The 112,500-nt window shown below is 37.6% G+C and overlaps 3 protein-coding genes across 7 annotated transcripts in view; 2 read left to right on the top strand and 1 right to left on the bottom strand.

Annotated features, from left to right (window-relative positions):
- LOC144979637 (proton-coupled folate transporter-like) overlaps positions 1 to 1,032 on the bottom strand; it is a 19,442-nt gene extending 18,410 nt beyond the window's left edge. For 2 of the 5 annotated variants that reach the window (XM_078926455.1, XM_078926454.1), the window contains exon 1: positions 780 to 881. Coding sequence is in view for 1 of the 5 variants with exons in the window: in XM_078926451.1 (XP_078782577.1) it covers positions 1,011 to 1,017 (7 nt within the window). In the remaining 4 variants the exon portion in view is untranslated. Of the gene's footprint in view, positions 1 to 631; positions 882 to 1,010 lie in introns of those variants that run through there. The other 3 variants (XM_078926451.1, XM_078926453.1, XM_078926452.1) reach the window with 3 other exon arrangements.
- A 9,352-nt stretch (positions 1,033 to 10,384) lies between these two features.
- Positions 10,385 to 63,656, top strand: LOC144979639 (low-density lipoprotein receptor-related protein 2-like). Its single transcript, XM_078926456.1, has 24 exons — positions 10,385 to 10,712; positions 14,318 to 14,428; positions 16,306 to 16,437; positions 20,802 to 20,921; positions 22,237 to 22,371; positions 24,455 to 24,571; positions 25,785 to 25,925; positions 27,609 to 27,719; positions 28,219 to 28,341; positions 30,464 to 30,638; positions 35,219 to 35,426; positions 38,226 to 38,421; positions 39,817 to 39,933; positions 41,620 to 41,860; positions 42,684 to 42,774; positions 44,077 to 44,174; positions 45,331 to 45,546; positions 48,720 to 50,906; positions 52,091 to 52,287; positions 53,093 to 53,209; positions 56,111 to 56,351; positions 57,179 to 57,346; positions 60,733 to 60,868; positions 62,757 to 63,656. The coding sequence occupies exons 1-24, from the start codon at positions 10,616 to 10,618 to the stop codon at positions 62,934 to 62,936; spliced, it is 5,655 nt and encodes a 1,884-aa protein (XP_078782582.1). The 5' UTR covers positions 10,385 to 10,615; the 3' UTR covers positions 62,937 to 63,656.
- Positions 63,657 to 102,699: 39,043 nt separating this feature from the next.
- LOC144979640 (uncharacterized) overlaps positions 102,700 to 112,500 on the top strand; it is a 187,410-nt gene continuing 177,609 nt past the window's right edge. The window contains exon 1 of the mRNA XM_078926458.1: positions 102,700 to 102,872. The gene's annotated coding sequence lies outside the window, so the exon portion shown is untranslated. The remainder of the gene's footprint in view (positions 102,873 to 112,500) is intronic.

Here is a 112,500-nt window from a genome sequence, read left to right on the forward strand (position 1 = left end):
AGCGATAAGTTATGTGCGTGTGTTTGTGTTTGAAAGTAAGACAGACAGGGGGTAGAGTGAAAGAGGAGGGAAGAGAGAGAGAGAGAGAGAGAGAGAGAGAGCGGGGGGGGGGGACGAGAGAGACAGTGGGGGAGAGAGAGACGGCGGGAGAGAGAGGGGGGAGAGAGCGAGAGAGGCAATGGGGAGAGAGAGATAGCGAGATAAAGAGAGAGAGAGAGAGAGAGAGAGAGAGAGAGAGAGAGAGAGAGAGAGAGAAGCGATAATGGCTGAAGTCAGACAAAAGTATGAGTGGATACAATTATTATATAAATAAAGTTGCTGATTCATATTCATAATAAAATTGCAATATCTTAACTATACAAGACTGAAACGATAGTATACATATTAATCTATGGCATCTAGTATAAAATATAGCTAATTGAGCAATACTTACAATGCTTGTCATTGAGAACGAAATACACTCATTTGAATTGTTTTTTAAAACTAAGCATAACATTATATCACATATATATGGCTAAATGCTTTAAAATTAAGGATTATATCCTTAAAATGCCTTTGAAAAAATAATACAATTTGATCTATGAATAATATCACCAATGAATCATTAAACAAATTTGTAAGAAAACATTACTGGCCAAATTGAAATCTTAGATAACACAACTCTGTCGATCAAAGGTTAAAACGGTCCAGAGAACAGACATTCTTTGTTTCGAATCTAATATCATTATTCCATAAGTGAATAATATTACGTCTGGATAAGTAACGTTTAAATCTATCACCTATTGTAAACGTTACAGAAGAGAAACGTTATGAATTATGATGAATCAATTTTGATCTTCTGTTGAGGCAACACATCTGTGCCCAGTCACTCATACAAACTGCACTCATATTATTATTATTATTATCTTAACGAATTCTCATTAGATGACCTCATTTGTTATATGATAACATTATAGATAGAACGAAGTTGACGTGCTCAAGTCTTTGTTATTGTTTTTTTTTAAAGTTACCACTCATGGTTATGAGTAATGCTCATTAAACTGTATTAACCAGACTGTGAACGTTCAAGGTTACAATAGATCTGTGTGTTGGTTCGTTATACTTCAGGATGGCAATGTTGGGAAATTCTTAGCCGAGCGCTATTATATATAGATAGTATGAACTTGGCTAAGAAGCTCACAATATTGCCATCCGGAAGCATAACGGACCAACACACAAAACTATGTGTAACTATGAACTTTTAAAGTCAGGATAATACAGTTAAGTGAGAATTACTCATAAACGTCGATGGTAAAAAGCAATAACAAAGACCCGAGTGATGTTAACTTCATTCCATCTTTAACCATTACCTTACTAACCATTTTCAGAATTTCCCCAAAATTTCAAACCCACCCAACACAAAAATATATTTTCTAACTCAGGCAGAAAAGCAACAAATACAGTCTATAGTAAATAGTAAATAATAGTAAATAGTAATTTATTATGCATAATGCTGATCAGCAAAATGAACTCTACAACACAGTGTAACGTTTTTATAGCTATAACAAAATATTTTTCTTTAATTGTGTGATTTATAAAAGAAATCTGAATGATAAAAGTGCTTGTTGGATCGTAACGAATGTGACGATTTTCCCATGGTTGGTAAGAAGAGGGTTAACTCTCTCAATCCTAGAGATTTTTGCTACTTTTCAGAATTGGAAAAAAAAAAGTGTATTAAAAATGAGCATGTACTCTAGATAGTTTTATTCAACTATCATTAACATGTAAAAACTTAAAACATTAGCTTTGATCCGACGTCTATAGATAGTATGCTCTTGGCTAAGAAGTACACAACATTGCCATCCGGAAGTATAACGGACCAACACACAAAACTGTGTGTATCCATGAACGTTTGTAGTCGGATTAATACAGTTCAGTGAGAATTACTCATAAACGCGGATGGCAAAAAACAATAACAAAGACATGAGTGACGTCGTCTTCGAACTATCTATACTTTGTCTCAGAAAAATGTAATAGATAGGCATGGGGTAAAAGTAACCGGGGAAAACAGCGGATATAGTCGGTGTTAGGGTTGAGTGAGTTAAGGAAGTTGTGTAATCTGATTAACCCGTTAACTGCCGTACTCTGGAAAAAGACGTATTTAAAAATTTGGCCAAAAAACCGCGTCCTTCAAATATCGATTGATTTAAATGACACTCATCTTGGAAAAGGAAATTCTCTAACCTGGGACCTCGAGAGATGAAGTCCCGGGTTTGAGAGTTTTCACCAAGACGAGGGTAATTTAAATCTATCGGTATTTGAAGGACGAGTTTTCTGGCCAAATTTTTAAATGCGTGTTTTCCAAAGTAAAACCCAAAGTCACTCTGGCCTTTGGTATGATTTTATGGCCATCCACGTTCATGAGTAATTCTCACTAAACTTTATTAACCAGACTATAAAATTTTATGGTTACACATCGTTTTGTGTGTTGGTCTGTACTTTTCTGTGTTCACTCCCCACCGGTGTCCACCTGACCGTGGCCTTCGTAAAGTTATGGCCTGATACTGACCAAAATATGACGTCAAAATGCCAGTCTTTTGCCACAAAAGAAAACAAATCATGAGTGAGTTGAATTCAATAGTTCAACCAATGAAATAACTTGTTTCCATGAGCTCTACTAACGACAACTCACTAGGCGTGAAAAAAAAACAAATAATGACGTCAAACTGCCAGTCCTTTTGGATTTCGGTATCAGGCTATAACATAACGATGGCTACGACCTGACACTGAAACCCCAAAAGACTGGCATTTTGACGTCATTATTTGGTTTTTGCACGCCTAGTGAGTTGTCGTTAGTAGTGGTCATGGAAACAAGTGGTCCCATTGGTTGAACTATTGAATACAACTCACGATTTGTTTTCTTTTGTGGACAAAGACTGGCGTTTTGACGTCATTTTTTGGTCAGTGTCAGCGTGGCCTTCGTAAAGTTATGGCCTGACACTGACCAAAAAATGACGTCAAAATGCCAGTCTTTTGCCACAAAAGAAAACATGAGCTCTACTAACGACAACTCACTAGGCGGTGCAAAAACCAAATAATGACGTCAAACTGCCAGTCCTTTTGGATTTCAGTATCAGGCTATAACATAACGATGGCTACGGCCTGACACTGAAATCTAAAAGGACTGGCAGTTTGACGTCATTATTTGGTTTTTGCACCGCCTAGTGAGTTGTCGTTAGTAGAGCTCAAGGAAACAAGTTATTTCATAGGTTGAACTATTGAATACAACTCACAACTTGTTTTCTTTTGTGGCAAAAGACTGGCATTTTGACGTCATTTATTGGTCAGTATCAGGCCATAACTTTACGAAGGCCACGGTCAGGCTATAGATAGTTCGAAGATGACGTCACTCATGCCTTTGTTATTGTTTTTGCCATCCGCGTTTGTGAGTTGTTCTCACTAAACTGTATTAACCAGACTATAAAAGTTCATGGTTACACAGAGTTTGTGTGTTGGTCCGTTTTACTTCCGGATGGCAATGTTGTGAACTCCTTGGCCAAGCGTATTCTATCTATAACATAACGATGGCTACGGTGTCAGGCGATAGATAGTATGCAGATGACGTCACTCAGGCCTTTGTTATTGTTTTTGCCATCCACGTTTGTGAGTTGTTCTCACTAAACTGTATCAACCAGACTATAAAAGTTCATGGTTACACAGAGTTTGTGTGTTGGTCCATTATACTTCCGAATGGCAATGTTGTGAACTCCTTGGCCAAGCGCATTCTATCTATAAGTTAACGATGGCTACGGTTCTAGTGTCAGGCTATAGATAGTTCGAAGACGACGTCACTCAGGTCTTTGTTATTGTTTTTTTTGCCATCCGCGTTTATGAGTAATTCTCACTAAACTGAATTAACCTGACTATAAACGATCATGGTTACACAGTTTTGTGTGTTGGTCCGTTATACTTCCGGATGGCAATGTTGTGATCCACCTAACATACTCCATCCCGGTTTCAATCTCCATTGATATCTACCTCTTCACTCCCCACTGGTGTATACTTCCCAGAGTCTCTGGTTCACTCCCCATTGTTGTCAACTATTCATTGTTTCCGCTCGTCTCCGCTCGTTTCCGGTAGTTTCCGATCGTTTTCCGGTCTTTTTTGGTCGTTTCCAGTATTACGCAGCACCAAAAATAAGCATAAGAAGAACAAACATTTTCAACAAAACGTATTTCATTGTAGTAAACCAAGTTCAGGGTTAGAAGTTAGGTACATTATGTCATTTCTATTTTAAGATATTGTTGGTAGAGCCATTGGGGACAGGGCAGATCGTATTACGAGTGTTGTGCCGATCTATTGACGGTCTACATTCAGACATAGTTCTGACCAATTTCCAGTGGAAAATTTTTGTGCAGAAGGTCGTCAATATAAAAAAAAAATGTGACAACTCATACTGTGGAAAATAGAGAGAGAGAGAGAGAGAGAGAGAGAGAGAGAGAGAGAGAGAGGGGGGGAGAGAGAGAGAGAGAGAGGGGGGAGAGAGGGAGGGAGAGAGAGAGAGAGAGAGAGAGAGAGAGAGAGCGCGCGAACGAATAGAACGGTATATAGATAAACATTTAGACATGTAGGTAGGTAGATGGATAGATAGGTAGATAGATAGATAAACAGACAGTCAGATAGACGGATGAATAAATAAATATATATCAGATAGATAGATAGATAGATAGATAGATAGATAGATAGATAGATAGATAGATAGATAGATAGATAGATAGATAAATAGATATAATGAAAGAAAGAGAGAAAGACAGATAGATAGACAGATAGATAGATATATAGATAGATAGAATGAAAGAAAGAGAAAGATAGATAAATAGAAAGATTGATAGATAGACAGGAAGAAGAAATGGAGAGAGAGAGAGAGAGAGAGAGAGAGAGAGAGAGAGAGAGAGAGAGAGAGAGAGAGAGAGAGAGAGAGAGAGAGAGTTCTAATAATCGGGTGCATTCGGCTATTGATACATTGCGTTCATCAAAAAAAGCTCACAACATCCGCCAGCCTGATTTTACGTACCAACACACAAAATTAAGTGTAACCTTGAACATTTATAGTCTGATTGATAGAATTTAGTGAGAACTATTCATAAAAAAAAGCTGACTAAAAACAGTAGCAAACAGTAAACGTTAATTCTTTCTATCAACATCATCGCTATTTTAAGATGTCACGGGTGATTGATTGATCCTGGAACCAGAAAAATTTGTACACGACAGCTATAATTTTCCACTCCCTGTAATAAAGACACCTGTGGCTCAAAGCGGTGGTGATATGCGTTTAGGTAAATCACTCACAACGTCCGCCAGCCAGATATAGTATGCGCTTGGCTAAGAAGCTCACAACATTGCCATCCGGAAGTATAACCCACCAACACACAAAAACTATGTGTTACCGTGAACGTTTATTGTCTGGTTAATACAGTTTAGTGAGAATGAGTTATAAAAATGGATAAAGATAGAATGAAGTTGACGCAACTCGGGTCTTTGATATTGTTTCTTGCCATCCGGAGGCGAAGAGAAATGCCTTTCACAAAGAGATAATCCCCAACTGGCTGTTGAGCAAGACAACTTATAGATAGTATGCGCTTGGCTAAGAAGCTCATAACATTGCCATCCGGAAGTATAACGGACCAACACACAAAACTGTGTATCCATGAACGTTTATAGTCAGGTTAATACAGTTCAGTGAGCATTAGTCATAAACACGGATGGCAAAAAAAACAATAACAAAGACTTGCGTGAAGTTATCTTCGAACTAGAATGCGCTTGGCCAAGGAGTTCACAACATTGCCATCCGGAAGTATAACGGACCAACACACAAACTCTGTGTAACCATGAACTTTTATAGTCTGGTTCATACAGTTTAATGAGAACAACTCACAAACGCCGATGGCAAAAACAATAACAAAAGCCTGAGTGACGTCATCTGCATACTATCTATTAGGGTCGCACAAGACATGTCACGAAAACCCACTGGTCACCCATCGAGCACGGTACAAGTTTGCAATTCTTGAATTATGTTCACTGGGGAGGGGGGGGGGGGGGGGGGGGGTCCTTTGAATGTAAAGATATGAAATGTTACTGAATCTTAACTCGTTAATACCAGATTCTGTGTAAGTTTTAAAAATAGAATAACCATATGAAGGAACCGCAGTTTTCAAATACAAGAGGTGCATAATTAAAATGACATAATTATTGATTTGATCTATCCACTCTGAGTTCCTGGTTGTGGACAATCTATTAATAGTTTTGCTATTCGCCGCAAGCCATTAAAAAAGAATTCCGCGCTTCACTTTCTCTGGAAAAATACTTATACATTTTCCTAATTGTGACAAGTTTGCATATTTAATCCATATTGTTATCAGATTTTTATCTATGCCTTTGGCTTTCAACTATAGGTAGTTCGAAGATGACGTCACTCAGGTCTTTGTTGTTGTTTTTTGCCATCCGCGTTTATGAGTAATGCTCACTGAACTGTATTAACCTGACTATAAACGGTCATGGATACACACAGTTTTGTGTGTTGGTCCGTTATACTTCCGGATGGCAATGTTATGAGCTTCTTAGCCAAGCGCATACTATCTATAAAAATGTAACAATTGTTTATGTTAAGTGCGTACAACGTTTACAATTTGCTGTGATATTTTGAATTCAGGGTACGGGTGGCAATGTTAGTGGGGAAAAAACGGCATAGGACGTCGCATGCTTGGTATGGGTAGGTCTAGTGGCTCTTCTCTTTATTCTTAGTATTTTGTCCGTGTCCGACGTCTTTATCCAGAAGACGGCAGAGGACTGCAGTGCCGGGTCGTCTGAGTCAGTCTCCTGTGTGGGTTAGCCCTTAGCCCCTATAAACGTTTAAGGTTACACATAGTTTTGTGTGTTGGTGCGTTGTATCCGGCGGGCGAAATGTTGTGAGATTTATTTTGTTTTGGATAAACCCACAGCATCAATGAATGGTATGTTTTCAAGTAAAATACACACCATTTCTACCCGCCATATGAACCATTCATTTTTACACAGAACTACTCGTATATTATGTAAACTGAAACTGTTAGATACAATTAATGAGCTGTAATCACCCAACAGAAGAGAGAAAGCTGCGAAAACATGATCTAACTTTTAATTATAGAAGGAACAAAAATAACGTCATTCAGCTCTTTGTTATTGTTTTAGCCACAATTTTTATGAATAGTTCTCACTATGGGGATAGCGTGACTCACCGGTGCGGTCTTTGCTTCGTTTCCGAAAGGTACCGAGTTCGATCACCCGCCGCTGCGCTGTGTAGCCTTGAGCAAGTCACTTCGCCCTAGCTCAGTTATTCCAGTCTTCCCTTGGAATAGACCCTAGAGACAAATTTCCCCTATGGGATGAAAAAGGGAATTAGATTGAATAAACCAGATTCTATATTTTAAGTTCTCACATAGTTTTGTGTGTTAGTACGTTATAGATAGAATGCGCTTGGCCAAGGCGTTCACAACATTGCCATCCGGAAGTATAACGGACCAACACACAAACTCTGTGTAACCATGAACTTTTATAGTCTGGTTAATACAGTTTAATGAGAACAACTCACAAACGCGGATGGCAAAAACAATAACAAAGGCCTGAGTGACGTCATCTGCATACTATCTATATCCGGCTGGCGAATTTTATGATTTTATGATACACATAGCATCATATTACAAATAAAGATTATGAGCGAGAGGATGTTTCCCGTCTTGACACGGCCTGACATAGATACTATCGCCTGCTTTTAAACCTTTTTTTTAGTTAGTTGTTTTTTTTTTTTTTTTTGCAATTCCAGAATTTTCCCCGTCTCTTTATTTCAGTTTAGACTTTCCGCCTGTACGTGTATCACCCTGGGCAGTCAGAAAGATGATAAGATGTCGCTGGTAACAACCCCTTTCAACATTGTAAATGACGTTAATGAATAGTTTTCAATACTCTTCAACAGTCGTAACATCACTCCTTCCTTATAACGCATGGTAACTTAGTAACACTGGCTCTAAACCATCGGAACAATGGCGGACGCCCGTATGAAATATTTCCCCGGCGAGCATAAAAGCGTTTCTAGAGGGGAAAAAACATATATTTGATCATGTTTCGACTTTTACACATTCTGATCACAAGGCATATGAAAAGTTCTTGCCAGCATGAAGAATAAAAAGTAATGATTTTCTTTGTTTAAAACCAAGATAGCCGCAGTTGCCGGGCGGCGTGACTTCAGACTACTGAATCCAATTATTTGTTTATGTTTTGCCTGCCAGAGCTGGTCTTGTGAGTTGTCTTTAGTATAGGAGTCGAAGAAACAAGTGATTCCATTGGTTGAACTGTTGAATAGAACATACGATTTGTTTTCTTTTGTTGCCAAAGACCTGTCTTTTGACGTCATTTGTTGATCTATATCAGGCCATGAGTTTACGAAGCCATGCTTCAGTCCATACCTTGAGATGTGATGCGCTTGGCTAAGAAGCTCACAACATTGCCTTCTGGAAATATAACGGACCAACACACAAAATTATGTGTAACTTTGAACGTTTGTAGTCTAGTTAATACAGTTTAGTGAGAATACGCTTCAAGAGTCCTGAAGTCACTTCCCTCGTAATGACGCATGGTGACTTTGTAACTGGCTCTAAACAATCGAAACTATGGCGGACACCCTTATGAAATATTTCTCCGACGAGCATAAAAGCGTATCCAGAGGAAAAAAAAACATTATAAATCTGATCCTGTTTTGACTTTTACACATTCTGATCACAAGACAGACATATGGAAAGTTCTAGCCAGCATGAAGAATAAAAAGCACCGATTTTCTTTGTTTAGAATCACGATGGCCGTCGTTGCTGGGCGACGTGACATCAGACTATTGAATCCAATTACTCATAAACATAGATGGCAAATGAAAAAAAAAAAACAAGAACAACAAAAAAAAAAATAGCAAAGACCCGAGTCACGTCAACTTCGTTCTATCTATTACCAGGACCAATCCGCCCACAAATAGGAAGCATTTCTCACCATTTGAATAAAAACTTTGGCTTCGTGGCATGTTCTGGAGGTGGCAATGAACCAATGCCCTCTCTAAACTCTGATTGCTATGCTATGAACTCAAGGTAGAATGAACGAAATTGACGTCACTCAGCTCTTTGTTATTGTTTTTAGCCAGTCTGTTTTATGATAACAAGACCCAAAAAACGTTTAAGGCTACACATAGTTTTATGTGTTGGGACGTTATATCCGGCTGGCCTATGTTGTGAGTTTATTAACTAAACGCATAGCATCAATAAATAGCTTTCTTTAACACACGCCATTTCTTGGCCTTGCAAGTGAGTTTAAAATGTATGGTGTTGTACATGGTACCCACTTCGCTCATCACTCCACGCTGATAGATACTCACAAACGAGAGGGCCAACCAATCCTGCTTGAAGTCATAATATTATAACGGTGGTTTTGATTTAACCGCGAACTATCAATAGACAGAATGAAGTTGACGTCACTCAGGTCTTTGTTATTATTATTTTTTTTTTGCCGTCCATGTTTATGAGTAATTCTCACTATAGATAGTATGCAGATGACGTCACTCAGGCCTTTGTTATTGTTTTTGCCATCCGCGTTTGTGAGTTGTTCTCACTTAACTGTATTAACCAGACTATGAAAGTTCATGGTTACACAGAGTTTGTGTGTTGGTCCGTTATACTTCAGGATGGCAATGTTGTGAACTCCTTGGCCAAGCGCATTCTATCTATAGATAGTTCGAAGATGACGTCACTCAGGTCTTTGTTATTGTTTTTTTCCATCCGCCTTTATGATTAATGCTCACTGAACTGTATTAACCCGACTATAAACGTTCATGGATACACACATTTTTGTGTGTTGGTCCGTTATACTTCCGGATGGCAATGTTATGAGCTTCTTAGCCAAGCGCATACTATCTATAAAAGTTCATGGATACACACAGTTTTGTGTGTTGGTCCGTTATACTTCCGGATGGCAATGTTGTGACCTTCTTACCAAGCGCATACTATCAATTGCACAACAATAAAAAAGAATACTCACAAAAATAAATCCACGAGAATTCAGTCGACGTCGTGAGTTGTTCAATATCTTTTAAAGAAACAATTGATGGTATGCGACTTGGTAAATGTTCACCCGTTTTTGCCCGCCAGATCAAATATTCCAACACACAAAACCATATGTAACCTATAGAGTTTATAGTCCGGTTGAGTTATTTTGAGAACTAATCAATCAATTGGCAGTCTAAAAACAATAACAAAGAACAAAATGACGTCAGCTGCATTCTTTATACATATCATTATTATTTTGAACATCGAATTTGGTCCTTGTTCCTCTGGTCAGATTTGAGAAAGGTGTGGTTAGAGTAACATGTAGGAATAGTGATAGTGTCATGTAGATAGGTAGAGATCGTGATTCAAAGTAAAGTAAAGCAACAAAAATATAGCGGTAGAAATTAGGTGTATAATACAGTGTCAAATCCAATGTAATATTTGTAACAAATTTTCTACTGGATATCTTGATTGCTGGAAATCTATAGTTTTGAAGAGGGATAGATAGTATAGTTGGAACCATGTGGAAGATGATAATGAGATACTTACAAGTTTTGGTACTGTTATGCTGGATAACGGCCAGTGTGGGATCGGTGGCTCCAGACAAGGCAAAACTGAGTAAGTAATAAACATTAAATAAATAAATCTGGGCATTCGATTGATTTTAGTCCCAATTGGGAGGACTTCCGTAGTGCCAAAGCACTTTTATTATATTATTTAATATTTTAGCCATTATGGACTTCCAATGGGCATGATCTATATTACATTTCAATGTGCTCGAGGTCATTGGTCACATTGGAAAGTGTGCTCAAAATGAACCATATAATGAAAAGTGTTCACAGTTTGAGAAATATCCAATGTTACAATTGGTCATTTTGCGCAGCATGACTCATTGGTATGTTTTCAACTTTCATAAACAAAGCAGCGTGTTTAGATACATTGGGAAATTAAATGTCCAATTGTTGTACAGCAACAAATCATGTGATCGATGACTAGGTTGGACAAAAACATGAATATAGATCGCTCCCATTAATTGCAATGACCAATAAAGATTACTATTTAATGTTTAATTTTTATAAGTGGTGTGATTTTTCTTATTTCAAAAACAATTTTCTGAGTCGGTTGTCGTTTACGCTTCCGGCCAACGCCATTATTATTTACTGTATTTCCCATGTTTCGATATTGCAAGTGATTGCAAGCATGTACCATCTGGTTATCGTATCTTTAATTAGGGTTAATGGGGTTTCTGGGGATCTCACCCCGATAAAATGAGGTGGAGGTGTTCGGGGGGTGGGGTGGGGGGGGGGAGGGGGTGGGGGGTGGGTCTTCTCCAGGTAATGGCAAAATAAAATCCCCTCTTTCGGCGCGCTGTGAAACTACGGAAGTCCTTCCAATTGTTTGATCTCTTTCACAAGGCTATGCAGTGCTTTTATTATATAAGCTGGCAACATAGCTAAATTTCTTCACATACTGTATATTTCGCTTGTTAAGCGCCCTTTTTCATACTGCAATCTTATTCTAATATTCTATTAAAATGCCCGTGCATAGCTTTGGATTGTCTTAAAAGGCTATGAAAGAATTATGAAAAAAATAATAAATGTACATTATGGAGACTTTAGGTCGACATCAACAGACTTTGGAAGACTTTCATACCATCACCCATCTCTAATTTCTCTAGATTTAAGGTTTAAAGAAAAACAAATATTGAGCTTTTATATAGAGCAATATCCACTAAACGTGCTAAAAGCATTTTACAAGGGGTCCCTGGTCAACAGCAACACTTAACATGTGGGACGTGCGTGACATGACGCCTGTTAGGCGATATTACAATTTTTTTTTAGGACAAAGACAACGTTGTTAATGGCCAGGTACTCAATTTACACCTGAGTACGGTGACAGAATGTAAGTAAAGAGCCTTTTCCAAGGACTCAACAATGCGCCGAGCGAGGCTCGAACCCAGGACCTTCCGATCCGAAAGCGAACCCACCACAGCCACATAGCCGCACTATATAGATTTATATATATTTTGCGTCCACAATTGAGTCTTTATATATTATTTAGGTTGCACCGGTGACTCGAGAGCTTTACAACTAACAAAATAATGAAATATTATAAAGATTTTAGAGCGCGTTAATGGTAAGGAAGAGCTGTCGAATTTTTTTTTCAATCGAATGGAAATTTAAAGGAGCATGCGTGTTTTACATGATTTTCGATCGTGTATGTAACTGAGAAGGTTGTGGTGATAGTGTTGAACAAACCTTTTGATCAGCATAATGGTTTGTTTTCCACTTTCCATTGATATACACCATGCGGCTATGTGATCGGTCTTGTGGTATGGCACTCGCTTTTGGATCAGAAGGTCCTGAGTTCAAGCCTCGCTTGGCGTATAGTCGAGTCCTTGGAAAAGGCTCTTTACTCACATTCTCTCACCCTACTCAGGTGTAAAATGAATATCTGGTCCTTAACAGCGTTGTATCTGTCCGAAAAAATAATGTAATATCGCCTAACAGGCGTCATGTCTCGTTATACTTGTTACGTGTTGCTGTTGGTCAGGGACCCTTTGTAAATCGCTTTTAACACGATTAGTGGATATTGCGCTATATAACAGCTCAAGTTTATGCACCACAGTGTAGAGAATGAGGCATCGGGTTTTTTGAGGTAACCAGTAAATTCGGTCCCCCAGCTACAGACTGTCGAATTCCAGAGAGTGTTGGAAAGTCATTGATCAAAAGTTCATGTGCAGCTTGGTGTTCATTACGCGTTACCTTTTCTTTTCTTTTTTTTTTTTTTTTGCACCTCCCCCTCCCCACCCCACCCCTTCTAATAAATTTCAGCTCACGATATGTGCTCGTGAGAATTCACCAAATGGAAAAACAACGAAAAAAAAAAAGAAAGAAAAAGAAATAGAAAAACTTAAAACGTACAAGTGGAATTTAGCAGTATAGACAGTTCGAAGATGTCACTCAGGTCTTTGTTATAAACGTTCATGGATACACACAGTTTTGTGTGTTGGTCGGTTATACTTCCGGATGACAATGTTATGAGCTTCTTATCCAAGTGCATACTATCTATATTTGATTGAAAGAAAACCATTTATATATATACACATCACCTCTCGTCTCGCCTAAAATAGAAAATACCCATAACGCATAATTCGAACTACACAAGTGTGTTCAGATGATTACGCATTATGCCGAGACATGAACAAGTATCGTGTTCCACATCAGGACAGGACACAACAGACTTTAAAAGCACATATGTACACAGACGCATGAAACTGATTCAGTCACCGATCTGCTTCGGAGGAGGAGGAAGATGCAGAGCATATTAATACTGCAGCGATGCGGAAAAGACACAACCCATAGAGAAGAGATATAATGTCCCTCTGCAACTTCTCTACATACAAAACGTTTCGACCCGCTTGAAGAACTCAGAAAGACGAGTACCTTCATCTTCGAAACGGGACTTCAGATATAAAGGCATACGAGAAGAAGAAAGAAATCCAATCCAGCTCCTATGTCTTTCGCCGTGGTTATATTGATATTGATATGCTTTATTGATGAATATTATTAACGAAGATGACGTCACTCAGGTCTTTGGTTTTTTGTTTTTTTTTTTTTGCCATCCACGTTTATGAGTACTTCTCACTAAACTGTATTATCCAGACTATAAACGTTCAAGGTTACACATAGTTTTGTATGGTTCAAGGTTACACATAGTTTTGTATGTCGGTCCGTTATAGATAGAATGCGCTTGACCAAGGAGTTCACAACATTGCCATCCGGATGTATAACGGACCAACACACAAACTCTGTGTAACCATGAACTTTTATAGTCTGGTTAATACAGTTTAATGAGAACAACTCACAAACGCGGATGGCAAAAACAATAACAAAGGCCTGAGTGACGTCATCTGCATACTATCTATACTCCCGGATGGCAATGTGGTGAGCTTCTTAGCCAAGCGCATACTCGACGTCTTTATATATTTAGGTAAATTACTGACATCCGCCAACCAACAAAGCTGTAACCTTTAAACGTTTATAGTCTGATATAATTTAGTGAGAACTTATCACTACCATGCTGCCTAAAAATAACAACAAATAGCTGAGTGACGTCAATTTCTTTCCTTCTGTATAACATTACAAGTGAAGAAACAAGAGGGGAGGGGATTGAAATTTTGCGTCTATCATCTTAACCAATTCGTTAATCTATTTTCGTAGATAAATGCCACCCATCCTATTTCGAATGCACCAACTCCATCTGCATCAAGGGAGATAAGAGGTGTAACCATGTTGATGATTGTGGGGATAACTCTGACGAGATCAATTGTGGTAAGTTAAATTCTTTTTTTTTTATCACACATACAAGCGATGCCCTGATTCTGGTGTAAGTAGTGTCAAGTCCACATTGCTTGAGTACCCTGCAATACTATGTGCGGCTATGTGGTCTTGTGGTATCGCACTCGCTTTCGGATCGGAAGGTCCTGGGTTCGAGCCTCGCTCGGCGCATAGTTGAGTCCTTGGAAAAGACTCTTTACACACATTCTCTCATCGTACTCAGGTGTAAAATGAATTACCTGGCCGTTAACAGCGTAGTCCATGTCCGAAAAAAATTGCAATATCGCTTAACAGGCTTCATGTCTCGTTCTACATGTTAAGTGTTGCTGTTGGCTAGGGATCCCTTGTAAAGCGCTTTGAGCACGTTTACTGGATATTGCGCTATATAAAAGCTCGTTTTTTAAAGCTCAAAAGCTCAATACTTTGTCAAGCAGCGTGTTTCGTTTGTGTGCCGGTTAGAATAAAAATAGAAATATGGAATGCGATTTTTCTGTTGCAAAATTTCAGAAAATCTGAAATCTTAAATACAATGGGAAATATGAGAATGCTCAGACATTTTTAAGTTGAAATATTTCTAAAAGATTTGAATTGATTGACTGACTTAGAGCTTGTCTGACGAAATGGTCGCTTGCTGTTTCCAGTATTTCCTGGTGAGGTGTCTCCATATGCGTCCCCTGCTGGTTCTCAATTTTAAGGTCCATGCCGTTAAACTAATCTTTGTCAAGGTTGTGAGAATTTGTTCTGTAAAATATCCTTTAAGTTTAAGCGTCCGTCGTTTCGTGGTCGCTTGTCTTTAACTCCATTAGAATAGGCAGAAAATTAATGCATATCATTTATGTACTCGTATTATTATTTTTTAAAAAATAGATTTAAAGTTTTCTTTATATTTTTGTTTTAATTTTAAAGTTAGCACAACGCTATTTGACATTGTAGTTTTGGATGTTACGAACTGCCATTGCCTTCAAGATTGATGTTTTTGCCTCAAAACTTCCTTCCTCGTGATATTCATGTGATGTTGTAACCTTTTGGAAGCCTTTTTGTTTATGAATCATGTAGACTATGGCAAATAATTTACATGTGTTGTCGTGCATGACTTCTTTCAACTGAAAAACAAATTTGCGCTACGTCCTTCTTGCAAATATTGGGATGCAAAAGGGCTAAAACAGCTCATGCATAATATAGAGTAGGATATTTGAGATTTAAAAAAAAAAAAACAAACAAAACAAATCTTATTAAAAAGTACACAACCAAACAGTTTTCTTAAAATTTTGGCGTTTGACGCTTTTTTTCTTTTTTATTTGAGAAGTTGATGAAAAAGTTATCCGACTCTTAATTAAACCTATGGAAAAAAAAACTGAGACGTCCTCGGAAATTGTTGTCGCCTCATAAAACTGGCATCACTGATGAGCTTTGTTCTCTTACATTAAAGTTTCTTTTTCTAAGCATCCATCCATCCCTCTATTGTGAGGTTTTGTTTTGTTTTGTTTTTGTTCGTTTTTTAATGACTTTGACTTGACCTTTTGTGAGTTGCCAGGTTTCCATCCGAGAGTCCCAATAGGTTAGATGTTAGAGCACTGACTTTCTTCCTACGAAAAGGGACTGGGATGGATGCTGAGTGAATTTTGGATTTTTTTTCTTCTTCCGACTCCCTACCCATCAAACAGTGATTGGGTAGTTGTGTTTTTTTTATCTTACCGAAAGTACTTTCTGATAGACTTCCGTCCTATTTGAAGGGTAGCAAGCAATTTATTGCTATCATCCGTTTAATGCTATGGAAAACGCGAGAAACTCTGTGGCTCCGTGGGGCCTTATCGCTCTGAAAGATTATTTATTAATTTCCCATTGCATGCCATCCTTTTGTTTCCATCCAGATGTCAAATCGGCACCAACGAGTTGTCCAAGCGATTCCTACATGTGCACGAACCCTCCCATGTGCATTTCTCTAGACGACCTGTGTAGTGATTTCAACCAATGCACAGACTACGATGCTATCGACAGTCTATGCAAGTATTTTTACAAGTCTCGTTCTGAAAGTCAACGAATAGAAACATTTCATCAGAGAGAGAGAGAGAGAGAGAGAGAGAGAGAGAGAGAGAGAGAGAGAGAGAGAGAGAGAGAGAGAGAAAATCCGTTTAGAGGCTGTAGGTTTCATATTAATGTATCTACTTTGCGTTTTATAAAAGCTAGGGTTTTAAAATATTCCATGCACATGATTGACTGCAAAATGTGCGTGGAATATTTTAAAACGCCGGCTTTTATAAAAGGGTCAGTCAATCATTCTAACAAGGGGGGAGGGGAAGGGGGGTAGGGCGACACATCGTATTGATGCTATGCAATTAAGTTAAATGCTCACAACATCCGCCACCCGGATATAACGTACCAACACACACAACTGTGTAACCCTGTGGGTTTATAGTCTGATGGATATGATTCAGTGAGAATCACCAAAATAGCCATCTAAAACAAAAACAAAGAGCTTAGTGGCGTCGATTTCGTTCCTTCTATATTGGTCTTCGTCTCTTACCCAAGAGGGATCAGCTATGAATCCTACTTACCGCTCTGAATGTCGGCTCTCGTTGCATTTTGGGTTGTTGCATTGCGGCTGATGCCGGAGATATTTGTATTGACGGTGAACCACCTATATTAAAATTTTGATTTATTCATCTACGTTGTGCGGCTATGTGGTCTTGTGGTATGTCACTCGCTTTCGGATCGGAAGGTCCTGGGTTCGAGCCTCGCGCTCGGCGCATAGTTGAGTCATTGGAAAAGGCTCTTTACTCACTTTCTCTCACCGTACTCAGGTGTAATATGAGTACCTGGCCGTTAACAGCGCTGTCTTTGTCCGAAAAATTGTAATATCGCCTAACAGGCGTTATGTTTCGTCCTACATGTTGAAAGTTGCTGTTGACCAGTGACCCCTTGTAAAGCGTTTTGAGCACATTGCTATATAAAGCACAATTTTTTTTTTAAATGTACGTTCCCGCAAAATCGTTCTCCATAGCGTTTCTGGGAGGAGACCTAAGGATAGAGATTAAGTTGGCACAGTACAGTTTTAACAACTGTACACTGTGTCGCTGCGTTACATGCGGGTGGTTGGATGGGAGCATCACCCTTGAATCATATACCTATGATGTTCGCATGGGTGTACGATCCGATAGTGTTGTCGTTTCTTCTTCTCTTTACTAGCCTATCCTGCTTCTTTGGTTTGTGATTGTATTTTTGACAGGGAATATTTTTTTTCTGTAAATCTTCTGCCTGTTTGTTCTTGGTTATTTATAATTTAGCTTATGATATCTTTAGGTTATGATTTTGATTTACATTTGTACAATTTTTGTTAGATTGCTTGTTTTTTTTTGTTTCAGCGGTCTCTCATATAACCTCAATTGTGTTGGAAGAGACCTAAAGCAACAAACAAACAAACAAAAAAGCTGCGTTACATTTTCTTTTAATGGAACAAAATGTTTTATCTTATCTTATCTTACGAAAGGCTTAATAGGAATTATCCTTTAAATGCCTTATACAATAGTTTATAATCACAGAATCTCATATAGCTTTTACTGTATCATTCACAGACAGTTTTACACAACTTTGAATGTCCGGAAAAATGTATCAATACGGCAATTTAAAATCGAAAAATACTATCATAGAATATTGGTAATTGAAAATTGGTCATGATCGAATGGATTATAAATGTGCAAAGTTTATAGTACAATGAAATATTAATGACAAAATAATCATGAAAGCAACAACAATAATAATCATACATAAGTCTCTGATAAATTATGATTTTTACAGTTTCAGTTGTCATGCATTTTACTTGTCCACATTTACAAACCAGTCTACAAAATCACGAAATTAATGAAAACAATTACATCCACATGACAATTTAAAGTTTAAAAGATAAATAAATAAATGGATAATTAACTTCTAAATAAACTATCAAGCAAATAAATGAATAGATAAATAAATAAATAAATAAATAAATAAATAAATAAATAAATAAATAAATAAATAAATAAATAAAATGAAAATGAACAAGATCAAATTGAATTCAGAAATCAATCAATTATGTAGCGCAATATACACTCATTTGGCTAAAAGCGTTTTATAGGGGGCCCCAAACATACAGCAACACTTAGCATGTTGGACGGGAAAACTTGATATAGCGCTTGTGGGTCGCCTTTTTTTGTTTGTTTGTTTGTTTTTGTTTTGTTACCGGCCAGGTACTCATTTTACACCAGAGTGCGGTGAGAGAAGTGATTAAAAAGACTTTTTCAAGGCCTTAACGTTGCGCTACCCAGAGCGAATCTAGAACCGGGAATTCTGCCTGTGTCCAAAGGCGAGTCATAACACAATACGACAAAGCGACAAACAAGCAAAATATGCCACAAATTGTCGTAAGCTGCCGCCCATTCATATTTACCTTTGATATCGACTTCGTGACCCAATCTTGCTTTCAGTTTGCTCAGTTTTTGTTTTTGTTTTTTGTTTGTTTGTTTTTAACCCAGCTTTCAGTTTGCTCAGTGAACCATTATTCTCAAAGGAAAGCGGGAATTAGCATAATAGAGAAACGGAAGTTGTTTGTTGTGAAAGAATTCCATTGGAAAAAGAAAAAAAAACAAAAAAACCCACAAAACTAAACTAAAAAACACCAAAACTTCAAAATGATTCAGAGCAAAATATAACAACAACAACAACAACAACAACAACAACAACAACAACAACAAAATAATAAAATGAAATAGAAATTCATTCTTGCGTGGAGGTCATGACGTGGTTTTACAGAAATGGTTGCAATGTAGTGACTACTTTATCTTTTTTTTTCTGGTTTCTTTTTGTATTGATTAGAAACACACACACACACACACACACACACACACACACACATATAATTCGATTTGATTTATTAAGAATAAAATCCTACCTACACGTACCCACCAACACACACACACACACACACACACACACACACTCATATATAGTTCGATTTGATTTATTAAGAATAAAATCCTTTATTCATCCCATAGGGGAAACTTGTCTTTAGGGTCTCTTCCAAGGGAAGACTGGAATAACCCAGGTGTCAGCCGCAGTGCGGCGCCGCAAAGAAAGCTAAGGCGAAGCGGCTTGCTCAAGGCCACACAGAGCGGCGGGTGATCGAACTCGGTACCTTTTGGGTACGAAGCGACGACAGTACATCTGAGCTACGCTGTCCCATTTATCGTATGATTTGTCTATAATAGGATTCAATAGTCGTGACGCACTTCCCTCGTAATGACGCATAGTAACTTAGTAACTGGTTCTAAACTATCGGAACAATGGCGGACGCCCTTATGAAATACACCTCCGACAAGCATAAAAGTGTATCCAGAGGAGAAAAACTTTATACATCTGATCATATTTTGACTTTTATACATTCTGATCACATGACAGGTGAAAAAGTTCAAGCCAGCATGAAGAATAAAAAGTATCCGAGTGTCTTTGTTTAGAACCAAGCTGCTGGTTGCTGGGCGGAAGTGACATCAGACTATTGAATCGAATTATATCGATTAAATGTCCAAGGTTGACCTGAGCGGAGTTTTGTCTTTTTTAAATCCAATATGAGACCTACCATTCCAAAACGGGTTTATGTCGGGATGAACTATTGATACGATGCGTTTAGGTAAAATACTCACGACATCCGCCAGTCGGCTATAAAGTACCAATACAAAAAAAAAAATACCAAAAAAAAAACAAACTGTGTAGCGTTGAACTTTTATATTTTCTGTTTGATACTATATCTACTGCAGAGTGAATTATTCACCAAATGGCTGTCTAAAAACAAGAACAAAGAGCTAGATAACGTCCATTTCGTTTCTTCTATATGCTAGACATTGAATTTATAGAAACGTATACCAATATTTCTAGTCGTTATGGTGAAGAAACAATTTCATACATTGAAAACAAAAAACAAACAAAAAACAAAAACAAAAAAAAGCTTGAAAGTTTGTCTTTCCCATATTTTATTTCTAAACTCCTATTACGGAGCATGTAGTAGCTTTTTGAAACATTTATGGGTCGCATAGGTATTGTCAAAAGACCAAAGATTACCCATTTGAACAAATAAAAGGTTGGTTTTTGTTAATTTATGCATTTATTTATTCATATATTTATTTAATTTAATGTTCTTTTTTATTTTTTTTTTTCATTATTTTCTTATGTTATATCCTTTGTAAAGCTTTGAGCACGTTTAGTAGGTATTGCGCTAAAAACTCACGTCTTTTTTTTCTTTCAGTATTTTTCCAGTTGTTCTTTTTGTTTGTTTGTCTTTATTTTCATTTATCTATTCGTTTCTTCATTTATGAATGTGTTCGTTCATTGATAATTCCAGGCCCAGTGACCTGCCAGCCTCATAAGATGAAATGTTTGAGTGTGTCCCAGTGCGTCCCAAAGAAATATATCTGTGACGGGAATAAGGATTGTATGGATGGGTCCGATGAACTGCGTTGTGGTAAGTTGCTCTCTCTCTCTCCCCTACTCTCTCTCCTCTCTCTCCTACTCTCTCTTACTCTCTCTTACTCTCTCTCTTACTCTCTCTCTCTTACTCTCTCTCTCTTACTCTCTCTCTCCTACTCTCTCTCTCTCTCCTACTCTCTCTCCTACTCTCTCTCTCTCCTACTCTCTCTCTCTCCTACTCTCTCTCTCTCCTACTCTCTCTCCTACTCTCTCTCTCTCTCCTACTCTCTCTCTCTCCTACTCTCTCTCTCTCCTACTCTCTCTCTCCTACTCTCTCTCTCCTACTCTCTCTCTCCTACTCTCTCTCTTTCTTTCTCTCTCTCTCCTACTCTCTCTTTCTTTCTCTCTCTCTTCCTTTCTCTCTCTCTATCTCTCTCTCTCTCTTTCTCTCTCTCTCTCTCTCTCTCTTTCTCTCTCTTTCCCTCCCTCTCTCTCTCTTTCTCTCTCTTTCCCTCCCTCTCTCTCTCATCTCTCTCTACCCCTCTCTCTCTCCCCCTCTCTCTCTCCCCCCCTCTCTCTTTCCTACTCTATCTCTCCTACTCTCTCTCTCTCTCTCCTACTCTCTCTCTCCTACTCTCTCTCTCCTACTCTCTCTCTCTCTCCTACTCTCTCTCTCTCCTACTCTCTCTCTCTCCTACTCTCTCTCTCCTACTCTCTCTCTCTCCTACTCTCTCTCTCTCTCCTACTCTCTCTCTCTCCTACTCTCTCTCTCTCTCCTACTCTCTCTCTCTCCTACTCTCTCTCTCTCTCTCTCCCTCTCTTCCTTTATTTCTCTCTTCCTTTATTTCTCTCTTCCTTTATTTCTCTCTTCCTCTATTTCTCTCTTCCTTTATTTCTCTCTTCCTTTATTTCTCTCTTCCTTTATTTCTTTCTCTCTCTCTCTCTCTCTCTCTCTCTCTCTCTCTCTCTCTTTCTTTCTTTCTTTCTTTCCCTCCAATTATTCGGATAACTTGATGGTAGGCAATACACATTTTCATATTCTTATTCATATTTTAAAAATTATTTTATTGTATATTTAGACCTGTAATATATTTCCCCCCTTTCTTTCTGACACTTAAGTGTATGCCATTGACTTGCAAAGTACTCAGTAAAAGGGATATAACCATAATAATCCCTATTTGATTATAAGATGATTAGCATTACTTCCCTTGAATTTGTCGCCCGGCTATCCCTTCCAATAAAAATATAATTCCAATAATTATTGTTAACTGTAGTTACCCGTCTGCTACATACATCGTTATAGGTTTGGTTCATCATTCGATTGCTTTAGAGACCGTGAAGAATATCCATTTTTCTATTAACATTTTCAGATGACGAGAAATACAAATGTCAAGAGGAAGCCGATTCATTCCTGTGCGACGATCGGTCCCACTGCATTTTTGCTGTGGACGTCTGTGATGGCCATGCGATGTGTGATGATGGATCTGATGAAAAGAATGATTGTCGTAAGTTGTTGTTAGATATATCTTTATTTACCTCTGTCAATGTTACCGTCTAATTTACGACGCGAGTGGTAATGGAAGTTCTATGATATAATAATAGTATGTAAATAAAAATAAGTAATACTTTGAACATGACATTAGGCGTTATTTTAATAGCCATCAACTCAACAATGGTTTTTCTCGGGAGGCCTTCCGAAAGCTCCTGACTCCTACATTCCCAGTTTTCTGGGGTTTTTTTAATGTTCTAGTAGGGGGTTTGGGAGAGGGAGACACTTTTTTTTTATAATGTTCAAGTAGGGGGTTTGGGAGGGGGGAGACTTTTTTTTTTTTTTTAAAGTTTCCCCCTCTCCAAAACCCCCTACTAGAACATTAAATATATTATTTTTAAAAAAGAATACTGGTGATGTAGCAGCTTTCTCTATTCTTTCCAACAACTGGGTGGGGTTCCTGACCTCCCATAGTGGGCAGGGGGGTACATACTGTGTCTACTATCCCCTTATAACAGTTTTCCAACATGCTTTCTGTCTTTGTCTTGGAATGAGATTACTTGGTGTTGTCCTGGCTCTGGCCGGATACCCTGGCTGGGAGGGAAACAGTGAAATGTATAGTTAAGTTTTGGGAGATATTTTTTTTCCCTTGTAAATCATCTCTCTGTTATGCACTGTATTATGTATTATATATATTTTATTTGTAAACATTTGAGTGTATTCTTCTTAGTGGGGACTGTGCCTGTGTCTGGATGAGACTTTTAGGTGATCTCATACTAAGTACATTGGTGGTATGCTCTTGGAATCTACATCTGATCCCTATTTGTTCCCAGTTCCCTTTGTCTTGCTTTCTCTTGACTGCTTTAATTGTAATTCTAGAACTTTTTGCTTTCCCATTTTCTTCCTTTTTACTGGCGCTGATATAACCTAGATGTGTTGCAAGCGCCGTAAAACCCTTAAAAAGCAAAAAAAAAAAACAAACAAAAAATCTTTCCAACAGGGCCTCCATGCTTTAAAAAAATTTTTTTACCAGTCAACCCATTTTCTGGGGTTGTGTCTTTTATGACATGCACTTATTTGTAAACCGAGCACACATTGGTCTTTTGACCTCCCTTGATGGGCCGGATAGTCATTCTTGCAGCGTCTTCTATTCCCCTCAATGTGTCTTCTACTTTAGAAAAAGGCTATCCGTACTTAATGACGATTAGTCTCCTGCTAGACTAGCCGTACTTAAGGACAGCCAGATTGCCAAGCTAGCCGTACTTAATCTGATATGGCAGTTTTTTGCAAAATGAAATCCAAAATGTTACAACCAAATTCTCAAATTTTGCAAGCGAAAAACAAGAAGATTGCTTTTAAAAATTGCGTTTTTTGGGGTTTTTTTTTTTGGTCAAAACTGGCATAAAGCAAACGAAATAGAAAAGGCCTTTATCCATCATCCCTGCCCTTCCCTCCCCCCCCATTGTCTCATCCACGCAATAAGTAAGTAGGTTATGAGTACCTAACTTAAAAACCTTTTTAATATGAGTTTGAACAGTTTGAGAAAGTGCCCGGGATTATATCAACTACACGACTTTTTCTCACCATAACAGTAACATCGATGTCGTTGTTGGAATAAATTCAAAAGCACCAAGCAGAAGTTATAGTTTGCTCTATACGCCAAGTGTCGCTGAAGCTATGGCTTGCCTACCCCTTGTAATGCGATGTATGCACAGTATGTAAATATTGCGCTGTATGAAATATCATGTTTAAAATCTTTTACTGGAGTTGGAGTTGAATAGAGTAATTTGTCTTACTCAATGACACAACAAAAATAGCCCAATTTAAAATATGGCAGGAGATGGGGTGACTGCATTGCTTATATAACATAACATAACATAACATAACGTAACATAACATAACATAACATGACAATAATACTTACGCTTGGGTGCTTTAATTGTAATTCTAGAACTTTTTGCTATCCCATTTTCTTCCTTTTTTCTGGCGCTGCTATGACTTAAATGTGTTGCAAGCGTCATAAAACCCTTAAAAACACTTTTAAAAGTTGCTCCTGATGAGGTGCATTAAAATCAACCTTGATGTCTGCCATCTTTCAGAAAAATTATGCAAAGCCAAAAATTGTGGGCCAAATCAACTCTGCCTGCCTGAGGGTCGAGGGGTCAAGTGTATTTGTAAAGATGGATACAAGTTTGATGAGAAAAAGAATTGTGTTGGTGAGTGGTTGCTTTTAACTATAATCCTTTCATGATTACCTTTCTCTTTACCTTTAATGATACAATTTCAGGTAATGATAAAATTTAAGCTGCTTTTAATTATTTTTTAAAAATAATTTCCTTTATTCATCCCATAGGGGAAATTTGTCTCTTGGGTCTAATCCAAGGGAAGACTGGAATAATCCAGGCGTCAGCCGCATTGCAGTGCTGCAAATTGAGCTAGGGCGAGGCGACTTGTTCAAGGCCACACAGTGCAGCGGCGGGTGATCGAACTCGGTACCTTCGGATACGAAGCGAAGACCGTTCTGCTGAGCCACGCTGCCCCTTTTTAAGATTTGAGGAGTCAATATATTTTCTACCTATATATTATAAGTAAAAAAAACTTTCAATCATCTATTTGTGTTGAAGCACAAGTGATAATATATATTTACATTTTGATTTTAATCAACCCACTTAATGCATCTATTTAACAAATCATTGAAATTTCCGTTATGGAGATAACGATAAAGGGAGTAAATCTGACTCATGAATAAGGGAACAGCACAAAACAAACAACGTTTCGACCTTTGGCCTTTTTCAAGTAAACACTATATATATATATAGCTTGGATAAACTTGTCAATTTAAACCTGACCCCCTTCCGAAACAATCAACAACAAATATATTATTGTGCTTGAATTCAAAACTGATCCAAATACTCGATGAGTAAAGGTTCTACCACTTGCGCTATTTAGCTCTCTAGGCTGTTGTGAGATAAGTGGGTTTATTTTTCAAATGGGTATTAAAGAGTTTGGACTGACCACTGACAGGAGGTGGTGAGTTTTGTGATCTTTTAACTATCTGGGAACAAAATTGGATAAAATGCTAAATTAAAACAAAAAAATGAGTTAAACAAGTTAGCTTAATTTTTTTTCAAGTTAGAGAAAGAAAATAAAAGAATTATTTATCTTTTATAAACCTTGTATGGTGCTGGAAAACTTAACCCTCTCCTTACCAACTATATTCTTTTTCAAAACTTCTCTTGTACATTTAAAGAAAGTGAACAGTGTGTTGTAGAGCATATTTTGCTAAAGATATCTATGTATGCCAAGAACTTATATTGTGTTCGAGTGATAAAAAAAATATTTTTGTGTTAGCTAGGTGTGAAAGTTTTGGTGAGAATCCTGAAAATGGCTGGTAAGGAGAGAGTTAAATTGCTTTGTTTGACTCCACAGAGATCAACTACTGCAACTCATCCGATATAGACCGACCCTGCAGTCAGACTTGTCTTGAAGGCCATTTTGGAAGAGGTCCGCAATGCCGGTGTATTACTGGATACACTTTGGACAGAGATGGAAGTTCCTGCAATGCCATAGGTCTGTCAATGTATCACATTTGTACAGTGCAGAATGGTTCTTTAAATTTATAAGGAGAACTAATAAAGTGCATAGCCGCCACTTTCTTTTAAAATAGCCTTTAGTCTGAATCTCAGTGAATAAAATTAAATATTTTACCAGATCACGTGTGTGTGTGTGTGTGTGTGTGTGTGTGTGTGTGTATGTATGTATGTATATATATAATTATGAGTGTTATTGGGTACTTTTAAGTACGAGAGTGCTCGATAATTAGAGCATATAAAAATAAATAAATTCACTCACTTATATGTCAGCCAAAACATGCGTTTCGATTATTCCCTCATCTCCTCAGTTGGCAGAATATATATGATATAATGTACTGCCTTATATATATAAAAAAAGAGTGGTCTTTTAGAGCCATAAAGCCCATGGAGCCGGAATTTATCCCAGATTCTATAGAGCTAGAAAAGACTAAAGCAATTCCTTAGTACCCTGCGGACATTATGCTAGTCTATTGCAAAGTACTTTCCACCATATTTAACAGACCCAGTTACCCAAACACTAATGGGTAGACATGGAGGGAGGGAGTGGGGATGGGTGCTCTCCACACTGAGCTCTTGGACCGCCCTCTATCTGTTAACATCCAGAGTAAAATATTTTCAAGAAAATTATCATACTTTTACTTGAAAATTAATAATGGTTATTCAATTGACCCACTTGACAAAACATTAAGTGGCGTAAATCGGGACTGGGCGGGGTCCTTTGACCTCCCGTGGTGGGCAGGATGTCACTTGCTGTGTATTATATTGAGTAGAAAAGTGCCAGAAGACAATAGAGAATAAATTATTTTTTTGCGGCGGTGATGGGGTTTGAACCTGCGACCTTATTGGTACAACTCCGCCTGGCCGGTGAGAGCGTGACTCTACCGTATGAGCTATCCACGAACCCAGTTTAAAAGCTCATACGGTAGAGTCATGCTCTCACCGGCCAGGCGGAGTTGTCGTACCATTAAGGTCGCAGGTTCAAACCCCATCGCCGCCGCAAAAAATTTTTTTTATTCTCTGTCTTCTGGCACTTTTCTACTCACTTCATCTCTTGTTGTTACCAACATAAGTGCCTGCTCCACTCACTTTTTTTGTGTATTATATTATTCCCTTAAATCTGTTTTCCGAGTGGCTTTCCTGGAATGGGATTGCTTGGTTTTTGCCCTGGTCCTTAGATGAGTTCTTAGATGAGTGGAAAAACAGTCGAATATTTAGCATTAGTTTTGGGAGATGCTTATCATCTTTTTGTTATGTATTATGTTTTCTCCTTTACATAATAAAAAAAAAATTTTTTGACTGCTTTCCACATAGTTCGGACCTGTGCTGGTGTCTGGATGGACTTTTAGTTGATCTAAGTACACTTATCTTATGCTCTTGGAATCTACATCTGTTCCCTATTTGAACCATCCCCCATTGTCTAAAATTTTCTTGGATACCTTTACTTTTAATTCTAGAATTTTTTGTTCAATCTCATTTTCTAGCTTTTTACTGGTGCCGAAATGACCTAAATGTGTCCCAAGCGCTGTAAAACCCTTAAAAACAAAACAAAACAAACATTGTGTTACAATACAATCATTAAAACTAAGTTATGATATGCGATACGAATCTTTGTAAAATAAAATCATTTGTTGCTATTTATTTATCTTTTTTAACTTTTCAGGTCCAGAGGCCATTTTGTATGTTGCTACTGACAGAGAGATTCATCGGTGGTCAGTAAAAAGTCGGCAGCATTCCACTCTTATTGACGGTCTTAAAGGAGTGAGAGGGCTGGGTACGAGATGTTCTTTTGACTCTTTCTATTCTATCATATTATTTTCATCGACCAATTCTCTTTCTTTCACCATTTAGATGCATCAATGGAATTTGCAGTTTTTGGAGTCATTGTTGTCATTGCCATTGATATTGTACTCAAAACCTTATCATTGTCATCTACTGTCATCAATCTTCTATATCATAACATATCTAAAAAAAAGTTTATTTATTACTGTTTCATCTACACCTTTTTGGATGTTTGTTTGACGTCATTGCTTGCTCCCAAGTTATTCACTGTTATTGTTATTGCTTGCCAGACTGACTTATGAAATGATTTAATGCATCTTCAACTCGATTCTCTGCATCAGCAGGACTTGCTGTCCTCTTCTTTGCTTGTTTAGATGATATAAAAATGTAAACTTGTCAGGATCCGTTGAAATGCTAAGAGTACATATCCAACCCAAGTTGTAGTGCTGGTTTAGCCTTTGGTCAAACAATTCTGTCCATTTGTTTTTTAGCTGTGGACTCTTTCGGAGGGAGAATCTTCTGGTCTGAGATGGGCAGTTATGGTGGCCAGCCTGAAGTGTATACTATGAATATTGAAGGGAGGCAGAAGACTAAGACTGTTATTGCTTCCTTTGGTAAGTTTTGAAACTTTGATAGTAGAGGTAGTAATTGTAATATTGTGTCCCTACATGTCAAGCTTGAATGTATTAACTCATTCCTTGGAACTCATCCTCTGCTCTCAGGACTGTCTCATAACCACAGTGGGAAAGCTTGCCACTGAACAATACTGGGTAAGGTTCCTGACCTCTCGTAGTGTAATGTTTCCAAGTAATTTAATGAATTACATCCCCTGTTTTTTATAATTTACCCATTCAAACATTACACGTAGTGGACAGGGAGGTACTTACTGTGACCTCTATACCCCTATATGTTTTCCGATTGCTTTTTGTCTTTGTCTTGGAATGATATTACTTAGTTTTATATTGACCCTGACCGAAGTCCTTGGCTTAGTCCTTGGATGGGAGGGAAACAGTCGAATGTATAGTAATATTTTTGGGAAATGCAATTTTTTTCCTTGCAAATCATCTGTTATGTACTTTTTTAAAAACATGATTTTTAAACATTTAAGCGTGTTCCTCTTAGTGTGGATCTGTGCTTGTGTCAGGATAAAACTTTTAGGTAATCTTAAACAATGCACAATGATGTATGCTCTTGGAATCTACATCTGCTGTACCCTATTTGTGCCATTTCCCTTTTTCTTACTTTTCTTGTGTTCTTTTAATTGTAAATCTATAACTTGTTAACTGTCCCATTTTCTTCATTGTCACTGGCGCTGAACTGACCCAAATGTGTCACAACCGCCGTAAAACCCTTAAAAATCAATCACTGAACAATGGACAATATGGTCTGTTTCTTAACCCCCGTTGGCAGTTCTGACAGGCTTCTCTCTCTAAATTTCAATTTTTAATATTTACCAATGGTAAGGAGACGGTTGGATATTACTCTGTGTTTACATTTTGGATAGTGATGCATCATAAACACAGCACACCTTCTAAACAGCCAGTTAACATTGGAAATTGTAGTGATGTTTCAGTAAAACGCAATTTATTTTAAAAGCTTGTTACACGATTCAAAAGGCATCCAAAGCAATGTCAACTGAGCGTAGTTATTTTACTCAAGGCAATTTTATTGTGCCATCAATTGTTTTTGAACAACCAAGTGTCAGCTCCACCTACTGCTCCTTTAAACTTGGCAAGACAAGGGGCAGTGATGGAGACATAGAAATAGATTGACAAGTCATCCTGCCCCATTCAATTTTGAATGTGTATAGTAGTAGCCCTTCAGAGCCAATCGCCCCATGGAGCCGGAGTTTCTATAGTGTGAAATGGACAATAGTAATTGCTTTCTCTTGGAAATTACTTGGGATTTGTCCTAGCCCTGGTCGGATACCCTAACTGGGAGGAAATATACGAGTTTTGGGAGATGATATTTTTTTGTCCTGTAAATCATCTCTCTGTTATGCACTGTATTATGTTTTATTTACATATTATGTATGATTTGTAAACATTTAAGTGTATTTCTCTTAGTGGGGACCTGTGCTTGTTTCTGGATGAGACTCTTAGGTGACCTCAAACTTAATACTTTGATAGTGTGCTATTGGAATCTACATTTGCTTTCTATTTGAACCAATTCCCCTTTGTCTTACCTTTTCTTGGATGCTTTAAATGTAATACAAGAACTTTTACTAACCCAATTTCTTCATTTTACTGGTGCTGATATTACCTAAATGTGTCGTAAGCGCAGTATACCCTTAAAAACAAAAGCAAACAAAAACAAGCAAAGTATTTTCCACCAGATCTAACAGATCCAGCTGCCCAATCACTGCTGGGTGGACAGGAGGGTCAGAAAAAATCTTGACTGCACCCGGGAACAATCATGGTCTCTTTACGCGTGAAGCGAGTTCTCTACCAACTGAGCTATCGGGACCCCCTTTGAATGTATGTAAATGGGCATATTTTTTTTTGGTACAAACTATATCCAGTGTTGTTACTCATTCGCATTTGTGCTGAGTGGGATTATTTGCATAAAGGACCTTATCCATGGACACAATATCTGGGCCAGATATTTATTTGATCAGTGCTACCCATCTGATTACTGACCATTTTCAACATTTCTGACTTTGTTAGAAGAGACGCTTTAGTGTTGAGCCTCTGATGCTTTTGCTAAACTTTTGTTTTCTCTTCTCTCATACCCCAGGGCTTCAAAAACCAGAGGGACTGGCATACGATTTCATCACAAAAAGTCTGTATATTGTCGACTCTGGTGTTCCTGCTATTTTGGCATGTGAACTTGGACAGAAACATTGTGCGACAGTCTTCAACAACACAGTAGTTAATTTCCCTAAGGATATTGTAGTCAATCCAGCTGAAGGGTGAGAAATAATAAGATTCTCATGATTTCTTTAATAAATAAAGTTTAGCTGTGTATGTATGCTTCCATTCCTTTTTCTTTTACTTCCAACCATAGAATTAAACGAATGAGAATACATACGAAGCCTTAAAAGTGTCCACCAATGAAAGCATTCAGCGCCATTTTGTTGTTGGCTGAGAATGTAGTAATTACCATTCATTCGTATCTATGTCAACATAACGACACAAGAAAAACAACAAACAATATCAAAATCCACAATAAAATGTTTCAGAACTGTTGCGTATATTTATGGCACAACGAAGCTGTCAAAAAATGAAGTTAGAGAATGTGTGTAATCATTATTATAATAACCTGTAATGTGTTTTCCAACCACCACATCATCTACTACTACAACCACCACCACAATATCATCACAAACACTTACTACAACCACCAGCCCCACATCATTATCACTACCACTACTACTACACCACCACCAGCACATCATCATCACTACCACTACTACAATCACCACAACCACATCGTCATCACTCCCACTACTACTGCAACCACCACCACCATATCATCATTACCACTACTACCACAACCACCACCACCACTACTACTACAACCACCACCACATCACTACCTCAACTACTACAACCACCACCACAATAGCATCACTACCAGTACTACTACAACCACCACAACCACATCGTCATCACGACCACTACTACTACAACCACCACCATATCATTACCATTACCAGTACTACTACAACCACCACTACCACCATATCATTACCATTACCACTACTACTACAACCACCACAACCACATCGTCATCACTACCACAACTACTGCAACCACCACTACCACCATATCATCACCATTACAACTACTACTACAACCACCACAACCACATTTTCATCACTACCACTACTACTACAACCACCACCACATCATCACTATCACTACTACTACAACTACAACCACCACCACATTATCATCACTACCACTACTACTACTGCAACCACCACCACCATATCATCATCATTGAAATATTTTTTTTTTTTAATTGAGCTTTATATAGTGCAATATCTACGAAATGTGCTCAAAGCGCTTTACAAGGTGTCCCTGGTCAACATTTAACATGTAGGACGGGACATGACGCCTGTTAGGCGATATTACAATTTTTCGGACAAAGACAACTCTGTTAACGGCCAGGTACTCATTTTACACCTGAGTACGGTGAGAGAATTTGAGTAAAGAGCCTTTTCCAAGGACTCAACTATGCGCCGAGCGCGAGGCTCGAACCCAGGACCTTCCGATCCGGAAGCGAGTGTCATACTACTAGACCACATAGCCGCATCATGACCACTACTACTACAAACACCACCACCACATCATCATCACGACCACTACTACTACAACCACCACCACCACCACCATATCATTACCATTACCACTACTACTACAACCACCACCACATCATCATCACTACCACTACTACTACAACTACAATCATCACCACCACCACATCATCATCACTATTACTACTACAACTACAACCACCACCAACACCACATCACCTCACTAACACTCAGTACTACAATCACTACCATTAGGTTTTGGAGCTTTACTTCATTTGAAATAAGGAAACTTCGGAATTGTATTTGGCATTGTGTTTATATATCATAATATAATTCTAATCAGTTATCTATTTAGAACTAGATACTATACAATATGTATGCCAAATACCAGCCCAATTCCCCTTTCTTGTGTGCGGGAATTCCTCTTTCGGCATTGAAATTGAGTGAGAGAGTCATCACTACACACATAAACAACAGAAACAATTTAAAAACAAGACTATGACACGCAACCACTCACACACGAGGCTATACTATTTATCCTTTTCTCTATATAGAATAGGACAAGACAAACAATAGCTTGACTCTCGCTACACTTCGCATTGATGTTTGTCGTCTCACGAGTTCAACTCTCGGTCGACCTGTCAATATTCCTTTTTGCCTCGGACGTAATCATTAATAGAATGTTGTGTGGTTTTGACCGTGAAGAAAACCTTAAGAAGTCACATTTATATCATTTTAGAGAGATCGTTTTTAATAATTTTGAGTTAAACGAGCGAGCAGCAACTTGTTTTCATGAACGGCCTATCAGCGCTTGTTTATTATAGTAACGCGATTCCCAGCCAACATCAAAATGGCGGATATTTTTCTCATCGAGGCCGCTGGTTGGTTAGCCAATAAGAGCACCGTACGGTTTCCATTGGGTAAATTCCTTGCTTCCAACACTTGTTGGCTGTTGTTTAGGCTTTGTTTTTGTTTAAATGAACTTTTGACAACTAATTCAAAACATGTCAGCCATTCAGGCAAATCATGATGTAAAACTATACTGAGAGAGAGAGAGAGAGAGAGAGAGAGAGAGCCGCTTTTGAAACTTGTAAAAATTAGCAGTGTCTTGAACCTGCATGTGTAACACTAGACAACCATACAACTCTTCTAGAGATTAGTGGATGGTTGATAGGGGCTCCACCATGTCGAGTTGTCTATACTTCTATTTTGTTGTTCTTTCTTTCCTTGTCCTAAATTTAGAAGTCTTGGATTTGTCCAGACAAATATTTGAATGCAATTAATGCTTTTCTGTGAATTTTTTAAATCTCAAAATGTCATCTCTAGAATCTGCATTAGTATTGAGTACTAAATATCTCCCTTTTTTAACCAAAAACCCTGTGTTGTCTGAGACACTTTGGTTGGTTTTATGCTTAGATTGCTGCTGGAATTTACGATTCCCCTTGTCTTCCTTTTTTTATGCACCTGTTATCCCAGAATGTGGCAGGCGATGAACTCAAATCTTTCTCATTGTCCTTGTCCTGAAATGTACTTTCTCTCTGTTCTGTTGAAAAAAATTGGAATATTACCTAACAGGCGTCATATCTCGTCTCACATGTTCAGTGTTGCTGTTGGCTTGGGACCCATTGAAAAGTGCTGTGAGCACATTTCGTGGATTTTGCGCTATTTAAACGCTCATTACTTTTTTCTTCCTTTTCTTAGGCACTGAAATGGTGTAGAAGTTGCAAGCCCCCCCCCCCCCCCACCCCCCTCTAAGAATTAACAATCCTTTGGAATGTTTTAAACATCAAGTCATATTTGTTGTGAAAGAAAGTTGTTGTATTCAAGTACCAAAACTTGTATCGTCCACCTTATGGTAGTATTGTTCCCAACTAGCATCTGTACTAATGTTTACGTTGGGAGTCATTCTGTATACAACCGTCATCCTGTACACTTGTATCTTATTTAATGTTGTTTAAAAGACGTCCGTTACGGTAACAATTTGATTCTTGGAAATATATAATATATCTAATTAACAAAGCATATAGTATAGGGCAAATTCGGATAAAATCCCTTAAATGCCCTTAATAGTAATGCTAAAAATCTATTGATTGGAAGATTACAATAATGATAAACATGGTAAAGATAATTTATCAACTTAAATGTACCCATGCATATGTGATGTAGAAACATATCTTTGACCGTAACATGCAAAACACATCATATATACACTCATGCATACATACATATAGAAAATAATCATAATAAGATAACCATGCATGATATATACATACAAGATTGAAATCCATATTAATAGCAACGCAAGCAAGTATTACTTATCCTAAATAAATCTCCCTTCATTAATTCCCTGTCTAATAACACCTTGCATTCCTTGTTCCAAATTTTACATTGTTCCATTTCTGACAAAACAAATACCGAACCAATTTTGTCTTATATTTGTTTTGCATCTAGTGACATAAAACTTAAAATTGTCCCCTCCAGTAAAAGTAACATTAGAATATGAAAAAAAATGTATCTTATCCAAACCATATACCAATCTATAAACCTGAATTAAATCCCCACAAATTCTTCTATATTTCAAACTTGGTAAGTCAAGAAATACTGACTTTTCCTTATAAGATAATATTGTATTGCATAAATCTTTTGGTAGCTCTCCTCTGTACACGTTCAATACTAAGTCTTTTATATTTTGGGCTCCAGATGCAATTTCCATATTCTAGAATTTTTATCAAGATTTATAAATGTTCTATATATTATTACGATCATTCTGTGTGCACGGCTTACACTTATCAATATGAACATTCATGATCTGAGAACAAACAACATTGACTGGGTGGGGTTCCTGACATCCTCTAGTGGGCAGGGAGGCACTTTCTGTTTCTTCTATCCCCCTATATGTTTTCCAAATTGTTTTGTCTTTTTCTTGGAATGAGATTACTTTAGTTTTGTCCTGACCATGGCCAGAGTTCCTTGGCTGGGAGGGAAACCGTCTCTTGGAATCTACACATGTTTCCTATTTGAACCAATTCTGCTTTGTCTCACCTTTTGTTGGGTGGTTTAATTGTAATTCTTTAACTTTTTTACTATGCCATTTTCTTCCTTTTTACTGGCGCTGATATGACCTTAATGTGTTGCCAGCGCCGTAAAACCCTTAAAAACAAAACAATCAAACAACAATATTGAAAGTTTCAATCTTGCACTTATTGCTATATTTTACCTCGTCTCACCAGAGTTTTGTACTACACAGAAACAGGCAGTGAGCCTGCCATAATGAGAGGCAGTATGGACGGTAAAAGTGTCGATGCTCTAGTATCCATCAATATTCACCGACCCACTTCACTTCACCTTGACCTTACAACAAACAGGCTGTACTGGATTGACTCAATCTATTCCTCTGGACAAATATTTAAAGTGGATCTGGATGGATCCAACAAAAAGGTGTGATTGTCTTGTGACCATTTACTATTTGGAAAAATCATGGAAGACGAGTAGGCAATATATGAACTGCCTTCTCAATTTTAATTTTTTTTTTTTTTTTTACTTCTTAATATGGTATTATGCTCCTTCGGAGCCATTGGGTCTACTGAACTGGAGTTTACCTTGGTTTGTATGCTGTGAGACTGATAATCTCAATTGTTTGTTATCCTTTATATGGGAAGCTTGTCTATCAAAAAGTACTTTCTGCTAGATCAAACAGATCCAGCTACTCAATCACTTGAGTGGACAGGGGGATCATTTAAAAAAAAATCTTTGTGCATCCACAATCGATCTGTCCATATGGAGTAAGTGCTCTATCAACTAAGCTATCAGACCACCCCAAAAATTGTTTCAGAGTGATGAAATTATGAAAGTTGAATTTATGGTGAAAATCATGATACCTTTGTTTTATTGTGTAGAATGGTTTCATACAGTGCATAAATTCAAAATTTCATCTTTCTCATCATTTAAACTTCAAATTTACTTTTTGCCAGCCACCTCATTCCAATATAATACCAGTTTGATGCAATGGGTCACATATACAATGAAATAGAAACTATAAGAAACAAGGAAAGTTAAAGAAAGAGCAATAACATTTAGGGTTTTTTTCTTTTGTCAAGTAGTGTTGGTTGCCGCCCCTATTCCGGATGCTTTAGATTGGTTCACATAAAACTTTTCTGTGTGGTTACATAATTCTTTTTCACAACGAAGAGAATTTTAAAATAAATTATTATATCTTTGACTTAACAAAAAAAAAGTTGACATTCATTCCAGCATAAAGTTAACCAATCGTGTAACAATTTAGTAGCTTTTACGATTGTTAAAACAATCTTTACATTTGCACCATTATGATTAATATCTCTCTCTCTCTCTCTCTCTCTCTCTCTCTCTCTCTCTCTCTCTCTCTCTCTCTCTCTCTCTCTTCCTCTCTCTCTCTCTTCCTCTCTCTCTCTCTTCCTCTCTCTCTCTCTTCTCTCTCTCTCTCTCTCTCTCTCCTCTCTCTCTCTCTCTCTCTCTCTCTCTCTCTCTCTCTCCTCTCTCTCTCTCTCTCTACTCTACTCTACTCTACTCTACTCTACTCTACTCTACTCTACTCTACCTCTCACTCTCACTCTCACTCACACATCCATCACTCCTATAGAATTTTGATTTTAACGATAAGTGAAGATATTAATTTTGTCTTGTACATTTATGTTTTGTCATTTGAATTAACATAAAAAGCTATTTAAGTGATGCTATTTTACTCCCAAGTCCCAAGTTTGAATATGGGTTGCCACAAATGTTTTTATAATTGTCATTCCTTAATTTCTGAAAACGAATATCATTATTTGTCAAATATATGCCTGACTTAATATTGAGGTGACTTATTTGAAATAGCATAATTTTGAAATATTTTTGATGAGTTTTGCCAATCTGAAGTGGATGTTCTGCCTTTTAACCTCTGGTCTCTGAGTGGGGATGTTGACCTATCATAGTGGGCAGGAGGTCACGCTGTGTCTTTTATCCCTTTGTATACGGGAATGGGAATACTCGGTTTTGTCCTGGCCCTGGCCGGAGTCCTTGACTGGAATGGAAACGGTCAAATGTATAGTTTTAGTTTTGGAAGATATGGTTTTCCTTTATTATATATCGGTTTCGAAACATTTGAGTGTATTCCTCTTAGTGGGGACCAGTGTTTGTGTCTGGATGAGACTTTTGGGTGATCTCAGATAAATTACACTGATACTGTGCTCTTGGAATTTACATCTGTTCCCTATTTCAACCCTTCCCATCTGTCTTACTTTTTCTTGTGTGCTTCTCATTTTCTTCTTTTTACTGACGTTGAAATTACCTAAATGTGTCGCAAGCGCTGTAAAACTATTAAACCCCTATTAAATCTCTGGTCTTGTGATGTGACACTAAACTTGCGACCTTTCGGTCCCGAGTTTGAATCCGTTGTAGACTATGCGTGTATCTTTGGAATGTGATCTATACTTGAATATTATCACTGTAATCAGATGTAAAATGATTGCCTTCCATAGTGGGCAGGGAGGTACGTGCTGTGTCTTCTATCCCCCCATACCCGTTTTCCAATTGTTTCCTGTCATTGTCTTGGAATGAGATTACTTAGTTTTGTCCTGATCCTTGCCGAAGTTCCTTGGCTGGGAGGGAAACAGTCGAATGTATAGTTATAGTTTTGGGAGATGAGATTTTTTTCCTTGTAAATCATCTCCGTTATACATTGTATTATGTTTAATTTACATATTATATTATATGATTTGTTAACATTTGAGTGTATTCCTCTTAGTTGGGACCTGTGCTTGTGTCTGGATGAGACTTTTAGGTGATCTCAAACTAAGTACTTTGACGGTGTGCTCTTGGAATCTACATCTGTTCCCTATTTGAACCAATTCCCCTTTGTCTTATCTTTTCTTTTTTGCTTTAATTGTAACTCTAGAACTTTTTACTATCCCATTTTCTTCCTTTTTACTGGCGCTGATATGACCTTAATGTGTTGCAAGCGCCGTAAAACCCTTAAAAACAAAAAAAAACAATAAAATGATTGCCTAGCTCCTAACAGCATTAACTCTTGTAAAAGAGAGGTATGATGTTACACAGCCTTGCAAACATTTGGTTTCGTCCTGTGAGTTGAGCGTAGCTGTTGGCTTCAAGCCCCTTATAAATCCCTTTGCCCCATATTTTTAGATATTGTTCTGAAGTTGCTGATCTAATGATTTTTATTGCAAAATTATCCTCCTGAATAAACTATATTCGTCTCAGCCTGTGATGAGCCACAAGATTTCGTCACCAAACGCATTGTCCATCTTTGAAGACAGCATCTACTGGGTCAACAGTCAGACTAAGGGAATCATGACAGCCAACAAATTCACAGCAGATCGAGCTAAAACCCTCTTCCAGACCACTAATCAACCCAGTACGATGGCTATTGAACACAATAGCTTACAAAATGACCATGGTACGGCTTTGTTTATCATTACAAATCCTCTCCTAAATTTTGGTCTAGTCATCAGTTCTGGTTTATGGTCGTGATAATCCTTGTGAATCAAATATCTGTATATTATAAATATTTCATAAACCACGAACATACATAAATGAAAATATACTTTATTGCCTCTCAGGAGGAAAGTAGGAAAAATAATTGCACTCCCTTCTCCCCCCAACCCCCTCCCCCACCCTGTCTCCTTTCCTCCTTCCCCATTTAATTACCTAACACATGTGATTGTTTTGCCAGCTGTGCCAAAATACCGTGTGCTTAAACGGTGACAAAGCTCGTTGTAATGTTGATAGTGATTTATCCATTGGTGACAAATTCCTATTTTTTAAAAATCTCAGATTCCTATTTTCTGACGGTCTGATTCCACTTTAGGAATATGAAGGGTTGGCAGGTCTGGATATCGTGACCAACAGTTTAATAGGAGTCTTTTTATGCATGCCACGTCTGTAAATGAATTTCCATTTTTTATGAATATATTATTATTATTACTATTATTATTATTATTATTGGTTCATAGGTTACAGACTGAATGCCAGAATTATGAAAAATGATTTTAGTATTATTTTTTTATTAAGTGCTCTTTCCAACAAAATCCTATTACATTAAAAGCGTAGGCCCTGCCTGAAATGCTGAAGAGCTGCCTGAAATGCGGAGCCGCCGTCTTTTGAATAATCAACACATTGAAAAGGCTGTTAAAGTAAAACTTAAATATTTAAACTTTTTACTTGATGATTAAGAGATTATTAATAGAAGTCTCTGAAGCAGGACATAGAGAAGCCATGTATTGCTGTTTCTTTAACGATTATTGATCATCTTATCTCGATTATTATTAGTCTATAATGGTCTTTTATATAATTGGACAATTAAATTGCTCTCTGGAATGGATACAGCATATGCACACACTCCATACACACAAATACATGGACATACACATATATTACACACACAAATACACACAAACCCAGTGGGTGGTTGGATGGGAGCATCACCCTTGAATCATATACCTATGATGTTTGCATGGGTGTACGATCCGATAGTGATGTCGTTTCTTCTTCTCTTTACTAGCCTATCCTGCTTCTTTGGTTTGTGATTGCATTTTTGACAGGGGATATTTTTTTCAGTAAATCTTCTGCCTGTTTGTTCTTGGTTATGTATAATTTAGCTTATATCTTTTGGTTATGATTTTGATTTACATTTGTACTATTTTTGTTAGATTGCTTGTTTTTTTGTTTCAGCGGTCTCTCATATAACCTCAATTGTGTTGAAAGAGACCTAAAGCAACAAACAAACAAACAAAAAAACACACAAACCCATTAAGGGTCGATTCCAAGTATACTTTTGACTGTCCATCCACAGTGATAAACCGATGTCACAGCAATAGGTGCCATCTCTGCCTGTTGAATGACCAAGGGTCTGGAAGTTGTTTTTGTAGCCAGGGATACAGAGTGGCCTTCACAGACCGCTATTGTGAAAGTATGTCTATCTTGGAATGGAATTACTTTGTTTTGTCCCGGCCGTTGCCGGAGTCTCCTGGCTGAGAGGGAAATGGTCTAATGTATAGTATTAGTTTTGTAGGTGACATTTTATTCCCTGTCTCTCGGTTATGTACTGATAGTTATATTTTTTTTTATTTTGAACATACCTTGTAAATATTTGAGTGCATTCCTCTTTGTGGGATCTTGTGCTAGTGTCTCGATGCGACTTTAGGTGATCTCAAACTAAGTACATTGCTGGTATTTTCTTAGAATCTACAACTGTTCCCAATTTAAACCACTGGGCGGGGTTCCTGACCTCCCTTAGTGGGCAGGGGTGTACTTACCGTCTTCTATCCTCCTATACCTGTTTTCCAACATGCTTTCAGTCTTTTGTCTTGTAATGAGATTACTTTGTTTTGTCCTGGCACTGGCCGGATACCCTGGCAGAGAGGGAAACAGTCAAATGTATAGTTCGTTTTGGGAGATTGTTTATCATCTCTCTGTTATGCACTGTATTCTGTTTTGTTTACATGTTATATGTATGATTTGTAAACATTTGTGTTCCTCTGAGTGGGGACCTGTGCTGAACGTCAGGATTAGACATTTAGGTTATCTCAAACTAAGTACACTGATAGTGTGCTCTTGGAATCTACATCTGTTTTCTACTTGAACCAATTCCCCTTTGTCTTGGGTGCTTTAATTGTAATTCTAGCACTTTTTACTATCCCATTTTTTTTCTTCCTTTTTACTGGCGCTGATATGACCTTAATGTGTTGCAAGCGCCGCGAAACCCTTGAAAACAAACATATTTGAACTAATTCCCCTTTGTTATACTTTTTCTCATGTGCTTTTAATTGTAATTCTAGAATCTTTTCACAATCCCATTTACTTCCTTTTTGCAGATGCTAAAATGACCTAAATGTGAAGAAAAAAACCCCTTAAAAACAAAGCATGTTCACTCGTATTATTACTCGCTTTATTGGGGAAGTACTCGATTTGGATGCAAACTGATCTGATTCAAATCCACAAACAGAGGGTATTTTTACGGTGCTTCTATCCCCCCCCCCCCCCCCAGCAATGACTGGGTTGCTGGGTCTAAATTAGATCAAGCATACTCAATAGACCAACACGCTATTTAAAGAATGACAAGCAAATGTTGCTTTTTGATTGATTTTTACAGTAGCCATATAAAAATCCTTCCAGGACTTTTACCCTATTTCCGGCTAAATCTGGGAAACCGGCTTTTTATTAAAATCTTCCGGCCAACTGTGGTCGGTAATGGTGTTTAATATTTCAAGGCAACAGTTAAGGGAAAGCTGATGGATTCATTTCCTTTTAAGGGAGTTACCATATGATGAAGAGATGCTTTGGATGAAATATTTTCATGTATGGTCTTTATGAGAAACGTCCAAGCTTTTTTAAATTTTAGCAAAGGGTATCCCTGTATAATAAAGCAAAAAAAAATATTGGCCGATGATTTGAAATTTCGGGTGGAGCTCCATCTTGTTTGTATTTTTTTTTTTATCGTTGAGCATTTTTGTAGATTCCTGCAATATTTTTAGAACTCCTTCTGCGTAGATTATTTTCAATTCCTGCATGAGATGAAATGAACACAATTTAGATAATGTTTTAATAACTTTGACCACGAACTGAATTACATATTTTAAAAACTCTTCTCACCTAGAAATTGAATCCCCCTCCTTTCTGTTGGCATCTGACAAAACTCAAATCCTAAGAATTCCATTACACATGAAGGGCCGACCAACACCGACTTACGTGAAGACGCCCAACATGCGTGACGTGAACAGCCTGGCCTACCTGCCTAAGAGCCACAGTATTCTCTACTCTAACATGGATGTATACGAGGACGGAATCAGCGGAGCTTCTATTGGACTTATGAGAGGATTTGATGGAGGAACTGCATTGTAAGTGGATATGAACTGGTTATTAGAAAGAATAAAAAAGCATTTTGTTTATAGTCATTGATGCAATTGCAACAGCAATCCTTAAGACTACGTACTTCATATTCCATTGGTGTCAGTATAACATCTACAATTGTAATTAATTTTCTTTTTGATAAATCAAAATATGGAATTTGTGACACACCTTCAAACATGCTCAAACATAGTTGGTTAGTGATATCCAATGTTAATGAAGTCGACCTCTCTTAACTAGTTATTACTATATTTTCTCAATCATATTATAAACATTTAGTACATAGTTATGTGTTGGTTCTATTGATCAAGCAGTAGAACAGTGGGTATGTCATATAGACACATACCATCGATAGTGTAGTTTGCTATGCTTATCAAACACTGCCATTATTGACATTATGATGACTGTCCGAGAGGCGTGGTTATGTTCCGTTCCACTAGGTGTCTATTAAACACATTACCTCAGTTGACTTATGTGGTAACAAGTACTTCGCTATTGGCAAACGCAAACATAAGAAAAGTAGGTTCATGTGGTCTGCTGGGAGAATAGATTGTTAAATACATTGAGCATGCGAAAACTTTGAAATGTACACTTTAAATATACATAATTTGATTATTATATTTGTTTGAATTTATGAATGATGATCAGGTTTATTGCAATGAAAGCTATTTCTGCCCTATGATCTTTTCAACATACCTTTTTTAACCTGTAAAGGGTTGCTGGTGCTGTTTTCACACAAATCAGTCACAAAACCAATAGCATTTGTCATTTACCTCTTTTTTCGCTTTTAAATTAAACAAAAATTCTCTACAGATCCTCCAGGGTTGTCAGTGGTGTGTCCAGTGTAATAAGCATTGCTGCAGATGAGGCTTCGTCTTTGGTGTTTTGGACTGATCATAAAAGGGTTTGTTGAAATAAGGAATCATCAAAATGAGTGATGAACTTTCTTTTTAATGTGTGAATTCAGAATTTATTGTTAATAGATTATCGTCATTAAATTACATTTCCATCTTATTAAAATTCAATTATATTTGTATGTTTATATTATATATAATTCTGTAAGTTTTGAGTTTATCCTTCCCTCTTGGCTGAGATCCAGTGGCAATAGCTAGGTGGAATTTTCTATGGTCTGAAACTAGGCAAATTGATAATTGCTCATGGGGTCTGTTTGTTCACCGTTTTAACGTCTCCTTTGTTTTGTTTTTCTCTTTTGATTACACAGAGAATCTCTAAATCTAAAAGCAGTTATCCACTTTTTTGGCACTAAATTATTGAGCTACGGTCTTTTGGCGGTCCATTTATGCTTCTTCTTTCTGAAACACTATATAATTTAACCGCCAAAAGCATTGTAATATTCTGAGAAACAAATCAAAAGCTAATTTTTTGTTTGGCAGACAAAGCCATATGTTGACATCAAATAACTCTGATGTAGCTCACTTCTTATACGAGTCGAGTCGTGTTTTATTGCCAATATATTTTCTGGCAGTGCATTCTAATCTTTAATGAAATTGGGAGAAGTTCATTCATGTATCTGTTGTATGGGGTATTTTGATATTGTATGTTTGTGAATTCAATTGCTAATTGTTGAAAGATGGGGTTTTGTGTAATTTTAAGATTTCTTGTTTGTTTTGGGACCACAATGAAATTTATAGAAATGTGAACCTGTCATGTTCGTCTTACTGTAATCATCATCATTATTTTCATTATCTTCCTCCATTACCACCACAACATGACCGGATTGACAAACATTACTTACTTACTTAATCCTCTTCGGGCCTTGAGTGAGGCACATAGGGCATCCAGACATCTCCATTTTTTGCGATCGGCTGCTTTTGCCGTGGCTGTATTCCAGGACAGGCCTGCTTCCTTTAATTCTTTCTCCGTGGTCCTTCGCCAGGTTTCTTTGGGTCTTCCCCGCTTTCTCTTCCCATCTGCTGTCCAGTACAAGGCTGTCTTAGGAAGTGACCCTTTTTCCATTCTAGCCACATGACCCAGCCAACGCCATCTTCTTTTTATTTGGTTTTCAATGCAAGTGCAGTCAGCTTTCTTTAATAGATCCACTGTTTTTATTTTTGTAGGCCAAAATGAATTAAAAATTCTTTTTCAACACTTGTTTTGAAAGGCTTCTAGTTTCTGTATTAAGGAGGATGACAAACATTACAATCACCATTATCTCTTTTATTCTGTTCTTGTTTTGTTGTCCCAGAGATCGATTCGCGTGGCTTCCCTGGACGGTGCCTACAACGCCTCTCTTCCCATCAACACCACCCTGCCCATTGCTCTATATGTGGATGCTGCTCAAGGGTAAATATTTTCAATATTGAGGTTGAGATGAGGGTGTGTTTTCTTGCCTTTGCATTGGAACGTTGTGCGGCTATGTGTCTAGTGGTATGATACTCGCTTTCGGATCGGAAGGTTCTGGGTTTGAGCCTCGCGCTCGGCGCATAGTTGAGTCCTTGGAAAAGGCTCTTTACTCACATTCTCTCATCGTACTCGGGTGTAAAATGAGTACCTGGCCGTTAACAGTGCTGTCTTTGTCCGAAAAATTGTAATATCGCCTAGCAGGCGTTATGTCCCGTCCTACACGTTAAATGTTGCTGTTGACCAGGGACCCCTTGTAAAGCGCTTTGAGCATATTTAATGGATATTGCGCTATATAAAGCGCAATTTAAATTTAATGTCTCGGATTGATCCTAGTCGAGACATTGGATCATTTTCTTGTCACATCGGGAGTTTTAATGCCTTCCCATACAGTCTGACTACAGGATGACTTTAATGCTGTCTTTTCAAATAGCCTAAAATATGTTTAAAGATCAGGTTGCCAATGCATTTTAACATTTGATAAAATTTCACATTGATAAGTGGATTGGTGAATATTGCTTAATTAAATCAAATAGCACAAAATTACATTTTGAAGCAAATGAGCACTTTGGAAGAACGTTTATTAAGGCCTCTGAACATAAATTTTAAAAAGAAATCACATCCCATCTTTTTAATTTTATTTTATAATCCATCCAATAGGATTCAAGAGTCTGATGTCACATCGCCCAGCAACGAGCAACTCGGTTCTTAACAAAGAAAATCGGTACTTTTTATTCTCCATGCTGGCTAAACCGTTTTCACGTGTCATGTGATCAGAATGTATAAAAATCAAAACATGATCAGATTTATGTTTTTCTCCTCTGGACACACTTTTATGCTCGTTGGAGAAGTATTTCATAAGGGCGTCCACCATTGTTGCTATATTTTAGAGTCAGTTGCTAAGTTACTATGCGTCATTACGAGGGAAGTGACTTCACGACTGTTGAAGGCTATTATTGTGTGTAATGTTAATTAGCTATAAATTTGCTGCGAGTTCACTTGAAATACAATTTTCTCCTAAGTTGGAGTGACTCTACAAAAAGAGGGGTGAACCGATATACATAATATATACTTTTTAATATATTTTTTTATATTCCAGGGTATTGTATTTCTCAGAAATTGATACAAGTTCAAGCAGAGCTATCATCAAGCTATGCCGCTTGGATGGCCAATGGTGTTCCACTCTGGTGTCAGATCGTATCCAGTTCCCTAACCACCTTCTGTCAGACGGTCAGCAACTCTACTGGAGTGACTACAGCTTAGGGGAGATTTCAACTATTGATCGTTGGGGTCATGACAGGGCCACTATTGTTTTGTAAGTATAAGTATGTGTGGGGGGAAGGGGGGAGGGGAGGGGGTTAATTTTGACGTTTTTAATCTGTCATTGTGCATTTTGAGATCAGTTATTTATCAACTTAACCCTTTGAACCCGTAATCCTGATATTTTGGGACAATTCTTGACTGCAAACTGGGAAATAACTGAAACAGCTAAAGAGCTTTTAAACATGCCAACACTTCGCACTGAAGAACTTTGGCAAAAATTCAAATATATTCTAGAGAAAGGAATCAGTTATAATATACCACATAAAACTTGTAGCATCAAAAACAGCCTACAATAGATCATTAAGTTAATAAGAAAGATAATAAACCAGCGAGACCGGTGTTATAAAAGGTATAAAAAGATGAAAGATCGCAGTTCCAAAGTGATATTATACACTGTTCTGAAACAACTTATATAAAAGTTACGTCAAAAATATTGGAACTACGTTGAGGACATATTTAGCCATGATAACGGAAACCTATTTACTGGTGTGAAAAAATTCTGGTCATACATTAAACACAGAAAAATGGACAGAAGTGGGATAGTCATAGCAATGACAATGGAATGCTCCTCACCACAGCATTTGACAACTGACAGCCCTAAATGCCCAATTGCAGGCTTTTCTAAAAAGCAACCTTTAACCCTCAAATAAATTTCAGAAAACATTATAGCAGACAGAAGCAGTTACATCAATGAAAATCAGCCTTTGATAGAAGTCATTATTGTTACGGAAGAGGGCATTCCAAAACTTCTTCAAAACTTGGAACTACAAAGCTTAGTTGACAAGACAACATCCAAGCAAGAGTTTTGAAAGAGCGTGCAGACTGCGTGGCACCCAGCCTCCGTTTGATTTTTTGAGATCACACAACACTGGTGTTTTAGGCTCAGTCCTTAGTCCCGCTCTCTTTCTTTTTTATATTAACGACCTGGCAGACGCTCTTGAATCTAAAGTTTCCCTTTTTGCAGATGACACTATTGCGTACATAATAAAATCACAAGAAGATGGAGCACATCTGCAACACGACCTTGAGAAACTGGTGGCTTGGGAACAGAGGCACTGCATGGATGGAGTTTCATCCAGAGAAATGCAATGCCATTTCCACCTCCAGAAAGAAATCTCCAATCACATAGAATTACAAGCTACACAACCCCACCTTAAAGCACATAATATCAGCCAAATATTTAGAATAACTATAAAATCAGACTTAAAATGGGACGAGCACAACAACATCACAAAAAAAAAAAGCAAATAGGACCCTGGGTTTCCTCCGAAGAAATTTAAAGATTAAATCAACAAGTCTAAAATAATTAGCTTTCAAGTCATTAGTTCGATCACAAATTGAATATGCATGCACTGTTTGGGACCCACACAGATAACACCTTGTGGATAAACTGGAGGCAACACAGAGACGAGCCGCTCGTTTTGTTACGGGAAACTATAAGAAAACATCAAGTGTGAGCAGTATGATTGATCAACTTGAATGGAAGTCACTCCAAACTCGGAGGAAAGTAGCACACCTGATCATGATGTATAAGATAAAGAACCACCCGGTGGCGATTTCTAATCCTGATCTCCAAACACTGACACGAACATCCAGGACTTTCCAAATGGACAGTTTCATCCCCCTGACATCCAAAAAGACCTCAGAAAATTCTCATTTTAAAAAATGAGCTTTTATATAGCGCAACATCGACTAAACGTGCTCAAAGCGCTTTACTGGCCAACAGCAATACTGACATGACATGACATGATGCCTGTTAGACGATATTACAATTTTTCGGACAGATACGCTTTCGATCTGAAAGCGAGCGTCATAACATTAGGCCACATAGCCGCACATTTTACCCCAGAACCATCACAGATTGGAACAATTTATCACGGGAAGTTACATCTGCACCCACTTTAGATTTACAGAGCTTCTAGATCACAGCTGAATTCTCATCTTAATGTTATTGTTCATGTCAAAATCTTCATGAATGAAGGTGGACATTAAAGAAAGTTTCAGATTCAAAATATTATATCCTTTAAACCCGATATTTAGAGATAATTAGTAGGATGAGATATCCCTGAATTCAGATATATAGATGATCAAAACTACTTGACAAAAGACAATCATAGCCTTTCAATGAAATTGAAACTGGTCGTTTCACACATAGTAAGAAAGAATTTCAGTGATATTTTATTTTGTGTTTTGTGGTAAAATAAAAAGACCTGTATTTTTTTTCCTTCTAATTCTCCTGGAAAACGTTCTTGCACGTCAGAACAAGCTAATAAACAACTTGTTGAATATGCTTTGATGTTCGTGATCTCTATTAAGGTATTAATTATAATGAAAGTAAGAAATGAAACGTGATGATAAGGTTAGTGATCATGATTTAGACAATGATACTTGGTGGGGTTCCTGACCTCCCATAGTGGACAGGGAGGTACTTACTGTATCTTCTATCCCCCTGTATCTGTTTTCCAACATGCTTTGTCTTTGTCTTGGGATGACATTACTTGGTTTTGTCCTGGCCCTGGCTGGATACCCTAGCTGGGAGGGAAACAGTCAAATGTATAGTTTTGGGAGATGATACTTTTTTGTCTAATAAATCATTTCTCTGTTATATACTGCATTATAATTTATTTACATATTATATATAATTTGAAAACATTTGACTGTATTCTTTCAAAGTGGGGGCATGTGCTTGTGTTTGGATCAGACTTTTAGGTTAAGTACACTGATAGTGTGCTTTTGGAATCTACACCTGTTTCCTATTTGAACCAATTCCATTTTGTCTTACCTTTTCTTGGGTGATTTAATTATAATTCTAGAACTTTTTATTATCCCATTTTCTTTCTTTTTACTGTCCTTAATGTGTTGCAAGCGCCATAAAACCCTTAAAAACTAAAAAAAAATAATAAAAAACTATAACTAGACAATGATAACGATAATGGAGTGCAAAGCCACAGAGATGCCACGCCCACTCCTCAATGGACATGCGTTTCCTGACTAAGTTTTACAAATGCAAAGTTTAGATTTTTTTTTTAAATTTTCATTAAAATTTTGCCCTACATCACTGTTTGCAAAAAAATGCACTGAAAACGGTTAGGGGAATGTATTTAATTGTTTAGAACTTGGAAATAATGTTTTAATTTATTTTCTCTAATTTTTATCTTTTTACAGAACTGATGGAAGCCCCTTGTCATTTGCTCTGGATAGTGGTATTTTATACTGGATTGAAGATGGGAGGAGCAGCATTTTTTACAAACATGTCCACAAAGACGGTGGATATGAAGGTCGTATTGAGACGGAGGCAACTAGTCTGGAGGATCTAATAGCAGTTGTACCTTACACTCTTCCCCAGTCAGCATGTTCTTATCTTAATGGTGGATGTGAACAGATTTGCATTTCCATCCACAGATCAGCAGAGGTTTCATGCATGTGTTCAGAGGGATTTCGTCTTCATGAAGACAAGAGGCAGTGCATCAAGGATAACCCGAATTGTAGAAGTCACTTATGTCCGGGTGAAAATCGTTGTCTGGACCAGAGTCAGATTTGCGATGGGAGGTTTGATTGTCAAGATTGGTCGGATGAGAATGGTTGCTTAAGAATGGAGAGCTGTTCTCAGGATGAGTTTCAATGCGATAATGGGAAATGTATCGCCAAGGTCTTTGTCTGTGACAGGGATGATGATTGTAAAGACGGTAGCGACGAGATTCCAGAGTCTTGTTCTGATAAATGCAACCCCAATGACCATATCTGTGATGGTGGTAGCAAGTGTGTGCCGAATATATTTGTTTGTGATGAGGAGCCAGATTGTAATGATAAAAGTGATGAGGCTAACTGTCCTTATCAGGACTGTGATGAGGATGAGTTTTTATGCCGGTCAAAAGAATGCATCTCACGAGATTGGGTTTGTGATGGTGATAAGGATTGCGACGATGGAAGTGATGAACTTCTTGACTGTGAAACCGAGACTTGTTTTGACGAGGAGTTTACATGTAATGACGGTGTCTGCCTTGATCAGTTGGAAGTTTGTGATCAGTTTGAACATTGCGATGGAGGAGAGGATGAAAAGGGTTGTCCGCCTGTGGAAATGTGTTCGGAAAATGAGTACAAATGCTCCAATGGGGACTGTATTCAAAGAAGTGCCAAGTGTGATGGCTTCAATGATTGTACCAGTCATGAGGACGAAGAGGGATGTGATGACCTGTGTGGTGAACACGAGTTTCAGTGTGAGAATAAGAAATGCATTTCCTTTGACCTTTTTTGTGATCAGAAAAAAGATTGTCCAGACGGCTCTGACGAAAACAGTTCTTGCATTCCACCACCGCCACCATCTGTCACAGAATCATCGAGACCAAGTGAAACGGGTTGTCAAGGGTTTACATGTGGGAATGGTCGCTGTATCGATGCTGGCAAGCGCTGCGATGGAACAACTGATTGCGTCGACAATGCTGATGAAGTTAATTGTGAATCAACTTGCAGAAATTTCAACAGATGTGGCCAGATTTGTAAGGATACTCCATCTGGCCTAAGATGTGCCTGTGAACCGGGTTACCAGATTAAATCGGATGGCCTAGCCTGTGAGGACATTGATGAATGTAAAATTCAGAACGGAGGGTGTAGCCATAGGTGCATTAATGTAAAAGGGCTGTCTAGTAATAAAGGTCTAGGTTTTAAATGCCAGTGCTTTTATGGATTTGAACGTGGTCTTGATTACTATTCCTGTAAAGCCAGGGGTAAACGGGCTGATTTATACATTGGTACAGCGTCAGGAATGAGGGTTGTTTCCTCAGAAGGGCATCATGTACATGAATCCCTCATCAAAGCAAGCAGAGATCACGCTGTTTGGAAGGTGCAGGTGGATGTTCAAAGGAAGTCAATTTTTTGGGCTGCTATTGATCGTTTGGGTGTTTATAGCATACATAAAATGGAGTTGGGTCAAGACCAGCCCCAAGATATATTCAGTAGCTTCATCATAGAGTTTGCTCTCGACTGGATAACTGATAACCTTTACGTTATACACGAAACCGATTTACGTCAGATGTCTGTACTGAAGGTTCTTGATAGTAGTAACCAGAATGGCACTAGTCTTTTAAAGCACGATTTGTACACACCAGATCGTTGGTCGCGTGGTTTGGCTCTTCATCCAAAAAAAGGCTACATGTTTTACACAACGGGTGAATTTTCTTTACAACTGATCACAAAAGCCACCATGGATGGGAAAGAATTTATAGCCATGCCCCAAGCCTCTCGTCACGCAGATCGTGTATTGGTTTTGAGTGTTGATATCAACTCGGATAGATTGTATTGGATCAACTCTGTATTTGGACAGCTGAAGTCTGTGACCATAGACGATAAAGATTTGTAAGTTAAATATGAAATGGTATATTACATGCAAATTTATAAAGTGTTTATAGTCTTTTGTCTTACTGGACTTCACAACACTTTATTTAATCCATTAATGAGTCATTTGGAACCTTTCATTTCATAAAGCAAGGACCAGTGTTATGGCATCATCACCCATTCAATTACTGACGATTCTCCATCTAGCTTGACTTTTGTTAAAGGATACTGGGTGGGGTTCCCAACCTTCCATAGTGGACAGGGAGGTACTTGCTGTGTCTTCTATACCCTTATATCAGTTTTCCAATTGCTTTTTGTCTTTGTCTTGGAATGAGATTATTTAGTTTTGCTGACCCTGGCCAGAGTCCTTGGCTGGGAGGGAGACAGTCGAATGTATAGTTATAGTTTTGGGAGATATTTCTTTCTTGTAAATCATCTCTCTGTAATGTACTGTTATTTTTTCATTTTTAACATATGATTTGTAAACATTGAGTGTCTTCCTCTTAGTGGGATCTTGTGCTTATGTCTGGGTGAGACTTTAAGATGATCTCAAACTAAGTATAACGATAGTCCGCTTTGGAATCTACATCTTTTCCCGATTTGAACCATTCCCCTTTGTCTTATTTTTTCCTCAAGTCCTTTAATTGTACGTCTAGAATGTCTTTACTATCCAATTTTCTTCCTTCTTACTGGTGCTGATATGACTAATGTATTGCTAGCGCTGTAAACCTCTTAAAAACAAAGCAAAAAACATATCTTGTATTGTTCCTTTAATCAAGTTTGTATGTCTGAACCCCCTGTCCAATCAGTGATGAGCTGATAGCTTGGTATGCTAGATCCGGCAGAAGTTCATTTCTACATTTGACTTTAATATCCCATTAAAAGGGTAGCGAGCAAATCTTACCATCCGTTTACAAATGTCCCATATTCCATGGGCTTTATGGTTGCAAATGTCTAGATTTCTGGCCCAATTTACAAAAGTAAAAGCACACAGCAGCATCAAATGATTAAGGGAGTTTTTGAACCAGTCGAAAGATAATTCTCATGGAATGGGAATTGATTGGGTTTATTTCATGCAATTTATTCTTCAGATCTCTATTTTGATGCATGCCATAATGTTTGTTCAGAATGTATATTGTCAGGTTCAACTTTTCCAGCCTTCAATTCAAATTAATATGCAAACCGCCTTTAAAATCTCATTTCAGGTTTACATATGACCTCCATACCAACTTGCATAGATCCTCTACCTTGGACATTTTTGAGGGAGTGGCCTATTTCAAAAGAAAGAACTCAGTTCTATCGTATGCATTACACAAGGGAGGCAATCAAGGCATCAAGACTGTGGCCAGGCTTAATATGCCTTTAAGCATCCAAGTTTATCATCCATTGCAACAGCCAAGTTGTAAGCAATTTGCTATAATAATAATAATAATAATAATAATAATAATAATAATAATAATAATAATAATAATAATAATAATAAACTTGTGCTTATGTCTGGATTAGACTTTTTAGGTGATATCAAACTAGTTGCACAGATAGTTTTCTCTACGAATCTACATCTATTCCATATTTGAACTAGCCCTTTTGTTTTACATTTTCTTGTGTGTTTTTAATTGTAAATCTAATTTAAAAAACAAAAACAAACCTCTAAAGCTAAACAGCCTCCACAAATGCAACACTTAATACTTATGAGACTAATCCATAGTATTATTCTTATGGTGGGCAGTAGGTCACTTGCTGTGTCTTCCACCCCCTATATAAATGTTTTCTGAGTTGCTTTCTTCTGTCTTTGTTTTGCAATGGTATCATTTAGTTTTATCCTGGCCCTGGCCGGAGTCCTTGGCTTGGAGGGAAACCGTCAAATTCATAGTTATTGTTTTGGTAGATGATATTTATTTTTCCGTGTTAATCATCTTTCTTTCATGTAACAGGTGCTTGGGTCTGGATGAGACTGAAGTGATCTTAAACTATATTAACTGGTGATACGCTCTTGGAATCTACATCTATTCCCTATTTGAACCAATTCCCCTTTGTCTTACTTTTCTTGTATGCTTTTAATTGTAAGTTTAGAATTTTTTCTATCCCATTTTTTTTTTTTTTTGCCGGCACTGAAATGACCTAATTGTGTTGCAAGCGCCGTAAAACCATTAAAAACAAACATATTATTACTCTGCTGAATTGACTTTGTTCCTTTAACCCCATAGCCCCTAACCCGTGTAAAAAGAAGGATTGCATGTACATGTGCCTGCTGTCTGACAATGGCGGAGCAAGTTGTATATGCCCCCAAGGATATAGAAATGCAAAGAATCCTAACTGTCAAGGTAAGAGGCCTCTCCGTTTTGGTAGCTTTTAGCTTAGAATTTGATGGGGAGTTACTTATTCCTCTTTGTTCCTGATAGAGCACAGGGAAGCAAATGTTCTCTCCCAATATACCCAAGTCTGGTAGGTGTCCTACTATTCTTATGCCCAGAGTGTTCCAATCTAGAACCCTCACGGTCACTCAGAGATTTTTTTAAGGTTGTGGCTAAACTCACATTTCCTCTTAAGACACACAATAGCTCAGGTGTTAAAGAACTCGCTTCACAAGTTTTTATTTGGTGGGGGGGGGGGGGGTAACAACAACTGTTATATCTGTTTAAAGTCAGGAGTTACAAAAACCATCATAAACCTCATTGCTCTGGACAATGTTTTATCGTCAGATCATTGGTTGTCTTTTTTCAAGAGATTAGCAAACGAAAACCATTATAAACATCATGGCTCTAGACAATAGTTTCTCCTCGGTTCATTGTTGTAGATTCTATCTGTCCATTTATATTTTTTTAGAGATGGAAAGTGAATGTTTCTGTCAAGAGACCTGTTATCAGCATAATGTAACAAGTCTCTGGTTTCTGTGGCAAAAAGAAAGGTTTGTTTTCTATCACAGTAGTTTTGTTAGCTTAATAATAGGGCTGAATCAATCCAAAAAGAGGAAAAAAGGAACACAAAGGTCAACCTGGAGAAGAGGCTTTCTGGTAGAGCTGAAGGTCTGGGATGCACTGGCAGGAGATGGAAAGACTGGCCAACGATAGTAGAGGATGGAGATGTTTCATCGGTGTTCCAATACCCACTGTGGGATGACTGAAGAAGGAGAAGAATAGGACTGATTTAATTTTCCTGTCAATTGATTTCAGTGGAAGGGGAGGAGGTTGGGAAGGGGTAATAGGCAGCATGACAAATCACAAGGTGGTTGTTTGAATATTTTGACAAGGGGTCCCTAGCCAACATCAACATGTGGGACAAGAATGTCATGTTAGGCGATATTACATTTTTCAGAGGCAATACTGTTAACGGTGTCTGGGTGGGGATCTAGAAATCTCATAGTGGGCAGGAAGGTACATGCTGTGTCTTCTATCCCCCTATATATGTTTTCCGACATGCTTTCCGTCTTTGTCTTGGAATGAGATTACTTGGCTTTGTCCTGGCCCTGACCGGAGTCCTGGCAGGGAGGGAAAAAGCCAAATGCATAGTTATTGTTTTGGGGGATTATATTTTTTTCCTTGTGAATCATCTCTCTGTTATGTACTGTTATTCTTTTCATTTTTAACATATGATTTGTAAACATTTGAGTGTATTCCTCTTAGTGAGGACCTGTGCTTATGCCTGGATGAGTCTTTTAGGTGATCTCAAACCGAGTACTTTGATAGTGTGCTCTTGGAATCTGCATCTGTTTCCTATTTGAACAAACTCCCCTTTGTCTTACCTTTTCTTGGGCGCTTTTATTGTAATTCTAGAACTTTTTACTATCCCATTTTCTTCCTTTTTACTGGCGCTGATATGACCTTAATGTGGTGCAAGCGCCATAAACCCCTTAAATACAAAAGCAAACTGTTAACGGCGTGAGTGTTGTGAGAGAATGTGAATAACGAGCTTTTTCCAAGAACTCAACAACGTACCGCTCAGAGCAGGACTCGAACCCTGGACCTTCCAATCCTAAAGTAGGAGTCATACCGCTTGACCACAGTGAATGGATCCCATGATGGGCAGAAGGTCACCCTGTGTCTTCTCTCCCCTATATTATGTTTTCCGAGTTGCTTTCTGTCTTTGTTTTGGAATGGGATCGTCTTAGTTTTGTCCTAGCCCTGGACAGGGTCATTGGTAGAGAGGGAAACAGTTAAATGTGTTATAGTTTTGGGTGTTTTTTTTCGTTGTAAATCATCTGTTATATATTGTTATATTTGTTGTTTTGAATGTATAATGTAAGCATTTAATGCGTTGCTCTTTGTCGGATCCTGCGTTTGTGTCAAGATGAGACTTTCAAGTTATCTCAAAGCTAAGTACACTGATGGAATGCTCTTGGAATCTGCATCTTCTCCCCCTATTTGTACCATTCCCCTTTGTCGTATTTTTCTCGTGTGCTTTTATTTATAAATCTAAAATTCTTTTTACTATACAAGTTTCTTCCTTCTTACTGGCACCGAAATTACCTAAATGCGCCGTTAAACCCTTAAAAACCAAACAGTTGATGGAGATTTTTTATGGTCCTTCCCTCCTGTCCATGTCCACCCAATCGTGATTAGTGGGAAGTCTGGTATGACTAGCATGTTACTGGGTGGGGTTCCTGACCTCCCATAATAGGCAGGGACTTACTGTCTTCTATCTCTTTATATCTGTTGTCCAACATGCTTTCTGTCTTTGTCTTGGAATGAGATTACTTGGTTTTGTCCTGGCTGGGAGGGAAACAGTCAAATGTATAGTTAAGAGTTTTGGGAGATGATTTTTTTTTCTTGTAAATTATCTCTGTTATGCTTTGTATTAGTTGTGTTTTACATATTAATATGATATAATATATGATTTGTAAACATTTGAGTGTGTTCCTTTTAGTGGGGACCTGTGCTTGTGTCAGGATGAGACATTTAAGTGATCTCAAACTAAGTACACTGATAGTGTGCTCTTGGAATCTACACCTGTTCCCTATTTGAACCGATCCCCCTTTGTCTTCCTTTTTCTTGTGTACTCTATCCCAATTTTTTCCTTTTAACTGGCGCTGATATGACCTAAATGTGTTGCAAGTGCCATAAAAACCATAAAAACTAAAAACTAAACTAACTTCAGAAACGGGGATTAAATCAGAATGCATGAGCCTCATGACACTGATTACCACTATTTTTTTTCTATTAACCAAGTGTATAACTTTTTTCAATCTACAAACGTTTATCAAACCAAACCAATTTTTCATTTTCCAGGATCAAAAGTGCCATTGGATGCCATAATAAAGCAACAGTCGAGCCCTAAAAATGTAGGCAGGACAACAACTCCGTCTGATAATGTACACAAAGCCAAGGAGGAAAAGACTATGAAAAAGACAGCTGAACAACAACCCCAGCAGCAGACGTCTAAGACTTCGCTAGTTTTTACATCTAAGTGTACCTTGTGGTGTTTGAATGGAGGATCATGTGTTATGGATGGCATTTACCAGTCTTGCGGGTAATTATTACAATAAATACTAGGCATTGTTAAACTTTGGGCTGCAAATGCTTAGCAGAAGATGGTCTTGGGTGAAATGTTGATTGAACATGGTGATTTCTAACTCGGATGACAATGATAGCAAAACTCTGATTCTGTCATTCTGTCTTTATTTAAGACGCATTACACACATCATTGCACTAAATGATTGCCTAACACAAGCAACTTGTACTGCATGAAAAAAAAGAGTTCCATATTGTCAGCTGAGAAAATAAATGAAGCCCTGTGAAGACAAATTATTTTTAATTAGTTTTTAGTTATTTCATACCCACTTTCTTCATATTCCATATCAGAATATCTCAATAGATCATCTACAAATGTAACATCTAGCTTTCTTAAAATTGTAATTTTTTTCTTAATATTCTCATGTTAACTATATCTTGTAAAGCGCCATAGAACATTTTTTGTTGGGGGATTGGAACTCTATAAATTTTATTTTTTTAATTATAGGCATCTTATGATTCGTTGCAATTACTAATCCCAGTTTATTTTGGTGTTTTTGCTACTATGCCTTATAATTGCCATTATCATCAGTGTCATGATCAATATATTTGTCAATATCCTTAGTAAACGTCTTTGTAGTCATCATCATCATCATCATCATCATCATCATCAGCATCCTCATCATCACCATCATCATCAGCATCCTCATCATCATCATCACGTCTCTGTCAGTCATCATTCTCTATTCCTCATAGGGATCTTGGATGCTCGATTCACAATTGAGATTTCTGTGCATGAGTATGTTGGTTCACTATAGTTGATTTACCTATCAATTAACTCAACAGATGCCTTGATGAGTTTGATGGGCCAAGGTGTGAAAGAAAGAAAGAACAAGAGAAGAAAGAGGAACATAAGGAAGAGGAGTCTTCAGCATGGGTAGCAGGAGTGGTCGTAGGCTTGGTTCTTATCGTCTTCCTGGTTGTCTTCTCTCTCTGGTATTTCAAATTTAGAAGGTAATTGGATTCAATAGACTTGATGTCACGTTGCCCAGCAACGCAGCTATCGTGGTTCTAAACAAAGAAAATCTGTACTTTTTATTCTTCATGCTGGCTAGATCTTTTCATATGTCTTGTGATCAGAATGTGTAAAAGTCAAAGCATGATCAGATTTATGTTTTTATTCCCTCTGGATACGCTTTTATGCTCGTCTGAGAAATATTTCATAAGGGTGTCCGCCATTGTTCCGATAGTTTAGGGCCAGTTACTAAGTTACCATGCGTCATTACGAGGGAAGTGACGTTACGACTGTTGAAGCGTATTGTCACCCACGGGTTAAACATTAAGGATTTTATATTTGCAGAGTTCTCATTCTGAATTGGGTCTTTTGCCCCCCCCCCCCCCCCCCCATGGTGGGCGGAAGTTCACTCGTTGTGTTGTCTATTTCCCTATGTATGCTTTCCGTCTTTGTCTTGGAATGGGATTACAGTCCAGTCCAGATAATTCGAAATCTGATTAACCGAATTTCCTTTAAATCGAAGAAAATACGATGTAATGAATTATTTTTTTCATTTTCTATATAAAATATTCATGGTTAATTCGAATTCGAACACTCATTATTCTCTTTATTCGAAGTGCAATTGCTTGCCCATCACTTAAAAAAAAAACTCTGGAAGGTCATAACGAACTGCCTGTTCTCCTTATCCACCCTCCCACGCGTTTAAATGACTGAGCTGACTAATAATAATAATAACTAGACCCCCGAGGTATGTAATGGCGTGTTGTTCCCTCTCCGTCCCACCCGCCCTCTCTCTTCTTTATCCAAATTGACCAGCTGTCTCGCGTCATCCCTCTCTCCTTCTCGCGCTCTCATCTCTGACTAACTTGTGGTCTGCTGGCCGCTGGCTAACAAAGGGGGGTTGGTTATAAATAGATCAACACACAGTGATAACCACAAGCTGACAAATACACGGCACGAACAATCATTGGCCACACCCTACTCCACGCGTTTCTCAGGTTTAGTTATTTCCCTTGTTTGGAGACAAATCGAATTCTGATAAATAGAAGTCATTTGCTTTTCCCACCCAATTCGAATTATCAGGACTGCACTGTACTTGGGTTTTGTCCTAGCTCTTGTCGGAGTCCTTGGCTTAGAGGGAAACACTACTGTTAGTTTTGCAGGTAAGATTACTCCATGAACGGGGTGCAGTTGTCTTTTTGAAATGATTTGTTTTTGGGGTCTGGTTATGAATTCCAAACTGTCCCTACAAGTGATAAAAATAGTAAACTATTTTTCCCTTGTAAATCATCTGTTATGTACTGATATCTTGTAAACATTTGACTGTTCCTCTTAGTAGGATCCTGTGCTGGTGTCTGGATGAGACTTTTAGTTTATCTCAAAGTACACTGATGGTATCGTCTTGGAATCTACATCTGGTCCCTATTTGAACCAGTTACCCTTTCTTTGTTTTTCTTGGGTGCTTTAAGCGTAATTCTAGAATTTGACTATCCCACATATTCATTTTTATTGGCGCTATGACCTATATATGTTGCAAGCGCGTAAAACCATTAAAAATAAAAGTGTACTTATTCTTTCTTCCTCTCAAAAAGGGGCCTTATAGTTCCTTATTCGGGTTGCTTTCCGTCTTTGTCTCTGAAGATTTCTTGATTTTGTCCTGGCCCTGGCCAGAGTCCTTGGCTGAGAGGGAAACCATCAATGTATAGTATTAGCTTTGGGAGATACAATTTTTTTTTCTTGTAAATCTTTTTTTTTAATGCTGTTTTAGTGTTTCGAATATGCATATTTTGTAAGCATTTAAGTTTAGGCAATTCCTCTTTCCCCATTCTGTGTCCGAGATTTTTAGGGTGATCTCAAACTAATTACACTGATAGTATGCTCTTGAAATCTACTTCTGTTCCCTAATTGAACCAGTCCCTTTGCCTTACCTTTTCATGGGTGCATTTGTGAAAATAGTAGAATTTAACTTCCATTTTCTTTCTTTTCACAGGCATTGAAAAGACGCAAAAATCTTTGTAAAACAATAACAAACAACAAACACCCTTCTTTTCATACTAAGCATTATGTTGATGTTGAATTTTAAAAAATATATATTTTAAAATAATGGTAACCTCCATATAGTCTGTAGTACAGGTTTAAAGGTCTCAGTAGATGGGTGAGGTTCCTCCCATAGTGGACAGGGTGGCACTGTCTTCTATCCCCTTATATCTGTTTTCCAATTTGCTTTCTGTCTTTGTCTTGGAATAAGATTGCTTGCTTTTGTTCTGGTGCTGGCCGTAGTCAAATGTATAGTTATTGTTTTGGGAGATGATATTTTTTCCTTGTAAATTATCTCTCTGTTATGTATTATGTATTATATTGGTTGTTTTTAATTTATAATGTAAGCATTTGAGTGTATTCCTCTTAGTGGGATCCTGTGCTCATGTCTGGATGAGACTTTTAGGTGATCTCAAACTTTGCACAATGATAGTGTGCTCTTGGAATCTACACATCTTCCCTATTTGTATCATTCCCCTTTGTCTTGCTTTCTCTAGGGTGCTTTAATTGCAATTATAGAACTTTTATACTGTCCCATTTTCTTCCTTTTTTACTGGCGCTGATAAGACAAATGTGTCGCAAGCGCCGTAAAACCCTTAAGAACAAAAACAAAACAATTAGTGTGGGCCTGTGCTTGGGTCGGAATGAGACTTTTTGGTGATCTCAAACCATGCACAATGATAGTATGCTCTTGGAATCTACATTTGTTCTTTATTTGTGCAATTTCCTTTTGTCTTAGTTTTCTTGTGGGCTTTTAATATTAAAGCTATAACTTTTTAATTATCCCATTTTCTTCCTATTTACTGGCGCTGAAATGACTTAAATGTGTCGCGGGCGCTGTAAAAATCTTTAAAACACAAAACAAGCTCCATGAACGGAGTACAGATTGCATTTTTGAAATGATTTATGCTTTTGGAGTCTTTGGTTACAAATGTCAAACTGTTCCATGTATTAACTGTCCTTACAATTTAAAAATAAAACTGCCAGATAATTTTTGTAGAAGAATGTTATAAAAGTTTTGTATTTGTCCCCGCGGGTAAATTTTACATGATAGTAGGTACGTACTTGAAAAGAGTAGTGTGGTCAATCCATCAAAACTAATGTAAATTATCGTATAATGTTGTTTCACTCTTGATGGGATCCTATCCTGGTTTCGTGGTGGGACTTGGTGGTCTAATTAGTTGAGAGTGAAAAAAAAATCCAGATCAAGACAATCAGGATGCAGAAAACAAATGCATATTTGAATTTTGTGCTCTATTTTAGTTTTCATTGAATTATTGAAATGAAAATTAGAATAACCATGCATAAGATGAAATAATTTTTCATATTTTATTTTATCTCTTCTTAGGCACAACCGAAGACAGAGTTCCATCCGGTTCAAGAAACAGAATAAGTTTGTCATATGTAACCAGCGTGATAAGGATGGGTTGGTGCCTGAGATATCCTTTGGAAACCCAGGATTCCAAGAAGAGATTGATGAAGAGGTGAGCTGGTATCTACTCTTCTAAGAAATTTTGAGTGAGGGGGGGGGGGGGAATTAACATAGTTCTGATTCCAATTTAACTTCACAAAGCTTCTTCAAAGTTTCAAATCTCTCTTTGCACCCAGTACCTAGTGATTAGGTAGCTGGGTCACAGTTAGATCTGGCAAAATGCTTTGCAAACTGAGATTTGGGAAGCGTCAAACCAGACACATGAATGGAATACTCTTTCTAAACATTTTGTGATGAAGCGATTATTGTGGTAAAACGTGCTTACTACATAGATCCAGAATTAATCAGAATAATTTTAAGAATGTGATTCACAGTGTTCAGTGAAAGATACATATAAACAGGTATTAGAGTGAGCAAGCATTACTGTCTGTGTTGCATATCCAAAATAGAAAATGATGGTACTCTCCTGATTGTATGTAGTGCATCTTACCATCTATCATATCAGCAATAGGCTTTTTAATTGGACCAGGTGGTTCTTACATGCCCTTAAAACATAACAATATATTGGACATTACACGTGACATATTCTTTGAGTTAAAAATATTAAAAAGGGAGAAACAGATATAAGCGTAGAAGAAAAATTAAAAAACAAAACTAAAAACATACAAAAACGTCGTTTATTTTGTTGTTCATTCATGAATCACGATTTATTCCCTTTATCATAATCTCCATTCTCTCCAGCCACATTGACTGAGTTAGTTGGCTTGTATGAAATTTAGGAATTTGTTTTCCATTGTGGGGACTGAGGCACTTACTGTCTCTTACAACTTGCTTTCTGTCTTTGTCTTGGAATGAGATTACCTACTTGGTTTTGTCCTGGACTTGGCCGAAATCCTTAGCAGAGAGGGAAACAGTCAAACGTATATAGTTTTGGGAGGTGATATTTTTTCCCTTGTAAATCATCTATCTATTTTGTACGATATTTTTGGGTTTTATAAACATTTGAGTATTGCTCTTAGTTGTGTCGTGTGCTGTGTCTCGACTTAGGTGATCTCAAACCAAACTTTAGAGAGCTTGAGCTTTTATAAAGCACATTATCTACTAAATATGCTCAAAGCACTATACAATAGAGTCCCTAGCCAACAGCAACACCTAACATGTAGGACAAGACATGACACCTGTTAGGCGATATTACAATTTTTTCTGTTAACAGCCAAGTACTCATTTTATGCCCAATTGTGGTGAGAGAATGTGAGTAAAAAGCTTTTTCCAAGGACTCAACCATGCACCGCTCAAAGCGGACACATACCCAGGACCTTCCAACCCGAAGCGAGTGTCCTACTAGACCACAAAGCCACAAACAACTAAGCACACTGATAGTATGCTCTTGGAAATCTACACCTGTTCCCGATTTGAATCATTCCCCTATGTCTTACTTTTTCGCGTATGCTGTCAACTGTAAATCTATAACTTTCCCATTTCCTTCCTTTTTTATTGGTACTGAAATGACCATTATATTTTAAAAAATAAAAAAATATTGAGCTTTATATAGCGCAATATCCACTAAATGTGCTCAAAGCGCTTTACAGGGGATCCCTGGCCAACATTAACATGTAGGACGGGACATGACGCCTGTTAGGCGATATTACAATTATTCAAACAAAGACAACGCTGTTAACGGCCGGGTACTCATTTTACACCCGAGTATGGTGAGAAATGTGAGTAAAGAGCCTTTTCCAAGAACTCAACTATGCTCCGAGCGCGAGGCTCAAACCCAGGATCTTCCGATCCGAAAGCGAGTGTCATACCACTAGACCACATAGCCGCACAATGTGTTGCAAAGCATCGTAAAAACCCTTAGAAACACACTACATAAGAAATTGTTTTATATTATAACCCCTCAAAACCATGACTTTTTTTTCCATTCTATTTCCCTTCAGGCACACATGGATGAAGACCAGGATTGGTGGAAGAAGCTACTGTCCCGATCCAGACGTTCGGTGGACTCGGCATTCCACAGCAAAACCAGTGTTGTGGCTGACGATGCATTGGATGATCGATGTTTGAGAGGAGATCCACAGGATCCCGTCATGTCTGATAAAGCCAGGCTGTTGAAATAAGTCACTGTTGTAAGGAATCATTGTCGATGGATTTGAACGTTTATCAGTTAAAAGTTGAATTGGATAATTAAATTATCACTTTATTTCTATTTCACAACTTTTAAAGGTAGTACGGTACCTAATTGGAAGAAGTCGGTATTTATCTATCTAACTTGTCTGTACTTTTCATTAGTTTTCTTTTCCGTTTTTCCTCTTTTTTTTCATTTATTTTTCTTTTTTTTTCCTTTTTTTCTTTTCTTTTTTTTTTTTTTTGTACTTTGCATTTCATTGTACTTAAAGTATAAAAAGATGCAACCCTATTTCTTTTACTTTTTAATTTCTCTCAAAGCTGTCAAGTCTAACTCTCAATTCTTCTTCTTCTTCTTCTAGGTTCCATGCCTGGTCCAGGCTTCGGATACTGCATGAATTATCTCTCTCCATTCCTCCCTGTCTCTTGCTTTTTCAAACAGCTCTTGGATTGTTAGGTTGGTGAAGCCCTTCAGTTGGTCTATGAGTGTTTTTCTTTGTCTCCCCCGGGCGCGTTTACCAGGTATTTTTCCACAACTTGCCAGGTATTCATTCTTATCTTTCCTTACTATGTGTCCGAAAAAGGATAGTTGTCGATCCACTATTAAGGGCATTAGTTTCCTTTGTTGGTATGTTTGTTTTAGCACTTCTTCGTTCGTTTTGTGTGCGGTATACGATATTCTCTGCATCCTTCTCAAGCACCACATTTCAAAAGCTTCAATGTTCTTTTGTGTTTCTGCATTTGTAGTCCAGCTTTCGCATCCGTAGAACAAGATTGGCCACACGTAGCACTTCAAGACTCGGAATCTAATCCCGAACGACATCTGTTTGTTTTTCAAAATGTTTCCCAGGTCCATGAAGGCCTGTTTGGCTTGAGTTATTCTTGCTCGTATGTCTCGGTTACATCTTCCATCTGTTGTCACTATTGAACCTAGGTATTTAAAACTTTCTACGTTGGTAAGCTGCTCGCCGTGAATCGTTATATTGCAGGTGTTGTTGTTTTCGGGGTTTTTCTGTATTACCATGCATTCTGTTTTGGTGATATTCACTTCCATTCCCTTGGCTTCACTATCTACTACCACTTTGTCAACAATCTTTTGAAGTTGGATTTCTGATGTTGCAATGAGTACCGTATCGTCTGCGTATCTTATATTATTTATGTTGTGACCTCCTACTTTTATTCCCTCCATATTATTTATGCCCCTCATGATTGTTTCTTGGTATAGATTAAACAGATCTGGTGAGGCAACACACCCTTGACGGACTCCTTTCTTAATAGGAATGGAATTTCCTGTAGAGTTTCCGATTTTGATAGATGCCTGCTGGGTGTAGTATAATGTTTGCATGAGTCTGAGGTCTTTCTCATCAGCGCCAATGGAGTGCAGTTGTTTTAGTATTTCTTCGTGGCGTACTCTATCAAAAGCTTTTTTGTAGTCGACAAAACAGAGGTATAGTGGGGTCTGAACCTGTATAGCTCTTTCACTTAAAACACGGAGGAGGTATATTGCGTTCCTTGTCCCTCTGTCAGGTTGGAATCCATATTGTTCTTCTGCGATTTCGGGGTTAATCTTATTCCTTAGCCTGTTGATAATTATACGCAACAGTATTTTGTTGATGTGACTTATTAAACTTATAGTTCTAAAATTTTCGCATCTGACTGCACCTGCTTTCTTTGGTATTGCTATGAGTTACAGAGATCTTCTGGAATTTTCCCAGTATTGTATATATTGTTGAATAATATGTGAAGTTCATCAATTGCTAGATCTCCTAGGCTTTTTAATACCTCTACAGATATTTCATCAGGGCCTGTTGCTTTACCATCCTTCATTCGTTCCATGGCATGTTCAATTTCACTTTTGGTGATGTTTGGTCCGCTTAATGGTTCTTTGAATTTCAGTGGTGGTTCATTTCTATTTGGATCATTGTACAGTTCGCCTATGTATTCTACCATCGGCTTTCTATATGTTGTTCTTCAAATAGCAGTTCCCCTTGTTTGTTTTGGATACAACTTCCTGCTGCTTTGATTTTCCTTTTCCCTGATAGTTCTTTTATTCTTTGGTGAGCTTGTTGGGGGTTGGGTTTGTATTCTCTTTCGATTTCGCAGCATTTCCAGTTTAGATAGTTCTCGTGTGCCTCGATGCATTTGGATTTAATGTGGTTGTTCAATGTTTGGTATTCTGCAGACCCTCTGTTGCATTTTCGTCTTTCTTCAAATAGGTTTAGAATTTCATTTGTCATCCATTCCTTTTTGCTGTTTGTTTGAGCTATTGGTAAATGCTTTTCTGTAGTTGCTTTGACACACTTTTGGAATATATCAAATTGTTTTTCACATTTTTCGTTATCAGGTTCACTTTGGCTTTGTATCATGAGTGCATTTTCAAATTCTTCTCTCATTTTTGTTTGTATGCCATTGTCTTTGCATAACCTGTAATCCCTCTTTATTCTACCAGCTGTTCTCTGAATAGCTTTAAACTTTATCCTTACTGTACAAACAACTGGGACATGGTCACTGTCTACATCGGCGCCTGGGTAGGTTTTGCAATTTAATATGCCATTTCTGAATCTTGATGATACTGCTATAAAGTCTATCTGGTTCCTTGCTCTGTCCCCTGGTGATTGCCATGTCCAGATTCTTCTTGGGTGTTGTTGAAACCAGGTGTTTGAAATCATTAATTTATTTGTTCTACACCAATCTGCCCAGATGTTTCCTCGTTCATTTCTGTCTCCGAGTCCATGTGGTCCGATTATGTCACCATCTCTGCCTCTGCCAATCTTAGCATTTAGGTCCCCCATTACCATAAGGACTTCTTGTGATTTACACATTCGTTTTGCTTTGTCTAGTGAATGGTAAAACTCTGTCATATCTGCATCTGTCGCCTCTTCTGTTGGTGCATAAACTTGAATAATATTGGTGTCAACTACAGGTCCTCTTAGCTTAACCAGCAAAACTCTGTCTGAGATTGCTACGTCATCATCATCATTGCCTTTTTCACCCTGGGTCAGGGTATAGGCCACAGACAAACAGTTTCCATCCTTCTCTATCCTGAGCCAACTTTTTTATCTCATTCCAGGTCTTACCACTTCTCTGTATATCAGCTTCTTTAATTCTTCTCCATGTTCCTCGTGGCCTTCCCCTTGATCTTCTGCCCTGAGGGTTCCAGTCCAATACTTTCTTTGTTATAGTTGAGTCATTCTTTCTAAGCGTGTGTCCAATCCATCTCCATCGTCTTCTTCCTATATCCTCTCCCACTGGTTTCTGTTGTGTTCTTTTCCATACTTCTTCATTTTTTATTCTATCCATCCATTTTATTCTGAGTAGCTTACGCATGCACCTGTTTACGAAAATCTGTACCCTCCTTATACATGCCTGTGATGCGTTCCAAGTTTCACATCCATACAGTAGGACAGACTTCACGTTTGAGTTGAAAAGTCTTAGCTTTAGTTGAAGGGAGATATCTTTAGTTCTCCAAACTCTGTTCAAAGATGTGAATGCAGCCTGTGCCTTTCCTATTCGTGCTTTCACCTCTGCTTCCGTGCCTCCATCCTTGTCAATTATACTTCCGAGATAGCAGAAAGTGTCTATATCTTCGAGTTCCTGATCTTTAACTTTGATCTGCTCCCTTTGATGCGTACCTATCCTCAAGACCTTTGACTTTGCAGGGTGAATTCTTAGACCAATTGATTCCGACAGGCTGTTTATAATTGTGGTTTTTTCTTGCATCTGGTCCTGGGTGTGGGACAAAAGAGCCAGATCATCTGCAAAATCCAGATCATCCAACTGTGTCCAGGGGGTCCACTGTATCCCATTTCTTCTCCCTTTGGAGGTTTCCTTCATTAGCCAATCAATGGCAAGGATGAACAGGAATGGAGAGAGCAAGCATCCCTGCTTGACACCAGTCTTAATTTCAAAGCTGTCAGTAAGCTGATCTTCATGTACAACCCTGCAACTTGATCCTTCATACATTTCCTTAATGAGGTTTACTATCTTTTCAGGGAGTCCATAATGTGCCAGAATTTTCCACAATGTTGCTCTGTCAATACTGTCGAAAGCCTTCTCGTAATCCAGAAAGTTGACAATAAGAGGAGAGTTCCATTCTATAGACTGTTCCACTATGACTCGCAGAGAGGCAATCTGGTCGGTGGTTGAACGGTTTTTTCGAAAACCTGCCTGTTCGTCCCGCAGTTTAGCATCTGTTGCATTCTTAATTCTCTCTAAAATAATACGGTTGAAAACCTTTCCTGGGATAGAAAGAAGAGTGATGCCTCGATAATTATTACAATTACTGAGGTCCCCTTTCTTTGGAAGCTTGATAAGATGTCCTTCCTTCCAATCCTTTGGGAATATCCCGTCATTCCAGATTCTCTCAAATAGTGGGTGCAGGGCCTCAGCATTTCTTTCCGCATCAACTTTTAGAGCCTCCGGTGGAATCTGGTCTGGTCCAGCAGCTTTCCCCCTTTTCATCTTGTTAATGGCACCCACAATCTCTGCTATCGATGGTGGATCACAGCTAATTGGTAGCTCATTCCTTGCAGGCAAAATTTCTGGCTGGTTGTCTGGTGGTGGTCTGTTCAGAAGGCAGTTGAAATGTTCCCTCCATCGTTCAGATTGAGCCTCTTTTCCAAAAATAGTTTTCCCATCTTTGTCTTTGACTGGTACCTCTGGTTTCCCATATTTTCCAGCAAGTGTCTTGGTAGTTTGATAAAGGATCCTCATGTGTCCTCCAGTCGCTGCTGCTTCTGCTTTCTCTGCAAGTCTGTTCATGAATGCTTCCTTGTCTTTCTTCACAGATCTTTTGACTTCCTTAGCTATGGCTCGATACTGCTCTTGTGCATCCAGTCTTGAAGCCCTTGTTCGGCTTGCATTCACTTGTTCCTTCCTTGTTCTCCTCTTTTCAATAAGGTCCAAGGTGGTTGGACTTATCCATTCTTTATGTTCTGATTTCTTTACCCCCAATACCTCGTGGCAAGTTGTTATGTAGACTTCCTTGATCTTTGCCCAATGTGACTCTACATCTATGTCCTCCTCGAGCTCAGTAAGAGGTTGGAATCTATTACTCAATTGTAGTTTGAATTCCTCATTCTTTTCCCCATCAAGTGCATTCACCTCGAATTTTCTTCTTGTATGTGATCTGGCCCCGTGTTTTCTGAGTCGGAGCTTAAGCTTTGCCAATAGCAGGTGGTGGTCTGATCCAACATCTGCCCCTCTCCGTACTGTCACATCTTCCAATGAACGTCTGAATCTACGAGAGATACAAAAATGATCAATCTGATTCTCTGTCATACCATCTGGTGAGACCCAAGTTGCTTTGTGGATCCTCTTATGGGGGAACACTGATCCTCCAATCACCAAACTGTTGAATGCACAGAAATTTGCAAATCTCTCACCATTATCATTCATTTCTCCCATGCCATGACGTCCCATGATACCTTCATAGCCTACGTTATCCTGTCCCACTTTTGCATTAGCATCTCCCATCAATATGTTGATGTCTTTCCTTGGCAACTTGTCAATGACTTGTTGTAGCAGACCATAAAATGTATCTTTGTCCTCATCTGTTGCATCATTTGTTGGGCATAGATCTGTACAATGTTCATGCTGATCTTCTTACTCCGTGTTGTAAAGGACGCCATGATGATCCTTTCTCCGCATTGTTCCCATCCTCTCAGTGACTTCTGGGCAAACTTGCTTAGAATTATTCCTACTCCCTGTGTATGAATCCCGTCCCCTCTCCCTGAATATAAAATCTTCTCCCCAGACTTGAGGTGTTTCTGTCCGGATTGTATCCAGTGGGTTTCGCTTACTCCAAGTATATGCAGCCTGTATCTTCTCATCTCAGTCACAACTTGAGAGCTTTTTCCTGCTTCATACATGGTGCGAACGTTCCACGACGCAATTCGAAGCTGCTTGTTTGGCGAAGACGTCATCGGGTCAGCAGAGTCCTTTCGGCTTTGTCTGTTGTCCTTCATAAATTCTGATATTCCAGAAACTCTTCGGTCGCCCAAGCTAAAAAAAGGATTTGGTTTGTCTGTCTGTGTTTCTGTAACGGTTAGAGTTTAACGGAAAGGGGTGTTAACCCTTTGCCAACCCCCAACCTGGAGGACCAGGTGACTCAAAGATGGAGGAATCACACACCATTAGTCGCCTTTTACGACACGCTGGCTTGGCGTTGGGCTATTCTTGACCCTCTCAGTTGAGGGACCCCGGACACCACACGGGGTAGATTGCTACGTGCCCTTTGTAAAATTTGGTTGATTTTTGGTCTAAGATCATCCCTACTCCTTTTTGGAAAGAGGTTCCACCACTCCATATGATCTTATATGTCATGTTGTTTTCTTGTTTTGACATGGTTCCCTGCTCTTTCCATCTCATCTCTGCCAGGCCAAGAATATTTATTTGGAGCCGTTTCATTTCTTTTAGAATGTTGTTTAGTTTTCCTTTTTGGGCACAGGTCCTGACATTCCATGTCCCAATTTTGGTTTTGTCACATTTGTTAAATTTATTTCACCTAGTAACTGGCTGACGGTTCGGTGTGACCTGACGAACATCACGCTCCCAACCGAGCGAGGCAGCAGTCTTCGTGAAAACATGCTCCCCTTTACGCTGTCATCGTTTAACTTTTTGGACTTATTCATGCAGTTAACTCGGCAAAGTTACAAGAATGGTTTGCCATTGCCTATTCTTGTCGCCCTCTGCAGTTGGCCAGCTTGACCTGTTACCGTTCGACACCACGAGGAGGTTGCAGTAGGGCTTGATGATGATCTATCTTTGCAGACTTGGCATCATCCATTTGTCGAACAACTCTCAATTAGATGTTGATAAATTCTGATATACAATTTTATTTTTCATAGAGAACAATCTCCAAATAATAGACCAGGATGAGATGTTTCCCTTCTCTGGAGGTCCAAATATTATTCTCAAAATTGCCATTTGTTGGTTTGTTGTTTTAATATTTTGTCATATCTAAACTTTGCCCTAAGAAGAAGAATGGTTGTCTTAAGCATTGTGAATCAATTTTGATTTAATTGTCAAGATTAAGCCCTTGAATGGCAATGAAAACAATTCTTTGTGACAATATAAAGGAAAGTAGTCTTATCAGATATTATGTAGATTGTAAGTATAGGTTTTAGATGCAGACACTTGCTAAAGTAGATAAGTTTTCTTAATGTATTTAGTGGGGAAAGGAGATAAAGAAATTAACGTTTTTGGTGGTAATCCAGTGTTTATGAGGAAGTCAAACTATATTATAGACTCGTAGATTGATTGGTCTCCTTCCTTTTCCTCTTTGAACTAGTCCCCTCGTCTTTGGCACTTTTAGACTCGGGTAAGTTTGTTTTTTATCTCTGTCTGTTGACTTGAAAGAGTCTCCCTAGCGCTATAAAATGCTTTAAAAATATAATTTCTTGTACTCTAACCACAGCCGTTCTGGATCACTGAAACACCTGTGACTTTAATACTCTTCTCAACCAATTTTTGAATATTTTTTTTTCAACACTTTACAATATTTCAACAATGTATTGAATAAAGGCTAGAAAATGGCTGTAGAGAGTTGACAATGATAGGTATAATTTAAGCAGATCCCTTGAAAATTTCTCATTCAGTTGTTTAGACGGTTTGTCAAAATTATAAAAGAGCAGTTATTTCATGCTATTCAATATTAATTTACCAATACTGATCTGTTTCATTTGTGATAAAATGTTTGTTTAGACATAAATCTTATGATAGTTATTACTAACACTAACACAATATTTTATTTATTCCAAGATAATTTTGGTATTTACTGAGTCTTTCATGACGTTCGATTTATATTCTCCCTATCATGGTTACATCGAAAAATGAATAAAGATATAGAACTTATTTGATGAACTGTTGTCAATTTCATTTAAGTAATCGCCTATCCGACATTCTGAGTAAAAATCCTCAAGCTTCATTGTGGGCTGGGTAGGTCAATTGGGTTCAACAGTCGTGACGTCACTTCCCTCGTAATGACGCATAGTAACGGATTCTAAACTTTCGGAACAATGACGGACGCCATTATCTCTATCACCGACCTCATGAAATACTTCTCCGAACATAAGTGTATCTAGAGGAGAGAATCATTGTAAATCTGATCATGTTTTGACTTTTATAGTTTCTGGTCACAAGACATGTGAAAAAGTTCTAACCAGCATGAAGAATAAAGAATACATATTTTCTTTGTTTAGAATTAGAACAAAGCTGCTGGTTGCTGGGCGGACGTGACGGACTATTAAATCCCATCCATACTGTTTATTCCAGATCTTTCTCCTCCTTCCCTTGGCCATGAGAATGTTGGCCTACTGCACAACTAAATTGGACTCCTCAGTCGACTATATCTCTTAGATCTTTGTCATTTGTCCTTACAAGGGTACTTGTACAAATGGAAATTGAGGCCGATTTGTTTAATCAGCGCCCTGTCTGGAGTACTTTGCAGACAGTGAAACAATAGGATGATTTATCTTTTTTGTTTATCTCTGTTGTTTGGTGCCTCGGAAAATAAGCTCAGGCTGTTGCAGACGGTCCAAAATAATGCTCCATATTGGTCTTTCTAATGCGGAGGTTTGACTCTGCCACACCTCTCCTTCGAAGATTACACTGGCTGCCTGTTGAGAAAAGGGTCAAATTCAAAGCATGTGTCCTAGTTTATCGTTGTCTAGAAAACACTGCCCCTCACATAACTCAAAAATATTCGACAGCCCGCCCTTTGCGTTCCTCAAATGACACCATCCGTTTGGCTATCCCAGGCATTCGTACAACGGCGGGAACAAAGTCCTTTTCTCATTTTGGTCCGTCTGCACGGAACACCATTCCACAGAGCATCCGAGAATCATTGTTTTCAAGAAATCCTTAAAAACATTTCTGTTTTTGATGTCGTGTATTTTCTATATTGATTTGTGTTGATGTAATTTTTAAAGCGTCAAGAGCCTCATTGTTGATACCGTGCACTCTATAGGAGTCTACTATTATTATTATTATTATTATTATTATTATTATTATTATTATTATTGTGTCCTTATTTATTTTCGCTGGTCCTGTGCCTGTCTTTGGACTAGGTGGGGTTCCCGACCTCCCATAGTGGGCAGGGAGGTATTTGTTGCATCTTCTATCCCCTTGTATCTGTTTTCCAATTTCATTCCGTCTTTGTCTTGGAATAAGATTACTAAGTTTTGTCCTGACCCTGGCCGGAGTCCTCCCATAGTGGGCAGGGAGGCACTTGCTGTCTTCTACACCCCTATATGTTTTTTCAACATGCTTTCTGTCTTTGTCTTGGAATGAGATTACTTGGTTTTGTCCAGGCCCTGGCCGGATACTTGAGCTGGGAGGGGAAACAGTCAAATGTACAGTCAGTTTTGAGAGATGATATTTTTTGTCTTGTAAATCATCTCTCTTTTGAACTGTATAATGTTTTGTTTACATATTATTTATGATTTGTAAACATTTCAGTGTATTCCTCTTAGTGGGGAGCTGTGCTTGTGTCTGGATGAGACTTTTCGGTGATCTCAAACTAAGTACTTTGATAGTGTACTCTCAGAATCTACATGTTTCCTATTTGAACAAATTCCCCTTTGTCTTATCTTTTCTTGGGTGCTTTAATTGTAATTCTAGAACTTTTTACTATCCCATTTTCTTCATTTTTACTGGCGATATGACCTTGATGTGTTGCAAGCACCGTAAAACCCTTAAAAACAAAAACAAAACTGGCTGGAGTCCTTGGCTGGGAGTTAAACAGTTGAATGTATAGTTATAGTTTTTGGGAGATTTTTTTCTCCTTTGTAAATCATCTCTCTGTTATGTATTCATTTTTTTTTTTAACATTTGAGTGTATCCCTTTTAGTGGGATCATTTGCTGGTGTCTGGGTGAAACATTTAAGTAATCTTAAACTAAATACACTGATAGTGTGCTCCTGGAATCTACACCTGTTCCCTTTTTGTACCATTCCCCTTTATCTTACTTTTTCCTCAAGTCCTTCGTACATCTAGAATGCTTTTACTATCCAATTTTCATCCTTTTTACTGGCGCTGATATGACCTTAATGTGATGCAAGCGCCGTAAAACTCTTAAAAACAATTATCTCGCAAAAGAAAACATAAATTGCTACGAGGTATGAGGTGCGGTTTGGGTAGTCTTTTATATATAAAAAATTACCTATATTGGACGGTTTTAATCATTTTGTATCCTCATTATAGGTTTTTAAAAAACCTTTTTGGTGAAGAAATGATTATGTTGATACCCGTTTTGCGACCTGACTTGGGGGCTGGCATAAAAAATAATATATGAAGCTTCTTTTTCTTTTTTAAATTGAGTTTTGATAATGACATAACGATATCATAATTTAACGGAACAAAACAAAACAAACAAAAAAGGACAGAACATAAATTTTGAATTGCATGATATAATGTAATAAAGTAGTATATAGTAGGAAACATTTATAACTGACCCCTTTCAAGGGAAATAACTATTACGATATTGTTTGGAAATTTGATACATGAATTATATCCCTTGTTTTATTAATAATATTATTGGTTCAGTTGTTAACAATCAATAGCTGCAAATTCGGTCTTTTTCGTTTAGAGGACAGAATAGACCCTAGAGACTGGGTGGGGATCCTGACCTCCCATAGCGGGCAGGGAGGTACACACTGTGTCTTCTATCCCCTTATATCTGTTTTCCAACATGCTTTCTGTCTTTGTCTTGGAATGAGATTACTCAGTTTTTTTCCTGGCCCTGGTCGGGGTCTGGCTGGGAGGGAAACAGTCAAATGCATAGTTATTGTTTTGGGAGATGATATTTTTTTCCTTGTAAATCATCTCTCTGTTATGTATTAGTATATTTGTTATTTTTTAATGTATAATGTAAGCATTTGAGTGTGTTCCTCTTTGTTGGATTTTGTTCTTGTGTCCGGATGAACCTTATAGGTGATCTCAAACTAAGTACATTGGTGGTATGCTCTTGGAATCTACATCTGATCCCTATTTGTTCCCAGTTCCCCTATGTCTTACTTTCTCTTGGATGCTTCAATTGTAATTCTAGAACTTTTTACTATCCCATTTTCTTCCTTTTTACTGGCGCTGATATAACCTAAATGTGTTGCAAACGCCGTAAAACCCTTAAAAACTAAACTAAACTAAGACCCTAGGGACAAATTTCCCTTATGGGATACTCTAAATGAAGCTCCTATCTACATTTTTAAAAACAACATAATACATATTATTTATTTACCCTCCAGATCACTGAAATCATCATCTGATTAAACTAAACTTTACACCCTTGAATCATATACCTATGATGTTCGCATGGGTGTACGATCCGATAGTGATGTCGTTTCTTCTTCTCTTTAATAGCCTATCCTGCTTCTTTGGTTTGTGATTGTATTTTTGACAGGGGATATTTTTTTTTCTGTAAATCTTCTGCCTGTTTGTTCTTGGTTATTTATAATTTAGCTTATGATATCTTTAGGTTATGATTTTGATTTACATTTGTACTATTTTGTTAGATTGCTTGTTTTTTTGTTTCAGCGGTCTCTCATATAACCTCAATTGTGTTGGAAGAGACCTAAAGCAACAAACAAAAAAAATCTCTCATATAACCTCAATTGTGTTGGAAGAGACCTAAAGCAACAAACAAACAAACAAACAAAAAAAACTAAACTTTTAGTTCCTCTTTTCAAATGCAATTGTTTTGGCGGACGATCTTTTTCTGCCATGGGACTTCGTATGCCGAAGCGAATTTAACACCAGGTTCCGCAATGTGAAAATAGTCACTAACTACTAACTACTCACAGTCAAGACAGTTTTGCAAAGTGAAGGTCGTCTCGCTTTCGGATCAGAAGGTCCTGGGTTCGAGCCTCGCTCGACGCATAGAGTCCTTGGAAAAGGCTCTTTACTCACATTCTCTCACCGTACTCAAGTGTAAAATGAGTACCTGGCCGTTAACAGCGGTGTCTTTGTCCGAAAAATTGTAATATCGCCTAACAGGCGGCATGTCCCGTCCTACATGTTAAATAATGCTGTTGGCCAGGGACCCCTTGTAAAGCGCTTTGAGCACATTTAGTGGACATTGCGCCATATAAAGCTCAATTTTTAAAGTTGTAGTAGTAGTAGTAATAGTAGTAGAGGGTAGTAGTTGTAGTTCTTTTCATATATGACTATATCAACGTTCTGGGTGGGGTTCCTGACCTCCCATAGTGGGCAGGGAGGTACTGTGTCTTCTATCCCCTTATAATATTATATCTGTCTTCCAACATGCTTTCTGTCTTTGTCTTGGAATGAGATTACTTGTTTTTGTCCTGGCCCTGGCCAGATGCCCTTGCTGAGAGGCAAACAGTCAGATGTATAAATTGTTTTGGGTGATATTTTTTTTCCTTGTAAATCATCTTTCTGTTATGTACTGTATGACGTTTTGTTTACATGTTATATATAATTTGTAAACATTTTGAGTGCATTCCTCTTAGTGGGAACTATGCTTGTGTCTGGATGAGACTTATAGGTGGTCTCAAACTAAGTACTTTGATAGCGTGCTCTTCTTGGAATCTACATCTGTGTCCTATTTGAACCAATTCCCCTTTGTCTTACCTTTTCTTGGGTGCTTTAATTGTAATTCTAGAACTTATTTCTATCCCATTTTCTTCCTTTTTAATGGCGCTGATATAACCTTAATGTGTTGCAAGCGCCGTAAAACCCATAAAAACAAAACAAACAACATATATCAACGTTGGGGTGTAAAGCCACCCTATGAGATGGGAATAGGGTAATTCGCTTTTTTCCTTGTCATGGAGTTGGGGTGTAAAATCACTCTATGAGATGGGAATAGGGTAACTCGCTTTTTTCCTTATCATGGAGTTGGGGTGTAAAGCCACCCTATGAGATGGGAATAGGGTAACTCGCTTTTTTCCTTATCATGGAGTTATGGTGTAAAATCACCCCATGGATATGAATATGAATGGGAATATGAAAATTGGGAAAGCAATAGGGTTAAGGTGTTCTAATTTCTGATATTCAAACAGGAATCGTTCTCTCTCTCTCTCTCTCTCTCTCTCTCTCTCTCTCTCTCTCTCTCTCTCTCTCTCTCTCTCTCTCTCTCTCTCTCTCTCTCTCTCTCTCACTCACACACACACACATACACACACTATCTCACACACACACTCTCTCTCTCTCTCTTCTCTTCTCTTCTCTCTCTCTCTTCTCTCTCTCTCTCTCTCTCTCTCTCTTCTCTTCTCTCTCTCTCTCTTTCTTTCTTTCTTTCTTTCCTTCTTTCTCAACGGCGAAAGCATTTAGCTATTATGTACAAAGGACGGAACTCTATCAAATGAATGGATTATCGAGTTGACCATGTGTTGCGTCCCCAACAGCCAATCGAAAAAGATATTTATCTGTGCCTGGAGCTCCTAGTGAGGAACAAGATAGAAAGCGATAAGTTGAATAGGGTAGATCAAGTGGGATCAAGTTTCTTTGGTGGCCGCTGATGATAACGTCAAGAAACATTGATGGGCTTTTTGAGCTTTGATGGATGGGATTGGATTTGATAATAGTAAATATATACTTTATTCATCCAAAACATGGAAATTCCTTTACAGACGTTGCATGCATACAAATGCATAAATATAAAGAGAATTTATGGCGACAATATATTTTATATATATATATATATATATATATATATATATATATATATATATACTCGTATATATATACACGGACGGGCGTGGCTGTATTGGTGGATTTGGTGCCTGGCACCGCATCCATCTTTTTTGAAAATGGATTACAGCATTTTGAAAATAATAATAAAACTGAGAAATGGTATATACCACCTTATTTATTAAAGTAGGTCGTTTCTTTAATTTTTTTTTCTTTCTATTGTTTTTACAAATATAGCATGTTTTAATTAATTTTCCTCTGAATCTGGCACCACCCTATACTGTATGCACGCCACTCCACTGTATATATATATATATATATATATATATATATATATATATATATATATATATATATATATATATATATATATATATGTATATGTATATGTATATGTATGTATATATAATATATATATATATATATATATATGTATATGTATATGTATATATATATATATGTGTGTATCCAACCTAGTTGGGAAGACACAAACTGAATAACCTACCCTTTTTGAGAGCGGAAAACGGTAGGGGCTGCCTGAAGTCTGTGATCGTGAAAATAATAACTAAAGGGTGAAAATGGAGAAGCTTCGTATGGGAACAATACAGACAATGGACGTTTCGGGTACAAACCCTTCGTCAGCACAACAGTACACTACCCACTACCTACAACACGCCAATGTTTCATTCATACTCCAACCACCATTGCGTACAGACGATACAAGTTATTTTGAATTTTATTTTATTTATTTTCCACGTTAATTTTTGCATTGTTGTGCTGACGAGGGTTTGTACCCGAAACGTTCATTGGCTGTATTGGTCCCATACAAAGCCTCTCCATTTTCACCCTTTCGTTTGCCTTTTTGAGAGCGAGGTTTTATATTATATTATTCTGATACTAAAAGGATATGGTGATGAAAACTCCCAGGGCATTTCCAAGCCCGAAAAAAGGAGGAGGTTAGCAGCCCAACCAACCCTGTTGAAAAATACAAAGCTACAGAAACTTCAACAGACTAGATACGTTGTATTGTATTTACTGGCTTGAGTCGAGGAGAAGAAGACAAAGAACAGAATACGATGGGGATGTACTGTTGAATTCCTATGTTCCACGAGATAAATAATAACGTGAAATTGAATGTAAGCTTCAATTTAATTACAAAAACAGATCAAATGAACGTTTCGGGTTTCCCCTTTATCAACAAAGCAGGATGAATGGAACACCACAGATGAATGAGATGATGTGGTAGTCGCTTAGTTAAGATGAATAAACAAAACATTGGTTGGCAGGAAATTAGTATGCTCCTTTGTAAGGAAGCACGAATTAAAATAGAATACTAGATATTTCTAAAAAGTGTGCAATTAATTAAGTGAAAAGAGGGGAGGCGGGGAGGAATGTAAAGGATTAACTCACTCGATCCTAAAGATTTTTGCTACTTTTCAACATTGGAAAAAATATATAAAAAATGAGCATGTACATAGATAGTTTTATTCATTTATCATTAACATGTAAAAATTAAAAACATTAGCTTTGATACTACTCCTATAGAGCAGTAAAGTTAGGTGCCCCAAACGTAAACAATAACAAGTTGCTAGTGATTTCCGTTAGGGACCGGAATAATTTACGCACAATATAGGTCTCCCAATTTTGTAGTTTGAGTTGTAGGCAATACACTTTCAGTATTGAAAATATGTTTACATAAAATCTAACAGTTGCAGAAATAATAATATAAGGCTAAATTATTATGAAAATCAGGCTCCGAATAATTCTCGTTTTGTTCACACCAGCGCAATAATTTGCTCTGGTCTAAAAATAGATAGACTGTAACTTTTGATAAATTTTAGAAAATTTTACCTTTTGTTCCATAAAATATCCATATCTAGACATTATTTGATGCATGATCGAGTATTTATGAATATTTGTTTCTTTTGCCACCTAACAGCCAAATTTTAAAGGTTATTTTTTTTTCTATTATTTACATTGGAACGTGAGCTGTCAAGACAGGAACATGTGGTTTGCCATGTGCTTCTCGACCTTTGTTTACGTTTGGGGCACCTAACTTTACTGCTCTATAATTAATTTTGACTCAGAAAAATGTAATATATTATAGGCATGGGGTAAAAATAACCCGGGTAAACTACGGATATAGTCGATGTTCGAGTTGAGTGTGTTAAATGATGATAAAAGACTGATTGATGAGTGATAGCAAAAGATTGATAAATAAGTGAAGATTAGCCATAGAGGTGTTTGCAAAGGTTTACGTTTACATTTGTCAATTCACGATTTAGAAACCGGGTTGAGCCGTTCTATTATGGATAAGGTTTTGATTATCAATTGATACTCGTGTGATAAAGGAATTGGTTTCATGAATGAATTGGTTTCGAAGTGAACATAATGAATGTAATCGGAATTTGTAGGATTAACTCCCTTTAAAGTCTATTTCACTGAGATTCTGAAACTTGGATAAACCATGACGTTATAAATAGGGGAGATAATTCCTTTATTGTTACAGTTGCTGTTATCATTTTAACAAAATGATGAATGTCGAAAAGCACAGTCTCTGTTATAGGCGGGGTTTATATATACAACGTTGTCTCTGTCGGGGAAAAAATGTATTATCGCCTAACAGTCGTCATGTCTCGTTCTTTATGTTACTAGTTGATGTTGGTCTGGGACCCTTTGTAAAGCGCTTTGAACACGTTTAGTGGATATTGCGCTATATGAAAGTTCAATAATTCAATTATTTATTACAAGGCCCACGGAGACGGAGTTTATCCCGGTTTCTATAACCAATTTCAAAATAGTTTTATTTGCGGACAGACATGCCAAGCTTAAGCTTTTATATAGCGCAGTATCCACTAAACGCGCTCAAAGCGCTTTACAAATTTGTCTCTATCCTCTATCCAGATTTTAACTCTCTCCTTACCAGCCATTTTCATGATTTTCCCTAAAACTTCACACCCAACCAAAAAAAAAAAAAAAAAAAATATATTTTTTATCACTCAAACACAATAGCAGTAGCAGTAAGTTCTTGCGATAAATAATTTCTTTAGCAAAACATGCTCTACAACCCACTGTTCATTTTCTTTAAATTTTGTTATGTATCTACAAAAGAAATTTGAATACGAAAAATTTTGGTTGTATCGTAATGAATGTGACGATTTTCCTGTAGTTGGTAAGTGAAGTGTTCACATTGTCATTGTTTTTTGTTATTGGATGAAGAAAGGGTTTGAGAGTAGCCATCGTAAACTGACACTGATCAAATAATGACGTCAAAAGACATCTTTGGCCACAAAGAAAACAAATCGTGAGTTGTATTCAATAGTTCAACCAATGGGAGCACTTGTTTCCTTGAGCACTACTAACGACAACTCACTAGACGGTGCATAACCTAAAAAATGACCTCAAACTATAAGTCTTAGAGGGCTCTAGTGTCATGCTTTATGTTGACGATGGCTACGATTTGAGCCCAAAACATTCCGTATTTGGTATTTTGTTCTTTTTTCAAAGTTGTTATATTCATTATTTTTTTTTTATATATTTTTTTTAATTTATTTATTTATTTTTTTTTTTTTTGGTTCATTACTCTCTACAATCCACAGCTTCTAGAAGCTTAGTATCTCTTCTACCAATTTAGCTACAGCGACCCCTAAGTTCATTATTAAGTCAGAAGATATCGTTGAGAAACTATTGAGCAGGCAGCGGTGTAAGACAGATCTGAACAAGTGCGTATCTTAATTTGATATTGTCAAAAATATAAATAAAGCAACTCGAATACTATTAATCTTCGTCCTCGTCCTTTCGTGTTCAATGTTTTGTGTTGTTTGATGCAAGCGAGGGTTCAGAGCGTAAAACGCTTACCCTTGTGAAAAATATTATAGGTATTAAAATTGTTCCAAATATCGGAAGCCTCTTTGGTCTAATGAAATGATGGCACGACTGGCAGGTAATCAGAAGGTCTGAGGTTCGATCCCCAGTCGAGATAGACTGATTTTTAATTTTTTTTTTTTTTTTTTTTTGGGGGGGTGGTCTCTTGTATTTTTCTTTCTTACTTTGTTTGGCACCTTTCATACACATTTGTTCAGATCATTAAAATATTAATGATGCTATGCATTTATGTAAAATACACACAACACCCGCCAGCCGGACATAACGTACCTGCACACAAAAATATATGTAACCTTAAACTTAAATAGTCTGACTGATATTTTTAGTTCTCAATAATCATTAAAATGTCTGTCTTAAAACAATAACAAAGAGCTGAATGACGTGAAAATTGTTCCTTCTATAGCGAGTGCTCTACCAACTGAGCTATCGTGACCCCTAAGCTCATTATAACTCAGAAGCTATAAATGAGACTAGATTATCAGGACCAGATACCTACATGCATAATTCTCCCAGGAGTAATCTCCCCTAATTGACCGTGGAAAAATGACCCCTCGGTATGAGCCCTTTGAGGACAGGTGGCTCACTACCGCACGTGCCTTCTGTATCAGAATGATCTCCCCTTTTGTTTACATTGGATACGGTAACCATGACGTTGCCAAAACTACTGACTGACTGACTGACTGACTAACACGCTGATTGACAGCTGTTGTCGTCGTCTTGTGCTTGTGAGAGGTGCTGTCATAAACGACATGTATGTGTACTCATAAAAACAACACACATAATTGCAAATGCACGTTGTGTTGTGTCTATAGCAAACTATCTAGAGATATGGCATTGGTTGTGTTCGTAACAGTAATCTGTTTACAAATTATTAATTTTATATATATAATCAAATTATAATGCAGTACATAACAGAGAGATGATTTACCAGACAAAAAATATCATTTCCAAAAACTCTAACTATACATTTGACTGTTTCCCTCCCAGCTAGGGTATCCAGCCAGGGCCAGGACAAAACCAAGTAATCTCATCCCAAGACAAAGACAGAAAGCATGTTGGATAACAGATATAGGGATATAGAAGATACAATAAATGCCTCACTGCCCACGATGGGAGGTCAGGAACCCCACCCAGTATCATTGTCTAAATCATGATCACTAACATTATCATCACTTTCCATTTATTTCCTTTTTGGGATGCAATAAAGTATTATTATTATTATTATTATTATTATTATTATTATTATTATTATTATTATTATTATTATTATTATTATTATTATTATTATTATTATTATTATTATTATTATTATTATTATTATTATTATTATTATTATTATTATTATTATTACTTTCATTATAATTAATATCTTAGTAGAGATCACCAACATTGGAATCATATTCAACAATTTGTTTATTAGCTTGTTCTGAAGTGCAAGAACGTTTCCCGGGAGAATCAGAAGGTAGAAAAATGGCGTCATGGTATTATTCGTTTAGTATGTACTTATACGTAACCCATCGTCTCAAATCGGTATCATGTAGTCTGATGATATAAATGCTGAATAAAATATTTTATCACTTGATAACCAAGATTAAAAGACGTGGTCCACGTTTGAAGAGAAATAACATTGATTCTTATGAAGCGAATAAATGTGGGTTTTTTTACTCTCTCCTTACCGATGATTTTCAGTATTTTCCCAAAATGGCAGGCTTAGCCAGCAGAAAATTTGATTTTTAAACTCAAACAATCTCTCTACAAAACAACTTATATGTTCTTATTAATTAAACAAAGATCATTCTTCAAAGTTTGTGATGTAGATACAAAATAAATCTGAATAAGAAAAAATGTAAATTGTGTCGTAACAGATGTGACGATTTTGCTGTAGGTGGTAAGGAGATGGTTAAACAAACTATATACATATGTAACATGCATTGATATATACGAGGGCTCTTTCATAATTAACCGAAAAATGCCTGTAAAATCCGCGTTTTTTATGCTATCAACAAAATTTCAAGACTGCTTGCGATTTTATGAAGTTTCAACCTCCTGTCTTGACGAATAAGCTCATCAACTCGCTTCACATTGTCTTCTGACGTCGCAGTTATCGAACGCCCTCTCCCTTCCCTGTCTGTCAAGTCGGAATGGCCGGCTTCAAACAAATTACACCAGTGATAGACTTATGTACGGCTTATAACATGCTCACCATATACACTCTGAAGTTCTTTATGAATTTCGGTAGGATTAAGACTTTTGGCGTTCAAAAAACGTATGACAGCTCTGATTTCCTCCTTTGACCAAGTTTCAAGGTGGGCCGCCATCTTTAAAATCGTCTAGAAATTCATTGTGCAAAATGATGCACTTCATAATTTCTGGGAATATCTGTAACGAAATAAGGAATATCATGTCATTAACAGAATTTAAAAATCTCCACTGGTTGCTGAGCAATGGGCATTTTTCGGTTATTTCTGAAAGAGCCCTCGTATATTGGAGTTGTTCGCTATGTTTAATTATGTTAGTTCTTTATCGCTGTACGCATCTTGTGTTGTGCATGTTTTGCATGTAAGTGTGAATGTTGACTGCGTGAACGTATTAGCATCTTTTGTTACTTAGAAACATCGTAAGACGTTGTTTGTGTATTAAGTTAGTTAAAAAAATAAATCCGTCCAGGCTGTCGTAATATGTATTTGTTGTCAATTTTCCATATTATAAATTATAATTAAATTTAATTAACATCGTCTCACCCTGAGTCGTTACAATATATATATATTTTCCAAGTCACTTTTTGATATCTGGTACACCCAGACATTATACAGTTTTGAGGCGTTGGGTAAATTATAGAGTATCTACTAATAATCTAGAACGCCAATCTTTATTTTCTTCCCTTTTTCTTTGTTACATTGGAAACAAAGAAGTGCTTTAACGGATAATTCTACAGGACATGGAAACATTAAAACAACTGTTATCTCATTCATCTGTAGTGTTTCATTCATCCTGTTTTGTTGATAAATGGGAAACTCGAAACGTTCATTTGATCTGTTTTTGTAATAAATTGAAGCTTACGTAATAAATTGAAGCTTACGTTCAATTTCACATTATTATTTATTAGTACATGTATGTGCACGTCGGGAGAAGTAATCCCACCGTAACCGAGCTTTGAGGGCAAACACGTTCCTAAATTTGATATCAACAAAGTAAAACTATATAATATCAACTCGATCACAAGCAAAGCCTGCTGCTTGACAGAGTGTACTGTGTGGTACTCAAGCAATGTGTACTCAACTACCGTTATTGTACACGGGATTTTCTTGTTTTATTAATTAACACACACACACACACACACACACACACACACACACACACACATAAACAAAAAAGCAAAACAAAACAAAAGAAAACAACAAAAAATAAAAATCAAACAAATAAAAAAAAAAAAAGAAAACTAAAAAAAAAAAAACACACAAAAAACAAAACAAATAGCGATATAAAGTGTTGTATCTTTTAAGGGTTTACTTAATTAAATGCTTCCCATAATCCTTCGCCAGCCCTTTTAATGAAACAAAAATACAATGCCACCATCTTAACACAATCACACATCCCTCAAGCAATAATAAAAATAATATACTCGTGACAAAACACTTAAAAAGTCCTCAACTCGCAAACCGCAGCGTCGCTTTGATTCATTCATTCGATTTGACCTAAGCCTCTCCGCGTCCTTTTTAATCTTGTTCATTAAGAAACAAGATAACAGCTTAAAGTATTTCACACACTGGACTAAATGCTAAGGCAAGAACGAGATTTTGTAGCTGACAACAGCGAAGATGGCGATATCTGATTCAAATCTTTCACACCTAACTCTCAACGTTGGGGCGCACCATCTAAGTACCATCGTTGGACGCACCTCGTTAATCGTACCTCACCAATTGGATTCAATAGTCTGATGTCACATCGCCAAGCAACGGCGGCCATCAAAGAAAATGGGTACTTTTTATTCTTCATGCTGGCTAGAACTTTTCATATGTCTTGTGATCAGAATGTGTAAAAGTCAAAACATGATCAGATTTATCATGTTCCCCCCCCCCCCCCCCCCCCCCCTCCCCTTCTGGATACGCTTTTATGCTCGTCGGAGAAGTATTTGTAAGGGCGTCCGCCATTGTTCCGATAGTTTAGAGCCAGAAGTTACCATGCGTCATTACGAGGGAAGTGACGTCATTACTGTTGAAACGTATAAGTAGGTATCATGCCCTTACAGAGAGAACGTCAAAATAGCATTGCGCATGCGTCTCTCTTATCAACTGAGGAAATCTATCTTTTGCTTCTGAAATATCACTTTAAAAATGTTGTTCCATACATACTTTTATAAAATAAAAATATAACCAATAAACTTATTTTGATGAAAAGTTTACAGTGATGCACCAGGTAAATCGTTTAACGGTGATCTTTTAATCTGAGTTACAGAATCGTGAAGTCAATGATCTCACGACGGGTAATCTTAATCTTGGGTGCATTCCTTACTACTTTTCATTCTTTGGAATACATCACAGTGAACAATTCATCAAAATCAGTTGGGGTCTTTTTTTTTTTTTTTTTGGTTAAATTCTATTTTATAAAAAGTATGTATATAATAACATTTTGAAAAGTGATTTCTCAAATATTATAATTAGTGATATCTCATTAACTCAGACGATAGATTTCCTCAGTTGAAAAGAGAGACGCATGCGCAATGCTATGTTGACGTTCTCTCTGTAAGGGCATGTCCAATAAGTAAGGAGTCTATTATTATTATTAGCATCATCATCATCATTATTATTATTATTATTATTATTATTATTATTAATTATTATATTATTATTATTAATTATTATATTATTATTATTATTATTATTATTATTATTATTATTATTATTATTATTATTATTATATTATTATTATTATTATTATTTATTCCTTCCTTCCTTCCTTCATTCATTCATTCATTCATCATTCATTCATTCATTCATTCATTCATTCATCATTCATTCATTCATTCATCATTCATTCATTCATTCATTCATTCATTCATACATTCATTCATTCATTCATTCATCATTAATTAATTAATTAATTAATTAATTCATTCATTCATTCATTCATTCATTCATTCATTCATTCATTCATTCATTCACTCATCATTCATTCATTCATTCATTCATTCATTCATTCACTCATCATTCATTCATTCATTCATTCATTCATTCATCATTCATTCATTCATTCATTGATCAGGGGACTGGATCAGGTAGCGCATGCATTCACTCAATAATATCTTTGTCAATGAGCAATATAATGATAATAATAATAATAATAATAATAATAATAATAATAATAATAATAATAAATAATAATAATAATAATAATAATTAATAATATAATAATAATAATAATAATAATAATAATAATAATAATAATAATAATAATAATAATAATAATAATAATAATAATAAATGGCTCTAAGCGCTTGCCAGTGATATAAAACAAAACATATTACAGCAAGACAAGTTTGATGGAAACGTGATACGAATTCAATTTAACACCAAAATATGATAATAGTATTGCAACATTATGACGTAAAAAGATAAAAATTTAAGCGAGATTTGAACGTTGTCAACTAATCCGAGCATCTCACGTATGATGGGAGAGAGTACCAAAATTGGGGGGCAGAAAATTGGAAAGATTGTTCACCTATTTTACGTAATGGCTTAGGTTTGACAAGGATTGATTGGTCATTGCTTGACCTCAAGTTTCTATTGGGGACAAATATGTTTAGCAGGTCTTTAATATAGGAGGGACTGTTGGTGCTCAAGGATTTGAAGACAACAATACAAATCTTATAGGCAACGCTTTTTTCCACAGGAAGCCAATGTAACTCACGGAGAAGGAGAGTTGCTGACGGGTATTTTTTGTCATTGCGTACAATGAGTCTGGCTGCGTTATTTTGAGCAGCCTGAACCTGAATTATGCCATTGTTTATTCGAAGCTGAAATGATAAGAGATGTGATCCGGCTTCGCCTCATTCGACAGACACACCATGAGTCGTATTAACATCAGAGACAATTGGACGCAAAAGTCGTGACATTCACACCTTCCTCTGTTCCAGTTCTAAACTCCTTGGAAGTGTGTAACCAGTCCTCCGGATAATACATTAACAATGAATAGGTTGCATATTAAATCATAAGGTGGCAGCAGCTTCTAAGGGTGCTCACACTATTATGTTATGACGATCGACCCAATCAGCAAATTCTTCACCGCACTCGTGCACCGTCGCAAACCCGCCCGGAAGCTTCGTCACAACACACCGTTCAACTAGATGCTCTGCGGTTTCGGGTTCTAGCCCACATTGGCTAGGTACATTTTGGACAGGTGGAAAGTCCCCACTGATGAAGTGATTTTGCCGCGAGGCAGGTCCTCGGCCGAAGCCGATTCGCTACCTCCCAGTTTCTCCTCTTACTGGTGGAGAAGCCTGGTAGCTTCTCACCTAGTTTAGAGGAGATGGCACAACTACTTTAGTAGCAGGATGTATATGCAGATTCTTAGGATTACTGGAAGTAAAGAGCGAAGATGGATCGAATGATCTTTATTGACGACTAGATCTAGCGTTTACTTAGGCTAGAAAATAAGATGCCATCACTATGAAATCAGAAAATCAGTTGCACAATCTATGTATTTAGACTTCCCGTGGACTGATTTCACACTTCCAACTAGATTGGCTCCAGTATTTTGACATCACACTGTATATTACCCCCTATTGGTTATTTATTATTATACCGGCCTTATTGGCCGAACTTTTCAAAATGTTCATATATAATAATAATAATGATTAAGGCGTCGCAGTCCTAATGGCGCTTGTCGTGAACTGTTTTTGTTCAAGTGGATCTAACGATTTCTATAGAGATGGTTCTCCATTTCTCTCTGTCCTGTGCCAGTAGTTTTAGTTGAGAGAGGTCTTTGTTGGTATGGAGGTGTCTTGGAAGAGATGGTTCTTGATTTTGCTGGGTGCTGGCTGTTTGGTCGTGTTGTGATGAGTCTAGGTGTTGTTTGTAGTACTGTTGAAGATCTTGGTTTAGTGATCTTGGGAGTGAGGTGGGTGTTCTGCCAGCGTACTTTTTGCCATTCTGTGACAGGCATTCGTCCATGGCCGTATGTGCAGGGATTGACTCGTCTCGCCTAAGAATATGTCCGAAAAGTTTCCATCTTTGGTATTTGATGGTGTCGCTGATTGGTCTCTTTTGGCAGCGTTCGGATAGTTCGTCATTTGATATTTTATCTGGCCAATTAATATTCCTAACATTGTTCTTAGATGTTTTCTGTGTAGTGCGTTTAATTTTTCTAAGTTTGATTTTGTTAGTCCCCATGTGCCGCAGTTGTAAAGGAGTATGGGCAGGACGAGTGCTTCGTAAAGTTGGATTCTTCTTTGTTGACTGATGAAATCACGGTTCCAAATGTTTCTGAGGGACTGGAATGCCCGTTGAGCCAAAAGTTTTCTTTGATGGATATCTTCGTTTTCGTTGATGAGGTTTCCTAATTTTCTTACACTTTTCCAGTTATCTTGATTCCTATGGATGGTTGTGAGTTCTGTTTTTGACTCGTTTACTTTTAAGTTCCATTCTTTGAGCACATTTGAAATAATGGGGATGAATCTTTCTGCTTCATGTTTTGTGTCGAATATTAAGTCTCCGTCGTCTGCATAAATGAGTTCTGTTGTTAGTCTGTTGATTATGGATATATGTGTTCTTAATTTTTTTTAACGCTGCTTCTAAGTATACTATGAATAGTATTGGCAGGGACGGCTGGTAATAATGGGCAGGGTGGGCAAATACCAGCCTGTTTTTTCAAGTTATATGCTGTATTACCATGTCCGAAAAAAAATCAAATTTAAATTAGATAATTTCAAAAGTTACTACTTAAACTTGATACTTCGTACTGAAATCAATTTGTGTGTATTTTTGATAGATTGAGAATCACCATGCACCCCTGAATGCATAAACCAGGATACGCTCCTGTTCTTTTTTATCCCCCCCCCCCCCCCAAACCACTCCACTCCGCCCACATCGTCATCTCATCGTCACGTCGCCTGACGATTTTTGCTGTCTGGCCTCTCTAGTACTAGGTCGGGCTAATTCAAATGAGCCCACCTTATTAACCAGTGAAAACTAAATAGGGATTTTGGCAAACGAACTTTTTCTTATTTATTGCCTTACTTGTGCTGGTACCATTGATGTAATGACTTTTGGAAGGTTCCAGTATTGAATTTAATTTATTAATTTACTAATTTTATATCAATTTAGTATTAATTTGTGTTGTTTATATATATGTTTATCCATTTAAACCATTTCTTTTTTTTTTCTCGTTTTCTTTAGTGCTTCTCAAAACTCATTTATTTAAATTGTTTTCTTATTTGTTTTTTGTTGTTGTTTTTGGGGTTTTTTTTTTTTTGTTATTGTTTTTTAACAAATTAATTTGTTAGTTTTTTTTTAATTCTTAAAGTAATTACCGCTGTATTTTTATTGCCAGACAAAATAATTTTGCAAAACAATGCAATTTTCTATTGTATTCCGTCTAATAAAACAAAACACTTTTATTCAAAAGTCACGACTTATAAATATATAAAATACAACCACCATTTTGGTTTTATCAAAAATTGAATTAGTATACGTGAAATTCTCTTCTGAGAAAGGAGAGAGTTGAATTCTAACTAAGTTATAGAGGAAATAAATACGTTTAAATGAAGGGTGGGCAGATTCCGTACTTGCCCGTCCTGAAGCTAATACATACATAAGATAGTTCGCGATGGAAGGCGGGAAGCTCGGGGTTGGTTGTGTGAGGAGTAAAGATAACACGGTCGTTATTGTGATAGTCTAACGAATGCATGAGGAGAGATTGGTAACATTATTTTGTCTTAATTGTATTAGTATGAAGTATTGGCGAAAGCTTAAGATTAAATAAACTTTGTTTTTGTTTGTCTTATTTTGACTATGGAACTAATACTAGTCGTAGCAGACCTGCCTACTTGAAATAGGAAAATAAAAATCGCAGTTTTCAGGGCTAACAAAATCGTAGATATTTTAACTACCCTTTAAAAAAAAATCACCGGAATTTTCGTCTGTAGATATCAAATTTTAAAAGACGAGAAAAAATTATTGGAAACGTAATAATGATGGTGATGGTGGTAGTAGTAATGATGGCGGTGGTAGTAATGATGATGGTAATATTATTATTGTTATTATTATTATTATTATTATTATTATTATTATTATTATTGTACGTATTGGTGGTATTTCTATTGTTGTATTTTTTTTTTTTTTTTGTGGTTATTAATGGTATCAGATTATTGTTTGGTTCCATTTACCATATTTTTCCCACTTTCATGTATGTGGTCATCAAATTGTATGATTTATTGTCGAATGCCTAAGATTGAATAAACTTTGTAATATCGTATGGTAACTATCGTTGTCGACGACATCGTCGTTGTCATCATCATCATCATCATCATCATCATCATCATCATCATCATCATCATCATCATCATCATCATCATCATTAACAACAACAACAACAACAACAACAACAACAATATTAACAATAAGTACTACAATAGCAATAAAAACAATATCAACATCATCATACAATTTCCGTCATCGTCTCCACAACTATCATTCTAACCAACAGCATCACCAAAACCACTACCATAATTACATCCTCCTCCACCACCGCTACCACTATTCCAACCACTACCACCACCGGCACAATCATTCTAACCACCAAGACAGCAGTAAAAATGATGCAATTTGAGCTCTGAATGAAACTCGAGTCATATCTCTGTTGTTGCTTCTCGATGAAAACTTTAATGTTACTACATACTACTGAAAACCAGTAATGTAACAGAAATATTAATCTCGCCGTTGAGGGATTAAAGCATCTCTTTAATTTTTCGAGTGAACGAAATGGACTTGTATTGTCAAGGTGTTGTCGCATTATGTCTCGTCGCTTTATTTTTTTGTTGTATTCTCTTTCGTGCTTCATTTTTGATTACGTTTGGAATAATTAAAACCTACTGGTATTGTCATTTTATTGTGAATGTGATTATTTGTGGTTGAAATATTATTTTTTAAAGGTGAAAAAAAAAATAGTTTAAAAAAATAAAATAAATAAATAAATTAATTAATTAAATATATATATATAATATATATATATATATATATATATATATATATATATATATATATATATATATATATGACCGATTCATCTTTGCCCAACCACTGTAAATAGGCTAGAACCGCCACTGAGTATTGGACTTAAGCTATCGCCTCGTGGGGTTCCTAATGTTGTGTTAATTGTGGTCGATTCTTTTCCTGAGGTGAAGACAAGAGAAGTGTTAGCTTATAGTATTTTGATGAGTTTAATGTCGTCTTGTTCCAGAACTGTCTCTATGACTGTTAAAAGTTTGTGTCTGTCGATTGTGTCGAAGGCTGAACTCATGTCTATTCCTAGTATTGTTAGTTCTTCTTTGTATTTTTGAGTTTTTGCTTTTAGCCATCGATGGGCCCAAACAATGTCACTGGTGCTGCGATCTTTTCTGAATCCGCTCTGCGATGGTGAAAGGTATGTCTCTACTTTTGGTCTGATTCTATTTAGAGTTATGATGCTAATTAGTTTCCTAAATGTTGATAATAGCACTATTGGTCTCAGATTTTCTACAGGTCCCTTTTTCTTGTTTGGTTTATTGATAAGTATTAATTTTCCAGTTCCTATTTCTATGTGTGTTTTATGTGTGAAGATTTCATTGAAGATGTTTGCTAATGTTTGATGTTGTGTAGTGGAAAGGCACTTTATTCTTCTGCTTTGATTGTGTCGAGTCCTGCAGCTTTGTTGTTGTTTAGTTGTCCGATTGCCGCGCAGACTTCATCTGATGTAATGGGCGTGTCAAGTGCTGAATTTTGATCATAGAATGGTTAGATTTCGTCGTCTCCTTTGTATTTATCTTCAAAATATAATTTGATTCGTTTTGTTATATCCTTATCATCGCACATTGTTTTGCCGTCTTCGTCCGTTATGATTAACTTACTAGTAGGGGGAATAAGGCTAAAACCGTGCAAATTCGGGTTGAAAGCATGAAAATTTGCATACAGGTTGCTAAGACCCATAGAAAAAACATCTGATATAGAACCACTCTGGCAATCAATCATAACGTATCGGTTTAAGGCCTTAGATTTTACCTATTACAGCTATATTAAACAAGGGAAATAACTGCGTAAAAATATATATTTTCTTCATATTCATTGTATTACGGAAAATTAGGCTAAAACCGTGCACATTGGGGTTGAAATCCTGAAAATTGGCATATAGGTAGCTATGACCCGTATAAATAACACCTGATATAGAACCACTCTGGCAATTTATCATAACAGTGCGTTTTTAGCACTTTTATTTTTTCCTATATAGCATTACTTATCCGAAGAAATAACAACGACAATACAATGTGCGTTCTAAAACTTTAAATACACCGGTAACCATTTACGGTAGCTAACTGATGGTTATTTCATATTGTAACTAATAGATAAAAGCGGGAGAGAGAGAGAGAGATAGAGAGAGAGAGAGAGAGAGAGAGAGAGAGAGAGAGAGAGAGAGAGAGAGAGAGAGAGAGAGAATTTTACTCATTACTGTACTAACCTAACTAGTAGATAAAATAGGGAGAGGGGGAGAGGGAGTGAGCGGGAGAGAGGAAGAGAGAGAGAGAGAGAGAGAGAGAGAGAGAGAGAGAGAGAGAGAGAGAGAGAGAGAGAGAGAGAATTTTACTCATTACTGTACTGACCTAACACCCCCCCCCCCCCCCCCACCACACACACACACACCCCGCATCTACACAAGTCCGTGCAAGGCAAACCGGACCTTAAATACTTGCATCGGGTGCCGATACATTCTCTCTTACATGAACATTTGATTAATTTTTGGGACACTGTTGACAATTCTAGAAATAAGCTCCACAGTGGTTCATGTCGATCGTCACATTTGTTGCAGGGTTCTCTTCTATAAAAGATATAATGTTAGCAAAAGCTCGACTGCTTTCAAGAACTGTGACATCATGATTATCATCAGCAGTGACATCTTTTAAAGCTTGTTTTTTTTAAGTATCGTGCATGACAAGTTTTATGGTATAGGGCGGGAGTGTGCCTCCTGAGCGACTAAATCTTCTCCGGCAATTAATGACAACATATCAGAATCTTTTATAGATAACGCTATTTCACGAATATTTTCTTCCATATCTGTTGTCATTACAGAATGGAGTACTCCCGATTCCATGTTTTTACATAAAAGCACGTTTGTTTATTATAGCCAATCTCTAATTTTGAACGTTGTCTCATTATTCTCGTGGTTTGCGAAATATATTCATTCGGTGACTCCTCCAAGTCAAATGACAAAGTTTGGAATTCTTGTAGGGCAATTCTTTTAGATTTCTTTAATTCTAATCCCCTAATTTTGTTGGCATTAAATTTTACACGACAATACTTATGCCACTTAGCATCATTTTGTTTTAAGCTTTCAATAATCTCATTTCTTTCTGATGAATTAAAAAAATAGATACGAATTGTGTTAAATCTTCAAAAAGAGTATCATAGCCTTGCCCTTTGTCATACCTCCTCGACTTAGAGGGACATTATAAACGGTCTGTGTTATCTTGTTGGCATATCAAACACTTGTCCCATTCTCTGGGAGCAGTTCTTTTTGCTATTGTATGTGTATCTGAAATCATGCATTCCTTTATTAGGCATATGCAATATTCTTTCATTACTCTCTCTCTCTCTCTCTCTCTCTCTCTCTCTCTCTCTCTCTCTCTCTCTTTCTTTCGTTCTTTCTGTTGAAGACCCATCATCAGCAGGCAAAATGTGTGCAGTGCCTTACATAAGGACACAACAGTACAAATAGAACATTCTCCCATTGTCCCTTTGCGATAAATAACGTAAAGTAAATAACTTGCCACAATACAGTATGGTGGTTGATGATGATGATAATGATGATAATTATAGCAATGTAAGTGGTATGCTGACTCTTTACTGTCATCAAGTTTGACCGAAATAGGTTTTAACTCACGTAAAATGATTATAGCAGTATTTTTGGAAAGAAAAAAAAACAGGAGGAGGGGAGAAGGAGCACTGTCCTTTGTCAACACCGGTTATCGGCATTTATTGAGCTGTGTTCTGCTTGTCTGTTTTGTCTACCCCTCTGCTCGTCTTCCCGTCTGCCCGTCCGTTTTAGACCAATTGATTATACTTATTAAATCAGATGCAGAAAAAAATCTCATATTATAGAATCTTGCTCGCTAGACGTGAAATTGAATAATATTTACGATTAAATAATTTGTATGGTTCGTGAATCGAAAGTAAAGGGAAAGGAAAACATCCGCTTAGACGCTAAAAATAGTCACCAATGGGAAACCAAAAGATGACGTAAAACAACCTTTGGTTGGCTTGCCTTGAATGTTTACTAGTGCCGCGCTGAAGACCGGTCTGGACCGCGGTCCGACGGTCTTTTAGCTGTGAACCGAAGACCGGTCACTTCTTATCACCTTTCAACTTAGTGCGGGGCGGTCCTTGCAAGGACCACGGTCCTACGGTCTCGCGCCATAGCCTACTACTTCCCCAGCGATTCGTTGCTTCGGTTGCCTATCTTCCACCAATCACCACCCATCCCACTTAATTAATCGCACCCACCCCCCTTTGCCATACACTAAACGACACAGACGACCATACAGGCAGACGACCACCAACCTCCACTTCGTGTGTGAGATGGGGGAACAGGAGGCGCACGCCTTGGACGATTCCATTATACGGGGTAAATTTCAAAATTTACTACACCATAATGATCGCAATGACAATGATCTATGGTGAAGGCATGACCCCTCTTCTCTAATGGGTTATTTTTGAAATGTATGTGACTACAAAAGATTGTGTGTGTTTGTGTGTGTGTGTGTGTGTCGAACCTAGCAAGTAGCAAATCCGATTTTTTGTTTTCTTTTGTCCATCTCTTGTCACCACTCCTTTCTATCGCAGTGTTGTCATTTAAAATAATACAATAATATTAAAATTTCGTTTGGTGTTTTTACTAATCAAATAATATGAGTTTCATTAGTTTCTTCCTTCCAAAAAACCCAGTTATAACGTCTGAATTTTAAAAAAGTCCAATAGAATATTTGGGGACCCCGATAGCTCAGTTGATAGAGCACTCTCTTTATACGCAAAGGGCCAGAGATCGATCCCGGGTGCAGTCGATTTTTTTCTGAATCCCTGTCTACTCAGCAATGAATGGGTAGCTGAGTTTGTTAGATCTGGTGAAAAGTCACCATCGACCCTTCTTATCACCTCATCCACCCCCTCTTATTATAACTTCACGTCTCTCTCTTACTCTTCAATGCTCGCTGCCCTCTAATGTGTGTGTGTGGGGGGGGGGGGGGGGGGGGGGGGGAGGGGGGTAGGAGTTGCGTGTGTGTATCAACGCCACGAACAACTCGATCAACGCCTTGGCGATGCCATTATCTCCGTTAATGGGGATAAATTTTAAATTTTTTTAAATTATCGAAGTAACAATGAAGTACGGTGAGCAAATAAAGAAGGCATCACCCCTCTTCTCTAATTAGGTTACAATTTGAAATGAGTGTGACTACTCCGTGTGTTTTACTCCTGTAGGCCACGGTTTTCATCGTGTAGCGGTCTTTAACGGTTCAAGAATGAACGATCCCACGCTCTCAAAGGTCAAACCGGTTCGAATTTCCAACAGTCTCTCAGGAATGTTCAATGTCGAAAAGGAGGACCGGTCCTTGCGGTCTTCATTTCCCAAGGACCGTAGGACCGTGGTCCTTAGGCTTGCCAAGGACCGCCCCGCACTAATGTTTACACAATAAAAATGAAAGAAATTATTGTCGTCCATTTCAAAATTTTCTCATCTTAAAAACCTTGTATCTCAACTAATACTGATCTCTCAGAGTGGTTCTATATCATAAATTATAGGGTTTTTCATATTCTACAACACATGTAGTTTTCATGCTTTCAACCCTGTTTGCACAATTCAAGGGTTTTTTGGACCTAATTCCCCCTACTATACTGTATTTCTTTTGTTTGATCTTCTCCACTGCTTTATACATTTTCATACAGTCTGGTGCTTTTTGAATTTCAGCGGCTATTTCATCAATTTTATTTATGTGGTTCTTAAGTGATTGAGCTTTTATTTCATGCATAGTTTTGTTTCTTTCTATTTTCCATTTTTGTTTTGATTCTTCTGATTTGCTACTATTGATGTTGAGTCTGATTTGTTTTTATTTGTCCGATAGGGATTGAAGGATTGCGCAATATTGACGTTTAGTATGTCTTGGTTGTTCTGGTAGAGTGGCTTCCCTCGCCTCAATGATGTTTTGTTTGATAAGTTCAAACGACGCAGGCGGGTTTATGGGTGTCGTCGTGTTTGTTTTGATTTTCTGTTCTAGTTGGGCTTGAAAGGCTGAACGGATATTTTTGTCTTTGAGACTTGTGAAGTCTGCAATTTTGATCTTCTTGCATCTTGTAACGTAACTGTGTTTTGTGTAGTTTTCATTCGGTTTTGTTTTCGTTACTAGTAGTCTGTGGTCTGAATATGTGTTGGTTCCAGAGAATGTTCTTGAGTTTATTAATGATTGTTTGTGTTGCTTCTTGATGAGTATGTAGTCTATTTGATTATATATGGGCACTATAATGTTGTCTTTTGTTTTGATTGCCCCTTGCCAGGTTGTAATGTGGCGTGATGGGTGTTTGAATATGGAGTTCGTTATTAGCATGTTGTGTTCTGTGCAAAAGTCGGCTAGTCTTTGGCCGTTTTCATTTCTTGTGCCTTTTGTGTGGCTGCCTATAAATTCTTCACCCTCCATACGTTGCCATATCTTGGAGTTGAAATCTCCTGCTATAATGATGTTATCCGTATTGTATTCTTTAATTATCTTTTCGGTGATGTTGTACAGTATTTCTCTCTCGTCTGCGTTGGTATTTGATGAGATCATGGTTGGATGATGAGTATTGATTATTGTTGTTGATTTGTTTGTATTAAGTATTTTCTTTGACGGCTTGAGATTTAAGACGGACAGTCTCTCATGTTCTAACCAGTATGAGTCGATAATCGGTGTCATTGACTTCGATATCAGATATCCCAATCCTCCCTGTGTGTTTTGGTGTGGGAATGTTATTAGTTTATGTTCATATATATATATATATATATATATATATATATATATATATATATATATATATATATATATATATATATAATATATATATATAAATCAAATGAATATACAATTCAGTTTGGGAAGGGGAAAATTAAAAATTAATGAGACACACACACACACATACACACACACACACACACACACACACACAGAGAGAGAGAGAGAGAGAGAGAGAGAGAGAGAGAGAGAGAGAGAGAGAGAGAGAGAGAGTGGGGTGGAAACGATTACAACGTAAACCTTGAACCAAAGTTAACAATTATTTCCACTTAAATTATCTCTGCAAATTTCTCCTCCATTCCAAAGTCGGACCACTCATACATATTCTGTGGGACAGACCAGAGCACATCATAGACCTCAATGATGTAGAATGGTTGTCTCCTGTCCCCATTTTAGTGACCTTGATCTCATGAAAAAAATACTTGAGGTCAGGAGGTCAAGTCAAACGAAATGCATGGTTCAGAGTTCAGTTGCTTTGCCCCTCCGTCATGATGGATCAGATTGTCACAAATTACACCGGCACTTCATATTTATTAACAAGTTAACTGCCATACTCTAGAAAAACATGAATTTAAACATTTGGCCAGAAACCCCGTCCATCAAATATCGATCGATTTAAATGACTCCTCATCTTGGCAAAAACTCTCAAACCTGCTACCTCGCGAGATCCCACGTTTGAGAGCTTTTACCAATATGAGGGTAATTTAAATTGATCAATATTTGAAGGAAGAGTTTTCTGGCCAAATCTATAAAATGCCTTTCCAGAGTTCGGCGGTTCACTTGTTAAAGAAGGAATAGAGAAGCTTAGCTGGTGTGCATGATTTAGGATAGTGAACAAAGAATGTTTATATACAGGGCAATATCAACTAAATGGGCTCAGAGCTTTTTAAACGGGATTCTAAGACAACCTCAACATTATATATTATATCGACTGATTTTTTGGGATCTTACAACGGTGCTTACTCCTTAATTTCTTAATTTGGTAACATTAGTTATCTTAAACATTAATAACAACCCACTTTTCACTTTCTCTTTGTGATTGTGGTCTTTTATAGATAGTATGCGCTTGGCTAAGAAGCTCATAACATTGCCATCCGGAAGTATAACGGACCAACACACAAAACTGTGTGTTTCCATGAACGTTTATAGTCAGGTTAATACAGTTCGGTGAGCATTACTCATAAACGCGGATGGCATAAAACAATAACAAAGACCTGAGTGACGTCATCTTCGAACTATCTATAGATGGAACGAAGTTGACATCACTCAGTTCTTAGTTATCATTTTTAGACAGCCTGTTAAAGATTAGTTCTCATTGAATTACTATATCAATCAGACTGTAAACGTTCAAGGTTACACACAGGTTTATGTGTTTGCATGTTTAATTTGGCTGGCGGATGTTGTGAGTATTTTGTCTAAACGCACAGCAACATTAGTGATATCATAATTTATGAAAGTATCAGGCTATTGGTTAACGAAGGCTATGGTAGAACACAAAAAAGTCAGCATCGAATTGTTCACGTGACTCAGGTTGTTTTGTTTGTTTTTTTTTTTTTAATTATCAACAATGAAAAATTAATACACACATAGCGACATCGATGCTTGAAAAAATCCCAAATGTTCATATTGAGTATTTACAAATTTAGATATTTGCTTTTTTTTTTTTTAATTTAAAATACAGTCATGTTGTTAAATAGATGACAACGATAAAATGATAAAAAAAAAGGGAGAGAGAAGAGAGAGAGAGAGAGAGAGAGAGAGAGAGAGAGAGAGAGAGAGAGAGAGAGAGAGAGAGAGAGAGAGAGAGAGAGAGAGGGATAGAGAGAGAGAGAGGGATAGAGAGAGAGAGAGAGAGAGAGAGAGAGAGAGAGAGAGAGAGAGAGGGGGGGGGGCAGGTAAAAGAAAATAAATAAACAAAGGCTTATTTCATACTTCAGAAGTACGTATTACATGATGCTTGGATTTGAATGTGTGATCAGCGTTTTATTTTTCGAAAGCTCGAAGTCATTCGAATTGTTTTCTTTCTCTTTAACATTTTTTGTTTGTTTTATCTTATTGATTTATTTATCTTTTTTTTCTGAATATCTTTGCTTATTTTTATTTTTTTTTAAAGCTTTTTATTTTGGCTAAAAATAAAGTGTTCAGTTCATACCGAGAACAAAAATCTGGACTCAAATGTAATGTAGAGAAAAATAAATCTAGGATTCATACCAAATACGGATTATGTTATAATGCCACCGCTCGCTAATGGCAGGTAGGTAGATAATCAGGTAACAATTCTCATCTACCTTTTCGGGCATACCCATATGTAAAAAGTGCACGCCGGTGATGTAAGATCAATGAAAACACCGAGGCAGGGACCTTCAATGATATTCGGGAAAACCCGGGACCTCCGATCTAATTTTATCCTTTAGCCTCGAACTGGAAGATATGAAGTGAGTAGAAAAGTGCCAGAAGACAATAGAGAATAAAAAATTTTTTCCGCGGCGGTGGTGGGGTTTGAACCTGCGACCTTATTGGTACGACAACTCCGCCTGGCAGGTGAGAGCGTGGCTCTACCGTGTGAGCTATCCACGAACACTAAAATATTCGTTTCAAACCCAAAGTCATTTCTAGATCCCTCTCTCACCCACTTCTTGAGATCGCCGATTCGTTCGCCACCATCGCGAAGTAATTTTGACCAGCAGTTAAGCTTAATAGCCAATATTCTCATCACAAACATATAACATAGAAACGATTGAGACATTGAGTATGCTCCGGTGTATGGGGTGAATTTTTAATTCAGAAAAGTGAGTGGAGCAGGCACTTATGTTGGTAACAACAAGATATGAAGTGAGTAGAAAAGTGCCAGAAGACAATAGAGAATAAAAAATTTTTTCCGCGGCGGTGGTGGGGTTTGAACCTGCGACCTTATTGGTACGACAACTCCGCCTGGCAGGTGAGAGCGTGGCTCTACCGTGTGAGCTATCCACGAACACTAAAATATTCGTTTCAAACCCAAAGTCATTTCTAGATCCCTCTCTCACCCACTTCTTGAGATCGCCGATTCGTTCGCCACCATCGCGAAGTAATTTTGACCAGCAGTTAAGCTTAATAGCCAATATTCTCATCACAAACATATAACATAGAAACGATTGAGACATTGAGTATGCTCCGGTGTATGGGGTGAATTTTTAATTCAGAAAAGTGAGTGGAGCAGGCACTTATGTTGGTAACAACAAGATATGAAGTGAGTAGAAAAGTGCCAGAAGACAATAGAGAATAAAAAATTTTTTCCGCGGCGGTGGTGGGGTTTGAACCTGCGACCTTATTGGTACGACAACTCCGCCTGGCAGGTGAGAGCGTGGCTCTACCGTGTGAGCTATCCACGAACACTAAAATATTCGTTTCAAACCCAAAGTCATTTCTAGATCCCTCTCTCACCCACTTCTTGAGATCGCCGATTCGTTCGCCACCATCGCGAAGTAATTTTGACCAGCAGTTAAGCTTAATAGCCAATATTCTCATCACAAACATATAACATAGAAACGATTGAGACATTGAGTATGCTCCGGTGTATGGGGTGAATTTTTAATTCAGAAAAGTGAGTGGAGCAGGCACTTATGTTGGTAACAACAAGATATGAAGTGAGTAGAAAAGTGCCAGAAGACAATAGAGAATAAAAAATTTTTTCCGCGGCGGTGGTGGGGTTTGAACCTGCGACCTTATTGGTACGACAACTCCGCCTGGCAGGTGAGAGCGTGGCTCTACCGTGTGAGCTATCCACGAACACTAAAATATTCGTTTCAAACCCAAAGTCATTTCTAGATCCCTCTCTCACCCACTTCTTGAGATCGCCGATTCGTTCGCCACCATCGCGAAGTAATTTTGACCAGCAGTTAAGCTTAATAGCCAATATTCTCATCACAAACATATAACATAGAAACGATTGAGACATTGAGTATGCTCCGGTGTATGGGGTGAATTTTTAATTCAGAAAAGTGAGTGGAGCAGGCACTTATGTTGGTAACAACAAGATATGAAGTGAGTAGAAAAGTGCCAGAAGACAATAGAGAATAAAAAATTTTTTCCGCGGCGGTGGTGGGGTTTGAACCTGCGACCTTATTGGTACGACAACTCCGCCTGGCAGGTGAGAGCGTGGCTCTACCGTGTGAGCTATCCACGAACACTAAAATATTCGTTTCAAACCCAAAGTCATTTCTAGATCCCTCTCTCACCCACTTCTTGAGATCGCCGATTCGTTCGCCACCATCGCGAAGTAATTTTGACCAGCAGTTAAGCTTAATAGCCAATATTCTCATCACAAACATATAACATAGAAACGATTGAGACATTGAGTATGCTCCGGTGTATGGGGTGAATTTTTAATTCAGAAAAGTGAGTGGAGCAGGCACTTATGTTGGTAACAACAAGATATGAAGTGAGTAGAAAAGTGCCAGAAGACAATAGAGAATAAAAAATTTTTTCCGCGGCGGTGGTGGGGTTTGAACCTGCGACCTTATTGGTACGACAACTCCGCCTGGCAGGTGAGAGCGTGGCTCTACCGTGTGAGCTATCCACGAACACTAAAATATTCGTTTCAAACCCAAAGTCATTTCTAGATCCCTCTCTCACCCACTTCTTGAGATCGCCGATTCGTTCGCCACCATCGCGAAGTAATTTTGACCAGCAGTTAAGCTTAATAGCCAATATTCTCATCACAAACATATAACATAGAAACGATTGAGACATTGAGTATGCTCCGGTGTATGGGGTGAATTTTTAATTCAGAAAAGTGAGTGGAGCAGGCACTTATGTTGGTAACAACAAGATATGAAGTGAGTAGAAAAGTGCCAGAAGACAATAGAGAATAAAAAATTTTTTCCGCGGCGGTGGTGGGGTTTGAACCTGCGACCTTATTGGTACGACAACTCCGCCTGGCAGGTGAGAGCGTGGCTCTACCGTGTGAGCTATCCACGAACACTAAAATATTCGTTTCAAACCCAAAGTCATTTCTAGATCCCTCTCTCACCCACTTCTTGAGAATTTTTATTCTCTATTGTCTTCTGGCACTTTTCTATTCACTTCATATCTTGTTGTTACCAACATAAGTGCCTGCTCCACTCACTTTTCTGAATTAAAAATTCACCCCATACACCGGAGCATACTCAATGTCTCAATCGTTTCTATGTTATATGTTTGTGATGAGAATATTGGCTATTAAGCTTAACTGCTGGTCAAAATTACTTCGCGATGGTGGCGAACGAATCGGCGATCTCAAGAAGTGGGTGAGAGAGGGATCTAGAAATGACTTTGGGTTTGAAACGAATATTTTAGTGTTCGTGGATAGCTCACACGGTAGAGCCACGCTCTCACCTGCCAGGCGGAGTTGTCGTACCAATAAGGTCGCAGGTTCAAACCCCACCACCGCCGCGGAAAAAATTTTTTATTCTCTATTGTCTTCTGGCACTTTTCTACTCACTTCATATCTTGTTGTTACCAACATAAGTGCCTGCTCCACTCACTTTTCTGAATTAAAAATTCACCCCATACACCGGAGCATACTCAATGTCTCAATCGTTTCTATGTTATATGTTTGTGATGAGAATATTGGCTATTAAGCTTAACTGCTGGTCAAAATTACTTCGCGATGGTGGCGAACGAATCGGCGATCTCAAGAAGTGGGTGAGAGAGGGATCTAGAAATGACTTTGGGTTTGAAACGAATATTTTAGTGTTCGTGGATAGCTCACACGGTAGAGCCACGCTCTCACCTGCCAGGCGGAGTTGTCGTACCAATAAGGTCGCAGGTTCAAACCCCACCACCGCCGCGGAAAAAATTTTTTATTCTCTATTGTCTTCTGGCACTTTTCTACTCACTTCATATCTTGTTGTTACCAACATAAGTGTTAGCCTCGAACTGGCGACTTGTGACGTCATGTGGCGGCTCGTTCAATCCGACGAGACGACGGAAGTAGAACGCTTCGTTTATCAACAACACAGAGAGTTTCTTTGTGTACGTCTTCTTTTGTTGACAATTGTTTTCATAACGGCTTTTGAAGTTTATCATCAAATTTTGCTAATTTCGAAGATGTTTATGAAATCTGTTCAGTATCATCTCTGAATAATACGAAAAGGTAAGTTACAATGTTCATTATTTCTTTGAAGTGTGTAGTTCTGTGTAGCAGTAGCGTGTTCGCATCCCCAGCTGAATGCTCCGAGTTTTGATGAGTGTGCTTCGCTTCTCTCTCTTAGCTCTCCATCTACTTTCGATTGATACTAAATGGTACGCCTGCTCGTTCGAACCAGTGACCCTCTTTAGTTTGTTAATTTTTTAACTTTCAAATCCGAACTTTATTATCGATTTTCAACAATTACAACACGAAAGAATACGTTTGTCACTGTAGAAGTACCCGCCCCTCTCTACTCGTACGGCGCGCTCCTCGTACACACACACACACAGTACAGTACAGTGAAAAACCTCTTGATCTACTATCTAGATCGATCTACTTTCAGTTCGAGTTCACTCAATAAAGAAGTTGCGGTTGCGGTTAGTAGTTCATAGAAGGGGGGGGGGGGGGGGGTTATAAAGTAGAAATTTAACCAGTATATTTATCATATTAGAAGAGGGGATACTGTTTGTGTCCCTATCACTGTCTTTGACTTTGATTTTTTATCATTATCCGTATCCGTTATCCTCACTCGTTCCTTGCCCCTCCCAGCCCTCCAATTCCTTTCTCATTCATCATTGGTCTCTCTCTCTCTCTCTCTCTCTCTCTCTCTCTCTCTCTCTCTCTCTCTCTCACGCACACACATACACTCACTCTCATTTACTGACTCTTTTTCTCTCTCTATTTCTTCTCGTTCACTCACTTTATTATTTCTTCTCTCGCTCTATCTCTCTTTCTCTCTATCTCTAGTCTCCCTCTCTCTCTCTCTCTCTCTCTCTCTCTCTCTCTCTCTCTCTCTCTCTCTCTCTCACACACACACACACATGCAAGCTCTTGTTCCTTTCCCTAATCTCACTTTTTATTCTTCCCTTCCTCACTTTTGTCTTTTGCCCTTGCCTATCCCTGCCCTATCCCACTCATCAGCGGTTTCTCTCTCTCTCTCTCTCTCTCTCTCTCTCTCTCTCTCTCTCTCTCTCTCTCTCTCCCTCCCTCTCTTTCTCTCTCTCTCTCTCTCTCTCTCTCTCTCTCTCTCTCTCTCTCTCTCTCTCTCTCTCTCTCCCTCCCTCTCTCTCTTTTGTTTTTACTTTGCCCTTCCCACACTCCCATACCTGACAATGTAGTTTTAATTATAAAACTCTAGTGCATATATTTACCTTCAATGTCCTGAAAAAAAGTAAACATTCTTTAACTGATTAAGATGCCTAGGCACTCACGCAAGTCATATCGTTTCAGAAATATGGCTTTAGAATGTACCAGTTGTTCCTTAAATGCCCTTAAAATAAAAGTAACAATATATTGTTTCATGTTGAGTCATTATAAAAATACAAGAATTACTTTTTTATTCATCGATGGCATTTACAGTTATAAACAAGCATAATGATATGAAATAAATCTGATTTGATGTTTGAGTATATGAATAACACAATGTGTAATTGAATGTAAGCTTCTCTTTAATTACGACAACAGATAAAATGATGTTTCGGATTTCCCCTTTATCAACAAAACAGGATGAATGAAATGCTGCAGATGAATGAGATAATGTGGTAGTGGCATTGTTAATGTTTTGTTTATTCATCTTAACAACGCCACTACCACATTATCTCATTCATCTGTAGTGTTTCATTCATCCTGTTTTGTTGATAAAGGAGAAACCCGAAACGTTCATTTTATCTGTTTTCGTAATTTAATTGAAGCTTACATTCAATTTCACATTGTTATTTATTTCTTTGAGCTTCGAGCAGCAACTTTTACATTACATGTTTGAGTATTTGTGAAAATAAACTTCCAAACTTGTTGTAGTGACAACTTTCCTGGGCAGCTTTTACATTTTTTCCCTGTGTTTTGTCACAGTGTGAGGCAGCTACTTCCGAGTATAACTATAATTCGGACATGTACAGTTTGGAGACAAAAAATCACCACTCAGTTTGCCCAGCGTAATCACCACTATTCTTTACTCTATATATGACCAAAATGTCACCTACTCTGTATTAGTATTCGTGAATATTTTGTATTTTTTCCTCCTTTCATTTGCACATATTTCCACCCCCTCGCGACAATTATTAGATTTACTGTCGTTGACACCTACCCATAGAGAGATGGTCGACATTTTGAATAAAGTCTTGAGTAGGATATTTATACATTACTGTAAAGCACTAGAAATTAATGTTATTTCACTTCGGTCCAGTTAGAGATAAATCTGATTTCTGTAGCATGTAACAGTTGATAACAATTGCTTGCCATCCTTTGTATAGGAAGCTGGTTCATTACAAAATAATTTCCACCATCTCAGACAGACCCAACAATCCAATAACTGGTGGGTGAACAGAGTGTTTTCGAAAGAGGTGTTTTGACAACTTGAATTAATGTTCAGGTCTCGTTGTGGTGAATCATGACGAGGGGTTCCTTTTGGTCATCCTGTTAACGACTTTTTTCTGGATAGAGGATTTGTGAGTGAGATTTTATATGATGCGGTATCCACTAAACGCTCTCGACGCTCTTTACAAAGAAATCCTGACCAACAGCAACATGTAACATGTAGAACGAGACAATATGGCCGTTAGTGTTAGTCTTAGGCAATATTACAATTTTTTCAGACAGTGACAACGCTGTTAGCGGCCAGGTACTCCTTTTACATTTGAGTATTGTTAGAGAATGTAAGTAGTTAAGAGCTTTTTCCAAGGACTCAAAACTATAGGCCAAGCGAGCTTCGCACCCAAGATTTTCTGATCCGAAAGCAAGAGTCATACCACAAGACCACATAGCTGCATGTAGATGGTAATATTTTGATTTGAAAGGATTGCAGGTGAATTGGTGGGACATTTTATAAAACTCACAATCCCTAATCGCCGACACACACCTACCCGTAGAGCTATGGTTGTAAGTCCAGTCTTGACTGGGGGAATCAAATGTGGTTTCTTCTGTGTAATATACCGCTGTGCTATGCTGTCCACCTTTCCCCTCTTTGTTTTTGACAGATTTTTTTTTTTGGGGGGGGGGGGGGGGTCGTAGGATCTCTCCCCCATCTTTTTCATCACTACAGCTTCAGGTTAGCTCTGTGCTGATGGTGTGGTATAGCTTGTGAATTATGAGACTACATTCTACTTTCTACTTCATGTTTTTCAATATCCAGTTTTCCGATTTTATAATTTGGTTTAAGTTTGAGGCTAATCCCAGGGAAGTTTTAATTAGTGTTTTTATGTGTTTTTTTATTTTTATGTTTTACTTTTATCTCCTCCTTTTCATTTTCATTTTTTATTGTTTTTTTTTTTTTTTCTTCTAATGTATGTGAAGGTATTTATTAAGAAATTTGTCAAAAAAAAACAGACAAAATTTAATAATGTGTCTGTTGGAATTATAGTTGTTTACAACCAGTTGATTTTCAACGAGCGTCTTTTTTAAAAATAATGTTTTAATGCAAAATAGTTCTTGTGGCGCTGTAATTGTTAAAATGACATTGCTTATATGCACCACATATTATATTATTATAATATGCTATAAGTAGGTTCAGTATGCATTTTGTGTCTTAAATCTGTGTTGTAATGAAGAGGTATACATGAGTATGGACTTGCATTTTATCCTGATCAGTGTCTTTTGGACGGGACATGACGCGATGTACAATTTTTTTCGGACAGAGACAACGCTGTTAACAGCCAGGTACTCATTTAACACCTGAGTACGGTGAGAGAATTTGAGTAAGCAGCCTTTTCCAAGGACTCAACTAAGCGTCGAGCGAGGCTCGAACCCAGGACCTTCTGATCTGAAAGCGAGTGTCATACCACTAGACCACATATCCGCACAAATTGAAGATGCTTTACATATTATTACAAGGTACCAGTTAAATTTTTTTTTTTTTCTTCTTTTGGGTATGTATGCATCATTGGCAGTCATGCTCAGAGTCTCCATCAGTTTATTTATATGATATAGAAGGAGGGGAGTGGCTGTGCTGTTGTATATTTAAAACTCTAACTCCATTGGCCTTTTGACTACTTTTATGTGTACTTGAATCATCTTTGTCGTCAGTTGTATTGTGTTTTTATGCAAAAGTAGTGTGGTGTGGCTGTTAAGGATAAATTTCTTCTCGGTCGATCATGAAATTAGTTTTTGTTTGAGAACAGATCATGTTTTTTTGTTATATTTTTTATTCGCGGAAAGGGGGGGGGGGGGGGGGTAAGGTGCTATGCAAATCAATTTCTTCTTCTTCTTGTTATCATTGTTATTATTATCATTATTGTCATCTTTATTCATGTTCTTGTTGTTGCAGTAGACTACAGATGTTTTTTATAATTATTTTCGTATCTCTGTCGACAAAACTGAAAGAAGAGAATAGTGAGTTTATAAACGCTATATGCCTTGTGTTGTGCATCCTTGTCTGTAGAATTAGATCTTTGCAGCGATGAGATAAGTTAAGCGTACATAAAATGTACTACCAAGTTTTACGACTGTTTTATGGTTTCCTTTACCTTTTTATCGCTTGTCCCCCTTTGAGTTACTGGCTATTACAGACCTACCATTTACGTTTTATCTGAATAATGAGCTTTTGGACAATGGTCGAATTGATTTTTAAAACCCTTCAATGCTGTTGTTGTATTATTCTGTTTAATTTCCACATGTAAAGGTGACTTGTTTACAACTTCTCTTTCTGTTTTTGTTTGTTTGTTTGATTTGCTTGCTTTATCTTCTTACATCTGTTTCATCTCCTATCACCCCCCCCTTTATTTAAGCAAACAAAAAACAAACATATGTACAAGGAATAAACAAACAAATTTCAGAACAACAGCAACCATAAAAAAGAGGGGAAACAATGCTCAGTACAACTAACTGTAGTTCGTCTGTGAACTGTGAAATTATCTTTGAGACTTTTGAGATAAATTTTGTCTTGTAATCTTGAACTTGAAGGGTGTTTTGTACTCGTCCAGACGAGGAGCGTGTCAGTCGGTATCAGTCGCCGTGTTGATAATTCGTTGGCTTATTTCGTGGTTCGCTACACGTGAAAACACTTTGATACTATGGACGTGTCCTCTCTCTCTCTCTCTCTCTCTCTCTCTCTCTCTCTCTCTCTCTCTCTCTCTCTCTCTCTCTCTCTCTCTCTGTCTTCTCTCCTCCCCCCCCCCCCCCCCCCCCCCATAGAGTCACGAAATTTATTTCATCCATGATTTCCTCTCCTCAGTTCCCCTTTTACCAATTCTCGCCGTTTCTGACGCAGACTCACCCTTACACACATGCCAACACGCGCGCGCACACACACACACACAAATACATGTGACCTTAGCCCGGTCCGGTCATCTGGCAGTCTTGACCAGCCCAGACGACTACAAGGACCCGTCATTGTTTTCTCCTTGTCCATTCCATCCTCTCCAATCCTATTATTATTATCTTGACAGCCCGACAGGGCAGCTCGCCTATGATTATACACCATTCATAATACACTATAATAATGCACATGATGTATGGTGCACATAATATAATATTGTCTCGCGGACATACTATCTACACTAGGTATAAAACGTCTCTCCTGTGCGTTTAAGTAAAATACTCACTAGTTCTGTCCACCGTGATTATACCATTCATATTACTATAATAATGCACATGATGTATGATGTACATATTGACTCGAGGACATAATATTATCTATACTACAAAATATTAAAGTTCTTTGCATATTGGTGATATGCGTTTGAGTAAAAGTACTATCCCTGTCCGCCATTGTCATACAATTCGTAATACTAATACTACAATGCACAGGTGATTATGATGTATGAGAAGTTCTCTGCACATTGAATTGGTGATGTACGTAAAATGCTACTCTCCCCCCCCCCCCCCCCCCCCCCCCCCCCGAAATAAACCCATCAGTAATTATTAGAGCATTTATATGGCACATTATCCATTGGAAGTGCTCAAAGCGCTTTACGACGGGTCCCGAGCCAACAGCATCACTTAACATATGGGTCGAGACATGACATCTATCTGGCGATATTACAATTTTTTTCCCAATATTGACAACGCTGTTAACGGCTGTTTACTCGCTTTGCGCCTGAATCTGGCGAGAGAATAATGATAATAAGAGTAAAGAGCGTAATCCAGTGTCCCAACTTTGCGCCGCTCAGACTCGAACCCAGGACCTTCTGATTCGAAGGCGAGTGTCATACCACAGACATATCCGCGCTCGCCAGTTCATTCATCCTTTCTCTGTGATTCTGCCCACCAAAGCAATCGTACCGGCACAGAATATGTGTAACTTTAACTCACTCAATCCTGGAGACTTATGATTCTTTTCAAAATTGGGGAAATATGTACATAAAAAATGAGCATGTACATAGATAGTTTTATTCAACTATCATTTACATACAAAACCCAAAAAACCCCATTAACTTTGATACTTTTCTCAGAAAAAATGTAATATATAGGCATTTGGTATAAACATGGCCTACGAGAGAGGCCTGCTATAGTAGGGCCTTGGGTAAAAGCAACCTGGGTAAACTACGGATATAATCGGTGTTAGGGTTGAGTGAGTTAAAACGTTTATTTAGTCTGGTTAACTGAATTAAAGAGAGCTTCTTGCCGGAAGGTTGTCTAATAAAAAAAATATATATATTTCATCTTGTCTTGTAACTTGTACTGAAGTCAAGCCATGTTGAACATGATCGGTGGCTGATTGGGTGACAATGATAGGATTTAAAATTTTTTTTAAAAAAAGCCTTGGTTTGGGCTGTCGTTGTGTTCTTGGATTATACTCTTAATATTTATTGGCTCACTTGCCTCAAGTTTGAATGTGGACCTGACGAGGCTGTGACTGGTGCTGTAGTAAAAGAATTTGTACAGATAGGATGCATGATAGGCGTCTAGGTCGGTTTGAAATGAAATTTTGGTGTAGTTTTTAAAAAGAAATAAAAATTCCTGGATTGACTGAATAATTCGTTTCTTGACATTTTGGTTATTTAAAAAGTTAAGAGTGTTGTTCCAATGCTGAACGAAACCAAAAGAAACCAAAACAAAAATAGAAAGTAAGAAAAGCGGACATCAAACAGGAAATGAAGAACATATACAAACTGACAAAACAAGAGCAACATACATTAAACACATATACGTACTACGAGACGAAGAAGGACCAGTAATTTGTGCTACTGGATATTTTGTTTTCCTTAATCAACTCATACAGAGGATGTAGGAGGCGGTCGAGGTGTCCGCGTCAGATGACTAGGAAGCGAAAGGCGCCAAGTCAATTGATTTTAAACCATTTAACCTTCCTGCAAGTTTAGCTACTTGAAGATGTCTTTGTCCGTGCTAACGTTGACATAACAGAATACCTGAGACAAAATACACAGTCTTTGGTTGTGTTTGCCCCCCGGCACTTCACTTCATAGCGGGGTATCTTTTGTCCGGCACTGCAATAAAATAAACTGCCCTTTGTTAAGAAATTGACCCCGTCACGATGGTCAAAAGTCGGGTCCAATGATTTGGTCAAGTCTGTCGCATTGACATAGATTTGTTAATCCCCGAAGTGACCCGGATGTTGTATGAGGTCAAGATGCATTCATTTTTAATTGTAGGCTTGGTCTGTGTTTGGCCATAGAATGACCATGGTTTGGATTCACCACGAAAACCTTATAAAGTTGATTTTAGTTGTTTTTTGTTTTGTTGTCTTTTTTTTTTCATTCTTGAACATTGCATTGTTGTCAATTGTCTGACACATGTGGTGTTTTTAATTATCTTCGGGTATGCTTACACCACGGTCGCTTTTGTTATTCCGAAAGGAAAACTTCTTCTTCTTCTTCTTCTTCTTCTTCTTCTTCTTCTTCTTCTTCTTCTTCTTCTTCTTCTTCTTCTTCTTCTTCTTCTTCTTCTTCTTCTTCTTCTTCTTCTTCTTCTTCTTCTTCTTCTTCCTCTTCTTCTTCTTCTTCTTCTTCTTCTTCTTCTTCTTCTTCTTCTTCTTCTTCTTCTTCTTCTTCTTCTTCTTCTTCTTCTTCTTCTTCTTCTTCTTCTTCTTCATCATCATAATATATTATTTTATTATTATTATTATTATTATTATTATTATTATTATTATTATTATTATTATTATTATTATTATTATTATTGTTATTGTAAATCTCAAATATTCTGATAGATTATACCGCCAATGTTGTTAACCATCACGCTTCAATTAAAGAGTGGTTTTCATTAACCACGATCGACGTTTTGTTGTTTTCAAGAGTGAAGATTTCCATATCTTGTCCACTACGTTCCGCATCCACTAGCAGCATCTTGCTTCTGTTGATGCTATGCCCTTAGCCAAAATGCTCACAACATCCGACAGCCGAATATAACGTAGCAATACTCGAAACTATAGTGGTAATTTTGAATGTTTATAGTCTGATTGATAGAGTTTAGTGCTTTGATGATAGAAGGAACCAAATTGACCCTACTAAGCTCTTTGTTATTGTTTTTAGCCTGCCATTTTTATGAGTAGTTCTCACTAAATTCTGCCAATTAGACTATATATAAACGGTTAAGGGTACACTCAATAGTTTCCAATTTTCCGTGTTACTTCGTTATATAATCCTACTGGCTGTTATTGTTTAATGGTGTATTTTTCCTGATAACGCATAAGCATCAAAATTGACAATTGTGAAGGGATCGGCATTCATCTTCCACTCGTGTGGTATTTTACCATTAATCAAGTGACCGTCGTAACAAGACCGTGCTGTTCCAGATTAGCCATGGTGTGAAATAGTTTGTGTCGGGTTTAATTTCTTGCTTCGATTCACTTATCTGGCCATAGGAAACTCCCCGCGGCTACACGGATTGGCGAGTGCTGTCCCCAGGACTGTTGTTTGTTTTTTGGTTTCTTTTTCTTTCTTTTTTTAAAGATATTATTTCTTTGCCAATTTATTCGCCCTTGTTATGTTTTGCAGAGCGTGGCCAATCAGTTTTGGGCAGATGAGGTCAATGTTTTTATCTGATACAGGCATGCCTACCATCCTTAAATTTCCGGATTTGTTCCGGAAATTTGTAAAAAAAAATAATGGCCCGTCCCGGAAAATACGGAGATTTACTTTTTGTCCCGGAAATTAAAAAAAATAATCTAACATTTACTACCACCACATAGTCATCCCTATCACCACATCATCATCCCCACTATCACGACAACAACTACAGCCACATAATCATCCCTACCACCACTACTACAACAGCTACCAGCATAATATCATCATCCCTACCACAACTAATACTACAACTACTACCACATCATCATTCTTACCACCTATTACAATAGCTCATCATCCCTATCACCACTACTACAACATCTACCACTGCCACACCCTTCACATGTACCATCTTCGTCGTCATCGCCATAATCATCATCCTCATCATCTGATGTTTTGTTCGTAACATGTCCTTGAAAATTGTAACTGAGGCTAGGCATGCCTGCTAATGCCAAGTTTTATACGTTTGTTGTTTTACAATCACTTCCCTTCCCCCTACCCAATCTCACACACACAACCACTTCCCTTATTTTCCAGTGACTCCAAAGACATTTCTCACTATGGGTGCAAGAGAGAGAGAGAGAGAGAGAGAGAGAGAGAGAGAGAGAGAGAGGAGAGAGAGAGAGGAGAGA

This window comes from Berghia stephanieae, chromosome 9 (genome assembly GCF_034508935.2).
Source record: "Berghia stephanieae isolate SIO BIC M18660-M18661 chromosome 9, UCSD_Bste_1.3, whole genome shotgun sequence".
Taxonomy (NCBI): Eukaryota; Metazoa; Mollusca; class Gastropoda; order Nudibranchia; family Aeolidiidae; genus Berghia; species Berghia stephanieae.

Bases quoted from the DNA above. Each gene is read 5' to 3' on its own strand.
- LOC144979639 (XM_078926456.1), top strand. From the start codon at position 10,616: ATGTGGAAGATGATAATGAGATACTTACAAGTTTTGGTACTGTTATGC. The intron at 35,427-38,225 runs GTGTGATTGTCT...TATTCGTCTCAG, and splicing joins TGGATGGATCCAACAAAAAG to CCTGTGATGAGCCACAAGAT. The intron at 42,775-44,076 runs GTTTGTTGAAAT...TTGTTGTCCCAG, and splicing joins TTTGGACTGATCATAAAAGG to AGATCGATTCGCGTGGCTTC.